The sequence below is a fragment of the Zootermopsis nevadensis genome, unplaced genomic scaffold (assembly GCF_977971745.1).
Source record: "Zootermopsis nevadensis isolate Lab colony 2312 unplaced genomic scaffold, Znev_1.0 Znev_ptg000064l, whole genome shotgun sequence".
NCBI classification, from domain to species: domain Eukaryota; kingdom Metazoa; phylum Arthropoda; class Insecta; order Blattodea; family Termopsidae; genus Zootermopsis; species Zootermopsis nevadensis.
In genome coordinates this window covers 2,442,705-2,583,320 of record NW_028259195.1, presented here as the reverse complement: position 1 = coordinate 2,583,320, position 140,616 = coordinate 2,442,705, and the positions used below count along the sequence as shown (strand labels likewise).

General features: G+C 37.3%; 6 protein-coding genes and 2 long non-coding RNA genes across 25 annotated transcripts; 2 read left to right on the top strand and 6 right to left on the bottom strand.

Moving 5' to 3' along the window:
- Nucleotides 1–66: 66 nt before the first annotated feature.
- Nucleotides 67–13,524, bottom strand: LOC147871122 (dystrophin, isoforms A/C/F/G/H-like). Of its 7 annotated transcripts, none has more exons than XR_015532805.1 (7): nucleotides 12,915–13,481; nucleotides 11,818–11,975; nucleotides 7,734–7,886; nucleotides 4,428–5,421; nucleotides 1,413–1,572; nucleotides 786–981; nucleotides 67–228 (listed from the first exon to the last, which is right to left on the bottom strand). XR_015532805.1 is itself a non-coding variant. In XM_087341185.1 (3 exons), exons 1-3 carry the CDS (start codon nucleotides 11,878–11,880, stop codon nucleotides 1,534–1,536), a joined length of 255 nt encoding a protein of 84 aa, XP_087197311.1. In that variant the 5' UTR covers nucleotides 11,881–13,447; the 3' UTR covers nucleotides 1,412–1,533. The 7 variants fall into 7 exon arrangements, 2 of the variants coding, with proteins under 2 accessions (XP_087197311.1, XP_087197310.1); XR_015532806.1 differs by having other exon boundaries at nucleotides 11,818–11,956; XR_015532804.1 differs by having other exon boundaries at nucleotides 11,818–13,481.
- A 13,045-nt stretch (nucleotides 13,525–26,569) lies between these two features.
- LOC110832018 (uncharacterized) lies at nucleotides 26,570–33,816 on the top strand. The gene is made up of 3 exons (XM_022068640.2): nucleotides 26,570–26,855; nucleotides 30,852–31,115; nucleotides 32,934–33,816. Exons 1-3 carry the CDS (start codon nucleotides 26,799–26,801, stop codon nucleotides 33,072–33,074), a joined length of 462 nt encoding a protein of 153 aa, XP_021924332.1. The 5' UTR covers nucleotides 26,570–26,798; the 3' UTR covers nucleotides 33,075–33,816.
- LOC147871121 (uncharacterized) lies at nucleotides 32,022–39,234 on the bottom strand. 6 transcript variants are annotated; one of them, XM_087341181.1, is made up of 4 exons: nucleotides 36,818–39,234; nucleotides 35,648–35,744; nucleotides 33,662–33,736; nucleotides 32,022–32,630 (listed from the first exon to the last, which is right to left on the bottom strand). In XM_087341181.1, the coding sequence occupies exon 1, from the start codon at nucleotides 39,232–39,234 to the stop codon at nucleotides 38,563–38,565; it is 672 nt and encodes a 223-aa protein (XP_087197307.1). In that variant the 3' UTR covers nucleotides 32,022–32,630; nucleotides 33,662–33,736; nucleotides 35,648–35,744; nucleotides 36,818–38,562. The 6 variants fall into 6 exon arrangements, with proteins under 6 accessions (XP_087197307.1, XP_087197309.1, XP_087197306.1 ...); XM_087341183.1 differs by having other exon boundaries at nucleotides 36,818–37,278; XM_087341180.1 differs by lacking the exon at nucleotides 32,022–32,630 and adding an exon at nucleotides 33,101–33,568.
- Nucleotides 37,425–39,689, top strand: LOC147871120 (uncharacterized). Its single transcript, XR_015532809.1, has 2 exons — nucleotides 37,425–37,476; nucleotides 38,955–39,689. It is a non-coding gene; the product is annotated as an uncharacterized LOC147871120 (long non-coding RNA).
- Nucleotides 39,690–48,851: 9,162 nt separating this feature from the next.
- Nucleotides 48,852–97,363, bottom strand: LOC147871118 (uncharacterized). 4 transcript variants are annotated; one of them, XR_015532785.1, is made up of 6 exons: nucleotides 52,509–53,025; nucleotides 52,343–52,406; nucleotides 51,779–51,844; nucleotides 51,547–51,662; nucleotides 50,645–51,072; nucleotides 48,852–50,165 (listed from the first exon to the last, which is right to left on the bottom strand). It is a non-coding gene; the product is annotated as an uncharacterized LOC147871118 (long non-coding RNA). The 4 variants fall into 4 exon arrangements; XR_015532784.1 differs by lacking the exons at nucleotides 51,779–51,844; nucleotides 52,509–53,025 and adding an exon at nucleotides 96,779–97,363; XR_015532783.1 differs by lacking the exon at nucleotides 51,779–51,844 and having other exon boundaries at nucleotides 52,509–53,023.
- On the bottom strand, nucleotides 66,221–80,044 carry LOC147871119 (structural maintenance of chromosomes protein 6-like). Of its 2 annotated transcripts, none has more exons than XM_087341148.1 (8): nucleotides 79,922–80,044; nucleotides 76,532–76,692; nucleotides 75,352–75,511; nucleotides 74,728–74,920; nucleotides 74,012–74,170; nucleotides 73,193–73,353; nucleotides 67,364–67,453; nucleotides 66,221–67,062 (listed from the first exon to the last, which is right to left on the bottom strand). In XM_087341148.1, the coding sequence occupies exons 2-8, from the start codon at nucleotides 76,570–76,572 to the stop codon at nucleotides 66,877–66,879; spliced, it is 990 nt and encodes a 329-aa protein (XP_087197274.1). In that variant the 5' UTR covers nucleotides 76,573–76,692; nucleotides 79,922–80,044; the 3' UTR covers nucleotides 66,221–66,876. The 2 variants fall into 2 exon arrangements, with proteins under 2 accessions (XP_087197274.1, XP_087197275.1); XM_087341149.1 differs by lacking the exon at nucleotides 79,922–80,044 and adding an exon at nucleotides 79,185–79,331.
- LOC147871117 (structural maintenance of chromosomes protein 6-like) lies at nucleotides 80,054–105,064 on the bottom strand. 3 transcript variants are annotated; one of them, XM_087341151.1, is made up of 14 exons: nucleotides 104,980–105,064; nucleotides 103,927–104,026; nucleotides 102,585–102,748; nucleotides 100,559–101,804; nucleotides 99,799–99,937; nucleotides 98,376–98,469; nucleotides 95,650–95,753; nucleotides 91,600–91,752; nucleotides 85,936–86,095; nucleotides 85,420–85,504; nucleotides 84,593–84,751; nucleotides 83,772–83,932; nucleotides 81,202–81,291; nucleotides 80,054–80,900 (listed from the first exon to the last, which is right to left on the bottom strand). In XM_087341151.1, the coding sequence occupies exons 9-14, from the start codon at nucleotides 86,080–86,082 to the stop codon at nucleotides 80,715–80,717; spliced, it is 828 nt and encodes a 275-aa protein (XP_087197277.1). In that variant the 5' UTR covers nucleotides 86,083–86,095; nucleotides 91,600–91,752; nucleotides 95,650–95,753; nucleotides 98,376–98,469; nucleotides 99,799–99,937; nucleotides 100,559–101,804; nucleotides 102,585–102,748; nucleotides 103,927–104,026; nucleotides 104,980–105,064; the 3' UTR covers nucleotides 80,054–80,714. The 3 variants fall into 3 exon arrangements, with proteins under 3 accessions (XP_087197277.1, XP_087197276.1, XP_087197278.1); XM_087341152.1 differs by lacking the exons at nucleotides 80,054–80,900; nucleotides 81,202–81,291 and adding an exon at nucleotides 81,902–82,162 and having other exon boundaries at nucleotides 85,309–85,504; XM_087341150.1 differs by lacking the exons at nucleotides 102,585–102,748; nucleotides 103,927–104,026; nucleotides 104,980–105,064 and having other exon boundaries at nucleotides 80,057–80,900; nucleotides 85,309–85,504; nucleotides 100,559–101,180.
- A 958-nt stretch (nucleotides 105,065–106,022) lies between these two features.
- Nucleotides 106,023–140,322, bottom strand: LOC110838293 (cell adhesion molecule Dscam1). The gene is given in 32 exon segments (XM_087341153.1): nucleotides 106,023–110,022; nucleotides 110,876–110,901; nucleotides 110,904–111,022; nucleotides 111,249–111,536; nucleotides 111,745–111,930; nucleotides 113,275–113,602; nucleotides 113,604–113,656; nucleotides 115,528–115,684; nucleotides 116,909–117,042; nucleotides 118,077–118,235; nucleotides 118,439–118,585; nucleotides 120,195–120,368; nucleotides 120,371–120,428; nucleotides 120,514–120,584; nucleotides 120,669–120,881; nucleotides 120,884–120,956; nucleotides 120,958–120,971; nucleotides 121,207–121,494; nucleotides 123,746–123,919; nucleotides 124,770–124,919; nucleotides 125,596–125,711; nucleotides 125,713–125,851; nucleotides 126,521–126,781; nucleotides 127,442–127,735; nucleotides 128,443–128,774; nucleotides 129,228–129,345; nucleotides 131,225–131,364; nucleotides 131,790–131,958; nucleotides 136,429–136,500; nucleotides 137,560–137,634; nucleotides 137,748–137,940; nucleotides 140,067–140,322. Coding segments are annotated over 32 exon segments (5,058 nt in total). The 5' UTR covers nucleotides 140,079–140,322; the 3' UTR covers nucleotides 106,023–109,697.
- Nucleotides 140,323–140,616: the final 294 nt, after the last annotated feature.

Below are 140,616 nucleotides of genomic sequence, written 5' to 3'. Positions count from 1 at the left end.
CAAATTTCTTGTTGAGAGCATCCAATATCTGAGATGAAAGGAAAAGCAGAGGGAAAGAAAGCCCAGTACCTTCTTCTGACTTTATTTCGTATGTGCCGCGACCAGTTGCATCGAAGCGTCTCCTTACAATTATATGGTCACCATATTGTTCTCTCTCGTAATTAAGGTGACCAGTATTCTTCAATGTCACTTCAATGGTAGCAGTGACGTTACCCTTCTTTATAAATTCTGGAAGAAACAGGAACAATTCTAAAATTCTGATACACACACTTAATCTTCCTTCCAATATCATATGAAATAAAATTAAAGTTTCGGACCAAATCCACTGTTCATTCAGTATTAGGTTAACTGAGGGGATCCTTCGCAATTCTCATGTTCTCTAATTCAGTCATTTGGGCTTGATGATATTAAACATCACGATCTTACAAAATTTACTTAATGGGTTGGCAATAAATACCATGGTATAATTTTTTTCATCAGTGCAAGAATGGTAAGTCATGGTAGGAGAATATCCAGCGCACAATATGCTGGATCTTCTTTGCCCCCTGAGTTACCAAGCTCACACACGTACACACTATGAATTATTTTATATAATCAGATTAAAGAAATTTAAAAACATAAATAATATGTACTGGGAAATTAGTTTTAAGGGAAGATAAGAGATGACAAATTTCAGTTCATTACCTGTGTAGACTGTACACTCAGACTTTTCAGACTGGACTAAATTCAAGCTAGATAAGCAAAGACTAAACCTATGACCTTAGCAACTTGTTACAATATGTTACCTTTCAAAGAGGTTCCTCTCTTAATAGCTCTTGGGTTACCTCCCAAACCAAGTACAAGAGCATAAACTACTGCAGTCTTGCCACTGCCATTCTTCCCAAAAACAAAATTACCTCTTCCGTTCAGACGAACCTCCAAGGATGAGTGGCACATGAAATTTGTTATGTATATTTTTTCAATGATCCCAGATTTTGGTTCCTGTAATGTCAATATTCTTTTAAAATAAAATTGCAGTAAACTCTACCAATGAGGCAAACTTGTCCCTGAGCACCAGAACCATGCTAGTTCAGTTGCAACACATCAATCACATCTATAATAATCAATCTTCAGGGGCTCCTATAATGTACAAAGTTCCACACTTTTCTGTCAATTCATGACACACAGATTGAAACTTCAATCTGCAGTACAACAAAAGTGGAACTCCAAGATCCAAATTCTTAAAATGTTCACACATGAATACACGACTTAGAAGAAACCCAGGCACCAAAACAAATATTTAGTAACACGGCAACCTGGTACATATTATAATTTATGCTCTGCGTGTGTAATCATGTGCCTATAAATAAGGACTCATATACAGTATATATTCACGCATGTACGCGCGCACACACCAGTTACATAGAACTCACATTTGAGGGGTGTCCACTAGAACTGGATTCGTCTCCGTCATCATCTCTTCGGAATTTAGAGGTGCTCGGTGCATCGTCTGATTCTCGAACTTGCTCATCTCGACTGCCAGAGTTCTTTTGTTCAAGTGAAGCTCCTTTCACATTCATTTTTAAAGATGACCTACAGAATCAGAAACATGTGAGAACTACATCTTTACTTCTTAGATAATTTCATAAAAATGTAACAAACTTAATTTCACAGACTTCAACACAACTTACATGCATAATACCTTGTCTCATATAAAACATACTTCTTGAATGAATTATCCTAGGAATAAGATAGAACTTTCTTTCTGCTGTTACGTCCTCCCTTACATCCACACTAAGTAACCACATCTAAACAATTACTCACAAAACACACAAAATATGTAGCTTAAACTCAAATTTTAAATATTTCACGATACTGTATCACATCACTACTCTCTTACACAGGCCCACCTGACTCAATTCTCATTCAGCTAGACACTAGATGTACGTAATTTTTAATAGGTCTTATTTCATAAGGAATTCAAGAATAAACAAATATGCAATTTCCACATTTACTTCTAGTCAATCAACAAAATCTGGACATGTGAAGGCCAGAGTGAGCGAGCAATTTCACATGAGATACGGGTCAAATGCCATTTTTAGATCAATGAAATCTAAAATCCTACAATGAGCTGGGTTTATGGCTTGAAATAGAAACCTAAGAAATTCACACTGAATTTCTTGGTAAACATCAATTTGGAAGGCACGTACTTGGAGGAGCTGGTAATTATATACTTCTCCGTGTTACATGAAAACCGAAAGTTTACTGGAGTTCACTCGACTCGCCACCAAAGTCAATTTCCATTTATGCCTGTGTCCTGCCAGCGGTCTCCTTACTTCAAACATGAGGTACACATTTCATATACCTCCAATGCGCGCTACATGTCTCCTCCATCAAGCCCTCCTAGATTTTATTATCGTAACAATATTTTTGAATACGCTGGATACTACGTGCAGAACGTAAAGCCTTTGTGTTTGCATTTCTGTACAAAAAGTGCTCAAAATCGTTTATATCGAGGGGAAAGTATGGAATTTGACATAAACCGACCAGTCCAAAAAAGGAATATTAATTAAGAAGAAACAGAACAAGGGGGAACAAATTACAAAATATTCTATCAACTGGTTTCAAGGCACACATTTCTTTCTACTCGGATCCCAAATACATCCATCCACATTCAATTCGACTCGAATGTAGAGAAGTTTACACAGCCCTGTTTTAGTTGCAAAGAATAACAACGTACTAGGTCTCTCTTCACACACGAACATGTTTTGGTCATTTAAAATTACGTAACTTCAGTATCGCAAACCAGACAGCGTCGAATGACAGAATAATTAGTTAATAATTAACCGGAAAGTATTCAGGATGGACGGCCAGTGGCGTAGTTTAAGGTACCATCCAGGCATCTTCCTGGAGATACTGAGGAAAATCATGAAATACCTCCATCAGAAAACACGGTCTTTGGGCTGAGAACAGAGCCTCACAAATACGAAACCCGAACTGTAATTATGTGACTGCGATGATGTTCTTTGTCACTGAACAAGTAGACCTATTTTCTATACGTGTTTGAGGATTCTTACGTTAGTTAGGGAAAATTGACTGCATAAAAACGTAACAAATGGCTGCTCAGTCAATATGTTCTTGAAGAAAGGTACATTTATCATTAACCCTTCAACGTGGAAATTTAAATTCCGCGCTGCTTGACGAGGAGTGGTGGCCATTTAAATGTTGCTCTAAAACACTTTATTTATCATAACGTTTGAACTATATAACATATAATGATCAATTCTTCACTGAAATCCTCTTAAAAGATGGTTTTATAATTTCAGCGTATAATATGAACATCCTGTGTGTGACAAATGCTAGTAGTCGATTAGACGTTGAGAGTTGTACGTAATTTATTGAAACGTCAGCAAAAGTCAACGTTACCCAAATACATAGTTTTTATCTTTTTCTAGCGGTTCCTGCACATGACGCAATGTCTTTGAGGCATTGAATTTCTTTCCTGTGTCAATAATACGCGGGAGTAAATATGTCTGCGCCAGCTGATATTCTGACAGCGAACTGAAGGCCACATATATGCATCATACTTGGCAGTTATAACCGTCTCTTACTAAGAACTCTTCTGATTATAGACTTCTGAGTATAGGGGTGCTAAAATTGTTGATATTTGAAGACACAGATAAACATAACTGTATATCTATATATATATATTATGGAGCCCCTTGACCGTTTCAGATAATTTTTTTTCCTCTCTACTTCGCTGGAGCAGTTATCGTGTCATATGAGACTGAGAGAATGAGTTATCTTACCTCTACAAACAAACAGCTCAGTGTTCTTTGGAAGATTATATTACAAAAATAACGTTATATAAATCAATAATGGACTGAATCGTTTCCTTGGCTTTATAAACTCGTCATTAAAGAAAAACTAAGATGATTTTGGTAAGATCTGAGTTCCCCACAGCGACGAGTATGATGATGGGGGCACAAGGATCTGAAACGTCGGTCAATATCTACCAAACTATAAACGGCTTCCGTACAGACTAAACCTTTAGACGACTAATAGTGCCTTCCACTGACGTTAAATTGTTTCGACGGGTAAGATCGAGCGAGTTCACCCGGTGACTGCCACGACTGCACACTGGCCGGCAGAAAAGCAGCTCATTCATTACAATTGCAGTGCCTAATTGGGCACCTCCAAATACAAAGTAGAGAAAAATCCGGGCCAGCCTTGTGACATATTCTGGCCTCCTGACGATAACTGACAGATACAATGACCTGAATGTTAACGCCATCCGCAAGTTAAATATGAACTCGGACACGCTGTCAAAAATGTATCCCCTTTTAAACCGTTGCTCTAACACTTTTAAGTTTTTCATTCGGGCTACTACGGCAACCGCTGCTCGTTGTTGTCCCCATTTTAAAGAAGAACAATTAGGATTCTCTTACCTCGAATGTGACTCCGATGCAGTTCGAAGAGCCTCACACAACAGTCAAATGGAGTATTCTAATAGTGACTGCGCGTGGTACGTGCAGCGCGTCCTTCGTTCGCGGATGAAAACGGCACCTGATGTGGAGGGCAGCTGCTAATACTTTAAAGGTTGCTGTGTATGCGAGTGGAAATGTATATGGATTCTGAAAGACTAAATATAATTAATTCATCAACACAAATTACAGGACAGAATTTAGCAATTAGTAAAACTCTTACTGGTGAATACCATAACATAAGTGTAAAAGTTTCAACCTGTAGTTAATATCACCTTAGCTGTACACGCAGCCACGTTGTTCACGATATCGCAGTTTAACAGCTTTCAGTAGAGGGACAAAATGTTTGGTACTGGTGAACAGTTGTAATTACAACTAATACTTTTGCTGCAATGTCACTGACAATTAAAAAAACTGGCACAAGAACAAATATAAATAAAAGCTTTCTTACTCAGACTAGTGACAGAGTCCTCAAGCAATACGGTACGATCCCTAACTCACAAAGCAAGATGCAATCAAGCCATGGCCAGTGCATGCCTTTCAAATTCCAATGCAATGCCAAATGTAGCACAACTTTCAATAAAAGATAATCATCACAAGGCACAGAAAGTATGATCCCAAAATCCTAACAAGCTGTCTTTTTATACTAAAACACGTAAGCTCCATTAGGCCCTCATGCTATTGTCATTAAAGAAAAAAGTAACCATATTTATTCCTCTGTTACTTTAAGAATGCTTTGTCATTTTCGAGGAACACTTATCATAAACTGGCAGGAACATTGTAAATTATAAATTGTAAAGAATACAGCAATACCCAGAGGAACTGAGGAAAATAATGAAAACTGAAAAGTTTGGGTATCAGATTTGAATCCTGAGACTATGGCGAACTGGAAAGAGAGTAAAACAAAGCAACTGTGGCATATTTCGTTGGAATGATGAGAAAACCTCAGTCTTGACACCTGTAACCAATTTCAGGATGTCAGCCGCATATAGCGGTATAAATTTTTCCTATTAATTACAGTTAATACATTCATTCATCAATTTTTAAAGGCAGATATTCCTTTTTTATTGCTACATATGTAAAAATTAATTTCATACTCATTTAGAGAAAAATTATTATCGATATGGTAACGTGATACATTCACATACTAAATAAAACCTACAAGTAAATATGTAATACATACACATTTAATAAAATGAACACTGCTAATTTGATACTAATTAAAACAAATTATATAAACAACAAAATTGTTATTCTTTAACCCACTGCTCCTCAGACTGTACAAGAAAAACATAGTGAAATGTCACCTGTAATTTTAAACTGGGTTTAAGGCCCCATAAACTACTGTTTAAAATGTTTTAAAAATAAATTAAACTGGTGGCATTTGACATCAATATATGACGATTCACTTGTGGTTACAAGTCGATTGCTGAGGTACCAACTGAGAAGCTACAGAATTAAATATGCTATCTTGTTATTTCTGTTTCATAGAGATCCTTGTAACAGCAAAGAGCATTCTCAGATTTTTTTGTTCAATATTTGGACCAAATACGTATGCTGCAGGACCCTTGTAAGGGAGGGAGACATTTAGACAGGGGTAGGGGTGATTTGACTGAAGAGTATCAATGGGATTAGCAGAGCAAGGTATTGTATCACCTGCCTGGAAAGAGTAGTAAACTATAGCACATCCCACAGTACTGCAGTATGATACAGCTTGCTTTTATGATATATAAAGAGTTCAATTTCTTCCCAATAAAAAATGACAATCTCATAAACTCGTGGGTATTTTAAGTATAGAGCAGAAGTCTGAACTTCACTCCCTCAAATATATACACAGAGTCATAATGATATAAACAGGGGCATTTTAAACTGCCTTTAGACTGTTTTGTCCGATTTTGACATTCTGCAGGAAAACAAAATTCCTTTTAATTATTCCAAATTGTTTGAAAATTTCAAGTGAATCTTAGTTAGAGAATCCTTTCCTTAAAGTGGATGATTAGGTTAAAAATTAATCTTCGACATACTGTTAAGCCTTAGAAGCATTTTGGACATACACAGTGCTATTTGTCTGAATATACAGACATTATAACAATATCACGACACAACAGGACCATATAGTCCTATTCAACAAACCACACACACACAAATTAATGGGACACTCAACCCTTAAAGCTTAGGAACATTTGTTCACACAGATCACCGCTTATATCTTCCAGTAACCGAGACCTTCAACAAAATGATGGACACCAACAGAATTCAATGGACGTCATGGTATTGGCCAAATTTTATTTTAGATTTTAATTGCATTATTCTTATTACCAGCTGCCATACTGCCACATCAAGCTGGTTCAATTTCACTGTCAAATGAGATTACTTCATCAGAGACACTCTTCAAAATTAGATGTTCTCTATTTCGTTCCTCAACTTTCAACTAAACGTAACTTCAATACATATGTCAGTTTCTGTAAACATACGACGTAGGTCATTTACAGTATTCAAACTTCCAAAACGACAAAAATCACGCAACTACAAACAATGAATGAAGTATTATTTGTTGTGGCAACATTGCGTGTTTCATCTAGCTTACATTCAGATGTCACTGACAAGACATCATCCCCATGTGATCTTTTGGTAAAAATAACTTTCATAGGGTTGATAATCTTAATTTCAATTGCGGAGTTGTGTGTGCGTTTGCTTACAGTTCAAAAAAAAATATATTCTGATTCATATGAAATTTGAAGTGCTTCTTCCTGGAAACCAAGAAGATATTTTAGAAAAGTCAAAAACTCAGTCCTGAATTTGAGTGCTGGTGATTCCTGTTGCTTGGAAACTAGACATGAAAGGACAGTGCCATGACTGAAATTGCTTTTTTCAATGAGCAGACCACAGTAAAAATGGCTGCAACTCCAAAAACAGAGATACGGGTGAGAAATGGCCAATGAATTTTGCTTACAAAACATATTGTTCATGCTCATAAGGTTCTTTTACATGCCATAAAACTATGACATGAGACCGCCGGCTTTACTTCCCCTCTGAAGGAAGTTTTATCATCCTTAAAAGTCCACCGACCTCGGCTGGGTTTGAACCCGTGAACCTTGGGTCCAGTGGCAAACACGCTAACCACAAGTCCACTGAGGGCAACTTAAAAGTACAATAGTCAAAACAAACAGGTAAGCAGATTAATACGGAGCAATCACATTATTACACATTATCAGACTTTCATTTCATCATGCTGACTTAAGAAGCAAGTAATGAATTCCCTATTTCTACCTGCTGACTCAGACGACTCCACCTTGATGTAATAGCCTCCACATCTGATTTCACTGTCTGTGACATGATGCCATCATCCACAAAATGACGTCCAATATCCTGGATCTTGGCCAGGCGAGCTTCTGGATGATTTCGAATGTAGTTTTCAACGTCCTTCAAAAGAATTGCTAAGTCATTTACTTTCACAAAAGATAAAAGTAGCTATAGTGACTTCGAAAGCGATCCAGGAATGACACTTTTTAGGATATAAGCCAAAAGACCGATCATTTGCAGGAATTCCATAATCTTCAAACACAACTCCATATAAATTGTTTGTTCTTTAATCTGTTTACTCATCAAGGAGACGTGCAGAAGACTGAAATAAAAATGATAACCTTGCAAGCTACCCTGAAAGACCATTTCCTCAGAACTCACTCTGATCCATAAATTTCAACAAGAGATGTGAAAATGAATATAAGCCAGTTCAGAACGTAACTGCTACATAGCCTGCAAATATGGAGTCTTCTCAAAGGTTTCAAACTCAGTTATTCTGACCGAGGTTTTTTGTGGGTCTCCTTAGAATTTTCACATAAATGCAAGAAAACTGCCCTAAAGTAGACTCTCCCCTCAAAACTACCCTACTCCTATTCATTCAGTTACGAGGGAAAAGAATGTGTTAATGCCTGCACTCATCATCTTCACAGTAAATAGTCTACATGCATTATCCTCAGAAGATAAATTTCAAATTCACTGAATATGTAACATTTGAGGTTTCCACAGTGACAAATCCAAAGACTGATCACTGGTAAACTTATACCAGACCACAGAAGACAGCCATCTTATGTCTGGTCATCTGACTAAGTGATTTCCCTAATCGCTTCTCTAGTTTGTCCAACCAATCCATTTCTTGGGCAACCAAAGCTGATTAAGGAAAATTCTCATATTTTATTCAATTACAGAAATTTCAAAAAAACAAAAACAGATGATAGCTGAAAATAAACTATAAACTCTTGCCTGACTTACATGACGTAAAGTCACCTGGTAATTAAACAATATCTTACTATTAAATAACACACGTAACATTTATGCACACTGAGTGGAAACATAGTGAGTATGCATATACTGAAAAATGTGAAATGGTTCAGCATCTGTGCGTCAGTCACCAAGATCCAGTTATCATCTCACTTACTCATCACCCAGATGATGGAGGCTGCAAAGCATCTCAGCAATATTATGGTAAAATTAGAATGAGCGAAGAAACATAACCAGACTTTTCAGTAAGTTTGTTGAAGGAATCTGACTGATGAAGAAATGTGTGTCTTCCAAAACAATTCATCGAAGATGTCAACGGAAGCCCAGTGACACCAGAAACAAAAAGATCACAACATCAAAATGCTGATACGTTTTTCTAATTTCAACAGAAACATCCATTATAAAACTGTTAATATAAAAGTACATAAATCTAAACAGTTCTGTCAGTACAAAGTTCCTCTGTTATGGATGATGGCACAGTACAATCTGTTAAATCATTCTCCATCATTTCAAAATCGCAGGTTGTATCATTTAGAGGTTATGAATCTCGATGTAAGGTCATGTGTCATACTTGCAATTTACATTTCTTAAAAACTAGCAGAACATAAATCAAGTTCTGTATGAAATAAGCAATATTGCTATAGACATCTGCAACATTTCAGAAATATCTTTTGACAGAAGAAACAATTAGCAGACCTCAAATAGGTAAGTGGTTTCAAAAGTTAAAAAAAAAAAATGACTTTCATCGAAGATACTGAAATTTTACAGTCCAACAGCAAAGCAGATAAAAAGTTATACAAATTAGGGAACTTGTTTACAAATAAATCAGACATCTCACCAAATGTAAGTTAATAAGGATGGATTCTCATTCTGATACAAAATCTTAAGAACCGACATACTGCTGCAAAATTTGTCTCATCTGCTGACTTACAAGCGGAAGTAGAGTCAAGTCGATATGTCGAAACTCCTGGAAAACTTCAGAAAGAACCTTATTTCCTTTCCAGTGATAAAACAATGGTTCATGGGAACCCCAAAACAAATCTTCAAAATTAACACGTCTAGTATGATGAATCATAGAAAAGGCCAGACGAGTTAACTCAAATGCAAGGAGCACGTAGAATGTCCTCCTCTTTTGATGTAAACAGAAATCTGTATTGGGAGTTTATTTCATATATAAGTTTTTCTAAATAAAATTTTGTGATTCCTTTCTTCACTCTGCTGTTTGTTCAGAAATTTCTGACAACCATTTCCGGCTGCTGTGCATTTCTTAACATATTCCTCCGCATCTAGTATTGCGCGACTTTTCGTTCTTCCAAAAACTCAATTTAGAATTCAAAGCGAAAAGGTTTCGATGACATCAATGAAATAAAGGGGACAATCATAGACTAGGTTTTTCAAAATTCCACAGCAACTTATGAAATTACAGAAGCTCGGTATTTGCTGTAACAGGTTTGAAAGGGTACTTCAGACAGAACAGCATCAAATAGCCAATAAGTACTGAGATAAAATTTCAGTATGGAAATTTAACTTGTCACATCTCGTGACACTGGCTATTAATGAAACAATAGGAATGTGATTCATCACAGCAACTGCAGGATACAGAATGCCGGATCTTAAATGCAACAAAGATAATAAATAATAAATATGAGGACAACATGAAAACTATGAAAATATGCATGAGAACAGAATTCCAAAGCCACTTTATCAACATAAACCGAAGAGTACAACAATCCAGGAATGCCTGAAAAAAATATACAGAATAACTTTAATCCCTGTGCATGGGGCAGGCCAAAACTTAATCCATAATGTTGATGTTATTCGTGATGAGACGAAACACCTTTGAAAACCAACGATTATAAAATTCAAATTTTAGATCCTTTACAGTAACACATTCATAGAAACAGGCCAAATCTTTGGCAAGACGAGAGGACAGTGTTACTTTTGCCAACTTATTCCTGTCCGAAAAAACAAATAACAGTGTTCAAACATTTACCACAAGAAAAAAATCTTAAAGAAATTTAATTTTCAATCATCTGGAATAAATTCAGAGCCATGTGATTATAATAGAATTTGTCACAATATGTAAAGTCATAAGGGGCATAATTTAAAGCCGACCAATTCATTAAAGCTTGGTGAAAATAATATTTTTTTTCAGCCTATCTATCTAAATGCTGCTCTACAAACACAGAAATATGGACAACTGTCCCTCCCCTAAACTCGATCGGAGGTTAATTTTTCAATTGCCCTCGTAAAATGATTTCAGTTTCCAGAGTCAGCATCAGAAGCAGGGGATTTTGAATACAATTGATTTTACTGTTCAAAAATGTGTAGGTGAGAGCCATCTGCAAATCACTGCACGGCTACATAAAGAAAACAGAAAAGTAGGCTTTATGAGTTCTAACTAGATGGTTCTTTATAATGAAAAACAAAAGGCTCCTGAACAGCTTACTATGCTAATCATTCCACTACCAAAGGGCACAAGTGACTACTTTATTCCAGCAGAGTTATTAGGATGTCTTCCAACTACCCCTCCACACATGTGCAAATGCACAGAGGTTATATCAGTTATGGTTTCAGGTGGAGACAAACACATACGAAAAGTTAGTTGTACGATAAAGAATAGATAAGTACAAGATTTTCATTTGAAATCCAAACACAAGAACACAGGAATACTTAGGAGGAAAGTACTGAAACATTAGGTGAGAATTAATTTTTCTGTAGCTTTCAGGTTGCCCATAATGTTACAGATATTGCAACACATCTACATTTCAAAATTTGGAACCTTCAACTATTTCCAATACTGAAAAAAAATTTGAAGAAGTCTTCATACTTCCTGCTGTGAAAACCTCAAATCTTACAGAAAAAAATATGTAACTAAAATCTGGCACAGAAACAAGAAGCATGTTATTTTTATTTCCAATAATTTCTTAAAAACAATGAATAACAGTTCTAAATCAAACTATTTCAGTAAACAAAATGACCACATTAACTTAGATTGTAAGAAACAGCTGATTCCCTCACGCACTGAGTTAGCGATGCACGATCACTTAAAACAGTAAATTTCTACACTTACCTCTAAATTCACCATATTCTTGTGAAGCTTCTTTAAGGATCTTAAACTTATTGCAGCTTCCATCTGTTACATCACTCCATTTGGCATTTAGATGTGTAAACTTCCTTGCAACATTCTGAACGCAGTTGCCTTCACTGCTCTGCAAAACAGATCACTTCCTGTGAAACACAAAAATAAGGAGAAACAAAAAAGCTGTACATATAACAGAATTATGATGCCAGTTCAATAAGTTCCAATAATAAAGTTACTGCAGCAATCGTGGGCACTGAAATGAGAAACTAGTAATTTCTTATATGAAGAAGCATCACTGGGAAACATGTAATGTGCTGCATATGACACATGCTTCACAAGTATGTCCGCTAGACAGTGCCGAAGTATAATGTGGTTAATTTTTATGTCAGTCAGGAATTTTTGTAGTCAGCAGTCAAAATGTCAACATCAGAACTTATGTAAATAAAGAACAACAAACAGTTGTTGCTGGTTCTTAATTGTAGTGAAAATAATGTTCATAAATTGAAAAATTGGTATAAATTTACACAGTTCTTTGTGTGATACATTCCTAAAAAACATGAATGTTTTGTTATAAAGATTTATAAACTTAATGACATGACTGGCTACACATGTGACATTGAAAAATCTCACTGGGAGAGTAGCAATAAACTTTAAGAGGAAAATCTTTTCTCTTCTATGGACTTATGTCAGTCAGAATCATATGATAATGACAGGGGAACTTTGGTAATTAGACACTAAAACTGAAATGGAGGTGTCTCAACAGCAGTGATATCGAAAGGCTACCAAGATGTGAGCTTACTAATCCAAGTACATGAAAACAAATTAATATGTTTTGTTAATGGAAATACGTCGCAAACAGCCTGAATAAAATTTATATAGACTCCACTGTATTTTCTGCTTTTGTCTTACTATTCAGTTATAAAATTCACAGTTACAATAATTAATTTATAAGGGTCTTGGATAGAAATCACCAACATTCTTCTCTCTGTAATACAACCTCTTCCTTCAGAAACAGAAACAGTCATGTATAATGTCCTGAAGTTTATATAAATTGCATGAAATGACATGTTCGAAATTGTTCTTACTTTACGTCCTCCACACAAGGGAAAGATAACACACATAAATTCAACAAACGCTCAAATAACAAAACATTAACTTGCACGTCCTCGCAATATATGACAGAAGAAATGCAGTGGACACACAACAGTTACGCCATTATCTCGTACGCAGGGATGGCAACATCTGAAAAGCAGCGAACACATCCCGCCATCGCGGGAGAATGAGGGATATTCAATTATCAATCTTTGCGTACTGTAACAAACTCTGCTGCCATCTACCGACTACGGATCTGAAGTAGATCTACGTCGAAGCACACTCCATTGCACTGCTGTTTGAAATGCTACCTGAAATACCTCACATATTGTAATATAGCTGTGTGTTGGTTGTCTTAATAACCTTCCACATTAGCCATTAAACCCCAATATTATGATGCTCAAACCTTTTTACACAAGTCTTATAGCATCAAATATTCATGGCAAATGACTATTAACTTACAAAACACAGAAATACACACAGTAAGAAAACAAATTCAACAAGTCAAAAAATCAAAAAAATGCTTGAAATTGTCAAAAAAGCGCACAAAACCAAAAAAATCGAAAAATTTCACTTTAAAATTTTTTTCCGTAATTTTCAAAATGTTTTTTGGTTTTTACGCTTTTCAGACAATTTCCAGCATTTTTTATTTTTTTTAAAAAAATCAAAATTTTTCAAAAAATCAAGAAATGCTGGAAATTTTGAAAGAAGCGCACAAAATCAAAAAAATTTTTTTTTTTTTTACGCTTTTCAGACAATTTCCAGCATTTTTTTTTGAAAATTTTTAAAATTTCAAAACTAAAGTTGGCACCTTCCTAATTTGACACAGGGATAATTAAAAAATCTACTGTGTGTTCAGTTACAGACAAAAGCAAGAAACCGCTAGGACTCTGTGGACCACAGTTGGTGAATGGGAAAATTATGATTTTAGTCACAATATTATGTTGTTAAATTATCTCTGTTTACAACTGATCTATCTTCTGCCTGTGAAAGACTAAACAAATAACTGCTAAACTCTGAGACTACACTGGAAAATTTCCAATTGCAGGCACGTAACAGAGGGAAAGTATGTCGTATCTTTCTACACACGGTTGTGACTGTTTAAGCGGAAAGGAACTTAGCTCCCTTGGTACAGTCGAAGCAGCTTCTCTGATTTTACTGACCCTCGTTACAAATTCTGCTGCGCGATCTCCTCCAATATCCTAACAAACGAAACAAAATTCATATTAGGCAATTGCTTGAGATCCCTAACTATCTCTAGATTGCAAAATAAAATAATGAATATAAATATTTAACCAAGTGGATCGAGAAGATGGCAGTCACTCAACAGGTCAATAAATTATACGCCTTTTACGAGTTCAATCCAATCCAATACAACCTATTGTCTGTGATCCATTTCAAGTAACATCCCATCTATACCTGTTCTCCTTAAAAAGGGTTTTTCCTTCATGTTTCATGACTAAAATTTGGGTGCTTTCCCTATCTTCCTCATTTGTGCTGGTGCTCAAAAATTTTAAGTTTCGATTTATCTCATAGTAACCTTGAACCGTGCTCCAAGCCAGTCCATGGGTCCATATTCAACATATTCGGACTAGAGTCGATGAAAAGCCAGAAGATATGGCTTGAAACCCAGGAGTCTTTCATCAACATCAGTCGCCATGAAAGTCTCACTTTATACATATTTGGACTACCCCACCACACCTGGTGGAATACTATGGAACTACGTATATCCTATACAGCAGAATGCTTTAAACCTTTCTGATCATTCGATCTATTTTTCCAAAAGACTTAACAGTCGATTAATGTCAGAAACGATCGCTTATTCAACAGCTGTAAAAACATGCGTTACACTACCCTCTAAGATGAATCTTAAGAATAATATTTGGAGTCGAAACTGGACAAAAACAGATAATAGAGCATTTAATTATGAGATGCTACACACAGACATTTAAATAAATAAACAAAATCTCCAACAGAATTTCCACAAGTAGACACTTTGCCGTCATGAACAATCTTCTCCTTAGAGTCTTTCTGGAAATGTTGAAACTGTCCACGTACATCGTTTATTTTTGTAACTGTACGCTCAGTATCACCACAACCAATTTTCAATCTCTGAAGTTCTGTACATTTCTCATTCAGTCTTGCAATCTCTTTTCCCTTTCTTTTAAAACTCCTCCTCGAAAGCCTACAAAATGGCATACATTGAAGAACAGTGTCGTATGTTTTGAACTCGGCAAACGATTACAGCGCTATAAAGAATAGGTACTACCTCCATCTGCTTGTTCCAACCTTCTTTTGGCATCCTTTAACCACATCCTTAATTCAGCCACTAACTTGTACTCTTTTGATTCATTCTCACATTGCTGAGCCCCCACTTTCCTTGCCTACAGACAAAAATAAAATGCCCAATTTTCTCCTACTGATTCACTCCTACAAAAAACACGCCCTGAGATCAAACGTACGTGTCCGTGTGCATGCGTGTGATTAAGTGTGTATGTATATATTTATTTATGTACATACAGTACACAGAGTGTCTCACCTAACTTTGAAACTTCAAATATTTATCTAATTTTAACACGTACAGGAAAAATTTTCAAATAAAATGTGACACAGTGTCCAATGGGGTATACATTAATCAATAAAATATTAATTATGGAAGTGCTCTTAAGATGTTATTAAGGTTACATTCCTTTCCTTTAAATAGAAACCTTTTAATTTTTAAGCCAGATTTGAGATGAATTCATGTTTGATGATGTCACCACTCAAAGTATGAGACAAATGCATCAATACATGCCTACATTGAAAGTTGGAATGTTCATACAAAAATTTACAGTAATAACTATTCAAAATTGTAACTATTGTTATAAATACACTTTCAGATGCATTAAGGCTTTGACCGGGATGTTCTTTTGTTAAATCTTATGTGGTACCGCCTGATTCGACTTCTAATGGTTAAGTGAAGTGTTTTCTTCGCGGTACGGTCTGGATTCGTAAATATTATGAAGACGAGCTTCGACTTCAAAGGGTTAAATTAACGAGGAATTCACAGACAGCTGAGTTTAGAGGCACGTCACACAAATACAACTATTTAGAGATTTAGAGAGTTACAACTTTAATAAAATTTTATCAATTATAAAGTTAAAACAATGAAATTCCTAAATTTTTCGATACAAAATAACTACATCCTTTTCAAGAGTCCATGTGGCAGGAGAAGAGGTCAATCACCCTGATTATGTACACAGCAAGTACCTATCAAACAATGGTAAACTTCTACCAGACTACACAGTGCTACAGCCCAGAACACGGACATCTTAATTCTTTTGCGTCTGTTTGATTGTACTTTAACACGAGCCCAAATTTTTTTTACTTTTTATGGAGCCACAAACTACCTACGTCTGCAACAAATTAATCTTGTTTGGAGGGGAAAATCAATTCCATGCATTCACATTCGTCAGTGCAAGTGAGAGATGCAAGAAAACTTTTTCGAAACCTCAGACAGGTTAATAAAATGCTGTACTTCCGAACAATTCATGTATCACGTTATTGCAGGTACTGACTTCAACACCAAATCATCGATAAATTAAATTTAAATATGGGTGGAAGAGGACAAAGGAATTTGAGTGGGCATCAAACAAATATCGTATTCAGATTATTAAAATGCGATTACAGAGAACACATCTGTAATTCCTTTCTAATGCTGCCAATCCTCTTTTCATATTTGACTGTAACTCCTGCTATTAATCGACATGATATAACAACTCATGTTTACTATAAGGAACATTCCGATTTCGCCATAACTACTTTTCACAAACGTATCAAGAAAGTAAGTCAGTTTACTAGGTTTTTCAATGGATATTTCAAAATGGATGGTCCAGAAGCAAGAGCGAGCCAGGATTCAGTTTGTGCATAATGTGTTTTATATTAACTAAGAATATTTTATATTAACAAAAATTAAGCAAATAAAGTATTTTTGTGTTTACCTTTGACATTTACTTCACGGGGCCAAATTAATAAGAACCTGAGATTTTCTGTGAGTTTCATAATAATTGAGTCTCAGATGTCCATATCATTACGATATTTAAAGTAGTAATGAAACTTAGAATCCAACATCAAAGTGAGTCCCAATCACTGCCTTACCTTATGTGTAGGTCCTCGACCAAGTGGCGGCTCTCCTGTACCAGCCTGGTGAATACAACACACCATGATCTCTATGAGGCTGGTTTCCTCTCAGCCATCCAATGCTTCTTCTGACGGTCCTGGTTCCTCTAGCAGCAAGTCTGTCATACACTCCCAATCTTTCATCATCTCATTTGATTTCAATGAGGGAATCCACCAGATATGCACCATGCTCATGCAGCTGTGGAAAAATTGGTTACAAAACTTATTATAACAAAGATCACTGACTTCAGAAAAATGTTCATTAGTGTGAATTTGCACTAATACGAAAAACTGAGAACATCAATACAATAAAAGTAGTGCTCTATCAAAATTTTGTGTATTAAAATGACATCAAAGTCTTTATAAACCAACCAAATACATCCACTTTCATTTAAAAGAAAGAAAAAACAACATAAAAACAGATTCTTGGTACACAGATCTGCACATACATGACAAGTAATAAATACACATGGTCAAAACTTATCACTGTACTGCTAATGTAAGAGGCTTCCTTATATCCAAGACCTTGAATTATATAATAAACCAATAAATAGCCACGTAATTAATTTGTTGTTAATGGAGGCCTTCAAGGTTATGATTTTATGAGGATTTGTAGGTGGGAACCAATGATTCATAGGAACATCCTGTCATCACCATCATCCTTCGAAGATGGGGGCAGTAGGTTGTTCCAAAACATGGTACTCACCTACAAGTCCACACGGCATCATAAAGACCACCCAAGACATCTTTAATATCATAAGAACCCCAATATTATTCTGTTATTTAACGATTCTTTGAGATGCATCTCGCAAGGTCCCAGTATTTTGTTTTGTCTTATCCAGAATGGTCTTGGAACTGAAACGAAAATGAAAGAAACCTATGGGCAGGCTGAGGACATCATAAATGAACCACATGGAGGGAAGCAGCTTAATCATGCTGAAACAAATATCAAATAAAATTATTACTTCAGGTGTGATAACTCATTCACCTAACTATGGAAAGAATATTTTTTTTCTCTACGTGTCAAAGACTAACAATTCCTTATAGCATTTAAGTGAGTCCCTTGTCACCACTCCATAGTGCAGTCTTTGGTTCGAAATAAAGATGGCCTCTAAATATGAAGACTAGTTGCAAATATGTTGAATAAACAGTCATGGACAGTTAAAAATGTCTGGTCCTTCAGTCTTCAAATAAAAGGCCTGCTGTACTAGTCGGAGCATCAATGATAGTATCTACACAGATAACCTAACCTTAAACCTCTCCAAGATCATACCTGTGGCGAGATAAGACTGAGCGAAGGAAGTAAAACTACAATGAACACATTCGCACGCCTTTCCTCTTACATTACACACAAAAAACTATATTAATGCATACACATGTGAACATGTGTGGAGCAAAACAATGAAATACAGTAGCTTAGACTATTCAGCCTACTTCAAATACGACACCCACCAATGTCTTTCGTTCATTGTCATATTTTACATAAAATATATGCACACACCACGCACATCACTTTTAATTTGTATTATAAAAAGCATATGCACAAGATAATAAATAAAATATAAAACAACCCAATATGTGCACTATTTCTCTTTCACTCTCGGCAGACGCACAGAGCAACAGCGCCAACTGGCGGAAAAGATTTAAGTGAGTAGAACTATTTCGATGAACATGGTGCTGCCATCTAGAAGTGATACGGTAAACGTTTTGTTTATAAATGGTAACGGCAAACTAGCAGCATGCTTTCATCAAATAGAATTAGTATTTGTACGAAAAAAAACAGTATATTTAGGGTATTTTAATATTTTTCAGAACCACGTCATTCGCTTGAAAAGAACGATGAAAATATTGAAAATCCTGTAAGGATAGTCAATGTCGTGGTTAGCGTCACCTGCGTGACCTTATCAAGGAGGTTATCTTAGACTGAGAACACTGGTGCATATGACTGGCGGTGCCCAAATCGGACACTTCTGAGAGATTCACGATCTGTAAGAAAATACGAAAATTCGTGTAGAGGCCTGTTTAAGAAATAATAAAATCTACCTTTCTTGTAAAAATATATTTTTATTAGTGACCCTCATCGTAAATGACTTGAAAGTGTTTACAGTCTACCACCTACTTTTAAATTTATTTCAGATTGAAACGAGATATTTAAAGTAGCATTAAAAATATAAATAAATATACATGTATTTTATTCTGTTGGTAATTTTCTATAGTTTATTGGGGACTCGAACTTTTGAGGGTTTATTGTACTTATATAGTCCACTATATACTAATGTATTCAGTGTAACCTTTTAATATTTTCATGCTAAACATTTATCTTTTGTTTAAAATAAGCAATTCTTTAAGCTGTACTCACACGGCCCCTGACGTGCAGTCTCTGAAAAGCCCAGGTGCGGCAGACACCACGTAAGGCAGAGACCGAGACGGACAGAGACGCGGTCTTGCAGAGACCAGAGTCCTGCAGAGGCCGGTTGGTGCAGAACACCGAGGCAGTCAGCAACCGGGCGATATAGAGGCCGAGTCCGTCAGAGACAGGATGTGGCATTCACCGAGGCTGGCATGCATCTCTTGGGGAGAGTTTTGAAAAAAGTTGAAAATTTCCAAAATTTTCGAAAAATCAAAAAATGCTGGAAAATGTCTGAAACGCTCAAAAAACCAATTTTTTTTTGAAAAATTTGAAAACATCTTGAAAGTGGAATTTTTCAAAAATTTTATGGTTTGTGCGCGTTTTGGTTAATTTCCTGCATATTTCAATTTTACTAAAATTTTCAAAATTTTGAATTTTTTTCTTCAAAATTATCCCCACCAGATGCCTTGCAGAACCGGACTCTGTCCCTGACGTGCACTCTCTGAAAAGCCCTGGTGCGGCAATTTATCGTCCTTTAGTGTAAAAAACAAGACTCCCAGTAACCGAAGGTCCTCGCACGTCTTTGTCCTAAACAGTTCGGTAGATGTCATGAAATGGAAGTATTCATCCCAGTATTACACTCCAAACACCACAAAAAGTTGAAATTTTGAAACGAATACTTAAAAGAAATTCAGATCAATAAAGTAATAAATCACCTCAGCAGAAGATGTAATTTGGACCGTTACACTGAGAGGGGTGGGGGAGAAAGAGCATCACATAGTTAGAATGTTCCCAGGCAATGCCCGCTCGTCCTTCTGGTAAGGATTAAAGCAAGGGTGAAGACGTTAGGGCGATAATTAGTGACAGTTTGGCAGCAGAAACGACGGAAATTTCGAATTGCTTATTACAAAACACTGAAGATATAATTTGGAAAGTTAAGTAATTAATTTGGTGGCATCGGTTGGAGGGAGGGTAAATTTAGATAAATTAAGGTAGGGAGGGTTGCATGAGAACCATGAAGTGTACGAAGCCGAAGATCGTCTAAATAGTATTTAAAAACCCAGTCCGTACCGCGAAGAAAACACTACACTTCACCATTACGAAGATCAACTGGTTAACGCTTTTTAAAGAAATAATCGCTGTTTATTCTGATAATTAATTAACCCTTCGAAGCCGAAGCTCGTCTAAATAGCATTTAAGAATCCAGTCCGTACCGCGAAGAAAACACAACGCCTCACCATTACAAAGATCAACTGGTTAACGCTGTTTAAGGAAATAATAGATTTTTATTCCGATAATTAATTAACCCTTCGAAGCCGAAACCAACCAACCAAAGAAGCTAACTGAGGGCAGAGGCCTGCGCAAGCGCAAGCATCGTCCCTACCTAGGTGAAACCATTCCTGCGCACAAGACGCATTGCTGGAAATGGTAAACGGTCGTAATATAAGAACGGAAATTTTGCTAACGCTAACGGGGTTTCGTCGTGGCGGGAGCCTCGACCATTCAAACTGGGATTTGTTGCTGCTGATGGGAGGTTATCCTGTCAGGCAAGTTGTCGAAGGAATTTGGTTGGTTGGGTCTCTGGGGTATGAACCCAGAGAGGGAGGGGCCGTTTCGGCTGAAGGCCTCTGCGGCATGGGGGGAAGATCACTTCAGCTGATGGCCTCCATGATCGGGGGGAAGGGTGGCGGGCCGTGCCCCTATTAAGTTATACCCTGGCATTCGCCTTACAACTGAGGAAAGCACGAAAAACCTCAGTCAGGGTAGCCGAGTAGTCTAACCACTCGTTGTGCTGACTTGGCCGTCTTTTGGGGATGGCTTCGGCTGGCCTGCTGAACATCAGTCGCCCTCGGTTGCCCTTGGGTGAACTCTGGCAGCCCTCATTCGGCACGAGTGTCTTCCGAGTTGCCGAACTAAGGGGTTCCCCACACCAGCTAACCTCGAGTCAAACCTCTCAGTTAGTGCTCTGATGTGGTCGGCAAAGAAAGGGACCCCCAGATCCTCATGTATTTGCCTGTTACTAACGTACCAGGGCGCGTTAGTAACAATTCGAAGACACTTGGATTGCAGAACTTGCAGCTTCTGGACGTGGCTGTGGGCAGCTGACCTCCAGATCGGGCATGCGTAATCCATTATGGGACGGATGAGCTGCTTATAGAGTAGTACACCGTTCCTGATTGACAGGCCACTTCTCCTATTGATAAGCGGGCCTAGCACACCTAATCGTTGCGCTGCCTTCTTTCCCACTTGGTTGACGTGCGCCGACCAAGTAAGCCCGGCGTCAAGGGTGACCCCCAGATACTGTGCTGTTTTGACCCATTGGATCGGCTGTCCGAGGAACTGCACTGCTCGGGGCTGTTGGATGTGTCTTCTCGCGGAAATGAAGAGAACCGCGGTGCTCTTCGAGACGTTGATAGCAATCCTCCAGGCCCTGAGCCAGAGCTCAAGTCTACTGAGGTAGGTCTCCAGATACCTGACGAGAAGCGTTGGGCTACGGGACGTGACTACTAGAGCCGTGTCGTCCGCGTATTGTGCTAACTCGACGTGGCGGGACGGTGTGGGTATGTCGTTGACATACAGACTGAAGAGCACAGGGGAGAGAATTCCGCCCTGCACAACTCCAGCCCGCATGGTACGACGTGTGGACATGGCCGACTGGAAGGATGTCTGGAATGTCCGGTCAGCGAGGTAGGAAGAGATGGTTTTTACCAAGTACGACGGGAAGTTGAGGACGGTCAGTTTGTATAGGAGGCCTTGGACCCAGACTGTGTCGAAGGCTTTGGCCACGTCCAGGAAAACCGCGCCGGTTAGCCGCTTCTCATCAAGGTTTCTGTTGACCCTTTCGACGAGGCGAGCCAGCTGTAACGATGTGCTGTGTCTGGGTCGAAACCCAAACTGCTCGTCGCGCAGCAGCCCGCGTTCACTGACCTCGTGTAGGACCCTCGTTAGTAGGATTTTCTCGCAGAGTTTGCCGACCGTGTCGAGAAGACTGATGGGTCTATAGGAAGAAGGTAGCGTGGGGTCCTTCCCCGGCTTCAGTATGGACACCACTCGAGCGTGTTTCCATGCCGAGGGGAAGTGTTGCCTGCGAAGGACCGCGTTGAACACTTTCGTATATAGCATTTAAGAATCCAGTCCGTACCGCGAAGAAAACACAACGCCTCACCATTACAAAGATCAACTGGTTAACGCTGTTTAAGGAAATAATCGCTGTTTATTCTGATAATTAATTAACCCTTCGAAGCCGAAGCTCGTCTAAATAGCATTTAAGAATCCAGTCCGTACCGCGAAGAAAACACAACGCCTCACCATTACAAAGATCAACTGGTTAACGCTGTTTAAGAAAATAATCGCTGTTTACACTGAGAATCATACATAACCTATAAATAATGTCGAGACTTCAGGTTATCACAGCGGCGAGAGCGAAGATGTGTGTCTTCTGGGATGTCGTGCGTACATTTAAACACCTGTAAAACATCGGTCATTTCCTACGAGTGTCAGGCTACATGACGCAACATCCCACATGACATGTCAGTGATTTACGGTCATCTGAAGTGCGTCTTCGTACGTAAGGAGCGATCGCTATTCAAATTACTTTGTCACTCTATTAATCACTGCCAGCCTGAGTGTGTGACTTTACATTTGTTTGAATTGTACGATTTCATGTGGACGCCTAGCCGGGAGGTGAAAAAATCTACTTACATAAAAGACTTTATCTGTGACTGCAGAAAGAGTACAAATTGTGAAATAGCCGTCTAACCAGTAACTCTGCGAAATAAATGTCAACTCGAAAGTTTGTCAAGAAATTCCCCGATATTTAAGGAACTAGAATGTTCATTACAGTGTCCTCGAAAGCCAACCACCGGCCATAACCTCAAACATATAAATTTGCTCCAAGTCCTAATCCTCTTCGATCTACTTTAATATTATCCTCTAATATACTGTTCTGTAATACAAGCTGTTTCTTCCATTACCGCCTTCTACCTAAAATTCTGCATACATTTACCACGAACAGAATTGCGTGCTGCATGTATTGTTTATCTTGTTCTCCTTAACCAGAACTAATAAAAGTTATAATATTTCCAGTCTCTTCATCCAACTGAGGTCCGAATATTCTCAAAAACCTTCAGTCTGTGCCCTTCCTTCACAGACAGACAAAACAACGGATAAAGTTGCAGTTTAAACTTAAATCTTCACATTTCTGGCTAGAAGGTGATGCAGATTCACTCTTAAGTGGCACTGGGACATATCCCAGTTTTATATCCGTCGTTAAAATCCAAGTTCTTCCACCCGCTGTACCTTTATCTCCTGAGCTTTCTTTTACCAGTGTTAACGTGTTTTTAAGCAAATAGCATTTGGTTTAAACCAGCAGTCAAAACAACTGCATGCACATCCACCCCTCTACACCCCCTCCCCCACCCCCAACGCGGTCCCCAAGACACTCACCGACTCTGGTCTGCATTACGTTGCAAGTCACAGGAGTCTTCATGGACCCTGGTTCGTATCCATGTTGATGTTGACTCTATCCTGTCTTCAGAAATGAATTTGACCTTACAATGTCGATCAATTTCCTTTTTTCGTTTTCAATTTAAAATGAGAGCTGAATAAGCTGGAGATTTCCAGTTGCATAACAAACGTTGTGAAGGAAAATAATCAATTAAGTTAGTAGAATCATAACATTTTTAATTTAACAACCTGAATATCGTTATGATAATAAATAATTTAATCTTTGTTCTTCCAGTGCACTGGCTTTAAAATGCCAGTTGAGCACATAATTCATGAAGTTTATTATGCAGAAGATTAATATAATAATATACAAGCAATTAAATGGTTTATTAAATCTGCGTGCTAATATCTAAGCTACTTCATAATAACTATTAATTTGAAACTCTTTAAGCACGCGTTAGTGAAAAAGGAGAAACAGAACAATAATCCACCGTACATGAGGCTACATAGAGAGAATTTCGTGACTAGCTGATCAAAGTATAGATTCTTTAAGGATTCTGTTCCACGCACTTAATTTCCATAAGCACCAACATCGGGAATTAATTACATCAGTATGGTCTAATTACAAAAGCCATGGGTCCTTACAAGCCCCTCCTCGCCAACAGTGAGGGGTGCGGAGCACGAACTACCCCATCCCTTATCTGTGACCCTGTGACGTACATGTACTCGGAACCACAACGCTAAACAAAATTACCCCCTTCTTTCTATAATTTTGTCTTTATTTCTCATATATTTCTGTTATATTAAGAAGCGGAAGAAGGAGAAGAAATGAAAAGTTGATAAAATACAAGTCCACTTACAGGACAACGGAATTTTTATTACTGTTACAATCACCTGCTGATAAGACCGCCAAAATTGCCCTATTGGAAACAAAAGCAGGAGAATTGATAATGGTGAGGGTTGATATAAAAATAATATAATTAATAAACCATTATTATCATTAGTATTGTTCTCGAATTTTCCAGACTTACCAACAGAAATATAATGACGGAGGAATCAGAGAAACTATTAAAATATGGCGACCCGTAGAATGGCAGAAATTCGGAGTACCTGTATGTTTATCAGGACCGTTTCAAATGAATTTACATGACATCCTTGGTAAAAAAAAAATCCGGATTGGAATGACAGAACAACAAACCTTAACTTTTGTTTAACCCTTTGAAGCACGAAGCTTATCTAAATAATATATAAGAATCTGGTCCGTACCGCGAAGTAAACACAACACCTCACCATTACAAAGATCAACTGGTTAACGCTGATTAAGGAATTGATGGCTTGTTTATTATGAAAAACATACGAAATTCAATAACTCTGCAGTTTTACGAAAGAATGCATTTGTGTTTTTGAAACAGCGTTAACCAATTGGTCTTTGCAATGGTGAAGTGTATAGGAATTGGAGTTAATTACTACTGTTAATTGTTCAGACTAACGTATCAACTAATTAATGTTGTCAATATGTTTTAACGAAGTTCTACATGAAATGTATCTTGTAAGTTGCATGTCTGCTTTATAATTTAAGACATTAAAATGCCATCACACTTTCAAAACATGCACGATATATTAAGATTCATTATGCCTAAAGATCAATCAACTGACGAAAGTCCTTTCTACGGAATTGGTACCTTCGAGAAGAGTCAGTCAACTGATTTCTATTCCTTTCATGTAAACAGTCAGTGAAAGTCTATAGTACCATGTTACCATAATATAATACTCGAGTGGCTTAAAAAGCTATGTTCCCAACGTTTCGGATAATCGAGATGTTTCTTAAACTGATTAAATATACACAGTTACGGCTATTACTATGATATAGCAAAGCGACGTAAATTACGTGGACTTGACAAACTTTAAACACATGTTAAAACATAAATATGAGATTCGTGATTAATAAAACTCTCTTGAATTGTTAGAGCAAAGACATTGTGAATCGTACAAATAATGCGTACGGAGAAATAAGAACTGCGGATATATAGAATTTTGGTTCAGAAGCCCCTCGGAATGACAGCAACTTCGTCATAGACGTGGTTTTTCCGAAAAAAAATTATCTGCGCGAAGGTATGAACACGATTTGTCAGGACAGCTTCCAAAAATAAGATCTGATTTCAGAAACGATATAAAAATTTGAACCTTGCAGTCAAATGATCCTTAACTTTCAAGAGTTTTAGGACGTTAGATACCTGTTCCTTCTACAAAACTGCAAAAATCTTACTCTTTTAATATTGTATCTGTGGTTTGACAGTTACTTGTTATCTTTGACCACTTTGTGCGTAATCATTTCTTTAGGCACTATCTAGTCTTTCGTTATTGCCAACAAAACTCCACAGATAAATAAATGAGGTAAGATGGATGCTTACGAAGGATAGGCAGTGATGTTTCAATACATCGTGACGTATTACAGCCATGAGAAAACTGCTAGGATTAGCTGGTCGCTTAACTACAGCAGGGCAATGTCCTTCGTGAGCGATAAGAAGCGAGCTGTATAAGCAGCCTTGGGTGTCATATGACATAAGGTAATCGCTTGTTGTGTCCTACGTGAGAGAAACACACGGCCTTCCTGCGCATGCGCAAGAGCTTTCTTGCGCATGCGCCTTACTGGCCAGCGCAGCGACTCACGCGAAAATATCAAAATATTTGATCTGATCGCTTCGCTGTAACCTAGGACAGCGCCACACAAACACCCAGTCTGATATTTCCGCTTCACCAACGCACTTTTCGTTTCGGTTTCTTATTTTCTTCGATAATGTTGATCATCGACATAAAGGCTGTGTCACGTGACCTGCGCGCAGCTTGTCAGAGGAGCAGTGGAGTATGTGCTCCAACAGTTGGATAACTGACTTGATATCAGAACAGGTAACCTGCTGGGAGCATGGAGGAACCAATGTCCACAAGAGATTCATCCCTGTCTTTAATTGGCATTCGTCGTGTAAGTACATGAGCATTAGGATGTATTTGATGTGTTTGTCTTATGAGAGACTTAAGTCTGACCATTATTATATGTGGTACTCTAAATGAATACAGTGGCATTTGTAACCTTCGTATATTTTGTGGTGTGGTGCTCTGATTTCGAATAACACCATATTTGTGGGAAGAAAAGTGATTTTTATGGACAATATTAGGATGTGGTGTGGAATAATGTCAGTCCGCATGGCTAATAGGCTAATGGTTTTGAGATATATTAACAAATATTATTAGGCGGTTGAAATGGGCAGTGAATGTCGCACAGTTAGGCGATCCAGTTGTACATGAGAGATGAATGATAAAATGGAACTTAAATAAACAGAAAGTTACGATGTGAACTGTATTCATCTGGCAAAGGGTGACAACATTTCGCTTAATTACCTCGAAGGTTGAGACTTTACGAATGAAATATTGGTTCGTTTCTCAAAACAACTTTTGCTAGAAAAGATTGTCAGTGAAACCACGGTTTCGGAGAATTAGACGTAAATACGTCTATACGGAAAGGAAGTTTATATATTGGCTTTATTCTAAATATTTCCTTTATAGATCCTTTACAATTGAGATAATTTTGATTAAGACATTGCTTATTTAACTTGAATTAGTTACGCTTAAGATGGGTCTGTGGTAGATGAATGTAATGTAAGGTAATGTTTTATAGGTAACAACAATGCCGAGTAAACAGATGTTCCTTAGGTAACCATTCTTGGTTATTTGTTGATAAACCATTGTTACACTTTTTCGTTCCACATTTTGCCGAATGACCCTTCCTTATAGACGTATTTACGTCAAAAATGTTTTGCTCACATAAATAATTACGATGAAGATGTGACCACAAATGCAACGCGCTGTATTTTAAATACTAGAGCAGGGCGCTCCTTTCGGAGTTCCTAGGGGGGGTTGGTCAAGTTTGTAAAAAGGAACCAACCTTGGTTAGTCCCGAAGGGGAGTTAGTTTAGTGTCTCATTCAAGTGTTTTAACCCCTGAGTAAGAAACTAAACTAACCACCCCGAATGGGGGGTTTAAACACTTGACCAACCCCCCGAAGTGGGTTTTTTGCGTTTTAAAATCTTGAGTAAGACGCTAAACTAACCCCCGTGTATAAACAAATATAAGGTTATATTGTTGATGACGTCATTTTTTGACGACAACGACTACTAATCCTTTCGGAGCGCTTCCTGTAATCTGATATTTTACTTCTTTACGTCGCTGATCAGAGGCCAACAGTTCTTGGTTAGTCAACTTTCTACGTCCAACCCCACCCTTGCAAGTCTTCTTTTTTATTTCCTCTTCTGTTTTTGTTGAATAGTTCTGATGTTTTAGTTCTTTACGTCGCTGTTCAGAGGCCATCTGTTCTTGATCAGTCAACATTCTACGTCCAGCAACACCATTGCTAATCTTCGTCTGTTTTTTCCTTTTCTCTTCTGTTCTTGTTGTATACGTTTTTCTATATTTATCAATGTAATTCTCCCTTCGTTTTTCTTTATTTGTTAAATAGATCTGATGGATTAGTTCTTTACGTCGCTTTTCAAAGGTCAACTGTTCTTGGTTAGTCAACTTTCTACGTCCAACCCCACCCTTTCAAATCTTCGTCTGTTTTTCTACGTGTGTTATTAATATGGTCTCTTTTAACAATGTAAGTCTTCTTTCGCTTATCCTTATTTGTTAAATAGATCTGAAGTCTTAGTTCTTTACATCCCTTTTCAGAGGCCACCTGTTCATGGTTAGTCAACTATCTACTTCCAAACCCACCCTTGCAAGTCTTCGTCTGTTTTTTCCTTTTCTCTTCTGTTCCTGTTGTATACGTTTTTCTATGTTTATCAATGTAACTCTCCCTTCGTCTTTCTTTATTTGTTAAATAGGTCTGATGGATTAGTTCTTTACGTCGCTTTTCAGAGGTCAACTGTTCTTGGTTAGTCAACTTTCTACGTCCAACCCCACCCTTGCAAGTCTTCGTTTGTTTTCTTCTGCTCTTCTGTTTTTGTTGAATAAGTTTTTCTGCGTTTATCAATGTAAATCTCCCTTCGCTTTTCTTTACTCGTTAAGTAGTTCTGATGTTTTAATTCTTTACATCGATGTTCAGAGGCCAACTGTTTTTGGTCAGACAACGTTTTACGTCCAACCCCACCCTTGCAAGTCTTCTTTTGTTTTCTTCTGCTCTTCTGTTCTTAATGAATACGTTTTTCTACGTTTATCAATGTAAGTCTTCCTTCGCTTTTCTTTATTTGTTAAATTTGTTAAATATATCTGATGTTTGAGTTTTTACGTCGCTGTTCAGAGGCAAACTGTTTTTGGTCAGACAACTTTCTACGTCCAATCCCACCCTTGCAAATCTTCGTCTGTTTTTCTACGTGTGTCGTTAATATGGTCTAGTTTATCAATGTAAGTCTTTTTTCGCTTTTCTTTATTTCTTAAATATGTCTGATGTTGTAGTTCTTTACGTCGCTGTTCAGAAGTCAACAGTTCTTGTTCAGTCCACTTTTTACGTCCAGCCCCACCCTAGCAAATCTTCGTCTTATAATCGATCATAAAGTCAGTTTTCATAATAGTTTTCGTAATCGTAATATATCGAATGCGTATCAGTTTACCTTGTTGAAGTTGTTGGAGTTTGTACTTCAAATACTTGACAACGTCTTCTTTCACTTTTCAGATGTTTTAGGCCAACTGTCAGTCAATATTCAAGAATGCGAAGTGTTCCTTCTGGAGCAGTGATAGTGCGACTGACTTGATATTTTTTTATTTCTTTGTTGTGAAGCGTTATATTTGTTTACTCGACATTGTTGTGTTCCACAACAATGCCGAGTAAACAAATATCTGTTGGCATTGTTGATGACGTCATTTGTCTGTCTAAAGAATCTAATATAGAACATATGGAATATAATTGTCAACAATGGACAAGATACGCAGCTGTGTCAATAATAGAAAACTTGTTATGCTGTCTTAATTGTTGTAAATGAACTGATTTAGTTCCCGTGATTCCCGCAACGTGAAGAGTGCTTGAAGTCGTTCAGTATTCATTATCTTTCATCCATTATGAGGGAGTTAACGTTCAATTTGTGCGGGGCATCCTTCAAGTAATAAAGAGAGAACATCCTTCGAGTACAATAACACATTTTGTGGAATTAAATAGTTCAGGTGTTCGGATACAATCCGTAGAAGACAGACGGGAATAATTTTAAATGCCCCTCGCCGTGTGGTTTAATTGCCCATGGATTAACACTCGTTTGTCTACAGGTAGAGAAGGACATTTTTAAATCGAGTATTCATAAGGAAAGTCTACATAGAGTTAGTAACAATAATGTAGACAGAGTACTGTCCACAGATGACGAGAAAATCCCTGCAAGGGGGAGTCGTGCGGTGCGGGGGGAATGTTTACTGCATGGTCGACTAGAGGGCTGCTATTGGTGGGAAGTGCGATACGTCAGAGTTTTACGCTACTACACAGACTGAAAACATCAAGCAGTTAAGAGTAGCGTGTAGTGAGTGCAACTGTACTGTGTTTTGTGGGTGTTGCGATAATATTCTGGATTAAATCGCTGTGCCACTGTGAGGTAATCTTAAATCTCTACCCATTAGAACACATGAAAGCCTGTCGTCTGTTGTTCGTTCACTGGTTGTGGAACGAATGCTTTTAGGATCGGTCGTCACTCACCGCGAAATTTCGCGCATGCGCGTATATCGAATTCCTAGCAGGGACTTTCTCCTGGTCTGTGGACTGCAGTAAATTTTGTAACAGTCAAAAGCATAAGATTCCCTCACCGTTATATTCATAAATATACTTGGACATCTGCTGATTGTGTCACACGTAATCAGATCGTGTTCTGACAAAAGACAACGCGCTAGTACGTATATTAGATGTCAGATCCTTTTGATTCTTTAATCCTTTTAAAGAAATTAATATTTAGAGCAATGACGGTACATATAAGTAGAGAAACGAAGTCTGCACACAGTTGTTTGCTTGTAGAATGCACTTCCTGTAGACCAGGCAAGTGACAGTGATACCAATAATTCGAGCGGTTCGCATAGTGATACGTCTCCCTCTAGTATCCTGCAGGATCTTCCCGCAAGCATTGGCGAACAAGAGGATAAGCCATCACAGTCGAATGAGGATCTTAACTCATCAGATGACTGTGTCTTTGTGGGCTATGTGAAGCCTCGTCATCAGAGGACACCCGAAGTCATCACGTTGCTATCGTCTGACCTAGAGGCAGATGAAGGCGAAGAGATGGTAAGTCCAGCAATGTTTGCACGCTGTGTGCTGCCAAATGTACATATTCTCTTTTACTTCCTAACCTAAAAATAGTTGAAATGAACAGAAGAGGAGAAAGTGGGTTTGGTTGCGATACTGAGAGTGCCACTGCTTTCGTTATAAAATCATTTGAGGCCAATGAACTAATGGACAGATTCTGCTAGTCCTGGCCATTCCTTAGATAGTGGTTTTTGTTTGAGTTTAATTGAGATGTGCCATATTTTTTACAATTTAGATGTAGATTAACCCTGAGTTGAGAACAGCAGACCAGCACATCCTACACAGAATGTTAGTAATGCTGACGTCTTAGGGCAACTGATTGTTACGATAGTGCTCTGAAAGATGAAATTGTGAGGTTCTCACGGCACTGAATATGAAGATGGCTGGGCTTTGGCACCACGTAGTCTGGTTGAAGTTTATCACTGCCTCCATCATCAGTGTGGCGAGTAAGCTGCACATGTCAAATTAGTTTGAGAAAGATGGATCAGTGGGGGTGTAGGGTCAGGATCGGTTGAAGGCCTGAGAGCCAATAGGAGATGAGGTCATGCCGCAGCCTGGCCAGCAGCAGGAGGACAAACATGCAAGAGCGAATGATCTGAGCAAGCCGCCACGGTGGTCTAGTGGTTAGAACGCTGGCCTTGTAATCCTGGGGTCTCGGGTTCGATTCCCGGCGGTGCCCGAATTTATAACTTGTGTTGGGCAAGGCAGTGGTCTAGGCAACACGGAGTTTTCCTCCGTGGCATCCCAACAATTACTCCATTCACACACAGAAGAAGGCAATGGCAAACCACTTCTGGATCATCTGCCAAGAACGTATATGAACAGGTCCCAGGATGGAAGGATCCTGTTCATATGGACCTGTCGTCACACAGAACACTAAATAAATAAAATAGAATAAATGTCTGTATTATACATATCTGTTGTATGGTAAACCACAATATAAGTTAAGTATGGGAACGTATAAAATTTGTCAGCAATTTCACAATTATCGCTGCCCCAGAAGGGTTTTAGCAGTAGCATCACAGTTTGTGAGAGGACACTGGAAGATGTTTGAATCACTTGTATGTTTGGTGCCGCTCCCGACATCTTTAAATTTGTACAACATGTATGTTTTTAATCCATATTGGCTTTCTGTAGTGGCATATATGGTACCTAACTAAGCCTCCCCTTGTAGTATCATCCTACATTTTATTCAATTTGGGTTTGTGTGGTTTTCTGGATTTCAGTTTCATTGCAGGGACAATGCAAGTATTGTTTTAGTTATGGGAAGACGGGAATATAAACCATTGGATTTCATGACCATTTCATCCAGCAGCACATCTTTATTGAGTATTTCAGTTTTTATATGATTGGCTACGGACTGGATGACTGGGGTTCGATCCCCGACGAGGGCAGAGGATTTTTACTCTAGCCTCTCCTCCTATCCAGTGTGTACCACGGTCCTTTCCTGGGGGTAAAGCGCGGACAGGGTGTGATGCCGACCACTCACCCCATCTAGTGACAAGGTCAAGAATGAGTAGGATCTATATTTCCACTCCCCTCAGGCGCCTACATGGCGTATTGTGGGGCAGCTTAACTTTTATAACATATATAGTATATAGCAGTGACAAGGTTGATCAATGTCATGAAACAGAATGTATCTGTGACAACCAGATTCACCTTTCCTTATTTTCTATGCTGGTTTTCAATTTGAAAAAGATTCTGTTTTTGTTTACGCTAGTAACAGGACAGGTGGAACAACCCACTTACCATTCTAGTCTTAACAGTTATTACATTTGGTTTTGTGTTTTGGTTCAGGAGTTGACCCAGATGACACGCACATACTCCAGTGATATATTTCTCTCACCAGCAAGCTCTCCATCCGGATCAGAAAACAACATAGTTCAAACACCTTACTTGAAAAGGCCACATTTGAAAACCTTACGAAGTGAATTTTAAAGGGACATAATGGTCCCTGATCAACAGAGTTTTCAACCATATTATTTTATTCATAACTTTAAGTATTTGAAGTTCAATGTTAACTACATGTTCCACCATTTTAACAATCAATATCTCTTATAATTTGCATTTATGGTTTTCATGATTCTCAGAATAAACAGCAATTATTTCCTTAAACAGCGTTATCCATCTGATCTCTGTAATGCTTTTGCTGTGAATAACAATGCTGACAATGAATTTGTTGTGGTTTCCTACCAACTTGTATTAATTGTGTTCATAACTTTTTCATCTTTGAAGAACATTATTTTATATGTGAAAATGTATTTTGCAAAACGAAAGTTTTACTTGCTTTTAACAGCTCATATACGAACACAGTTCTCTTGAAAGTTTAAACTACATTTCCAAAGAAAAATATATCTCTTAACTACAGGTCTTCCTTTTCAAACAAAATGGCTTCGCAGTCTTATGGCAGAGTTCCATGTACTGGCTCGGTACTAAAAGGGATAATGCAGTTTTTCAGTAACTATTCTCACCCTTACAACAGATATAGCTCTTTAAATCCTCCTTCTGATTGTAGTTCAACTCACAGTCATCTTGAGGTCTGCAGATTTCATGAATGGCATCCACAACATTTTGTGGTGATGGAAAACCTTTATGTGTCACTGTAAAACATAATTATCACAATTAAATCAGAAATAAATGTAACAAATAAACTTAGTGCTGCAGTATGATTACTTCAATATTCATACTCGTCCACCGATTTTACAGTTCCACTGAAGGGTTCTACATACCAGATGGCCCATTTTTAAAAATGTACATGACTATAAATTATTTTATTTTATACAACTCTGCAAACTTTATCAATCTTCTCAAAATGAGCATTACACAAGTAATACATATATCCCATACACATCTACAACTTTTATTTCAAATCTTTTTTCAATATGATATAATTTTAATTCAATACAAGGAAAAATAATTTACAACATTACGCAGAAAACCTGTAATGTAATTAAAAAATCATGCCAAGTTCCGTATTCAGAGCTGAAATCTGGACCACCAACCCAAAGCTCTTGATAAAAAAATGCCTTATTTCTGCTTAACCCCTTTGGTGCCAAATTATTTTAAAGCAATTGTACAAACTAATGATAATGAGAATGATTTGAGGTTTTCACAATGGTGAGTATGAAGATTTCCGTCTTCTGGATAATGAATTTCAGCATTGGAAACAAATTTATGGCCTGGATTATTTAAAAATAAAGTGATAGAACTTTTTCACAATTAACTTTTATGAAATAAAATGGTCTCACAATAACAAACAAAAATGAAAAAGAGAACAAATACCAATAATTGATAAGAATGGAAAAAATATTGCTCGTTTTTCATAAAAACCTCATATATATTCTGTTTTCAATGCCTGATGTATTTTGTTTCCCAGAGAATGTTCAGCGGCCTGACCACATGACCCATTAACAAAATCCATTACCATAAATCTTGGCACACCTCATCTGAGGCAAACAGAAAAGTGTCTTTTTCAGTAGGAGCCAGAGTATTATTAACAGAACCCAATACCATCTACAGAAAATACAAGGAGGCTGCACACATGGCACTACTCGCCAATCCTATCACCCGGCCTAGTTTGGATTTATCTCCTATTTGGATTCCTGTCATCTCTGAAGAAATCCAAGTTGGGCATCGAGTTTCAAATTAATATTCATGTGTATTTATTCCCACCTTTTGTGGGTTTTTTTTATCGTGTTCAATGAATTTTGATTTCTACTTCTATTCTTTTATGTCCCACGGATTGATGGTGTGTTAATGCCTTTTTATTCCGGGACTTTCACTTTTTTACTTTGTCCGGAGGTAGGGATTAGCTCTATCTAGTGGGCCCAACTGTGTAGGAACCTGAAGACGGAGATAGAGTCCCATCTCCGAAACGTCGTTTTACGTTTTATATTTACTAGATGATGGATAATATCCAAGTAAATTTTTATTCAATTGACTCTTCACCATCTTCAAGAAGTTTTAGATTTGAATTACAATATCTACAGCCTGAATACATTTCTGTGGGATTTCCAGTGTACGTTCACTGCTCATGCATGTAGAGAGGGATCCAAAATCAACTTGGGGTGTGAATTTGATAGTACTCTCACACTCTTTAACCCTAACAGATTCATCATCATGCACCATGAGACTTTCAGTTTTCTGAAGAAAAAAACACTTTAGTTCTTTGCTACAGAGTATCACAGTATCACTTTCAATAGCTGTATGTACCATAATGTTCAGAACTGAACACTTATAAATTTTACAACACATACACTGGAAGACAAAGTTACAGTGATACAAAGGGAAACTAACTTTTTAAATTAACTCTGATATGGCAAAACTTGAGACTTTCACAACGATAAGTATGAAGATGGCTGTCATCTGGGATGTCGCACTGTGTAGTCTGGTACAAGTTGATCAATGTCTCAAAGGAACGTACTGCCTCCATCACAAGTTGTATGTCTTTACATCCACATCAACATTACCAGCAGCAACAGCTTACACTTGTTAAATTAAACCAAACATACCTCTGGCAGCTCTCGAGTACTGTACAAGTTTTTCCTCCCATTAAAAGCTGGATATCGATCAGGAAAATTTATCCGCCTGAATTCTTCCTTTGCACGTCTGAAATAAGGAATTATGTATAATTACACAAAATGTTATACAGTTTCAACAGTAGTTCTAACAAAACTAGAAACATAGAGAAACATGATATATTTATAAGCATAAAAATTCAATACAACATACACAATCTGCATAACATACATGTTTATAATAGAAGCAACCTAGTCTTCTACACTGTGCAATAACATTTTAACAGCAAGATTTTTTGACATTACAAACCAAACTACTTGAGTCTTAACAATGCTAGTACCTGGAAATGTCATTAACTTCAAGAAAGCTAGATGTTACATACCATAAGTTTACATTTCAACTTATATAATTTGAATATTTATTGTTATACAAAACAATGTACATAACCTCAAAACAAAATATCTCTTATGACAAATAAACATAGTTTATATAAAGCTCATGCAATGGACCCAAACCTGTAAATGAACAGGTCAATACTCTCTCTGTTGTAAGAATTATCATACATTTAGTATTTACTGCCTTAAGATCACCTGGTATAGTAGAAATATGTCAAAACAGAAAAATGTCATGAAAGTCTGACTGAATAAAGCTGTGCAAACAGTTTATCATTAATAGTTTTATTAAATACTCACCAGGATGGAACTGTTCTTATCAGATCACTACAGTTCATACACTAACCAAAGATCCTGATTGTATCCTCCAAGTGTGGTTACAAATGCAACAAATAATGCTATAATGGAGGCAGCAGTCATTAATTCATAATCACAATGAGAAAAGACCTGATTGCAATGTACTCTTAAATGCAGCAACATTACGTTTGGTCCCCAAAGTCTTGGCTAGCTCCTAAAATTGTAATGAATTTTACCAACACTGACAATGTTGACAATAACAAACTTTAATCAAAATCTACCTGTAAGTATATAAGCAATGCATTGATTCTACCAAATTGTATAAATACAAAACATAACATTTAGCCTCCTACGTATTAACAACATACAAATTAATGTGAGAAAATTAACATCATATTATTCTGAGTTATCAGAGTAGCAAAAGGTCTTTATTACATGAAAGTCATTAAAAGTTTTAATATTATTCAAACTGACCTAAACAAGATAGACAACAGGTAAAAGCCAAGAAGAAATTCATTTTTGCTGCTAGCTACACAAATATCCATGGATGTCCAAAGTCTTTGAAGGCAGAAAAGTTCAGTATTTGTTAGATTTCACATGCAACATATCTTCAAAACATCGTAAAAACTGATTTAGTTCTTAGGAATGTTTCAAAATGAAGTTCAGAACCCGAATAACTTGACCTAAGAGAGATAAAGTGACGACTGAGAACAGAAAACTGCGTAATAAAGATTCAGAATTATTTATTTTCAACGGGCACTGATACTGTTGCAGTAACTGAATAGAAATCTGATTGGTTGTTGGATGTAATAAATACTGACACTTCAAGATATGGCTCACTTCAGTTCACAGTTGTACTAATACAGTCCTTGTTCTGTAACAACTCACTAAAGCTGACGAAACATATCCGCCATGTTGTGACGTCACAGTCAACGCCCAGTGAACGCGAATGCATGATCAGCACACAATGGAATAAAATTTTCTAGGCTTTGAAGACTTTCGATTTGTTTGCTACAGTCCAGCAAAAGAAGAGAACATAATTTATGATGGCCAGCGTCCATATTCCTGCGATTTGTGTAACAAGTCATTCATCGATCAGCATAACCTGAAGACCCATCAGCGTACGCACAGTGGTGAAAGGCTATATTCCTGTGATGTAACAAATCATTCAGTTTTCAGGGTAATCTGAAAACAACATCTGCTCATCCACAGTGGATCATGTTAAAACCTCTATATAATATTAAAGAATAACTACAGAATAAACTTTATATACTATAATCAATAAACTGAATGTTTATTTAAATTCTCATTCATCAAAACCAAAAGTAAATAAAATATTTTCAGACACACTGTGACCCCATATTCCCTTTTATTGCACCCACCTTGTCAGAGTGATGCATAAATAGGTTACCAAGAGATGGACTTTCATCATCTGAGCTTGAACTGTCATTCAGTTCAAGAGGAGGTTCACCATCATCAGTCTCTTTGTCATTCCCATAGAAACTCTTGCAGTCAACATCCAGAACTGAAGAGGTGTCTCTTAACCCTACTACAGCAGTGTTACATGAAGGATTTGAGTCACTAAAGTTGCCAATTATTTCGTATGTTTTAGACACTTCAATTTCCTTTTTAAGAATTAATTATTTTAGATCAGTAGATGTGTTATGTTCAGATCTTTGTCCAACTTCTATAACAGCAAACTGTGAAGATCTACCCACTATTTTCAAACCGCTGTCAGCATGTGAAATCTGTCTTGTTAGTTGGATCTAGAATTACATATTCAGAATCACGCCATGCAGTTAGTGATCTCTTCTGTCTTGTCGATTCTGTCCATCATCTGAAGGCAGAGTGAAGGTAGGTTATCACTTGAGGTTGCATGCATTTTCACACAGTAACCAGGATTGGACACTTTAGGTGGGGAATCATTCAATTTATCAACTGATTCTGTTTGAAGTTGAGTTAGACGGAGACATGCAGTTGGATCACTACTAGCAACTGCACTCACCCTGATAATTTCTTCATCTGATAATCGTTGAGATCGTGGTTGCTCCACATTTTCCAGTGATAATCTAGCAATTTTTTTGTTAGAGATAATTGTCAAAGTAGCACCTCCATGAACATCATGCAACATCTTCCTTGTGTCTCCTTGGACATTAGTTGATTTAACAGTTGACTCAGAATCAGTCTCTGGTGCAGACTCCTCAGCGATTTCCAACATTTCAACGGAATGGGGGCCAAACTCTTACCATTGTTTCTATGCTTCTGCTGGGGTAGACCACATGCTTAATGGGTTCCAAAGAAGAGACTACTGACTTTAAAATTCCCTTTATCTCCACTACTTGGCAAGGATCTGCCTCTGGTTTGGAGCCTACATGCTCCACCTTGGCATTACTGGTCACAAGTGTGTTCGTTGACACTTGAGAGAAGAGTATACTGTCCTTTGCCAAGCAAAATGTATCCATTTCATCTGCATCTTGAGAAGAATGTGCAGGAGATTCTAATGTTTTCACAATATCCCCTTGGTTTCGATCAGCAATAACTTCAGTTTCAGTTGCTATGCTACTTTTATCTTTTTCTTCTCCTTTATTTATAATTATTCCATCTGTTTCAGGTAATTTCACTGTTCTTATTTCATCTTGTACTGCACTCACAAAATATCTATGCTGAGTATCGTCATAAATGACAATTTCCGGATACTGCCTTACTTCTGCTGGTGGTTCAGATTCCATTCGCTCCTCAGGTTTTTCTGGTGTGTTCCCTACAAGAGGTCTACTTGCTCCTTCACCCTGAATTTTTCTAACTTCATCTTCGTCTAATAAATCTTCAAATACAGGATTCAGATAGCCCATACATTCCTGTTCTACTGCATCATGTTCGATAAATTCTAACATAAACTAGAAACGTAGAGAAACAGGACATATTTATAAGCATAAAAATTCAAAATAGCATACACAATCTGCATAACACCTTTAATCTACCAAGATCCTAACGACGCATAATAAAACAGCAAGATTTTTGAAATTACAGACCAAACTACTTGGGTCTTAACAATGCTAGTACCTGGAAATGTCATTAAATTCAAGAAAGCTAGATGTTACATACCATAAGTTTATATTTCAACTTATATAATCTGTACATAAGCTCAAATTATCTCTATCAAAATATCTCTTATGACAAACATAGTTCATACAAAGCCCATGCAATGGATCCACACATGTAAATGAATTAATGCTCAATCATATCTTTGTTGTAACAATTACTATACATTTAGTATTTACTGCCTTAAGATCACCTGGTATAGTAAAATTTCATAAATGTCTGACTGAATAAAGCTGTGCAAACAGTTTATCATTAATAGTTTCGATATTTTAATATTTTCCGTCAAATCACAATTTTAATAAGATAATAAAATATAAAATATTTAAAATATCATTTCACGTTCCGCATCGAATTTCAGTATTAAACCTCGACCCGACACAGTAATACTTCTAGATGTCTTCCGCTAGACACGTCATGTCTCTATCAACTCATCACCGACTAATATTGAACATCAGATGAACCACGCCATATAAAAAACAATACCTTCGTTCTAATATATAAGAGTAATCTGATAATAACATTTTCAATAAACTGCATAACATTGTAAATGATTGTAATTCGAGTTTTAGATTTACCAATCTAATTTATACCTGAGGACGGTTAAATATAACCGAAACATGTCGTAAGAGACGTTCCAATTTGTAAATCGATCATTCGACGCGGAAAGTGAAATGATATTTTAAATATTTTATATTTTATTAAAATTGTGATTTGACGGAAAATATTAACCTAATTCGCAATATGACGCAAATATACTACCTTATTAATAGTTTTATTAAATAATGGAACTGTTCTTATCAGATCACTACAGTTCATACGCTAACCAAAGATCCTGATTGTATCCTCCAAGTGTGGTTACAACTGCAACAATCAGTAAGCTTATGACCCTTTCAAGGCAACCTCACAATTCATTCAGACCCGCAATTTCAAAACCACTTGGTCACTAGGAATCTAAAGTGTGCAACTGCAGTGCGGTGGCCACATAACCAACATTGCAACCTGTAACTCTAGCTACTTACTTCTACCTTGTTCACTGCGATAGGCTCTTACACCAATTTAAATCAACAGCTACTGAATTTCCACATGCAAGTTACAAAAACTGAGGCTGCCACCACGTGTCTGTGGGTCATCCCAACCACATCGCCTGATGAATTGTCCATCATGCACAATGATCATGTCAGCTCCCGGAGCAAAGTCTTGCTACCTCCGTAGTAATGATGCGTAACGGCTGAAGTATCCCATATGCTTGCATTCACGCCTGCCTGAAACAAAACCATGTACAGAAATAAACATCCGCATTGAGAGACCAGTATTAATTCTTACTACGAAGGCACTCTACACCACATTAATAACCTACTGGCAACTAATCCGGCCTTTCGTGCAACCAAAATATTTCCCACTTTACGTACTTCACACAGGAGAAAGATGACAAACTTCAGCTCAAATAAACTTGCAAGCCCTGGCAATATAAGAGTAAAGCTGCACTCGACTGGGCATACATCCTACCATCACGCCGTCCGAAGGAAACAATAACAGCAGAGGAGCTGCGCCATTTTCTCGCACGCAGGGACGGCAACGTCTGAAAAACAGCGAACATTTTCCGCAACCGCCGGGGCACGAGGGATATTCGATGATCATTATGTGCGCACCCTGACGAACTCTCCTGTCATCTACCGACAATTCCCCTGAGGTACATGGCCGTCAACGAACACTACACGGCACTGCCAAATCAAATGCTGCCTGAAATACCACTCCACAGATTGTAAACTTATAAGGTTCTGAAACGTACTTCTGTGACTACCATTAGTGACATCTTCTCACTTAATAATGGCAGGAACTAGAGGACTGAAAATGAAGGAGAAACGAGCCTACCAACGTCGCCTATAAGAAACCAACTACCAAACACTTCCATAACCTCAAAAATCTTAAAATAATTTACGAAACCAACCACACCCAATAAAGTACAGCTCAATCAACTTAGCACGAAGCACTATGAAACAAATAACCAACAATTCGCCACTAGATCGCCTACATCCTAGCGCACATTTATCACATAACCTCTCGGTCACCGGGTTGTTACTGCACCGAGCAACGTTTGACACCCTGCTCAGATCGATACTAGACACGAATATTGAATACCTGCACGTCTACCTCCGAAACGTTGGTTGACATCTACCAGACTACACAGCGTAACAACCGAGAAGATAGAAATCTTCACACACATCGCCCTGATGATGGAGGTAGTATGACCTCCGAAACGTTGGTTGACATCTACCAGACTACACAGCGCAATAACCCAGAAGACGGAAAACTTTATACACATCGCCCTGATGATGGAGGCAGTATGACCCCCAAAACGTTGGTTGACATCTACCAGACTACACAGCGCAACAACCCAGAAAACAGAAATCTTCATACTCATCGCCCTGAAGATGTAGGCAGTATGACCTTCGAAACGTTAGTTGACATCTACCAGACTACACAGCGTAACAACCGAGAAGATAGAAATCTTCATACTCATCGCCCTGATGACGGAGGCAGTATGGCCTCTGAAACGTTGGTTAACATCTACCAGACTACACAGCGTAACAACCGAGAAGATAGAAATCTTCACACACATCGCCCTGATGATGGAGGTAGTATGACCTCCGAAACGTTGGTTGACATCTACCAGACTACACAGCGCAACAACCCAGAAGACAGAAAACGTTATACACATCGCCCTGATGATGGAGGTAGTATGACCCCCGAAACGTTGGTTGACATCTACCAGACTACACAGCGCAACAACCCAGAAAACAGAAATCTTCATACTCATCGCCCTGAAGATGGAGGCAGTATGACCTCCGAAACGTTGGTAAACATCGACCAGACTACACAGCGCAACAACCGAGAAGATAGAAATCTTCATACTCATCGCCCTGATGACGGAGGCAGTATGGCCTCTGAAACGTTGGTTAACATCTACCAGACTACACAGCGTAACAACCGAGAAAATAGAAATTTTCACACACATCGCCCTGATGATGGAGATAGTATGACCTCCGAAACGTTGGTTGACATCTACCAGACTACACAGCGCAACCCAGAAGACAGAAAACTTTATACACATCGCCCTAAAGATGGAGGCAGTATGACCCCCGAAACGTTGGTTGACATCTACCAGACTACACAGCGTAACAACCGAGAAGGTAGAAGTCTTCATACTCATCGCCCTGATGACGGAGGCAGTATGGTCTCTGAAACGTTGGTTCACATCTACCAGACTACACAGCGTAACAACCGAGAAGATAGAAATCTTCATACTCATCGCCCTGAAGATGGAGGCAGTATGACCTCCGAAACGTTGGTTGACATCTACCAGACTACACAGCGTAACAACCGAGAAGATATAAATCTTCATACTCACCACTGTGAAAACTTCAAATATCGCCCCGAAAATGGAGGCACTACGACCACCGAAACGTTAGTAAAATCTACCTGGGTACACAGCTCAACAACCCAGAAGACAGAAATCTTCATGCTCACCGCTGTGAAAACTTCAAATATCGCCCTTAAGATGGAGGCAGTATGACCCTCGAAACGTTGGTTGACATCGACCAGACTACACAGCACAACAACCCAGAAGACAGAAATCTTCATACTCATCGCCCTGAAGATGGAGGCAGTATGACCTCCGAAACGTTGGTTGACATCTACCAGACTACACAGCGTAACAACCGAGAAGATATAAATCTTCATACTCACCACTGTGAAAACTTCAAATATCGCCCTGAAGATGGAGGCACTACGACCACCGAAACGTTAGTAAAAATCTACCTGGGTACACAGCGCAACATCCCAGAAGACAGAAATCTTCATGCTCACCGCTGTGAAAACTTCAAATATCGCCCTTAAGATGGAGGCAGTATGACCCTCGAAACGTTGGTTGACATCGACCAGACTACACAGCACAACAACCCAGAAGACAGAAATCTTAATACTCACCGCTGTCAAAACTTTAAATATCGCCCTGAAGATGGAGGCAGTGTGACCTTCAAAATGTTAGTAAAGATATACCTGACTACACAGCTCAGCATCCCAGAAGACAGGAATCTTCATTCTCACCGCTGAGAAAACGTCAAATATCGCCCTGAAGATGGAGGCAGTATGGCCCCCGAAGCGTTGGTTGACATCGACCAGACTACACAGCGCTACATCCCAGAAGACAGAAATCTTCATTAAAATATATAATAAAATACAGGTCAATACACAAAACTTTATTAGGATGTTAAAATTTAAATGTTAAAATTTTAAATTTTAAATTTGCGCTATTCATCTCTATAAGGATGTTACATTTGAGCGCTTTCATTCATTTTCCACAACATGTTTCGCTGTAATACATCATCTTCAGGTGTTGTTGTTTAAAACTATTTTATATTTCAATGAATGAATAATGAATTATTGAAAGGCATGCATTGAAATATAAAATAGTTTTACACAACAACACCTGAAGATGATGTATTACATCGAAACATGTTGTGGAAAATGAATGAAAGTGCTCAAATGTAACATCCTTATAGAGATGAATAGCGCAAATTTAAAATTTAAAATTTTAACATTTAAATTTTAACATCCTAATAAAGTTTTGTGTATTGATCTGTATTTTATTATATATTTTAATCAAAAACACAAACATGACGCATGTAAACCTTGAAAGAAATCTTCATACTCAGCGCTGAGAAAACTTCAAATATCGTCCTGAAGATGGAGGCAGTGTGACCTCCGAAACGTTGTTAAACATCTACCAGACTACACAGCGCTACATCCCAGAAGACAGAAATCTTCATACTAAGCGCTGAGAAAACTTCAAATATCGCCCTGAAGATGGAGGCAGTGTGACCTCCGAACTTTACCTTTAAACCCTTTAAATCGAATGGTAAGTATACGTACCACCTGCTCCAACAATCAGTAAGACTTTGTTTTTATGGGTTTTGTGTGGTTCTCGCCGTAATCAGAGGTCAATTCCTTAAACAGCGTCAACCAGTTGATCTCTGTAATGGTGAAGAGTTGTGTTTTCTTCGCGGTAAGGACTGGATCCTTAAATATCATTCAAGGATTCATTTTCTAAGAGCATTCTGACATTCCTTTCAATCCATGAATGTACTTCAAATTCGCTACTTTTATAGAATTAAATTCTTCAAGATTATCATCATTTCCCTTCAACTGTTTACTGAGCCTGAGTTCAGTGTTATTCATGGAACAGGGCGCCATACCCTAAGCCAGATCAGTCCACTCCACACCATGTACGTTTAACGATGTCTGAATTGCGTGGAGTTCTACTCTCACGCCTTTATGGAGTGCGCTTTAGGCTGAGAGCTAAGTTTTTAATATTATCATTAATCAGTGCGTGGCTTGCGTTACGCAGTGGTGTTAAGACATCGCGAAGAATGACGTATTCTCCTTTAGAACCCTCGAGCGTCTGCTCTGGCTAAAATTTGTTTCCTTCTCTCTGGGCTTGAGGAGTTATGAAACTATGACAACTGAGAAATGTAAAGGGGAGAATAAAATTAAAATTAACCCTAAAGAAGTAGGATGTAAGCATGTGGCCCCATGGAGAGATCTCATGAACCTCTAAATTCCATAAAAGACTGGGAATTTCTTGACCTGGTCTCAAGGACTCCACTTGTCTCATTCAAAGAACATATGAACCCTGACATCTTACAGGAACATAAATTAGATTTATTGAAATCCATGGAATAATGTAGTGTACAGTATAGCTCCTACTACAGTGTACAAATGAAAGGAAGGAGGTGGGGTTGAAGATACAAAATAAATGTTCCCCAGTGAATTTCAAACCTCTCTGGCAAATAGAAGTCTCTTCGGGAAATCAAAGATCAATACCTCAAATCACTGTTTTGATTAAAGGTACAGTAAATATAGCCTCCAGCTCATTTTATGATTTGAAACATTTTATATCCTCACTTAAATAATAACAGAGTTGGGATCAAAAGTAATTCATTAAGAACAATAATAAAGACGAATTTGCCAGACTTTAAATGGCAAAGCGTGATAACTCGCCTAAGTCAAAAGCAGGAACATTTAAATAAATATTATAAAACCCACGTGATAACTGCCAGCAAAGGTCTTTAAGAATTGTTTTCCAATCCATATGAAATGGTTCTTTAACCATGCTCAAATTCGCACGAGTTACTTATCAGCAGTGGGTAAAACAATTTCGAGATGATGGAACCACCACCCTAGCAAAGAAAACAAATGCTGCCAACACAACAACTCTCTGAAAGCGACAACAGATGAGCAGAAACGTCAGATACTCGGCCGCCATCTTTCGCGTCGGTCTACTTGATCATTGATCACATGTAGCAAAAACAATTGTAGGCAGTCACTGCAATATGTCGTTGCCATGGCCGTGTCCAGTTAGGTTATGTATGGCCAGGTCATTATAATTATCTTTATTTCTCTTTATTATTCGTACGTTTAGCTGCTTTGTGATTCATATTTTCATTCTGTGTCTGTGTGTGTTGTAATTTCAAAGTCTTAAGATAGTATAATTGCGTTGTATTGTGAATCAAATATTAAATTAATTATTCGGTTTTGTCCGTCTAATCACAATTATATTTAAAATTTACAAATAAGATAATTAAAATATCATTTTATGTCCCACATCGAATAATCGATTTACATTTGGAACATTTTTACATGTTTCGGTTTCATCGAACCATCTTCAAGTGTAAAATTATATCGACAAACTTAAAACTCGATTACAATTTCGATATAATTTTACACCTGAAGATGGTTCGATGAAACCGAAACATGTTGTAAAAATGTTCCAAATGTAAATCGATTATTCGATGTGGAACATAAAATGATATTTTAATTATCTTATTTGTAAATTTTAAATATAATTGTGATTAGACGGACAAAACCGAATAATTAATTCAAAGTCTTAAATTTAGACAGCTATGTTTCAAACAGTTGTGTGGTTAGTGCACATTCCCAGTTTCACTGTAAATTTATTCAAGATCCAACATTTGATGTCTTCTTCAGTGTTTCAACATCTTGTGCGTAATGTGTAGATCTATTTGTTAGCTTATCATTTCTCTAGGTGAATACTTTGTCTCGTATTATGTGAAATTTATATAATAGTACGAATTTTACTTTATAATATATATTGTATTATTATTATTATTTTTATTATGACTTTTTCCACATCTATCGTCATCTGACTGTCTTATGGATCCATGAAATGTAAATAAATTATTATTATTATAGGAATTACTGTGCGTGATAAGTCCCTATAACTTGCATGTCACTTTGATGATGTTCACATGGCTTAAGTACACTTCTGCCATTACAATAATTTCATACAAATAGAATAGCATTAAGGTACGCCACAATATAGTCAATAAAAATATACTCTGCCACATTTCTTGATTGTGCCTTACGGAACGAACATAATTAATTTAAACTGTGTCCAGTCTGAATTAGTATCTTATACGAAGTGTTCAAACGTAGAGCTTGGATGAAAATGTAATGGTTTAAAGAAAAACGTCCATATATGGGGATTAAATGTAAGATGCTGGTATATGAGGCTGTGTACCTTGGCATTAGTGCAGTTGAGCAATGGAAGGTTAATGAGTTTCATAAAGGTGCACAACATGATAACAGTTTTATGTTCTGAAAATTAAGTGAAGAATTATCATGAGATACCATTTTGTCCTGAAAATAATTAGTATAAATTTTCAGGCATGCAGTGTTCTAATTCTGAAGTCCTGAAATTATGATATCAGAAGTCTGCAAGTTTCAGTCTGGAATCTGCCAGTGTAAGGACTCTCTCCTGTTTTGTGTGTTTGGTGCACAAGAAATGTGCTATCTAACAGAATTATGTTTAATTCATAATTTTACAGCAGGAAATTGATATGATCAAAGTAGAAAATAATATGGATGTTCTGAGTGAAGAAGATCCCATTGGTATCAACACTGACGAGGTTTACATACCATCGACATTTTCTGTAAAGAATTTTGAACCGGAAGTAAGCATTGCTGTTAGCTTTCATTTGCATGAAATGGTTACAATGAAACAACTTTTCTTCAGCTTAATAATGTTGCAGTTTTGTGCTCTGAACTGGATCACAGGTTCGAAGTGAATAGTCTATTGATTATCTTCACCTACTAAGTGATAACAATCGGACATAGTCGTAAAGAATGTCTGTTCCATTTCATGTAATGGGAGGGAATAGCATTGACTGATACATGTGTGGTGGTTCTACAGAACTGCACAGATTCACCGAAAGATGTACCTGGTTCAGATAGTGAGACGTGTCACGATGGAAATCAGGTCGTCGGTATAAACACAGAGGATGTCACAGATATATAAGTTGAGAAACACTCTGTGCCAGTAACACAGGTTGTCTTATTTTCACTGCCGAGAACATTTTTTACAAGTACACAAAGTCACTTTTGTAGGATCTGAGTTTTTCACAGAGGTGAGTCTGATGATGACTGTCTTCTAGGTTGTAGCACCGTGTAGTCTGGTAGAAGTTTACCAGCGTTTCAGAGCTCCTTGCTGCCTCCGTCGTCAGGGCGATGAGTTGGTAACCTGTCAGATTACACGGTGCTACAACCCAGAAGACGGCCATCTTCAAACACACTATTGAGTTTTTCATCTGTTGTTCTGTCTGTCCATCCAGAGCAAATGACCCACTTCTGGTGAATAGATTTTGAAGAGTGCTTTCCAAAATGTGTTCAGTGGATTATGTTTTGTTGCACATTGCTTATAGAGTACTAGTTTCAATCAGTCTTTAATTTAGGAAAGTAATTAAATATTGAGTAGATTATGAAATGTTTTAAACAGTGTTATAACCACAAGAACATTGTGTTTCTTCATCCCCTCCATTAACCCTTTGAAACCAAAGCTCATCTGAATAATTTTGAAGAATTCATTCCGTACCACAAAGAAAGCACAACTCTTCAACATTACAAAGATCAGCTGGTTAGGTTAGGTTAGGTTAGTTAGATTAGGTTAGGTTAAGTTAGGTTAGGTTAAGTTAGGTTAGTTAGGTTAAGTTAGGTTAGGTTAAGTTAGGTTAGATTAAGTTAGGTTAGGTTAGTTTAGGTTAGGTTAAGTTAGGTTAGATTAAGTTAGGTTAGGTTAGGTAAAGTTAGGTTAGGGTAAGGAAATAATTGCTGTTTGTTAAAGTAGGTGGCGCATGTAGTTACAAATGGGCTTTAAAGGGTTAAGCATTGTTTTGATAGCACATCCTGCAACTGAACATAGTTTTCAGGACAGTAGACTGATCGACACCCATTTCTTCAATACCTGTTGGAAATCTTGGGTCTGCAGAAGACTAACATCTGTAAGTATAATAATGACAACTGGTAGATGGGAACAGAACCAATATTCAAAACATTGTTTATATCAAATATAATTCAGACAACACACAATGTCCAGATTGTATCATCAGTCTGCTACTGTCATCATTGCTTAGAGAATCATCAGTTGTCCTGTTATAGACCCAGAACAGTAATGATAACTCTATCCTGCTGTGTAGGTACATAGCGTAACAAAGTTATGAAGTTCGATCTGCCAACATTCATAGATTCTGAAAATGGATCTGCAGTAAGTGACACTGATATTAGGGTAAGCTGAGTTACCAGACTGCACTTACAGTGAATCTTGCCTAGGATGATGAACCGTGTGGTTTAGTCTTTCCACTGGAATGAGGACTGTCTGTCTGTATGAGGTAGCCCTCTAGTGGCCTTTCCATCAACTTTGAGTTACAACTGACCAGATGGTCAATCCTTTACTGTCCTGTAATTTCCTCTTTCGATGGCTTGACATTCCTTTGCCTGGTCCTGGTGGACCATCTTACAGGATGGGGTTGTTAATGGTTGCGTTGCTGCAAGCAGCCTCTTTGTGGGTGGCTGGCGTGGAGTGACACGCCATCATATATTGTGGGGGGGGGGGGGGGTCTACATAACTGGGATTAAAGTTATGATGTACAGTTTTTGCTAGTAAGCCTTTATTGTAATTTTGTATAGTGGAGGTATATTGAAGGGAGAAATTATTTCCAAGTTGTTTGTATCATGTTTCAGTTGTAAATCTGTGTAACTGTATTTATTTTGGTTTTCCCTGGTAATTGTTGTCGTTGGTCCACCGCGAGCCGTAGTTGCGTTGTCTGTGCCTGTGAACTTTAACGGTGCGTGGGCTAAATACTCGATGATGATCTCTTGAGGTTGAGGCACGTTTGGGATTAGTGTCCCTTCAAGTGTAAACAGTTTTGTTTGTATGTATTATTTTATATTTCAATACAAGGTTTTAAGACTCTGAAATGCTGGTAAACTTCTACCAGATTACACAGCAAAACATCTGAAAAGGTAGTTATGTTTATTTAAGCTGATTTTGTGAAAATATATTAACAAGAGTAGCAACACTATATGCTGTTAGTCAAAATCCATCAAGACAACTGCATAACCTCACTTCCTGATACTTAAGTTCCCACACACAAATTAATTTAACTTCTTGTGTGCCAGTTTTTCTAACAAAATCTGACTGGGTCAAGAGAACTTCAGTTTGGACATTACGGCATGGAATAAGAATCTGGGAAGATGTGGCATAAGTGACATTTGCAAGTCTTCCATGCACTGGAGACACAATGCCCCTGAACCTTGTTCCTACCAGGCTGTCATTCAGGAGTCCAACCGATGCATATTGAACTCAGACCTGACAAACTAAATGCATTAGCACATTTACAATATCTCGATAATTTTATAACCTAGCATTCATGTTATGTAAATTCTTCATGTACCACACAGAATTAACAGTTTAAACTAATATGGAGGCCCATGATTCTTGCAATATTTATAAAACACACCTTCCACTAAATTCTGGTCATGTGATGGGGTTTGGTAAGTAAAGTAAAGTTTGTCCTGCTATACGCCATGTAGGCGCTTCGGTGGAGAGACGGTATAGCTCCTCTCTTCCTTGACCTCGGCACTAGATGGGGGGTGTGTGGTCAGCATCACGCTCCGGTCGGCTTTACCTCCGGGAAAGGACCCCCGGTACCCATTGTAGAGGAGGCTGGGTGGACCCCAGAGGCTAGAGGAAAAATCCTCTGCCCCCGTCGGGGATCGAACCCCGGTCGTCCAGCCCGTAGCTAGTCACTATACTGACTGAGCTATCCAAAAAAACATAATTATCACCTTGGTTTCAGACTCATTCTTTCTCCTCTTCATGTTATGTTCATCCAGAAATTTTTTCTCATTTCTTTAACAGAGTCCTCTGAGTGAACATCAACCTTTACACAGTGGAGAGAGTCCATATGCATGTAATGTGTGCAAAAAATCATTTCGTCAAAATGGTGGTCTCAGGACACATCAAGTCACGCACAGTGGAGAGAGTCCATATGCATGTAATGTGTGCAGTAAATCATTTCACTCAGAGGGGTCATATGAAGAGACATCAAAGTATATATCATTGAGACTGTTCTTATGTGTGATGAATGATCAGTGCATACGTAGTACATAGTATCCTAAATCCTATGACATGTAAGCTATTTTCCTGCCCTGAGATTCTGAATAAATGTCAACTCGTGCAGAGAATATGTTCCGATACTGGAGTAACGTCTTACCTGTTCACACAAAACAGAAGATATATTTGGGGAAAAAAAAAGATTGGCAAAAATAAACAGCTTTAAGGGTTTCAGTGAAAGTTCTGTAAGTTCTTTAGAACTATGAAACTAATATATTCATCTCAGCTTATTTGGCATGCTCTTCCAATCCTCTTTGCCTACTAAATATGAGTAGTTAGCTTAGTCCAGGAATTCTCAAATGATGTTTCATTTCGTTTTATCCTCAGCAGCAACATTTGTATATAGGCTAAGTGAGTATTTGTTTTGTGACTTTTTAATTTCTGTATTCAGTGATAGTTAATAGCAGCAAGTGGTATTGTGTGCCTTACTGAAGGAGTCAGTAATTGTCAACTGAAAACGGTCGTCTTATACCGAAGGGATTAGGAGATGTTACGTACGATGGGGAAAGTGTTATAATTTCCCAGCCCACCACTGACATAACGATGTAAACTAGCAAACAAGTAACAATATTACCTGACGTTGACGTAATCTGACAGAATCCACCAATAAATAGCCTCTGCTGCATGAGTCCCTTGAAACTTGTTTTCTGCAGGAATCAGGGCAAAGCACCACAGAGGTCAAGATGAAAACTGCAAAAAAAAAGTCAAAATTTTTTAGCACGAAAAAATTTGTTTCAAAACTGCGAAATTAATCAGGTATAAAAAACAATTTTACAACGTACTGTGACAAATCTATCTCATCTGACCTCAACAAGATCCACAAATGTTAAAGCATCCATTCCAGACAATCACCGCTGAATACCACAGTCGAGCTATAAGAAACAGGATTCATTTTTGATGCAACACTAATTCATTCAAAACATAACAGAAAAATCTTAATAACAGACTCCATGCAGCAGAGTTCTTGACAGTCATCAAGGAATTCCCAGTCTTTCATTGAACCCTAAGTTTCATTATCATGTTCACAGCTTGAGACACTCGAATCAAATACACACACTTTAGAAATCTCGAAAAAAGACTTTTAAAACAAATGCTAGGTCGGAGAAAACATAACATTAATCTATTTTAAGGGATATATTTTGTTTCATTTACGATTCATTAAGGTTACAAGAACAAGAAATAAAATTCTAGCTGGAATATTGCATGGAAGCGAGCACGCGGAAAATTTCCACTTAAAGCCGTCGTGCACAGTTAATCTACAAAATTTTTATAAACAAGGTTATACGAGAAATTCAGATTACACATCATGATATAAACTTAAATATTGCTCACAAATCAAACTGTGCGAAACACGAAGTATTTAAACATACCATAATCTTCTTTCCTTTATACTCCAACATAATACACGATCGCCCAACCTCCTGACCGGCTCCCCTGAAAAAGAAGTGAGGTTAGGATCGAATATTTCCGAAAAACCAATATTATTCTAACTTATAGCTAGTGTAAGATAACAGCATTAACATACAAAGGACGTACTTGGGACTCGGGCTTTCTTTTAGTCGACATATTTCGCCTTACGTTTCAAACCAACAACGTAGAACACACAATTTACAAACTCAATTGCTCAATGCAAAATGGGCATACAGTACAGAGTATAGAAGTTCGTAAACAATCACGAGGTACTGTAACCTGTACGAAAGACTTTCTAATGGAACGTCTGAAGAAAATCTACTCCCTCCCAAACCTGCTCCACAGTCCAGGTATTTCTTCTTTCAATTGTATGCTTTTCTTGACTGTTACGAAATGTATATGTTAATCTCTGTGTACAGAAAACCACTTTACAGCAGTTCTTATATTATGAGAAGAACACCAGATTCATAAGGAACCACTAAAGTAGACTCATGATGTAATTTATGTTCTTGACAACCAAATACGGTGCTTATGCAATTACAATCGCGGTGCCCGAATTTATAACTTGTGTTGGGCAAGGCCGTGGTTTAGGCAACACGGAGTTTTCCTCCGTGGCATCCCAACAATTACTCACAGAACAACAACACAGAAGAAGGCAATGGCAAACCACTTCTGGATCATCTGCCAAGAACGTATATTAACAGGTCCCAGTCCGAGAAAAGGAAGGAAGGATCCTGTTCATATGGACCTGTCGTCAGACAGAACACTAAATAATAATAAGATGAGGTGGTCTAGCGGTTAGAACTCTGGCCTTGTAATCCTGGGGTCTCGGGTTCGAATTTATAACTTGTGTTGGGCAAGGCCATGGTCTAGGCAACACGGAGTTTTCCTCTGTGGCATCCCAACAATTACTCCATTCACACACAGAAGAAGGCAATGGCAAACCACTTCTGGATCATCTGCCAAGAACGTATATGAACAGGTCCCAGTCCGAGAAAAGGAAGGAAGGATCCTGTTCATATGGACCTGTCGTCAGACAGAACACTACAAATAAAATACAGACGGATTAAAACAAATAATTAATATAATATTCACAATATGACGCAATTACACTATCTTATCAGACGTACGCCGCTTTCGCACTACGAAAACTCTTTTATAGAAGCTTAGCAGCCAAGAGACGTGGAAACCAAGCGAAAGGATTTTGTAACCCACCCCCCTCCTCAGCCATGTACCAGATACGACTTCACTCCCTTCGTTGCATGAGAAGGAAGATAATTCATATGACAGCCTAACAGAGGATGCGTGATATTAAAATATGACGAGAATCGAACTCGAGCCGGAGAGAAGGAAAATACGTCCCCGTGACAGAATCTAAAAATGTGAAAATCAGCGCTTCTTGTGTCTACGTGCTCTTTCGGTCGACTCTCAAGAGTCCATGTGCGTTGTTTGATCTTAGTTTACGAAAAAGATCAAGATGGCTGCCTCCATCATCAAGGCGATGAGATTCAAGGTCAACATAATTTAACCTCGCCCTGGATATCTATATTAACGTCTATACTTGAGCTTAACACACGCGGTTCAATTTGTTTGTACGAATGATTTATCATTTATTGGTTTCATTGACATAGAAATGTTAATTTTCACCGGAATTAATTTCATCCTGACTAGAGTAATTTTGTTGCTACTCTGTGCTGTGTAATCTGAGCACTTACGTGAATTAAGAATAAGCAACGAATCCGATTAGTTTAATTTCATGTTAATATTTTTGCTGTTTCTAAATGATTACAATAAACTTTCAGCCCTTCTCAACTCTTTAAATCCCAGTGGTAAATGTATATACCATCTGCTTTAATAATAACTATCTTAATTTTGTATTTATGGATATCATATGATTCTCACTTTAACCCTTTGAAGCCGAAGATCGTCTGAATATTATTTACGAATCCAGACCGTACCGCGAAGAAAACACTTCACCTCACCATTAGAAGTCGAATCAGGCGGTACCACGTAAGATTTAACAAAAGAACATCCCGGTCAAAGCCTTAAACATAAAAATAAACTTTGTGGGATTTGAGGTTCTGACGGAGTTGGGTTGTCAAGCCTCTGGGGCTTGTTCGTAGATACCAATGTTTCGGAGGATCTGTTGCTTCTATCCGCAGGTCTGAAGAACTGTGAGCCCAAGCCCACATGGTGTCCAAACTCTTCTGTTATTTACCTGTACTCCGATCTTAATCTGTATGTGACAGGATTTAATCTTGTACGATGGACAGATACATCTTTCAGCTCTGTGTATGTGGACGATACTTTTTGGCTTCATCCACACACGTGCTTAATTCTCTAGCTAAGATTACAGATGCTTACAAATAAGAGAAATTCAGACCTCGGTTTATTTTATTTAATTGTTTTATTTTTTATATTCGACTTTAATGACTTTGACTGCAAGATAAACCAGTTACGCGGGAGCAGCGTGTTCGAGATTCAATAATATGTGAGGATGATGTTCATGCCCTGATCCGGGTAGAGAATCTGCCGTGTCAGATGGTTCTTGAATTATTATTTCCTGCTCGATGGAAACCCCGAACAGTTTGAAGCCCAAAATTTGTCGAAATAATATTCAAGAACGCAGTCTGTACCAGGAATGAAAGACAACACTTCACAGTTAAAAAGAGATCGGTAGTTAATGACAGTTTGTTACGAGAATCGAGAATATATATTTAAAGTTTTAAAATACATGATAGATCTGTTTTGTGTGAATTTCGGGGAAAAATATTAATGGGAGTCTATCAGCACGTTCAGTAGCCATAAATTGTAAGTGATTTATAGAAGTTTGTATTGTTCAATAAACCAGTTTCTGTGTATGGGCTTGTACACTTTTCTCTGATCCTTAATGTCAAAGCTCCTAAGGTATATTAGGTTTCCCATATTTTTCATTCAACATTTCAAGCTTTCGAGGCTCTTTAAGGTTTGATAATTGTGTTGGTTAATCAGAGCACTTGAAATACATTGTTTCTGTGTTCTAGTACCATAATGTCAGAAGAGATATAGTACATTGATCTGAATCATTAAAACAGAGATTCCTTTGAAACACAGGGAGTCAGAATGATGTTCATAAGAACATAAAACATGCTGATGATAGGAAACTTAAAACTGTTTGTCCACTTGGGTGCGAGCAGTGGCTGTCAGCTGACGTTCCACTGAGAGAAACGGACTTGTCTCCGGGAGAGCTGCGCCTAGATGCTACGTGTGTCGAGGGAGCGGGTCCCGGCTGGGAACCGGGGCCCTTGGCTAAAGGTTTCAGCGCGGTGGGGTGACCTTTAGTGGGGAGCGGTGCCGAGGAATCCAAACTTCTAACTCCCCAGAGACTAATCTTTCTCTGCCCTCCCAGCGCCTGGCCCAGAAGAGGAATGCCTTCTCGACACCAGGACATGATCAATCTGATTGACCACTCCCATACTTGGTACCTTCCAAACAAAGGACAAGTTTCTGAAGTGTCCTTCGAGCCTTATCTTGCACATTCTGTCTCCTAAAGGCTCGAAACCCTGCCACGTCCATCCCATACTTCAGCACCTCCGTCATCATGTGGCCACGGTCAGTGTCGCGGTTCGCTTCCGAGTCCGTGAACGTTTGCCAGGGTCCATTACCAAAATGATCCATCCGAGGCTCTTTTGAGAGTATCCTAACAGTAATCGTTTTCCGGGGTGGGGTTGTTATAACCCCAAGCCCCAACCTGGAGGACCAGGGTATCGCTCTTAGTCTGGCGCATCTCCTTAGACCTGTCCGGCTTGGGTGACCCTACCATGAGCCGAAGCTCCGGCCGGCATAGCCCTTTCACACGTGAGCTGAAGTGACTGCTAGAGATAGAAATCCCAGCAAAACGCATTGGACCCTTTCAGGCGAGAGCCGCCACTATGCAGCTCTCCCCGCTAGAAGCGGCTTATGGCGGGGGAGAGTCTTGCCTGCTTCGACATGGAACCCTTTCACACACGCAAAGGAACTTGAATTTGTAGGGAAAAGAGGTGGTTAGAGCAAAAATTTTAATATCAAACGTACCTACGGAACAAGTCAGCGATTTTAAATACTAAATTAGTCCGTTCCTTAGCTATCTTCAATGCTTTCTTGTAAACGTGACTATTTCTATGTTCCTGCAATCCACACTGAACAATATCTGTATGTTGGTACTCGTGTAAATCTAAGCCGCTGTTCAAAGTCTTGTAGCACCGATGTGAGATGTTCATCCTGGAAAGATAACATCTTTTTATCTATTAAATTTGTTACCAGTTTTTTCCCCAGCTACCAAATATGACACTGTCTCATCCAGTTCTATTGATTTGTAACTTAAAATACAAATGAAAAGGAAAAAATACAAGAGCCGAGAGGGTTTACAATGATCCGAGCTGTGCAATAAACAATCATACTGTCGTCTACATACGGATTTTAATTCTGTTATTATAATCATCGCTTTTCCAATTTCCATTAAGGAGTATTGACAACTGAATATATTTCACTAAAATAATTAACACATTAAAATAAGCACGGTACGCTTCCGTGATAAGAGAAATAATCTAAAATACTTCATCCAAGTATATCAAACTGCTTACATGAATATGAAATATATCTTAGTGCGAAACAATTTATATTTCACAGAATTTATTACAAACTTTTCTCGACTTACTGCGAGCAGGCAACAATTTTTTTAATAGTGGCCAGGCTCATCACTGCGTAATATCAGTCGGACTACATTTTTTCAGTCCCAAACTTTAGGGACAAACATAACCTTAGATACCCACAAATGCTCAGGTAGAATAGAAGAAATTTAATGAACAAATCAAAATTATTGTTCTCTGGCCAGAATACATTCTGTAATTAATTAGTCTTTATGGAAATATTATCTAAAAATTATACCGCTTCGACTGATTTAATTGAATGAGTTATGAAAATAATTATCGATAGTAAAAAGCATGAAAGTCCATGTTTAAATAAGCAACTTTTATTTTTGTATTATTATCATTTTTATGTCCCACTACACGCCATGTAGGCACTTGGCGTTAACCTCGACACTAGATAGGGGCAGGCAGCCCTCGGAGGAGGAAAAACCCTTTGTCCATGTTGGGGATCAAATCTATACTGACTCAGCTACCCCAGATCCCCTTTCTATCAATGAAGATTATTAATTATAAACAAGTCTGTAGCGTATCGTCCCAGCGAATTATGTTCATTCTGTGTGTGAAAGTGATGGGTAGGAATAACCAAATGTGTCTGTAGTCTTAAGTAAATGCCTGGAATTATAGGGTAGCATGCAGAATTTAAATCCAGTTATATTTTTTTTCCCTTAAAATCCATCTGCTACGTGTCGAGCTGAATCCTACCTTCAATGTGTCTATTCCTCATATTCACGGCGATTCAAATTCAGTAGATTTAAGAATACGCATGTAAAAGTGCCAGTGTAATTTACAAACCTTCTTTTTCTTTATCTGACAGCTCACGTTTTACGTAGTATAAAAGTAAGTCATGGATCCCATACTCATTCCGCTCGGACACTGCAAGCGATTTCTTAATAAACTCACTCGTCATATTTATTTCGTGGCCAAAGATTTCCCAGCACCTGCAATAAGTATAAATTTGTAAAATGAACAAACACGATTAAATCCACGTTTACGGATCACTAATTTGTGTCTGTAAGCGTATACTGTTATTCAAATCAACCAAAATTCAAATTGATTTAATTATTATAATGCAATTTAAATTGTAGTTAATAAATAAACTACAATACTGTAACAAGACACAGCAGCAATTATTCATATATATATATTTTAACTCTTAATGACAAGAAATGCAGTAGAATCTTATGATCTGTCACACCTGATATACTTAAATATAAAACAGCTTTAAATCAAGTTCAAAATTCAGTCTGAAAATTACATGTTAATGACAATAAACAAAGAATAATGACTTAACCTCAATTTTGATATTCACGTCCTCAACAAAGAGAGCAAAGTCCTGATAGTAGCATTTCATTTCATCTGGCAAGTTCTCTATACAAAGTCCAATTGCACCTGCTATGCCATTCTCTTGAGAAATACTACATTTTATTTAAATTTCTGGAACATGAAAATTTGAAACTGTTCCCATACGTGGGCACCTCTAGTGACAGGATACATATTCAAATGTCTGCACAAATACTACATATCTGTTCCTTCATTTCAGTAAATTCTGATGACAACTGTGAAATTGTAGACACATTTCTTGGAATACCCCCCAAAAGAATATAACAGGGTAAGCCTGAGAGACTTCACCAACCCTTCTGGAGTAACAAAGGAACTGACGCCAATGGCACATGGCAGAAGGGGTAGAGATCTGACTTGTTGAAACCTTTCAAATTTCATTCTGTATCATCTTCAAACAACTACCAGAAATAAACACATCATATTTTCTTGTGGAGTAACGTTCTGTAACTTCGATATAATTGTCGATGGTGAAACAAATGAAATATATCGTAACAAATGTATACTTTCACTGGTCTTATTAAAAGAAAAATGGTTTTCAGATCACGCCATACAGTATTTATAAGGAACATATTCAAAATGTAAACAAACTGATATTAAAGTGATAATTAGATATGTGCACAGGTCCAATTTGTTTTAACTCAAACCCAAATACTTAAGTAAGATGACAAACTTAAAATTCGTCAATCAAAATAAGAATCAATCTAGTTTCGTATTAACAGGCGTAACACTGTTGACATATAAGATATACGATTTGTGGAAGTAAGGAGAACCTAAGATACTCAGGTTAATACGCAAACAATTTTTTGTTGTTGCGAAGTGTTTCGAAAGAAAATCACCTATCTACAATATTTATTTTTTCATAATAACAAAACCAAAACTAATGCAACATGCATTTGTTTTTAACTCACCTTCAATTAAGTGCAATTTTTCCCTCTTCTGTGGCCCTTTCCTCAGCAAGGATCACTTCCTCTGAAAACACAGACCACAATCTTGCATTTTGGAAAACAAAATTGAATTTTCAAAGCGGAAATTAAGATGAGATTGACCGACATGACAGTAAATTTCTCTTCTATGCCACCATAAATGAGAAACATTTTGATTTACTTTCTTATTTATAGTAAATCTTTCAACTGATTTTTCCTAGCCCTGGTATTAGATCTGAAGATAACAAATTCGCCTCGTGTATGTACGTTAAATGAATTATTTGAAATAAGAGCAGTAAGAGGTGCAGATGTAAAATAGTTTCACTGGTTATTAATATCTGTTACGTGACGTGTATATATGAAATTGTTTTCTTATTTGTCATTCAGATTGTTCCATCAGTGGAAGTAAATTTAGAAATCCTTCAGGCATTTCTGTTGCTCAAAGAAACGAACAGAGCGGAACAACAGGGGAATCCCTAAATTGGGTAGGAGAAATAACAGACCTGCATATTTTATTGTTTTATTTTGATGTCAGAAAGATAAATGAGAGGCAAAATGACACAAGATCATGTTATAGACGGTACAGGAGCATTTTCACAGTCAGTGTAAATGAAAAATATGTAAGATGTGGTTTTATCCTGCTCTTTGATTCCATTCCATTAAAAGCGTGACAAATTTTAAATATTTGGGAGCAACGATAATAAATCGGAATGATATGAGGAAATCAGGAGGCGACTATATTCTGGAAATGCTCGACAATTTTCAGTTCGAAATATTTCGACTTCCCGTCTGATTTCTGAGAAACTAAAGATCAATATATACAAAACAATAATTTTGCCCGTTGTCTCTCTCTCTAAGGAAGGAACATAGATTGCAGGTGTCTGAGAAATTATAATTATGAAATTAATATAGTGCAAGCCATTTTTGAAAGAAGTCCTATTCCTTTACTTGTGGGACCATATCCATCAAACATTTGCTCCATGGCAGTTCACATTTTACGGTAATGTTTCATGCAGTAATCGAAACCCAAAAACTATTGCCCCCCCCCCCCCCCCAACAAAGCATTCAATCATGTGAATGTAACACAAACAGTTTTATCTTTGGTGACTCTGTTAAATACCTCGTCCATCTACTGGCATCTCTGCATCATTATGTTGTATCTACATTGTTCATAGATGGCAGGATGAGCACTTCGCAATTGATATACGATCTGTGGTTGGTAATCCGTCTTCTATCGTCAATCATTGACCGGTGTTTGCTATAATCTGCAAAGAAGTTTTAGACGAGAGCGGCTGGCATAAATGTACGTAAGGTAAGTAATTTGTGTTTAAATGCCCTCCTCAATTGGCCTGATTCTTTTAACCTTCCTTGTTTTAGTTCATATGTGCTACAATTAATTGCTTTAATTAAGGTTATTATAGGTTATAATTTAATTTGAATTCCTACTACAATTTCTTGTTCATCTGATAAAGATAATTTGGCGAAGTTTTTGTTTGTTACTGATCGATACGTTTCTTCGGTGCATGTGGATGCCCTCTCCAATTGAACTCTGATTAATCAGAGCCAATTTATAGCAGTTATGTTGGTGCAACTTGGAATCAGAAGACTCAAAATACAAATTGCAGTATGTAACAGTGCTTTAAAAATTTTCACGTTTTTATCTGTGACGATACAAGGGGAATTCAACCCAACATTCCTGTCCTCAGATTACATTTCAAAGTATCTGTGATAATTATGAAACATGTTCAAATTTTTTAAAAACTGGGCTGGCATTTTTAAAGCTTTGCTTGTGTCCGTAGAAACTTCTTTTTACTAAATGCTGCTTTATGATGAAGCAAAGGAAATACTCTTAAATCTCCCTTGAGTAAAAATTACGTCTGATAATTACATCTGTAACTATAAATAAAAATCATTATACTATATCTGGGTTCAAAATAATCTGTTGAAAAAATATACTGGAAACATATTTGTGCTGAGTCAACTTCATAGCGTTTTGAAAGTCAGCTGTATATTACAAATTATATTAAAACATAGTGAAACTATTATAATATGTGTGGTAAACTTTTTTAAGTACGCACCTTAAATTCTGAATGAATCAAATGGGGGTGTACGTACTCGTATTAATATTGTTTATACTTTTTCAGGTATCTTTTAAATTTATCTTAATATTTAATCTTACATGGTGGTGGCCTGCGTACAATTGCATCAGAAGATGAGATAGTAATCGAGTCTTCTGTTGTTTCAACACGTCGTGGTACTAACTTCGTCTAGCATTAAGCAGCTCAAATTATTGCTATGAATGAAATAAAGTGAGATGGGGTGCAAACCACATCTCACTATAAAAATTAGCAAGTCACAAAACGTTAAAAAGAACTCAATGAATATATGGAACAGCACTAATGTGCCTGTTCTTATCCGCAGTTTTCATCACAAGAAAGGAAACTGCTCTGAGTTGAGATTTTATGTTCTCGCAATACGTACATGAGTTTGCTACCTTCATCATCAGTGTAATAAGTATGATAATGAAGGCAGCATGCTCCTCTGAAACACTGGTCAATATCTACCAGACTACACATTCGCAACATCTCCGACGGTCAGCCATCTTCTTGCTCTGAATTATTACGGTACTTAAATTAATGTCCCCCTCGCTTCTCTATGAATTTCAACAAACACACTGATGTATGTAAACTAAGTGTCCTGGATAATTATGTCCATAATAATATAGATCAGCTCATGATTGTGCTCTGTATCACAATTTTCTGTTTTCATACCGTGCAACGCTTAAGTTATCCTTCAATCCCTTCTGGATCATCAGAAGCAAGTTCTAACAGGCAAGTTGCCTCCTCCACGACTCTCAGTTCTTTCAAAGCCCTTGCAAGCCGGGGCTCTAAGTTCGATGGGGATCGGAATCTCTGGAACTCGAGCTGGACTTCTGCAAAACATAATAATGCATGCCATTAAAACAACCTATCAGGGTTCTCAAATTTGTAAACATGGTTATCCTCTCCCCGTGCAGAGAAGTGGCAAAATCTCTTATGAGCTCTGGTGAAGGGTCTGGCTAAAACAGGTATCTCGAACCTGACCATCAAGAAGAATAATCAGGCTGGCTTGCATTATAAGAGGGGCAGAAAGAGGAAAGGTTTCCTCAAGAAGGTTGACTGAAAAACTCTGTTGCTGATTCAGCCTGGGACCAATGATGGGGGCTCTGCTGTTCAAGTCAGTAAATTGCAGAGGGAAGCCAGAGATATCCAGCTGTCAGCAGCCATGGATCCACCGGCTATGCTCAGGTATGGTGGTCATCAGGACATGGGCATCACTGTGGAAGTTCACGGTCGACGGTGTAGAGTGCGGAGAGGGAAACTGATGTGTTTCCTGAAGAGAAAGGCATGACACCTAACTATCTTGAGCAGCAGCACACTTATGTGTGTTCTTGAATGAGCTAAGGAATGGCTCTGAGGCGTAATTTCACGGGTAAGTCACTGGGAGAGAGTCAGACTGAGAGTTGTGAAGACTGGATCAATTTCAGAACTCAGAAAAATTTGTGGCATAGATCCCTGGGAAACCAGTGCAGATGGCTACCATGTTTATGAGATTTTTTTTATTATTATTATTAGTGTTCTGTCTGACGACAGGTCCATATGAACAGGATCCTTCCATCCTTTTCTCGGACTGGGACCTGTTCATATACGTTCTTGGCAGATGATCCAGAAGTGGTTTGCCATTGCCTTCTTCTGTGTGTGAATGGAGTAATTGTTGGGATGCCACGGAGGAAAACTCCGTGTTGCCTAGACCACGGTCTTGCCCAACACAAGTTATAAATCTGAGCACCACCGGGAATTGAACCCGGGACCCCAGGATTACAAGGCTAGTGTTCTGACCACTAGACCACTGTGGCGGTCGTTTATGAGATTACGACAGCAGAATTCAAGTCTGAGGATAGGCACAGACAAGTTCCCCAAAAAGGGGTCCACTCACCTAGCTTTGAGAGTGTATGATGATGGTATTTATGCTGTTCAGAGGCATGGACAAAGGGGGTCGGTGGCTCCTTCTTAGTTATCTGAGAATGGGGCTGTCCTTCCTACAGATTAACTAGCATCACAGCAAACTGGGCACTCATAAACTCAGTGAGAAATTGACTGCAGAGCATACAAGTATATCTCTGACACAGCAGCCATGATATTTACTGTACTTCTATAGGAAGATCCATTTATATACCTGACTCAACACCAATGGCAAGGGTGTTCTGCATACTTGCTCTGTGACTCAATCAAACTGCTGCTGTCTATGTTGGCAGACATAATTAACTACTGCAGGGAAAGGCAAATGGCCTTATTAATCACAACAAGTAACATAGAGAAGTTTGGTCACCAATCCTAGAGCACTACTGGAATACCCAGAATACAAAAATTTACAAATATTAAATCAAGGAGAAAGGTTCACCTTCCTCAGCAATAGAATGCAGGAAATAATAGATTTTAATCCATGTGAGATAAATGGATGGTGTCTCAGAACCATCTTTATCATGTCATACGCATATCATCTTTAATCTCAAGGGAGAGAACAAGGAGTAGGTGAACTACAGAAATTCACAGACCACCTGATGGGCCTCCTATTGGGAGGAACTACAGTCGGTTTCTTGGTCACTCTGGTATTCTGGAGGGTACTGCAATAGCTGTGGAGTTTCTTCAGGGAGCCATTCTCTCTTCATATGAAAATAACCATCCCTTATCAGACCACCAAAAGGCAAGACAAAGGTTTCCTGTTGCAGAGGTCTATTTGGCACTAAAAACAAAAGATCTTCTGTCGTGGTATCAATGACACTCCACAAAATGCTCACTAAGCAACGCAGAGACACATATGGGCCTTCTTTGCTTCCTTCCAGTGAAATGCTGGAGACTGATTTCCCTGTCTCTGAAGTGTTAAATGAGGAAAAGACTGCATGGTAATAACATTCCACATGCACAATAAAAGTAAAGCCATCCCATTATGCGCCATGTAGGTTGTTTGTGGGAAGTGGAGGTATAGCTCCTAATTCTTGACCTCAGCACTAGATGAGGGTGAGTGGTCAGCATCACGACCCAGTCACACCACACTCCGAGGAAGGGACCCCAGTACCCATTGGATACGAGTCTGGATTCAGAGGCTAGAGGACAACATTTCAGTTGTCCAGCCCTTAACTAGTCACAGCTCATTCCATATGAACAATGACAAAGAAAAAGCTATTTAAGGCAATGCCAATTGTGATCTTCTGGGTTGTGATCCCATACGGCAAGTTTTTACCAACATTTTGGAAATGTTCATATAGTCTCCATATTCAGGGTTGATACAAAACTAGTTGTTTAACTCTGCATAGTGTTGCCGAACTGTAGAGGTTAACAATATCAACTTTCAGGTTATCACTGTAGTAAAGATGTTGACTGTGGGTATGCAAGTTACAATGCAGGGGCTGTACTGAAATACTGGATTTGTGCCCATTATAATTGTTAATGATACTGACATATTTAAGACAAGATGCAGCATACCAATTTACTGTTAATCTGAATCAAAGCACTGCTCTGAGATATATTAAGTAATTTCTTAGTAGGATTTGAGGTTCTAATGGCAGTGTGAACGAAGATAGTTATCTTCTGGGTTGTAGCACTGTGTAGTCAGGTAGACATTTACCAACGTTTCAGAGGTCATACTCCATTCACGGTCCAGCTCCTATAAACAGCACCACTCACCCAACTGGCACATTCATCGCCCTGATGACGGAGGCAGTATGACCTCTGAAACGTTGGTTAACATCGACCAGACTACACAGCGTAACAACCCAGAAGACAGAAATCTTCATACTCATCGCCCTGCAGATGGAGGCAGTATGACCTCTGAAACGTTGGTTAACATCGACCAGACTACACAGCGCAACAACCCAGAAGACAGAAATCTTCATACTCATCGCCCTGATGACGGAGGCAGTATGACCTCTGAAACGTTGGTAAACATCGACCAGACTACACGGCGCAACAACCCAGAAGACAGAAATCTTCATACTCATCGATCTCATGACGGAGGCAGTATGACCTCTGAAACGTTGGTTAACATCGACCAGACTACTGAGCGCAAAAACCCAGAAGACAGAAATCTTCAAGATACAAGCTCCTTCTTCTTCACTGTGTATTATTACCCCTGCATAGATCATCCATCCTGTAAATAAAAATAATATATTATGATATTAAAAGGAAACACTGTCTTATAGTTAAGCAGTGTTATTCTACTGATGAAATAAGCAACAGAAACATGTGAACTATCTATTTGTTAGCTAAACAACCAAATCATGCAAACAGCAAGCTAATAAATGCAAGTGCTGGCACACAATATAAAAAAACAGACTAGAATTGTATTCTCGTGAGCCTACTGACAAGGCAACACTTTTAATGCTGCAGAAGTTAACTATTAATCTGTATTTCATGATAACAGGTACACAAACTTAGTCGGTAAACAACAAAATTTTAAAACTCTTAAAATGGCATTGCAGGGGCTGGAAAAGATTTACCACTCACAGAATAGCAAGTATAATTTATGCAATATAAAGCATTAATGTGCACACATGCAGGCACACGTATGCGCACACACAACATCCTATCCAACTTCAAACTTTTCACCAAATGTAACAGCAAAAAAGATTAAATATTCCAAGAACCCTCCAACCCAACCAGACACTGAAGATGAACGTGGTCGATACAGAGAAGAGGCTTAGTATTCTATCTTGCTCTTAGTTTATTTAGTACCTGTGTATTGTAACATCCCCATGGGACTGAATGGCGGATACGCGTTGTGCGGTGAGGAAGATAAACTGGAAGTCTGTCTTCTGTCGGGGATGGTTCGATGATCCTTTGATGATTCATCATATCCTGAAATATAAAATATTTAACTAAAGAAGCAACAAAAACCTTAAAACAAGGACTTACAAAATCACCTATGAAATGCCAATGTAAGGATAACATTTATACAAAGCCTGCTCTGCTTCATATAAATCATGTGGCCTATTTATTCGTTCTACGTGTCGTCTGGTGACGGCGTAGCTTACAGTTCTCATACAATTTACTCTGAATACCATGCATGGCACAGGTCATATTTGAGGATTATGTCTACGATACCTCAGTCTTTGTGGAAATCACTATATTAAAATTAAAATTAAAATATGGTGTATACAGTCACACGCTAAAGTTAGAAATGTATTCCGACTATGAATTTGTGACTCATGAATTCAGAGTGAAAAGCAAACTAGAAGGGATTTATGTACAATGATTCTGTCAAAATAAATACATTAACATCATCACACAATTCTGTTGGCCATACACATTTGAAAATATGCAAAATACTGGGCAAATAAATTGTAAAATATGGTACAAAAATCGATAAGGTGTAACAGATACAGCGCAGAATTGAAACAAACAAGGCAGAGTTACAAGGGAACCAGGGAGATGCTGGCAAGGTGATGAGGCTGATAAAGGCATTAAGATACTTAATCCATGAAGACGAGAAGGTATAAATGAATGAGAAACTGAAAGCCACAAACAATCATTCAAGGCAGAATTGGCACAATGCCTGTACCAAGTACCACAAACTAATTTCTAGGTAACACGAAACAAGAACAATGGCGTATGAACAATCTCCTGTAGGCATGATGTCTTCTACATGAGGGTCATTCATAGACGACACTTTCACTTCCAACGTCTGTTTTTGGTGATCAATCTTAATTTCACCCTGCAATCAACATTTGCCAAAATCAAAGTCTCTGAGGAGACACAAACACATTACAAATTAAAAACATAGTTAACAGAACACGTAAGAGGCCACAAACATCAAACATCTGATTCAGCTTTCACTGTCAAACCCCAAACACTTTTGCCTACATACGACTTAATTTACTTCTATTGATTTTTCACTTAAAATTAAATATCATCCCACCACACGTCTGACAATACGTTGGATTTGAGAGAGACTACTTGTCCATAAAACAGAAAAGTTGAGAACTACTGTTTTAGAGAAATGTTCTGATTCTTACTTTGCGTCCGCACCCTTGGAGCAAACTCTCGAAAAGGGACTTCACTTGCAAATCAATCATATCACGTGGTTCGATCATGTTTTCTAGATCCTGAAACATACAAAACAGAAACTAAATAACCACAAAAGAAACAGTTCAAATTCCTATAACATTAGACAACAGCTACTACAGTCTTCAAAAACGCAAATCAAAATACCTGGTAGGGCAGGAGTACCTGAACAGCTGCATTTTCACCTTATCCAGCGAAAAATTATTAGCCACAGCTACTAGGATTCATACTACTCACGTAACAAATATCAACAATTCAGAGGAACATACTGCCTCGATATTTTCAGCCCTAAAGATGGAAGCAGGACGTTCCTCAGGAATGTTGGTATTTACATACAAATCCACATGGATTTACAACCCACAAGACCAATATTTACGGATTAACAACAACGGCTTCATGAATTCATATTTAACAACTTAAACAAATGTTTAACGAGCTAAGAAATGTATGCACAGCGTAACAGTGATGGTCCAATGTCTGTGATGTCAGTTGTCTGGAATCAGTAACAATTGATCCATAACCACTGTGCCCCTGCCAGCAGCTTCCAAAGTCTGATTTCTCACTCAAATGAAAGTAGCATTTTTTAAAAAATGTGCATTTGTCATTTAATAGTACCACAACACCAAAGGAGTTGCACAGAAGTGGCACTTAATCATTGATTGCAAATGACACCGAGTTTATTACTTTCACTTACATCAAAACTTGACGTAGCAACTTCCAGTACAAAATTTACAAGTGTAACTCATACTATTACAAAGATTTAACAAAATGTAAGCAAGCACGATAAATATGAAGTTGATGCAATGTTGCAATGTGTAGTCTGGCAGAGGCGCTTAATGCCTCCGAAACGTTGGTAAATTTCTACCATAACCTAGAGGACAAGTCACCTGATTTCTTGCTGCTTGCACATTACAATCTGCACAAATATAAAACATTCAAATACAATCTTATTCTTCTTCAGTATCTCGTCATCAGAAGACAGGCGGGCAAAATTATCTTAGGGTGGCTAATAAATCCTTTGAAAGGGTTACAAAGTTCAAATATTTGGGAACAACAATAACAAATCAAAATGATACTTGTGAGGAAGTTAGGAGGAGATTAAATTCTGGAAATGCTTGCTACTTCTCAGTCCAAAATATTTTGTCTTCCTGTCTGATTTCTAAGAACCTGAAAATTAAAGTATACAGAACAATAATCTTGCCTGTTGTTTTGTATGGGTGCGAAACATGGTCTCTCACTCAGAGGGAGGAACACAGATTGCAGGTGTTTGAGAATCGGGTGTTGAGGAGGATATTTGGGCCTAAGAGAGAAGATGATGGGGCGTGGAGAAAACTGCACAATGACGAGCTTAAAAATCTGTACTGCTCCCCCAGTATTGTGAGGGTGATTAAGTCGAGAAGAATTAGATGGGCGGGACATGGATGGGACAAGAGGTGTGCACCGGGTACTGGTTGGGAAACCTGAAGAGAAGAGACCGCTGGGGAGACCTAGACGTAGATGGGAGGATAATCTCAGGCGGGATCTATGGGAGATAGGAGTTGACGGAGACTGGATTTTGTTGGTCCGGTGGAGGGTTTTGGTTAATTCGGTGATGAACCTTTGGGTTCCGTAAGCCATCTAGTTAGTTAGTTAGTTAGTAGTTATTCTTCTTCAGTTGGTGGACCCTGGCTTCCTTACATACAATACAAAATTTCCCTGCCTTCTTTTACTTCCCCTGAGTATTACAATTTTTAATAGTAAATGAGTAGTAATTTTTCTGGAATAAACACAGCATAAAACAAACAACCATTGCAGCAGTGTAGTTACCATGTGCTTTATACACAGGAGGTCCCTGGTTCAAATTTCAGCCTGGAGACCTATTATCCTGAGACTTCCCTCAGTCCCTCCAGGCACATCCTGGGTCAGTACCTTAAATTAGGTGAGGACACACCCTTTCCCATCCATTATATATCATCTAATGCCATAAAGTCTTAACTAGTAGCTAATGACAGTGGCGAAAAATAAACCACAAACAAATAAAAATATAATTTTCAAAGCAAGTGACTTCCACAAAATCCGTCGCCAACGGCGTATTTCCCGAAAGGATAAACAGAAAGTGGGGATGAAGTTCGAGTTTCTCACAGAGAACAGGTGAGTATCAAAGTCATGGAAGAACATCTTTCCTCCAGTATGTTCCTCCGAGACAAAAGGTACCCACATGGCATTACAACTAGCAAGATCAACATCGACAGAAAATTGGGATCTCAAAACTAACTAACTAACTAGATGGCTTACCGAACCCGAAGGTTCATCACCGAATTAACCAAAGCCCTCCACCGGACCCTGTCCTGGGCCAACAAAATCCAGTTTCCTTCAACTCCTATCTCGGATAGATCCCGCCTGAGATTATCCTCCCATCTACGTCTAGGTCTCCCCAGCGGTCTCTTCCCTTCAGGTTTCCCAACCAGTACCCGGTGCACACCTCTTGTCCCATCCATGCGCGCTACATGTCCCGCCCATCTCACTCTTCTCGACTTAATCACCCTCACAATACTGGGGGAGCAGTACAGATTTTTAAGCTCGTCATTGTGCAGTTTTCTCCACGCCCCATCGTCTTCCCTCTTAGGCCCAAATATCCTCCTCAACACCCGATTCTCAAACACCTGCAATCTGTGTTCCTCCCTCTGAGTGAGAGACCATGTTTCGCACCCATACAAAACAACAGGCAAGATTATTGTTTTGTATACTTTAATTTTCAGGTTCTTAGAAATCAGACGGGAAGACAAAATATTTTGGACTGAGAAGTAGCAAGCATTTCCGGAATTTAGTCTCCTCCTAACTTCCTCACAAGTATCATTTTGATTTGTTATTGTTGTTCCCAAATATTTGAACTTTGTAACCCTTTCAAAGGATTTATTAGCTACCCTAAGATAATTTTGCCCGCCTGTCTTCTGATGACGAGATACTAACATGTACTTAGTTTTTTCTGAATTTACTTCCAGCCCCACTTGTCTACCAGCCTCTAGTAAAACTTCTGCGTTCCTCTTTATTGTATTTATATCGTCCCCCAATAAATTAACATCATCAGCATATGCCAATAGCTGATGTGTCCCGTTCAATTGCAAACCCTCCTGCCTACCTTGGACCTTCCTGATGGCGTATTCTAGCGCAAAGTTAAAGAGCAAGGGAGACAAAGCATCTCCTTGTTTTAGACCGTTCTTGATGAGGAATGTCTCAGATACATATTTACCTACTCGAATTTTGCTGCAGGTTTCATTTAAGCACATTTTTATTAGACCCACTAGCTTCTTTGGTATACCAAATTCAATAAGAATATTATATAGCACTTCTCTCTTCACAGAGTCATAGGCTTTTTTGAAATCTATAAATAACTGATGTACAGTCCCACCGAACTCCCATTTTTTCTCTAGTATCTGACGAATGCAAAAGATCTGATCAATCGTTGATCTGTTTCGTCTGAACCCACACTGATGATCCCCAATAGTTTCATTCGCATATGGGGTTAATCTTGCCAAAAGAATGTTGGATAGAATTTTGTATGAGGTTGATAGCAGCGATATTCCTCGGTAATTACCACACTCAGTCTTGTCCCCCTTCTTATAAATAGGAATAATTATGGATTCCTTCCATTGATGTGGCATCTCTTCCTTATCCCAAATTAACTGAATAAGCTTATGGATCCTCATATGCAACCCTTTGCCACCTGCTTTAATTAATTCGGCCGGAATCTGATCAATTCCTGGAGATTTATAACTTTTCAACTTCCCAATGGCTAGTTCCACTTCATCTAAGCTAGGTTCTGGCACCAACAGTTCAGCTGTATGCATTTTAATCTGTCTAATATCACCAGTATTATGAACATTTAAGAGCTCGCTAAAGAAATTTTTCCACCTATTCACAATTTTTATTGGATCTGCAAGCAAATTGCCACTATCATCCTTTACCAAATTAGTCTGGGGTTGATATCCTTTCTTAAAGTTATTAATGCCTCTGTACAGGTCTCTGATGTTTTTTTCCTTATTATTTGTCTCAAGTTCAGCAATTTTGCCCTTCAGGTATTCCCTTTTCTTAGTCCTAAAGGTTCTACTAGCCTCACGTCTCACGTTACATAGATTATCCGCATTTGTTTTGTTTGGGTTCTGCAACCATTGAAATTTTGTTTGCTTCCTTCGATCTATTAATTTTGAACATTCTTCATCAAACCACGGTTTATTTTGCTTTCTCCTGTAGTATCCTAGTTTCTCTTTTGCTGAAATTTTGATGCAGTTTCTGACATTTTCCCACTCCCTGTTGATGTCCACACTTTCATTATCCTCATTTGTCTCTAAAATTTGAAACCTATTCGAAATTTCAACTTGATATTGTTCCTTTGCCTCTCCCTCACTTAATTTTTTCAAATCAAATCTTTCTGTGTCAAAATTTTGTTTAGTTCGTCTACTTACTGAAAGCCGCTCCCTCACTTTTGCTACCACCAGATAATGATCAGTGTCGCAATCTGCTCCTCTGAATGATCTCACATCAATTACATTTGTCTGCCTTCTCTTATCTACTAAAACATGATCTATTTGATTGTGTGTTCTGCCATCTGGGGAAGTCCAAGTGTATTTATGAACATCACGGTGTGGAAATTTTGTACTTTTTACAATTAAATCTTTTGACGTAGCGAAGGTCACTGCTCTGACGCCATTATCATTACTAAGTGCATGGAGACTCTCGCTGCCTATTGTGGGTTTGAAGACATCCTCCCTCCCAATTTTTGCATTGAAATCTCCTAGCAGAATTTTCATGTGATACTTGCCAAATGTATCAAATACTGATTCCAATTCTTCATAAAAGCTATCCTTGATATCATCGCTTTTGTCTTCAGTTGGGGCATGAACATTAAGGACAATGATGTCGCACCAACGTCCTTCCAAAATTACGTAAGACAACCTGTCACTAACAAATTCTACTCTCTTAACTGCTGCCCTAATTCTGCTATGAACAAAAAAACCCGTCCCTAGCTGATGATTGTCATTCCCCTTTCCATAGAAAAATGTAAAATTGTCCACTGGGATCGTGCCCTCCCCCTCCCATCGCACTTCCTGCACTGCCACTAAGTCTAACTTATAATTCCCTAATTCCCTCCACACTGATTTCAGTGCCCCAGCCCTATAGAGGCTCCTAATGTTCCAGGTACCAAATCTCATGTCCTTTTTCAATTGCCGTGGTCGTGCCAAAGAGTCCGTCCTGATCCGAGGCTTGGTTGATTTTTTCGTAACACATATTTTTTTTAAAGGTGAAAGGTTGTTAGCCCTACACCCAACCCCCAACCTGGAGGACCAGGGTATCACTCTTAGTCTAGCGCATCTCCTTAGACCTGTCCGGCTTGGGTGACCCTACCATGAGCCGAAGCTCAGGCCGGCATAGCCCTAAGGGTCATTTGAGCACGCAAGCCTCCTCACCCGGCAGATTGCCTTCGACAAGGTGGTGATACCTTCGAGAAGGAAATTGGGATCTCAAGCCAAGTTAATTGTAAATTTGTCTGAATAAAATAAAACTGGTACTGCTGTTCAGTCTGATATGCATTCACTACAGCGCAGATGCAAATAAGTGCATTACACAATTTAATCATTTAAAGAGAAAATGACAGCCATTTGAATTGTAAAAAAGGTTGTAACATAAAACTCATTCTATTGTAAACATTAATCAACATTTGAACAGAATAACAACCTCTTTCTTAGAGTTTAAAATGGTAGTGACCTTTCGTTTATGTGACATCGACTCTGCACATGTCCTACCTTCCTTGCTTCCATAAAGAATTTGTACTTCTGAGAACTGCTACTGTTTAGGAATTCCCGGACATCTTCCCGATTCAGAATTGTCACGGGATTGTCAAGTTGTATGTTGAATGCTGAAACAATTTTGTCCAGTTCTTCTTTTTTCCTGGAAATTACTTCACCTGCAACAGGAAACAATTGAGAAATGATATACACAGTAATGTAACCCACTGACCCAAATGTGATCAACTGCTACTCCAAACAAACTATTTCATTGAGACGGTCGGGACCTGCTGCCAATTTAACGTAGATGAAATGATAGGCAATGTGCCACTTACAGAAATCTTCAATATTTAAAAGCTGTAAATTTTGTAATATAGTAGAGTCAATCGAGACTATTAGTTTGAATGGAGTACAGTACATAAATTTTGTAAATCAACCTTCACCCAAGTTATTAATTCAATACATCAAGTAACGCGAGTTGAAATAAACTGAAACTTCCTATATAATGCTGTATATGGAGGAAGACCAACAGGACTCTCAGAAAAGAAGAAGCCTGATATGACACTTTTACGCAATTTCAGTAAAATGGGCCTGAAATCTGCACATCTTTTTAAACAGCCAAAAACAGAACATATTTGAAACAAATATGACGAAACAGACATTTACACATAATCAGTGTGCATGGTAAAATGCCCTCTTAAAACACATATACAATCAGGAAGGGGACAAGTCATATTTTATTTATAAAAAACTAATTGTTTAAAGATAACAAATTTCTTGTTGAGAGCATCCAATATCTGAGATGAAGGAAAAGCAGAGGGAAAGAAAGCCCAGTACCTTCTTCTGACTTTATTTCGTATGTGCCGCGACCAGTTGCATCGAAGCGTCTCCTTACAATTATATGGTCACCATATTGTTCTCTCTCGTAATTAAGGTGACCAGTATTCTTCAATGTCACTTCGATGGTAGCAGTGACTTTACCCTTCTTTATAAATTCTGGAAGAAACAGGAACAATTCTAAAATTCTGATACACACACTTAATCTTCCTTCCAATATCATATGAAATAAAATTAAAGTTTCGGACCAAATCCACTGTTCATTCAGTATTAGGTTAACTGAGAGGATCCTTCGCAATTCTCATGTTCTCTAATTCAGTCATTTGGGCTTGATGATATTAAACATCACGATCTTACAAAATTTACTTAATGGGTTGGCAATAAATACCATGGTATAATTTTTTTCATCAGTGCAGGAATGGTAAGTCATGGTAGGAGAATATCCAGCGCACAATATGCTGGATCTTCTCTGCCCCCTGAGTTACCAAGCTCACACACGTACACACTATGAATTATTTTATATAATCAGATTAAAGAAATTTAAAAACATAAATAATATGTACTGTGAAATTAGTTTTAAGGGAAGATAAGAGATGACAAATTTCAGTTCATTACCTGTGTAGACTGTACACTCAGACTTTTCAGACTGGACTAAATTCAAGCTAGATAAGCAAAGACTAAACCTATGACCTTAGCAACTTGTTACAATATGTTACCTTTCAAAGAGGTTCCACTCTTAATAGCTCTTGGGTTACCTCCCAAACCAAGTACAAGAGCATAAACTATTGCAGTCTTGCCACTGCCATTCTTCCCAAAAACAAAATTACCTCTTCCGTTCAGACGAACCTCCAAGGATGAGTGGCACATGAAATTTATGTATATTTTTTCAATGATCCCAGATTTTGGTTCCTGTAATGTCAATATTCTTTTAAAATAAAATTGCAGTAAACTCTACAAATGAGGCAAACTTGTCCCTGAGCACCAGAACCATGCTAGTTCAGTTGCAACACATCAATCACATCTATAATAATCAATCTTCAGGGGCTCCTATAATGTACAAAGTTCCACACTTTTCTGTCAATTCATGACACACAGATTGAAACTTCAATCTGCAGTACAACAAAAGTGGAACTCCAAGATCCAAATTCTTAAAATGTTCACACATGAATACACGACTTAGAAGAAACCCAGGCACCAAAACAAATATTTAGTAACATGGCAACCTGGTACATATTATAATTTATGCTCTGCGTGTGTAATCATGTGCCTATAAATAAGGACTCATATACAGTATATATTCACGCATGTACGCGCACACACACCAGTTACATAGAACTCACATTTGAGGGGTGTCCACTAGAACTGGATTCGTCTCCGTCATCATCTCTTCGGAATTTAGAGGTGCTCGGTGCATCGTCTGATTCTCGAACTCGCTCATCTCGACTGCCAGAGTTCTTTTGTTCAAGTGAAGCTCCTTTCACATTCATTTTTAAAGATGACCTACAGAATCAGAAACATGTGAGAACTACATCTGGCATTTTTAAAGATTTGCTTGTGTCCGTAGAAACTTCTTTTTACGAAATGCTGCTTTATGATGAAGCAAAGGAAATACTCTTAAATCTCCCTTGAGTAAAAATTACGTCTGATAATTACATCTGTAACTATAAATAAAAATCATTATACTATATCTGGGTTCAAAATAATCTGTTGAAAAAATATACTGGAAACATATTTGTGCTGAGTCAACTTCACAGCGTTTTGAAAGTCAGCTGTATATTACAAATTATATTAAAACATAGTGAAACTATTATAATATGTGTGGTAAACTTTTTTAAGTACGCACCTTAAATTCTGAATAAATCAAATGGGGGTGTATATACTCGTATTAATATTGTTTATACTTTTTCAGGTATATTTTAAATTTATCTTAATATTTAATATTACATGGTGGTGGCCTGCGTACAATTGCATCAGAAGATGAGATAGTAATCGAGTCTTCTGTCGTTTCAACACGTCGTGGTACTAACTTCGTCTAGCATTAAGCAGCTCAAATTATTGCTATGAATGAAATAAAGTGAGATGGGGCGCAAACCACATCTCACTATAAAAATTAGCGAGTCACAAAACGTTAAAAAGAACTCAATGAGGATATGGAACAGCACTAATGTGCCTGTTCTTATCCGCAGTTTTCATCACAAGAAAGGAAACTGCTCTGAGTTGAGATTCTATGTTCTCGCAATACGTACATGAGTTTGCTACCTTCATCATCAGTGTAATAAGTATGATAATGAAGGCAGCATTCTCCTCTGAAACACTGGTCAATATCTACCAGACTACACATTCGCAACATCTCCGAAGACGGTCAGCCATCTTCTTGCTCTGAATTATTACGGTACTTGAATTAATGTCCCCCCTCGCTTCTCTATGAATTTCAACAAACACACTGAGTGTCCTGGATAATTATGTCCATAATAATATAGATCTGCTCGTGCTCTGTATCACAATTTTCTGTTTTCATACCGTGCAACGCTTAAGTTGTCCTTCAATCCCTTCTGGATCATCAGAAGCAAGTTCTAACAGGCAAGTTGCCTCCTCCACGACTCTCAGTTCTTTCAAAGCCCTTGCAAGCCGGGGCTCTAAGTTCGATGGGGATCGGAATCTCTGGAACTCGAGCTGGACTTCTGCAAAACATAATAATGCATGCCATTATAACAACCTATCAGGGTTCTCAAATTTGTAAACATGGAGAGAAGTGGCAAAATCTCTTAGGAGCTCTGGTGAAGGGTCTGGCTAAAACAGGTATCTCGAACCTGACCATCAAGAAGAATAATCAGGCTGGTTTGCATTATAAGAGGGGCAGAAAGAGGAAAGGTTTCCTCAAGAAGGTTGACTGAAAAACTCTGTTGCTGATTCAGCCTGGGACCAATGATGGGGGCTCTGCTGTTCAAGTCAGTACATTGCAGAGGGAAGCCGGAGATATCCAGCTGTCAGCAGCCATGGATCCACCGGCTATGCTCAGGTATGGTGGTCATCAGGACATGGGCATCACTGTGGAAGTTCACGGTCAACGGTGTAGAGTGCGGAGATAGAAACTGATGTGTTTCCTGAAGAGAAAGGCTATCCCTCTCTTCCATGACACCTATACCTATCTTGAGCAGCAGCAGCAGCTAAGGAATGGCTCTGAGGCGTAATTTCACCGATAAGTCACTGGGAGAGAGTCAGACTGAGAGTTGTGAAGACTGGATCAATTCCAGAACTCAGAAAAATTTGTGGCATGGATCCCTCGGAAGCCAGTGCAGATGGCTACCATGTTTATGAGATTACAAGAGCAGAATTCAAGTCTGAGGATAGGCACAGACAAGTTCCCCAAAAAGGGGTCCACTCACCTAGCTTTGAGAGTGTACAATGATGGTATTTATGCTGTTCAGACCTGACCTGACCTGACTCAACACCAATCCCAGTGAAGAACAGAGCCAATGGCAAGGGTGTTCTGCATACTTGCTCTGTGACTCAATCAAACTGCTGCTGTCTATGTTGGCAGACATAATTAACTACTGCAGGGAAAGGCAAATGGCCTTATTAATCACAACAAGTAACATAGAGAAGTTTGGTCACCAATCCTAGAGCACTACTGGAATACCCAGAATACAAAAATTTACAAATATTAAATCAAGGAGAAAGGTTCACCTTCCTCAGCAATAGAATGCAGGAAATAATAGATTTTAATCCATGTGAGATAAATGGATGGTGTCTCAGAACCATCTTTATCATGTCATACGCATATCATCTTTAATCTCAAGGGAGAGAACAAGGAGTAGGTGAACTACAGAAATTCACAGACCACCTGATGGGCCTCCTATTGGGAGGAACTACAGTCGGTTTCTTGGTCACTCTGGTATTCTGGAGGGTACTGCAATAGCTGTGGAGTTTCTTCAGGGAGCCATTCTCTCTTCATATGAAAATAACCATCCCTTATCAGACCACCAAAAGGCAAGACAAAGGTTTCCTGTTGCAGAGGTCTATTTGGCACTAAAAACAAAAGATCTTCTGTCGTGGTATCAATGACACTCCACAAAATGCTCACTAAGCAACGCAGAGACACATATGGGCCTTCTTTGCTTCCTTCCAGTGAAATGCTGGAGACTGATTTCCCTGTCTCTGAAGTGTTAAATGAGGAAAAGACTGCATGGTAATAACATTCCACATGCACAATAAAAGTAAAGCCATCCCATTATGCGCCATGTAGGTTGTTTGTGGGAAGTGGAGGTATAGCTCCTAATTCTTGACCTCAGCACTAGATGAGGGTGAGTGGTCAGCATCACGACCCAGTCACACCACACTCCGAGGAAGGGACCCCAGTACCCATTGGATACGAGTCTGGATTCAGAGGCTAGAGGACAACATTTCAGTTGTCCAGCCCTTAACTAGTCACAGCTCATTCCATATGAACAATGACAAAGAAAAAGCTATTTAAGGCAATGCCAATTGTGATCTTCTGGGTTGTGATCCCATACGGCAAGTTTTTACCAACATTTTGGAAATGTTCATATAGTCTCCATATTCAGGGTTGATACAAAACTAGTTGTTTAACTCTGCATAGTGTTGCCGAACTGTAGAGGTTAACAATATCAACTTTCAGGTTATCACTGTAGTAAAGATGTTGACTGTGGGTATGCAAGTTACAATGCAGGGGCTGTACTGAAATACTGGATTTGTGCCCATTATAATTGTTAATGATACTGACATATTTAAGACAAGATGCAGCATACCAATTTACTGTTAATCTGAATCAAAGCACTGCTCTGAGATATATTAAGTAATTTCTTAGTAGGATTTGAGGTTCTAATGGCAGTGTGAACGAAGATAGTTATCTTCTGGGTTGTAGCACTGTGTAGTCAGGTAGACATTTACCAACGTTTCAGAGGTCATACTCCATTCACGGTCCAGCTCCTATAAACAGCACCACTCACCCAACTGGCACATTCATCGCCCTAATGACGGAGGCAGTATGACCTCTGAAACGTTGGTTAACATCACCAGTCTACACAACGCAACAACCCAGAAGACAGAAATCTTCATACTCTGATGACGGAGGCAGTATGACCTCTGAAACGTTGGTTAACATCGACCAGACTACACAGCGCAACAACCCAGAAGACAGAAATCTTCATACTCATCGCCCTGATGATGGAGGCAGTATGACCTCCGAAACGTTAGTTAACATCGACCAGTCTACACAGCGCAGCAACCCAGAAGACAGAAATCTTCAAGATACAAGCTCCTTCTTCTTCACTGTGTATTATTACCCCTGCATAGATCATCCATCCTGTAAATAAAAATAATATATTATGATATTAAAAGGAAACACTGTCTTATAGTTAAGCAGTGTTATTCTACTGATGAAATAAGCAACAGAAACATGTGAACTATCTATTTGTTAGCTAAACAACCAAATCATGCAAACAGCAAGCTAATAAATGCAAGTGCTGGCACACAATATAAAAAAACAGACTAGAATTGTATTCTCGTGAGCCTACTGACAAGGCAACACTTTTAATGCTGCAGAAGTTAACTATTAATCTGTATTTCATGATAACAGGTACACAAACTTAGTCGGTAAACAACAAAATTTTAAAACTCTTAAAATGGCATTGCAGGGGCTGGAAAAGATTTACCACTCACAGAATAGCAAGTATAATTTATGCAATATAAAGCATTAATGTGCACACATGCAGGCACACGTATGCGCACACACAACATCCTATCCAACTTCAAACTTTTCACCAAATGTAACAGCAAAAAAGATTAAATATTCCAAGAACCCTCCAACCCAACCAGACACTGAAGATGAACGTGGTCGATACAGAGAAGAGGCTTAGTATTCTATCTTGCTCTTAGTTTATTTAGTACCTGTGTATTGTAACATCCCCATGGGACTGAATGGCGGATACGCGTTGTGCGGTGAGGAAGATAAACTGGAAGTCTGTCTTCTGTCGGGGATGGTTCGATGATCCTTTGATGATTCATCATATCCTGAAATATAAAATATTTAACTAAAGAAGCAACAAAAACCTTAAAACAAGGACTTACAAAATCACCTATGAAATGCCAATGTAAGGATAACATTTATACAAAGCCTGCTCTGCTTCATATAAATCATGTGGCCTATTTATTCGTTCTACGTGTCGTCTGGTGACGGCGTAGCTTACAGTTCTCATACAATTTACTCTGAATACCATGCATGGCACAGGTCATATTTGAGGATTATGTCTACGATACCTCAGTCTTTGTGGAAATCACTATATTAAAATTAAAATTAAAATATGGTGTATACAGTCACACGCTAAAGTTAGAAATGTATTCCGACTATGAATTTGTGACTCATGAATTCAGAGTGAGAAGCAAACTAGAAGGGATTTATGTACAATGATTCTGTCAAAATAAATACATTAACATCATCACACAATTCTGTTGGCCATACACATTTGAAAATATGCAAAATACTGGGCAAATAAATTGTAAAATATGGTACAAAAATCGATAAGGTGTAACAGATACAGCGCAGAATTGAAACAAACAAGGCAGAGTTACAAGGGAACCAGGGAGATGCTGGCAAGGTGATGAGGCTGATAAAGGCATTAAGATACTTAATCCATGAAGACGAGAAGGTATAAATGAATGAGAAACTGAAAGCCACAAACAATCATTCAAGGCAGAATTGGCACAATGCCTGTACCAAGTACCACAAACTAATTTCTAGGTAACAGAAAACAAGAACAATGGCGTATGAACAATCTCCTGTAGGCATGATGTCTTCTACATGAGGGTCATTCATAGACGACACTTTCACTTCCAATGTCTGTTTTTGGTGATCAATCTTAATTTCACCCTGCAATCAACATTTGCCAAAATCAAAGTCTCTGAGGAAACACAAACACATTACAAATTAAAAACATAGTTAACAGAACACGTAAGAGGCCACAAACATCAAACATCTGATTCAGCTTTCACTGTCAAACCCCAAACACTTTTGCCTACATACGACTTAATTTACTTCTATTGATTTTTCACTTAAAATTAAATATCATCCCACCACACGTCTGACAATACGTTGGATTTGAGAGAGACTACTTGTCCATAAAACAGAAAAGTTGAGAACTACTGTTTTAGAGAAATGTTCTGATTCTTACTTTGCGTCCGCACCCTTGGAGCAAACTCTCGAAAAGGGACTTCACTTGCAAATCAATCATATCACGTGGTTCGATCATGTTTTCTAGATCCTGAAACATACAAAACAGAAACTAAATAACCACAAAAGAAACAGTTCAAATTCCTATAACATTATACAACAGCTACTACAGTCTTCAAAAACGCAAATCAAAATACCTGGTAGGGCAGGAGTACCTGAACAGCTGCATTTTCACCTTATCCAGCGAAAAATTATTAGCCACAGCTACTAGGATTCATACTACTCACGTAACAAATATCAACAATTCAGAGGAACATACTGCCTCGATATTTTCAGCCCTAAAGATGGAAGCAGGACGTTCCTCAGGAATGTTGGTATTTACATACAAATCCACATGGATTTACAACCCACAAGACCAATATTTACGGATTAACAACAACGGCTTCATGAATTCATATTTAACAACTTAAACAAATGTTTAACGAGCTAAGAAATGTATGCACAGCGTAACAGTGATGGTCCAGTGTCTGTGATGTCAGTTGTCTGGAATCAGTAACAATTGATCCATAACCACTGTGCCCCTGCCAGCAGCTTCCAAAGTCTGATTTCTCACTCAAATGAAAGTAGCATTTTTTAAAAAATGTGCATTTCTCATTTATAGTACCACACCAAAGGAGTTGCACAGAAGTGGCACTTAATCATTGATTGCAAATGACACCGAGTTTATTACTTTCACTTACGCCAAAACTTGATGTAGCAACTTCCAGTACAAAATTTACAAGTGTAACTCATACTATTACAAAGATTTAACAAAATGTAAGCAAGCACGATAAATATGAAGTTGATGCAATGTTGCAATGTGTAGTCTGGCAGAGGCGCTTAATGCCTCCGAAACGTTGGTAAATTTCTACCATAACCTAGAGGACAAGTCACCTGATTTCTTGCTGCTTGCACATTACAATCTGCACAAATATAAAACATTCAAATACAATCTTATTCTTCTTCAGTATCTCGTCATCAGAAGACAGGCGGGCAAAATTATCTTAGGGTGGCTAATAAATCCTTTGAAAGGGTTACAAAGTTCAAATATTTGGGAACAACAATAACAAATCAAAATGATACTTGTGAGGAAGTTAGGAGGAGATTAAATTCTGGAAATGCTTGCTACTTCTCAGTCCAAAATATTTTGTCTTCCTGTCTGATTTCTAAGAACCTGAAAATTAAAGTATACAGAACAATAATCTTGCCTGTTGTTTTGTATGGGTGCGAAACATGGTCTCTCACTCAGAGGGAGGAACACAGATTGCAGGTGTTTGAGAATCGGGTGTTGAGGAGGATATTTGGGCCTAAGAGAGAAGATGATGGGGCGTGGAGAAAACTGCACAATGACGAGCTTAAAAATCTGTACTGCTCCCCCAGTATTGTGAGGGTGATTAAGTCGAGAAGAATTAGATGGGCGGGACATGGATGGGACAAGAGGTGTGCACCGGGTACTGGTTGGGAAACCTGAAGAGAAGAGACCGCTGGGGAGACCTAGACGTAGATGGGAGGATAATCTCAGGCGGGATCTATGGGAGATAGGAGTTGACGGAGACTGGATTTTGTTGGTCCGGTGGAGGGTTTTGGTTAATTCGGTGATGAACCTTTGGGTTCCGTAAGCCATCTAGTTAGTTAGTTAGTTAGTAGTTATTCTTCTTCAGTTGGTGGACCCTGGCTTCCTTACATACAATACAAAATTTCCCTGCCTTCTTTTACTTCCCCTGAGTATTACAATTTTTAATAGTAAATGAGTAGTAATTTTTCTGGAATAAACACAGCATAAAACAAACAACCATTGCAGCAGTGTAGTTACCATGTGCTTTATACACAGGAGGTCCCTGGTTCAAATTTCAGCCTGGAGACCTATTATCCTGAGACTTCCCTCAGTCCCTCCAGGCACATCCTGGGTCAGTACCTTAAATTAGGTGAGGACACACCCTTTCCCATCCATTATATATCATCTAATGCCATAAAGTCTTAACTAGTAGCTAATGACAGTGGCGAAAAATAAACCACAAACAAATAAAAATATAATTTTCAAAGCAAGTGACTTCCACAAAATCCGTCGCCAACGGCGTATTTCCCGAAAGGATAAACAGAAAGTGGGGATGAAGTTCGAGTTTCTCACAGAGAACAGGTGAGTATCAAAGTCATGGAAGAACATCTTTCCTCCAGTATGTTCCTCCGAGACAAAAGGTACCCACATGGCATTACAACTAGCAAGATCAACATCGACAGAAAATTGGGATCTCAAGCCAAGTTAATTGTAAATTTGTCTGAATAAAATAAAACTGGTACTGCTGTTCAGTCTGATATGCATTCACTACAGCGCAGATGCAAATAAGTGCATTACACAATTTAATCATTTAAAGAGAAAATGACAGCCATCTGAATTGTAAAAAAGGTTGTAACATAAAACTCATTCTATTGTAAACATTAATCAACATTTGAACAGAATAACAACCTCTTTCTTAGAGTTTAAAATGGTAGTGACCTTTCGTTTATGTGACATCGACTCTGCACATGTCCTACCTTCCTTGCTTCCATAAAGAATTTGTACTTCTGAGAACTGCTACTGTTTAGGAATTCCCGGACATCTTCCCGATTCAGAATTGTCACGGGATTGTCAAGTTGTATGTTGAATGCTGATACAATTTTGTCCAGTTCTTCTTTTTTCCTGGAAATTACTTCACCTGCAACAGGAAACAAATGAGAAATGATATATACACAGTAATGTAACCCACTGACCCAAATGTGATCAACTGCTACTCCAAACAAACTATTTCATTGAGACGGTCGGGACCTGGTGCCAATTTAACGAAGATGAAAGGATAGGCAATGTGCCACTTACAGAAATCTTCAATATTTAAAAGCTGTAAATTTTGTAATATAGTAGAGTCAATCGAGACTATTAGTTTGAATGGAGTACAGTACATAAATTTTGTAAATCAACCTTCACCCAAGTTATTAATTCAATACATCAAGTAACGCGAGTTGAAATAAACTGAAACTTCCTATATAATGCTGTATATGGAGGAAGACCAACAGGACTCTCAGAAAAGAAGAAGCCTAATATGACACTTTTACGCAATTTCAGTAAAATGGGCCTGAAATCTGCGCATCTTTTTAAACAGCCAAAAACAGAACATATTTGAAACAAATATGACGAAACAGACATTTACACATAATCAGTGTGCATGGTAAAATGCCCTCTTAAAACACATATACAATCAGGAAGGGGACAAGTCATATTTTATTTATAAAAAACTAATTGTTTAAAGATAACAAATTTCTTGTTGAGAGCATCCAATATCTGAGATGAAGGAAAAGCAGAGGGAAAGAAAGCCCAGTACCTTCTTCTGACTTTATTTCGTATGTGCCGTGACCAGTTGCATCGAAGCGTCTCCTTACAATTATATGGTCACCATATTGTTCTCTCTCGTAATTAAGGCGACCAGTATTCTTCAATGTCACTTCGATGGTAGCAGTGACTTTACCCTTCTTTATAAATTCTGGAAGAAACAGGAACAATTCTAAAATTCTGATACACACACTTAATCTTCCTTCCAATATCATATGAAATAAAATTAAAGTTTCGGCCCAAATCCACTGTTCATTCAGTATTAGGTTAACTGAGAGGATCCTTCGCAATTCTCATGTTCTCTAATTCAGTCATTTGGGCTTGATGATATTAAACATCACGATCTTACAAAATTTACTTAATGGGTTGGCAATAAATACCATGGTATAATTTTTAACATCAGTGCAGGAATGGTAAGTCATGGTAGGAGAATATCCAGCGCACAATATGCTGGATCTTCTCTGCCCCCTGAGTTACCAAGCTCACACACGTACACACTATGAATTATTTTATATAATCAGATTAAAGAAATTTAAAAACATAAATAATATGTACTGTGAAATTAGTTTTAAGGGAAGATAAGAGATGACAAATTTCAGTTCATTACCTGTGTAGACTGTACACTCAGACTTTTCAGACTGGACTAAATTCAAGCTAGATAAGCAAAGACTAAACCTATGACCTTAGCAACTTGTTACAATATGTTACCTTTCAAAGAGGTTCCTCTCTTAATAGCTCTTGAGTTACCTCCCAAACCAAGTACAAGAGCATAAACTATTGCAGTCTTGCCACTGCCATTCTTCCCAAAAACAAAATTACCTCTTCCGTTCAGACGAACCTCCAAGGATGAGTGGCACATGAAATTTGTTATGTATATTTTTTCAATGATCCCAGATTTTGGTTCCTGTAATGTCAATATTCTTTTAAAATAAAATTGCAGTAAACTCTACAAATGAGGCAAACTTGTCCCTGAGCACCAGAACCATGCTAGTTCAGTTGCAACACATCAATCACATCTATAATAATCAATCTTCAGGGGCTCCTATAATGTACAAAGTTCCACACTTTTCTGTCAATTCATGACACACAGATTGAAACTTCAATCTGCAGTACAACAAAAGTGGAACTCCAAGATCCAAATTCTTAAAATGTTCACACATGAATACACGACTTAGAAGAAACCCAGGCACCAAAACAAATATTTAGTAACATGGCAACCTGGTACATATTATAATTTATGCTCTGCGTGTGTAATCATGTGCCTATAAATAAGGACTCATATACAGTATATATTCACGCATGTACGCGCGCACACACCAGTTACATAGAACTCACATTTGAGGGGTGTCCACTAGAACTGGATTCGTCTCCGTCATCATCTCTTCGGAATTTAGAGGTGCTCGGTGCATCGTCTGATTCTCGAACTCGCTCATCTCGACTGCCAGAGTTCTTTTGTTCAAGTGAAGCTCCTTTCACATTCATTTTTAAAGATGACCTACAGAATCAGAAACATGTGAGAACTACATCTTTACTTCTTAGATAATTTCATAAAAATGTAACAAACTTAATTTCACAGACTTCAACACAACTTACATGCGTAATACCTGTCTCATATAAACCGTACTTCTTGAATGAATTATCCTAGAAATAAGATAGAACTTTCTTTCTGCTGTTACGTCCTCCCTTACATCCAAACTAAGTAACCACATCTAAACAATTACTCATAAAACACACAAAATATGTAGCTTAAACTCAAATTTTAAATATTTCACGATACTGTATCACATCACTACTCGCTTACACAGGCCCACCTGACTCAATTCTCATTCAGCTAGACACTAGATGTACGTAATTTTTAATAGGTCTTATTTCATAAGGAATTCAAGAATAAACATATATGCAATTTCCACATTTACTTCTAGTCAATCAACAAAATCTGGACATGTGAAGGCCAGAGTGAGCGAGCAATTTCACATGAGATACGGGTCAAATTCCATTTTTAGATCAATGAAATCTAAAATCCTACAATGAGCTGGGTTTATGGCTTGAAATAGAAATCTAAGGAATTCACACTGAATTTCTTGGTAAACATCAATTTGGAAGGCACGTACTTGGAGGAGCTGGTAATTATATAATTCCCCGTGTTACATGAAAACCGAAAGTTTACTGGTGTTCACTCGACTCGCCACCAAAGTCAATTTCCATTTATGCCTGTGTCCTGCCAGTGGTCTCCTTACTTCAAACGTGAGGTACACATTTCATATACCTCCAATGCGCGCTACATGTCTCCTCCATCAAGCCCTCCTAGATTTTATTATCGTAACAATATTTTTGAATACGCTGGATACTACGTGCAGAACGTAAAGCCTTTGTGTTTGCATTTCTGTACAAAAAGTGCTCAAAATCGTTTATATCGAGGGGAAAGTATGGAATTTGACATAAACCGACCAGTCCAAAAAAGGAATATTAATTAACAAGAAACAGAACAAGGGGGAACAAATTACAAAATATTCTATCAACTGGTTTCAAGGCACACATTTCTTTCTACTCGGATCCCAAATACATCCATCCACACTCAATTCGACTCGAATGTAGAGAAGTTTACACAGCCCTGTTTTAGTTGCAAAGAATAACAACATACTAGGTCTCTCTTCACACACGAACATGTTTTGGTCATTTAAAATTACGTAACTTCAGTATCGCAAACCAGACAGCGTCGAATGACAGAATAATTAGTTAATAATTAACCGGAAAGTATTCAGGATGGACGGCCAGTGGCGTAGTTTAAGGTACCATCCAGGCATCTTCCTGGAGATACTGAGGAAAATCATGAAATACCTCCATCAGAAAACACGGTCTTTGGGCTGAGAACAGAGCCTCACAAATACGAAACCCGACCTGTAATTATGTGACTGCGATGATGTTCTTTGTCACTGAACAAGTAGACCAATTTTCTATACGTGTTTGAGGATTCTTACGTTAGTTAGGGAAAATTGACTGCATAAAAACGTAACAAATGGCTGCTCAGTCAATATGTTCTTGAAGAAAGGTACATTTATCATTAATTATATTACAAAAATAACGTTATATAAATCAATAATGGACTGAATCGTTTCCTTGGCTTTATAAACTCGTCATTAAAGAAAAACTAAGATGATTTTGGTAAGATCTGAGTTCCCCACGGCGACGAGTATGATGATGGGGGCACAAGGATCTGAAACGGCGGTCAATATCTACCAAACTATAAACGGCTTCCGTACAGACTAAACTTTTAGACGACTAATAGTGCCTTCCACTGACGTTAAATTGTTTCGACGGGTAAGATCGAGCGAGTTCACCCGGTGACTGCCACGACTGCACACTGGTCGGCAGAAAAGCAGCTCATTCATTACAATTGCAGTGCCTAATTGGGCACCTCCAAATACAAATTAGAGAAAAATCCGGGCCAGCCTTGTGACATATTCTGGCCTCCTGACGATAACTGACAGATACAATGACCTGAATGTTAACGCCATCCGCAAGTTAAATATGAACTCGGACACGCTGTCAAAAATGTATCCCCTTTTAAACCGTTGCTCTAACACTTTTAAGTTTTTCATTCGGGCTACTACGGCAACCGCTGCTCGTTGTTGTCTCCATTTTAAAGAAGAACAATTAGGATTCTCTTAGCTCGAATGTGACTCCGATGCAGTTCGAAGAGCCTCACACAACAGTTAAATGGAGTATTCTAATTGTGACTGCGCGTGGTACGTGCAGCGCGTCCTTCGTTCGCGGATGAAAACGGCACCTGATGTGGAGGGCAGCTGCTAATACTTTAAAGGTTGCTGTGTATGCGAGTGGAAATGTATATGGATTCTGAAAGACTAAATATAATTAATTCATCAACACAAATTACAGGACAGAATTTAGCAATTAGTAAAACTCTTACTGGTGAATACCATAACATAGAGATAAGTGTAAAAGTTTCAACCTGTAGTTAATATCACCTTAGCTGTACACACAGCCATGTTGTTCACAATCTTGCAGTTTAAGAGCTTTCAGTAGAGGGACAAAATGTTTGGTACTGGTGAACAGTTGTAATTACAACTAATACTTTTGCTGCAATGTCACTGACAATTAAAAAAACTGGCACAAGAACAAATATAAATAAAAGCTTTCTTACTCAGACTAGTGACAGAGTCCTCAAGCAATACGGTACGATCCCTAACTCACAAAGCAAGATGCAATCAAGCCATGGCCAGTGCATGCCTTTCAAATTCCAATGCAATGCCAAATGTAGCACGACTTTCAATAAAAGATAATCATCACAAGGCACAGAAAGTATGATCCCAAAATCCTAACAAGCTGTCTTTTTATACTAAAACACATAAGCTCCATTAGGCCCTCATGCTATTGTCATTAAAGAAAAAAAGTAACCATATTTATTCCTCTGTTACTTTAAGAATGCTTTGTCATTTTCGAGGAACACTTATCATAAACTGGCAGGAACATTGTAAATTATAAATTGTAAAGAATACAGCAATACCCAGAGGAACTGAGGAAAATAATGAAAACTGAAAAGTTTGGGTATCAGATTTGAATCCTGAGACTATGGTGAACTGGAAAGAGAGTAAAACAAAGCAACTGTGACATATTTCGTTGGAATGATGAGAAAACCTCAGTCTTGACACCTGTAACCAATTTCAGGATGTAAGCCACATATAGCGGTATAAATTTTTCCTATTAATTACAGTTAATACATTCATTCATCAATTTTTAAAGGCAGATATTCCCTTTTTATTGCTACATATGTAAAAATTAATTTCATACTCATTTAGAGAAAAATTATTATCGATATGGTAACGTGATACATTCACATACTAAATAAAACCTACAAGTAAATATGTAATACATACACATTTAATAAAATGAACACTGCTAATTTGATACTAATTAAAACAAATTATATAAACAACAAAATTGTTATTCTTTAACCCACTGCTCCTCAGACTGTACAACAAGAAAAACACAGTGAAATGTCACTTGTAATTTTAAACTGGGTTTAAGGCCCCACAATCTAATGTTTAAAATGTTTTAAAAATAAATTAAAATGGTGGCATTTGACATGAATATATGACGATTCACTTGTGGGTACAAGTCGATTGCTGAGGTACCAACTGAGAAGCTACAGAATTAAATATGCTATCTTGTTATTTCTGTTTCATAGAGATCCTTGTAACAGCAAAGAGCATTCTCAGATTTTTTTGTTCAATATTTGGACCAAATACGTATGCTGCAGGACTCTTGTAAGGGGGGGAGACTGTACTGGGAAGACATTTAGACAGGGGTAGGGGTGATTTGACTGAAGAGTATCAATGGGATTAGCAGAGCAAGGTATTGTATCACCTGCCTGGAAAGAGTAGTAAACTATAGCACGTCCCACAGTATGATATAGCTTGCTTTTATGATATATAAAGAGTTCAATTTCTTCCCAATAAAAAATGACAATCTCATAAACTCATGGGTATTTTAAGTATAGAGCAGAAGTCTGAACTTCACTCCCTCAAATATATACACAGAGTCATAATGATATAAACAGGGACATTTCAAACTGCCTTTAGACTGTTTTGTCTGATTTTGACATTCTGCAGGAAAACAAAATTCCTTTTAATTATTCCAAATTGTTTGAAAATTTCAAGTGAATCTTAGTTAGACAATCCTTTCCTTAAAGTGGATGATTAGGTTAAAAATTAATCTTCGACATACTGTTAAGCCTTAGAAGCATTTTGGACATACACAGTGCTATTTGTCTGAATATACAGACATTATAACAATATCACGACACAACAGGACCATATAGTCCTATTCAACCAACCACACACACACAAATTAATGGGACACTCAACCCTTAAAGCTTAGGAACATTTGTTCACACAGATCAACGCTTATATCTTCTAGTAACCGAGACCTTCAACAAAATGATGGACACCAACAGAATTCAATGGACGTCATGGTATTGGCCAAATTTTATTTTAGATTTTAATTGCATTATTCTTATTACCAGCTGCCGTACTGCCACAACAAGCTGGTTCAATTTCACTGTCAAATGAGATTACTTCATCAGAGACAGTCTTCAAAATTAGCTGTTCTCTATTTCGTTCCTCAAGTTTCAACTAAACGTAACTTCAATACATATGTCAGTTTCTGTAAACATACGACGTAGGTCATTTACAGTATTCAAACTTCCAAAACAACAAAAATCACGCAACTACAAACAATGAATGAAGTATTATTTGTTGTGGCAACATTGCGTGTTTCATCTAGCTTACATTCAGATGTCACTGAATGCACAATATCATCCCCATGTGATCTTTTGGTAAAAATAACCTTCATAGGGTTGGTAATCTTAATTTCAATTTCGGAGTTGTGTGTGTGTTTGCTTACAGTTCAAAAAAAATATATTCTAATTCATATGAAATTTAAAGTGCTTCTTCCTGGAAACCAAGAAGATATTTTAGAAAAGTCAAAAACTCAGTCCTGAATTTGAGTGCTGGTGATGGTGATTCCTGTTGCTTGGAAACTAGACATGAAAGGACAGTGCCATGACCGAAATTGCTTCTTTCAATGAGCAGACCACAGTAAAAATGGCTGCAACTCCAAAAACAGAGATACGGGTGAGAAATGGCCAATGAATTTTGCTTACAAAACATCTTGTTCATGCTCATAAGGTTCTTTTACATGCCATAAAACTATGACATGAGACCGCCGGCTTTACTTCCCCTCTGAAGGAAGTTTTATCATCCTTAAAAGTCCACCGACCTCGGCTGGGTTTGAACCCGTGAACCTTGGGTCCAGTGGCGAACACGCTAACCACAAGTCCACTGAGGGCAACTTAAAAGTACAATAGTCAAAACAAACAGGTAAGCAGATTAATACGGAGCAATCACATTATTACACATTATCAGACTTTCATTTCATCATGCTGACTTAAGAAGTAAGTAATGAATTCCCTATTTCTACCTGCTGACTCAGACGACTCCACCTTGATGTAATAGCCTCCACATCTGATTTCACTGTCTGTGACATGATGCCATCATCCACAAAATGACGTCCAATATCCTGGATCTTGGCCAGGCGAGCTTCTGGATGATTTCGAATGTAGTTTTCAACGTCCTTCAAAAGAATTGCTAAATCATTTACTTTCACAAAACATAAATGTAGCTATGGTGACTTCGAAAGCGATCCAGGAATGACACTTTTTAGGATATAAGCCAAAAGACCGATCATTTGCAGGAATTCCATAATCTTCAAACACAACTCCATATAAATTGTTTGTTCTTTAATGTGTTTACTCATCAAGGAGACGTGCAGAAGACTGAAATAAGAATGATAACCTTGCAAGCTACCCTGAAAGACCATTTCCTCAGAACTCACTCTGATCCATAAATTTCAACAAGAGATGTGAAAAAAAATATAAGCCAGTTCAGAACGTAACTGCTACATCGCTGCAAATATGGAGTCTTCTCAAAGGTTTCAAACTCAGTTATTCTGACCGAGGTTTTTTGTGGGTCTCCTTAGTATTTTCACATAAATGCAAGAAAACTGCCCTAAAGTAGACTCTCCCCTCAAAACTACCCTACTCCTATTCATTCAGTTACGAGGGAAAAAAAATATGTTAATGCCTGCACTCATCATCTTCACAGTAAATAGTCTACATGCATTATCCTCAGAAGATAAATTTCAAATTCACTGAATATGTAACATTTGAGGTTTCCACAGTGACAAATCCAAAGACAATGATCACTGGTAAACTTATACCAGACCACAGAAGACAGCCATCTTATGTCTGGTCATCTGACTAAGTGATTTCCCTAATCGCTTCTCTAGTTTGTCCAACAAATCCATTTCTTGGGCAACCAAAGCTGATTAAGGAAAATTCTCATATTTTATTCAATTACAGAAATTTCAAAAAAACAAAAACAGATGATAGCTGAAAATAAACTATAAACTCTTGCCTGACTTACAACATGACGTAAAGTCACCTGGTAATTAAACAATATCTTACTATTAAATAACACACGTAACATTTATGCACACTGAGTGGAAACATAGTGAGTATGCATATACTGAAAAATGTGAAATGATTCAGCATCTGTGCATCAGTCACCAAGATCCAGTTATCATCTCACTTACTCATCACCCAGATGATGGAGGCTGCAAAGCATCTCAGCAATATTATGGTAAAATTAGAATGAGCGAAGAAACATAACCAGACTTTTCGGTACGTTTGTTGAAGGAATCTGACTGATGAAGAAATGTATGTCTTCCAAAACAATTCATTGAAGATGTCAATGGAAGCCCAGTGACACCAGAAACGAGAAGATCACAACATCAAAATGCTGATACGTTTTTCTAATTTCAACAGAAACATCCATTATAAAACTGTTAATATAAAAGTACACATATATAAACAGTTCTGTCAGTACAAAGTTCCTCTGTTACGGATGACGGCACAGTACAATCTGTTAAATCATTCTCCATAATTTCAAAATCGCAGGTTGTATCATTTAGAGGTTATGAATCTCGATGTAAGGTCATGTGTCATACTTGCAATTTACATTTCTTAAAAACTTGCAGAACATAAATCAAGTTCTGTATGAAATAAGCAATATTGCTATAGACATCTGCAACATTTCAGAAATATCTTTGACAGAAGAAACAATTAGCAGACCTCAAATAGGTAAGTGGTTTCAAAAGTTCAAAAAAATAAAATGACTTTCATCGAAGATACTGAAATTTTACAGAAACCATCCGACAGTAAAGCAGATAAAAAGTTATACAAATTAGGGAACTTGTTTACAAATAAATCAGACATCTCACCAAATGTAAGTTAATAAGGATGGATTCTCATTCTGATACAAAATCGTAAGAACCGACATACTGCTGCAAAATTTGTGTCTCATCTGCTGACTTACAAGCAGAAGTAGAGTCAAGTCGATATGTCGAAACTCCTGGAAAACTTCAGAAAGAACCTTATTTCCTTTCCAGTGATAAAACAATGGTTCATGGGAACCCCAAAACAAATCTTCAAAATTAACACGTCTAGTATGATGAATCATAAAAAATGCCAGATGAGTTAACTCAAATGCAAGGAGCACGTAGAATGTCCTCCTCTTTTGATGTAAACAGAAATCTGTATTGGGAGTTTATTTCATATATAAGTTTTTCTAAATAAAATGTTGTGATTGCTTTCTTCACTCTGTTGTTTGTGCAGAAATTTCTGACAACCATTCCGGCTGTTGCGCATTTCTTAACATATTCCTCCGCATCTAGTATTGCGTGACTTTTCGTTCTTCCAAAAACTCAATTTAGAATTCAAAGCGAAAAGGTTCGATGACATCAATGAAATAAAGGGGACAATCAAAGACTAGGTTTTTCAAAATTCCACAGCAACTTATGAAATTACAGAAGCTCAGTATTTGCTGTAACAGGTTTGAAAGGGTACTTCAGACAGAACAGCATCAAATAGCCAATAAGTACTGAGATAAAATTTCAGTATGGAAATTTAACTTGTCACATCTCGTGACACTGGCTATTAATGAAACAATAGGAATGTGATTCCTCACAGCAACTGCAGGATACAGAATGCCGGATCTTAAATGTAACAAAGATAATAAATAATAAATATGAGGACAACATGAAAATAAATGGTTACAACATTTAGGAAGAATGCACGAGAAGAGAATTCCAAAGCCACTTTATCAACATAAACCGAAGAGTAGAACAATCCAGGAATGCCTGAAAACAATACGTGCATGGGGCAGGCCAAAACTTAATCCATAATGTTGATGTTGATCACGATGAGACGAAACACCTTCGAAAACCAACGATGATAGATTCAAGTTTTAGATCCTTTACAGCAACACATTCATAAAAACCAGGCCAAATCTTTGGCAAGACGAGAGGACAGTATTACTTTTGACAACTAATTCCTGTCCGAAAAAACAAATAACAGCGTTCAAACGTTTACCACAAGAAAAAATCTTAAAGAAATTTCATTTTCAATCATCTGGAATAAATTCAGAGCCATGCGATTATAATAGAATTTGTCAGAATATGTAAAGTCATAAGGGGCATAATTTAAAGCTGACCAATTCATTAAAGCTTCCCTTTCTCATCTATCTAAATGCTGCTCTACAAACACAGAAATATGGACAACTGTCCCTCCCCCTAAACTCGATCGGAGATTAATTTCTCAATTGCCCTCGTAAAATCATTTCAGTTTCCAGAGTCAGCATCAGAAGCAGGGGATTTTGAATACAATTGATTTTACTGTTCAAAAATGTGTAGGTGAGAGCCATCTGCAAATCACTGCACGGCTACATAAAGAAAACAGAAAAGTAGGCTTTATGAGATGGTTCTTTATAATGAAAATCAAAGGTTCCTCAACAGCTTACTATGCTAATCATTCCACTACCAAAGGGCACAAGTGACTACTTTATTCCAGCAGAGTTATTAGGATGTCTTCCAACTACCCCTCCACACATGTGCAAATGCACAGAGGTTATATCAGTTATGGTTTCAGGTGGAGACAAACACATACGAAAAGTTAGTTGTACGATAAACAATAGATAAGTACAAAATTTTCATTTGAAAACCAAACACAAGAACACAGGAATACTTAGGAGGAAAGTACTGAAACGTTAGGTGAGAATTAATTTTTCTGTAGCTTTCAAGTTGCCCATAATGTTACAGATATTGCAACACATCTACATTTCAAAATTTGGAACCTTCAACTATTTCCAATACTGAAAAAAAATTTGAAGAAGTCTTCATACTTCCTGCTGTGAAAACCTCAAATCTTACAGAAAAAAATATGTAACTAAAATCTGGCACAGAAACAAGAAGCATGTTATTTTTATTTCCAATAATTTCTTAAAAACAATGAATAACAGTTCTAAATCAAATTATTTCAGTAAGCAAAATGACCACATTAACTTAGATTGTAAGAAACAGCTGATTCCCTCACGCACTGAGTTAGCTATGCACAACAGCAATTTCTACACTTACCTCTAAATTCACCATATTCTTGTGAAGCTTCTTTAAGGATCTTAAACTTCCTTGCAACATTCTGAACGCAGTTGCCTCCACTGCTCCGCAAAACAGATCACTTCCTGTGAAACACAAAAATAAGGAGAAACAAAAAAGCTGTACATATAACAGAATTATGATGCCAGTTCAATAAGTTCCAATAATAAAGTTTACTGCAGCAGTCGTGGGCACTGAAATGAGAAACTAGTAATTTTTTATATCAAGAAGCATCACTGCGAAACATGTAATGTGCTGCATATGACACATGCTTCACAAGTATGTCCGCTAGACAGTGCCGAAGTATAATGTGGTTAATTTTTATGTCAGTCAGGAATTTTTGTAGTCAGCAGTCAAAATGTCAACATCAGAACTTATGTAAATAAAGAACAACAAACAGTTGTTGCTGGTTCTTAATTGTAGTGAAAATAATGTTAATAAATTGAAAAATTGGTATAAATTTACACAGTTCTTTGTGTGATACATTCCTAAGAAACATGAATGTTTTGTTATAAAGATTTATAAACTTAATGACATGACTGGCTACACATGTGACAGTGAAAAATCTCACTAGGAGAGTAGCAATAAACTTTAAGAGGAAAATCTTTTCTCTTCTATGGACTTATGCGGTATCAACTGTCAGTCAGAAACATACGATAATGACAGGGGAACTTTGGTAATTAGACACAGCAGTGATATCGAAAGGCTACCAAGATGTGAGCTTACTAATCCAAGTACATGAAAACAAATTAATATGTTTTGTTAATGGAAATACGTCGCAAACAGCCTGCATACAATTTATATAGACTCCACTCTATTTTCTGCTTTTGTCTTACTATTCAGTTATAGAATTCACAGCTACAATAATTAATTTATAAGGGTCTTGGATAGAAATCACCAACATTCTTCTCTCTGTAATACAACCTCTTCCTTCAGAAACAGAAACTTGTTCAGCTGATCATAAATTTGATTATTCTTATGAGTTAAATACTCATCACTGTGATCACAAAATCCTGTTATTTATTCTGAGTCACTTCAAAGCAGAGGTCATGTATAATGTCCTGAAGTTTATATAAATTGCATGAAATGACATGTTCGAAATTGTTCTTACTTTACGTCCTCCACACAAGGGAAAGATGACACACATAAATTCAACAAACGCTCAAATAACAAAACATTAACTTGCACGTCCTCGCAATATATGACAGAAGAAATGCAGTGGACACACAACAGTTAAGCCATTATCTCGTACGCAGGGATGGCAACATCTGAAAAGCAGCGAGCACATCCCGCCATCGCGGGAGAATGAGGGATATTCAATTATCATTCTTTGCGTACTGTAACAAACTCTGCTGCCATCTACCGACTACGGATCTGAAGTAGATCTACGTCGAAGCACGCTCCATTGCACTGCCGTTTGAAATGCTACCTGCAATACCTCACATATTGTAATATAGCTGTGTGTTGGTTGTCTTAATAACCTTCCACATTAGCCATTAAACCCCAATATTATGATGCTCAAACCTTATTACACAAGTCTTATAGCATCAAATATTCATGGCAAATGACTATTAACTTACAAAACACAGAAATACACACAGTAAGAAAACAAATTCAACAAGTCAAAAAATCAAAAAAATGCTTGAAATTGTCAAAAAAGCGCACAAAACCAAAAAAATCGAAAAATTTCACTTTAAAAATTTGTTCCCTAATTTTCAATTTTTTGTTTTTGTTTTTTACGCTTTTACTGACGTGAAAACCTCACATCTTAAAGCATGTGTCAGCTCAGAGGTTTTAAAGATGGCAAAACAAACTGTAAGGCAGGTCACACACATAGAGAAAATAAATTAATATCAATGTTATCCAATTTTAAATTGTCTGTTGCAATGGTTTCCGATCAGTAAATTATAACTAACACCTCCTAGGTCCATACATGGCTTGTTCATTCAAAATGCTGTCACTCTGAACTGATATTCATCACCTTCCTTCAGATCATACAAAGAATTTAGTGTTACACAGTTCAACCAATCAGATACTTACCAAAACTAACACATAATGCTCCTCAATTACCGTATATACCAAAATTCTATAGTCGTAAGTAACTACTTGTCAAAATCAGCTATTAATATTAAAATGAGTTTAAAAACATTACAAATCAATACTCAAGTACTCCAGGTGTTGGACAATCCCCCATTCAGCCTGGACGACTTTCAAGGAGTTCTCTGCAGAGGGAATCAATGGGACGCACGACTCCATACACTTACGAACACTTTAACAGTCATTACTAACCCCGATCAATCCCCAAACAGGCTTCCTTCAAAAAGCCTGTAACTATTTATATTTCCCACCAGTAACACTTTATTGTAATGTCTCAAAATAGATTTCATCTCACTCCACTTTTCAAGTTATAACTACGTGCGTTGTAAATTCTTACCTAATACATTGACTTGGAAAGATCCTTCATCCAGACCAGAGCTGTTCCGTAACATTCTATGTCTTTCATCTGTCTTGAGTGGCTTATTTTCCACAGACCATATTACTTCTGGTGGAGGTTCACTAATAAAATCGATGTCAACGTGAAAGATCTGGCCTGCTTTGATGCGGATATCATTCAGAGGTGTCTTGATTTTAGGGGGATGTCAGTTTCATAAGTAATATTATTGACAAACGAATATTTCTCAGTGTTTAATAAGTACAGAAATACTTACAGTATCTTGCTTCAGCAATCGCAGTATCAGATGACTCGCTAGGTTCACTCTGGCCAGCTGAATTTGTTGCAATGACATGGAACGGTACAGTACCCTGAATGGTAAGTAAAATTTCTTGTTTATTTTGGTGCAGTATGTGACAAAATACACCAAAGTAAATTAGAGAAGTATAGAACTTGTACAAAAATACCATTAAAATCTGTAACTCACAAAAGAAGTAACTGTACTGATTATCTCAGAATGAAAAAATGAGTCATAGATACAGCCAAAATAAGAGATGTCAACTACGGCATCAGACTGCTTCTGTTTCATTTTTGTGAAAATAATGGACAATAACTTGTAAGATATCAATTTGTCAATTATATTATCAATATGAACAAAGTATTTACAACTTTTAATTTATTAAATTATTTTAAGATGCTGGAAGTCATCCCTCCAGCGCTCGCGTCCACCTTTGGAACGTCCCGACTCGCGTGTGAGCGCCGCGCCGCAACCCATCAATTGAGCAAATACTTAATCAGACTATTACTGACTTTTAATTTATTTAAGGAGTTACGATTAAGAGACTAATAAAATGTTAAAACATTGTATAAAAGTCCAATTGAAGCTTCGATTTCATCGATTGAAGTTTCTAAGCAGTCTCTTTGCCTAGAATAATTCTCTCTAATTTTATCCAGTGTTTTATTTGTGAATTTTGTGATATCGCCCAATAAATTATCTGGAAAAATAGCTGCCAGAACTCGATCTCGGTTTTTAAGTTTTTTGCGCATCCCTTGCCCCGAGGAAAGTGAGAGATAATGTGCCTTTTTACTTCTTCATAGGGGAAATTTTAGAAATTTATTCATTTTATCTTTGCCAAGATAAACATCACTTATCCCTAAGTTGGAATCTTCATCTAAACTTTCAGCCGAGTTTTCTGATTGACTATCGTGATTCTCCTCTCGTGGTTCCTCATCAGAATCCTGACTATCATCGAATTCACAATCTATAATTTCTCCTGCACTCACTTGTTCTAATAACCACTTCAACTAAATATTTGGATCAGAAGATTTTATTTTAGAAGACATTACTGGTAAACGTGACCAATAGAGACGAAATTAACCCAAACTTAAAAACAATTCACTTTAGAACACAAACACTCGCGTGTGAGCGGGCCGCCGCACTATCAGAATTCTAAAAGTAAACTGAAAAAAGCAGGTCTATAGTCGTAGCTAGAAATATTTCCTTTGAAATTCCCATTTAAGGGGGTTTCCTCTTAACATAGATAAAGCGACAGGAGAGAAAACAATTCCTAGAAAGAGTGTATCAGACTTCTACTGAAAATGCGGCGCTGCGCTCACAACGCGAGTCCTGGAGGGTTAATAACTGTATCTTGAAGAGAAAGGAATATCATCAATATGACAATTTGGTATTTTTAACTTACACTGGATTGTTAAGCATTCACCCAGTATGGACTTCCTTTTTCCTTCTTCTGAATAATACAGCCAGTAATGGGAGAACCACTATCTCATTTACGTCTACACGGTCCATGATAAGTGGCTTTCCAGGAGCATCTGGTCCGTCTAATATAGTAAATAAATTTATAAAGAAACAGATAAATTATAATCGTTTTAACACAGCACACTATGCAGAATTTAATTTACGTACTGAATATTCTGCTCCTGTAATTACAATATTTCTATCAGTGTTAGTAACATTTGTAGTTTCAACTGTTCTTAATGATGTCAGTAAAGTGCCTTCAAATTTTAATTTTGTTCAAATATTTTAAGTCGTAAACACAGACCCATTTAATGGAATAATGAAACAGAAACTTTCACTAACTTTTGTGCGTGTATGAGTGTGTTTGTCTCTCTGTCCCTCTCTCCCAGTAGTACGCACGGATATGTCATACTGTCACATTTGTATTATAAAGGAAAAAAAAGTGGAACATAACAAAGATATCCTTTAGTTCATTATTTCTTTGAAAAATATGACGGAAATAAATTAAAATTAAGAAACTGTACAAATAGCAAAATACTGCTAATCAACCAATGTAATATCAGATTACTTGTTTCTCTTTTTCTATAAAAGAAAGCACTACTTATAAACATTAAGATTTGAAGAGAACAGAAGTAAATTATATGGACTAGACAAATATATTTGATTATTATTTTATTTTCACAGAATCGTATGTGATTACATACCAAATTCATTCTTCGCAATGATGCTCTTTGCTGTCTCAAGAGGATCAGACTCTCCTATGCTACTGACAGCCTTTACTCGGAAGAGGTACTCCTTCCGATGTATTAGTCTTGTTACGTCATGAGATAGACCTGAAGCCATGCCTGCATCTGCCCATGTGCCCCTTGACACATCCATTTTCTCCACAATGTAATGCAGAATGGGACTTCCACAATCAACCAAGTGGTACCTTACACGTAAGGCGAGCGCCCTCCTTTGTTATATTGCTAACCACTAGAGGACCTTCAGGTGGAGATGGTCGATCTGTAAACATATTATAACTTTATGATTAAGAACATTTAGATTCATGGTATATTAATTTCATTTAAAAGAAATATTCAACACCTTACTTAAGTATAAGAGTAGAATATTTATTTTAGACTGAATGCTTCACATCCATATCTCATTCCTAGGCTTGCTTCCAAAAACAAATAATTGGGTATACGTAGCCAAATAACTTCAAAAGCAAATAATTACTATTCTTAATTTAATATGGTATGAAAGTTGTCATTTTATTTCACTTATGTAACTAGTGCTTTAATTTCATAACAACAAACTGCAGCTATGTAAATTCTACACTACAACCATTGTGATTCAGTACAGGACACGAATGACAGACACTGACATTTACTTTTGTATCCAAAACACTTCACTTCAGAGAACTGCCTAAATGTAAAGTAAGCTTCCACATGAACAAGTATCCCTAATTCTATAAGCATAAGGGCAAATACACTTACATATACCACGTATCAACAAAAGTAATTTTAATGTTGATCCTGCTTTCTTGGTACTGGTACAAAAAGCAAGACCACTATTAATAACGAATCACCATGAAAACTTAGAAATATTTTAAAGTCATAATACAATACTTTCCCATCTTTATTTCGGTTATCAGACTGACTGGCCTAAGTACACATGTGGGTTTTGAAATCACACTCGCCTAGCACAGTGACACTGGCAGAAGCTGAGGACTCCATAGTGTGAGAGTGTAGCGCCCAGTATCATAACGAGCTGAAAACAAAATCTCAAACACAGTCTGATTGGCAAATGTCTGAATATCAGCTCGTACTTCAGGTTCAAAAGGCTTGCCATTTACGGAGCATTTGTCTTTAGGTCTTGGTGAAGCTCCAATTGGGATGGTGTAATTAATCTTCTGATCAGCTTTTACTACCATATCTTGTAGCAAAGTCTTATCAAACCATGGCGCCTCTGAAAAATAAATAAAGATTTCTTTGTGGAGATTGAATTTATGTTACATAATTGTAGTAGTGTTTTGGGACATAGGTATCCCCATTATAAGGGAAGAGAAGGAAAAGGTAAAAAATTTGAGATTTGAGATTTTCACAGCAGTAAACATAAGGTCTATGATATACCAGGTTATAATGCCATGTAGCCTTGTAGGACAGAAGTGATATTAGACTGAAGATGGATGCGATGTGTTCCTCTAAATGTTGGTAACCACTTAAAATGACTATATAGCTTCATGGCCAAGAAAACCATGATTTTCAGAGAGGGAAAAAATTTAAGTGATAATTTTTTAGAAGTACCACTAGTCGGTAGCTAGTTTCAAATTTATGAAAGCACAATTCAAAATTTGAACTGTGTAACATTTTTCAATGATTGTCTTCTGGGTTGTAACATCATATGGACTTGTAGGTAGATACCATTGAAGATGGCTGTCTTCAGACTCACCACCGTCAAAACCTCAAATTCTACATACATTGGTTTAGAGCTACACACTGTCTTTGTCTGAAGATTGAATCAGTATGTTTCTATGAAATTATGGTATCTATCTACACGTCGACATGGTGTTACAACCTGGAAGGCCAAAACTGTCATCTTCACTGCCATGAGAAATTAAAATCTCACACAATATAACATTTTAATTTTAATTAACTTTTACAAATAAAACATCAATGTCTTTTTTGTTGTATATGTCAGGCATCCCAAATTTCCTATCTAAATTGCCAACATCACTCAAGTACTTACGGAATCTGGGCTTGGCAATAACTGATTTTTATGGTTCACTAAGTTCTCCCAAGCCACCTTTGTTTACTGCAATCACTCGAAATTCGTACTCTTCGCCTTCAGTGATATTTGGTGAGGTTCCTTTCGTTTTGTTTCCAGGAACCTCAGCTGCCTCCTCCCATGGACTGTTTGCAAGAATATAAGGTTTTATAATTATTATTTTGTTTAGGTTTTTATTATCTATTGGCAAAGTACATGCATATGCTAGGACAGCAAGTAAAACAGGTCACAACTGCTTCCATACACGTCTATGCCATGAAGTAATCACCGCAGATTTAAGGTATTTTACCAGCACTCACATGTAGAAAAATAGTGGTACAGAGATGTGGATCACAATCCCCAGAAAGTTAGAGACTGTGCTTAATCATAACATTTGGTGTCCATTAGAACATCTCTAACACTGAGCATAACCTAACAAGTTACATAAAAGCCACTGTCAGAATAGTCTTAACTGTATTAACATAAAATTCCGTTTTAGGTATTACCAACTCAAATACACAATTGTTACTGTCATTGTTATGAAAATAAAAGATTGTCTCCATGCAACTGTACCCACTAAGAAGACCAATGTTGAACCCCCAGATGATACACGAGTGAACATGTATCAGCCGTGGAATGATGGTGAAACAGGAAACTTAAGAACTCTGAGAAAAACCTGTCCCTGCGCCAATTTGTCAAGAATATACCCACATGGACTGCCCTTGGCATGATTCCAGGCCTCCATGATGAGAATGAATAACAAATTCCCTATATAATAGAATTCAGAGTGCCCAAGTACTTGCACTTTACTATTTAATTAATATAAATATTTCATAATCCTATTTTCTAACCCTCTTTATTATTACAAAGACATTATTGTCATTTTATATAAGAATATGTAAATTTATGAGGACTGTCATGACCATGATTTTTTTTACTACTGAACCTATTAACAGCACAAAATTGTACATGAGGTGGGGTCTGGCATAGTAAATAAAAGTTGTTCTATCTGGTACATGCTAGGTATGTGTTTACTAGGAACACCACCAATCAGAGTGAAGGTATAATTCTGACATATATTAAACCACAGGATTGAAGACAAAGTCATTACTGAGCAAATATATTAAATTTTATCACTTGTGCATTCCATCACACCTCTTAAACATAAAGTTCCAGAGTTAAGTCCGCCCAGAAGTCCTATACCAGAATGGGTTTAAATTCCCTATTCTGGTATGTCAAAGGTTAACCAATGGTCATGCAAAAACAAATAATTTTCATATTATAATAATAATAATCTAAAACACGTGCTATATACAGTCATTACCCAAAACTAGTCTCTCTTCTCAATAATGTACCAGTTATAGGAGATCCTCCATCTTTCTTGGGTGGAGTCCATTCCAAATCCACATGATCCTTGTCCCAGTCTGGAAGAAGAATTATAAGAAGAAGCATTGTTATGTGAATGATATTTGGCAACGTAATTTCTTACAGAATGTTACCAGTATCATTCTGAATTAGTTACACAACATTATACAGTAAATTCTTGTTTCTCTTAGTAGCGGATGAACATTATTGCATATTGCCTGTGGGAAAACAAAGAGTGGTCTACATCAGTACTTATGCAGTTCTTTCAGAAGTGATCTTTAACATCATTATCATAACTTATGAAACCTTTAAGAATTAAGTCTACTGTATTCTGTTATTCTTGCACTACACTTGTTTTGGTTTTCTTAATGAAGTTCCATTTCTGTGATTACAAGTTTAGTTACATTGCCTCTTGAAACATAAATTAGTGGTTTGTCTATACTACACAATTGATTTACTTCAGTTTAGACTTAATCCTCAAAAGCATACTAAGAATACTCAGAATACTAAGTGACGTTTCGGAGGGCGAAGAAACGGAAATTCTATGACCCGGACAAGACCACTATGACCCTTAATTACATTACACCATTCCAAACAGCTGTAATTCTATTATATTCCTGTCCGAAGTCTCTAACATAATTTTCAATCACAACAATCCTGAACAGGTTCAAAACTGAACTCCTGAAACAGTAATCAAGAGATATGCTAGTCTGGCTTGGATTGATGCTTAATGTAATCAAACTGGAATGCATCGAAACAGAAATACAGATGACAAAAGCAGATGCCACCCAGCAGAGCTTCGGGGATTAACTATCTAGTGCATAACTGTCCTCCGATGGACGCTAGGCATTCACACCCAGATAACCTCACATATTCCCTGTTCACGAGTAGCTACATGCGGGCTCACAGTCTGTGACACAAAACTAATCTCGCTGCATCAAAGTACCGAAATCCACACCCCGTCAACGAGCAGATGTCACACTTAACACAAGTTCACGCAAAATTAACATACCTTTCACATCCTAACAAATTCCCGACTTACGAACGAAATTAGTTTCATCACGTGGCTTCCAAAACACAACACACGAAGAATAGGCCATTTTCTTTTTAGACAGGCACGCCAACCTGACAAACTGGAAAGAAACCCACGTATTGTGCACGATACGGGAGTATATAAAATTCACAAGAAATCGTAAATACATCCAGACAATTGCTTGCCACATCTGTCAATAACGAATTGCATCGTGAAACAGTTGCCAATCGATTTCATAACCACATATCTCGGAAAATGTAACCTATCCATTTGCGTAAAATTAGCCAAGGCTCTGAGATGTACATGTAATTATAAGGATTTCATTATGAAGTCAAAATTCTGTGGGTATGATTTAGTATCATATACTGAAATTATTAAGAGAAGACCTCTAAGGGACTTTCATGTACATGGCATGCTGTTTAGTCATGAGCTCGTAAACAGGATATTCCACTGTCCACCACTCGCACGGGAGAGAAGCCGTTAGAATGTAATGAGTGTGGTCACAAGTTTGCTAAAAGTTCAAAATTACATATGTGATGACATGTACACATTCCTTCAGAACAAGTATAAAAGTGGATAGAAAAGTTTTTTCTGTACAAAATAAAGTTATAAAAATTAAAACTAAAGGTTTATATTGTTGGGAAGGCTCCCATCTTACACGAAAACACATTTACAAATTAGTGATGAATCAATGCTTCTTTTGTGTTATCCCAATGCCACTGAAAGTAGATATGTGACTGGCAGGTAATGCATGAGGAACAGCCTATTATATCATCTTTAAGTCAAGCATTTAAAGGATCCTCATTGCAGTTCTGTATGTCAGTAAGAACATGCTGCATTAGGCTAAGGCTAGCTTTGGTTAGCTGGTTCCAGTTTGTTATCTTATTATCTTTATGCCAATGAAATATGTGGTACCATTTAGGGCTAAAGTTGCTACCTTAGAGGCTTTTCAAAATAACACATTTTTGCTTGCAAAACTTATGTGGTTAGTACATTTTATATACTCAAAGATATACAACCAAAACCTTTTACGTGTTTATTTTGTTACTAGATTAATTGCAATAAAAATGTGTATATACAGTATTTTGTATACAGACACATGTCCAGTAAGGTCTTATAAATTAATTGATATTAGGAGAATCAAGATTTTGGAAAGGAGTACACTTTACAATATACTGACTTTCTAAACTTCATTGATAATATGTTACAAGACACACCTGAAGATGTAGAATGCAAATTAACAAAACTGAATTCTACAACTTATGAGCTGGGTATCCTAACAATTTAGGTAACAAGAAGATATTTCAAGGAGTTGCTGATATCCTGGATGATGATATAAAAATAACAGAATTCCTTCAACTTTTGTCACACAATACTCCACACTATTCAAAAAATATATCGGAATGTTGCACAACACTGGTTTTAATAGCTGCTGCAAAGTCACAAAGTGCAATCCATGGTGGACATCTTGAACCCCATGCTATTTTCTTTCTGAAGGCTATAGCCTTCTGACAGGACTTCTCTGTACATGTGCGTACATACCACAACGCTGCATAGCTCATTATGTATTTTTATCTGATTATATAAACACACAGAAAATAAGGTATTTTCCAAACACTGACTTGCCACATTGTAGCAAAAATCTCACGGGTAATATTTACAACATAAACAAAGTCCTTGAAGTTTAAATTATTCACTCCATCACTTCTCCACTACTTGGTATTTCTCCAGTATGCACACGAGAAAGATGACTTTTAAGATTGACAAGTTCTGTGAAGCTTCATTCGCATACAACACAACCATATGGTTTCTCCCCGTGTGGATACCATAATGCCTTCTCAGTTTTTCTCGCACTGGAAACTACTTATTGCACACATCACAATTATACGGTTTCTTCCCCTGTGTGTATGCGTTTGTGCGCGTTGAGATGTCCGCCCTGAGAAAAACTTTTATTATATACTTCACAAGTGTAAGGCTTCGTACCTGTATGGATAAAACTGTGTATCACAAGATTTTCTTTCTGTGAGAAATGTTTATTGCATACTTCACATTTGTAAATCTTCACTTCAGTATGAATGCGATAATGTTTCTTCAAATCATCATTCCTTGAAAAGTTCTTGTTGCAAACATCGCCTTATCACATTTGTACTGTTTCATTTCCATGTGTGTTGTACGATGCACTGCGTGAGAACTTTGAATTACACATTCAAAAGGCTTCTCTCCAGTGTGTATATGGTAATGATTTTTGAGAGGTTTGTACCACTGGTGTTACCGATCAGGCATTCGCGTTTAGTGAGCTTTGGCTGTGACGTAACAACATGGCGGATACGTTTCGTCAGAAAGAGTAGAGTAGAGTTTATTTACGTTCCATAGATCCTTCTTAGGACTCAACCAAAGGATGTAGAACATGTCATTTCATACAATATACATACACTTCAGAACTTTCAACACAAGTACAAGAACGTATTTCACATATCAATGTACATAAATTTCAGATTCTGCAATACAAGTATGAAAAATAATTTTACAAATTAATATACATAAACCTCAGAATTTTATATATAAATACAAAACTTGCTTTACATATACGTAGATTATGGATATAAAGCTTAAACATTTTCAGCAGAGATGAAATCATCTACAGAATAGAAGGAGTGAGTAAAGAGGTAATCTTTCAATGCAGGCTTGAATACCTTTATATCATAATTTAGACTTTTAACTGTTGGTGGAAGATTATTAAACAATACCTGTATAGTACACCCCTTTCTGATATTTAGTAAAGTTAGCATTTGGCACATATAGATCATGTTTACGTCTTGTATTTAAATTATGTACATCTGTATTTTTTTTTTAAATTTATCCAAATTTTTCTTTGTTCTTTTATAATAAGTAATTCCTAATCTTAATTTCCTTTGTTGTCACCATTTACAAGTTCTGTAAGAGTGGTTCCAGTCTTCTTGATTCTGCAATTCTCTTGCTCTTTATCATGTCATTATACTTATAACATCATTCACATGCTGGAAGCCTAGTTTACACTTCTAATTTTCAATATTTGTATACCACCATTGGCATTTATTAAAGCAAGAGAAGGTGCTTCAATGTATATAGCCTCTGTGTGTGGGAGGCTATGATGCAGGACCTCCTTACCTGTTGATGAGCCACTTAAATTTGTACATATTAGTGTTTCACTTCTGGGTTCTAATACTAGGAAGTTTGTTACAAGAAATTAAAAGCTTCTTGTAGCAAGGATAATGGAAAGTTTATTGTAGTTTTTAGTAATTACATATACAGAGAATATTAACTAAGTTTTGAAACTTCCTGCACCTACATTTGAGATGCAATTATGGCCAAGCCAGGTTTATAAAATATAATTTTTATAAGAGAGTGTGAAGGTATGGGCTCAATTTATGTGGCTCAGTATACAGTCAAATGAACATGGTAATGAGCCTCTGGGTCCTAAAAAAAGGCAGATAATTACCTGTCACCAGCTGACTGACTATCAACTTCTCAAGGAGTCTGATTCATAGATTCAATGTGTATAGTTATTCTGTCAGATTCTATCTATTTCAAATCACAATATATCAGAAGTTGGTTCTACTTGGTGCTGGGTGCTCTGGTTGAGCTAGTTTAAGCCTTAAATGATTAAGTAGGGTTTTGTCCTCCCCTACTGTCACCTGAAGACAGAAATACAATGAACTTCTAAAGCATGTGGTTTTAAACAGAAATAAAACAGACAATGGACAAAGACCAACATAAGAATTTTACACATTGTGTCACATCATCAGAAGCACATGAACTTCATCCATGGTTTTAGTTAAGAATGATTTGCTTAAGTGATGAATCTCAAATGAATATTATTTTGTGCAATAATGTTGTTACATACATAAGGATTACCTGACACAGAACAGAAAACTTATAAATTTAAGCTGGGTGCAGAGTTAACCCTTTCTTGTTCTACCATTTTGGGATCCAAATTCACTGTGATAGCTTTAACAGACACCATACCACATTCTGAGTCCTTTAATTCTGAGGACATTTAGTTCAGTATTTTGAAAGTATGTGGACTCCATCTTGTAATCTCTTGGGTCAGACTGTTTTGTTTAAAACTATCATCATATAAAAAACCTGTAAGACATAATAACATTCAGAGACATTATCAACATACCCATTAGGTTTCTTTAAATAAATGGAAGACAAACACCTGTGCCAGCTATATCTTGTTTACTGAATGGAAGTGAAACATTGCCATGACATTATACTTATTTTTTTAAATTGAAGGAGAGCAAGGATAACTCCCAAAAGTATAAAATAACTGAATTCATTATCTGCATAATATGATATTAAAATTTTTCCAACAAAACTTATATGAAGATAATTAGGTGGCACTTACATAAATGCCCACACACATGACATAAATGGACACAAGTGAGTATTATATTTTTGCTGGGGAAATACATTATTTTTTTAGTAAATGGAACATTAATTTGTACATTTTTATTAGCGCAATGTGACAGTGGCAATATATCTGGAATCATTAAACTGGGATTTGTTATGGAACTCATCTCGACACTGATGTAAAAACAAGAATGTGATGATGCAAGCTTACAGTGTCAATGGTGTTCTGTACCTGAAATAAAATGTTGTTATGCTTCAATAAGATATCCAGTGTACAAAATATATGTACACATTCTTACGATTTATGGCTTCAGGATGAAATACTTTTTGGTTTTTATTATATGGCTTGTCTGATCATATACAGAATTTTTTTTTGTCCAAATACCAGTATGTACTGGTATGGTCACATATTTTGCATCTTGTATTACATGCATATTCATGCCAGAGGTATCGCTTCCCTTCTGCCCACTGAGTGACGAGTCTCCCTTCCTGGCAGGAGATGTTGAATAGAGCTGTCCAGATTGACCATGAGTGCCTCCTTCCTGATCATTATTGCGCTGGTTCTCTAGTTCAGCCAGGGACTTTGCCCCATATCCTGGATCACCTTGTTTATATCCAGAATAGTGCCTGTGTCATATAATAAATACATGTCCATGTTAGCTCAGTAAAAAAGAGGAAATCTTTAGAGAAAATTATTCAGGAGTTAATTTCAATGAGGAATTTGTCAATTAAGCCATTTCAAAAAGACATTTGTACAAAATTCACTGATTTTGATACAAATAAATCAGTTGGCACCAGACATACACTACTTATTAAAAACTACAAAGTGTGCACACCTAATGCATGGTCCTAATTTATCACTTACAGAAATAACATTTAATAACAATATTCACAGGTCTTTCACCAAAGTCATATCATGTAACAATCCAGTACTTCACACTTCATAGAAACTTCAAAATCCCTATGTGTAATTCTTTACAGAAAAGGAATTGTGTCAATTTAATCCTTGCAGCAAAAGTGTAAGCTATGATAATTGAGGTCACATGCATCAAGAACTCAATAAAAGCAATCTTCTCACAAATGGTCGGTAATGTAGCATTTGTACACTCCATTGGTAGGTACAGTAATAGCAAAGAAAACATTGCTGAACACTAGGAAATACCAGATTTTTTTACAATATTCTTTCATAACCGAGGGTGTAATGCACAAAAATTCTGGTGGGATGAGCAACAAAAATGACAGTAAACCTTGTGTGCATTTACCCATTCAAATCTCACCAACTTTAACTTAAAAAAAGCATAAATAATATAGACAGAATTCCGAAGTGTCTACATTGATCCACTCATTCAGGTTCAAACATTTTATATGTGCTTCAGACAATGCATGAGAATAAATTAGTGGAAAAGAACTGTGTATATCCTTATAAAGTTCTTGAACAATTCTATGTGCCACACTTTCTACAAGAACACACAGCATTTACCTTCTATGGATGATGATACACACACACAGATGGATGCAGCTATGGTGCAGATGATTCCAGATATGATCGGAATTATCACATTTAAGTGAGCGTAAAATGTACCCTGCTGTTCCGACATGTCTGGCACCACTTCTGGAAGAATGGTTTCTGAAACAAATTGAATTCAGAAGGTGAATATTAATGTACAACTAAGTTATTTAAAAATAAATGTATTATACAATAGATTTACCTGAATTGTAGTTAGTCAGTAAATGACATTTACTGTTATTTCAGTTAAATGTGCAAATTCTCATATTGTAAATATTAGGGTACATTTACAATTTCAATATCAGAGTTGTATATCCCCACTGAAAAGTGCTATATTGATACCCACCACCTGTTCTTGTCTTTGTGGCAAACAGAAACTCTTGAACACTGGATCCTGCATCATTGTGTGCAGCAATTCGTACTGCATACCATGTAGCAGGAGTGAGATCAGGTATTACTAGCTCCTCCTGCTGAAGGTTGTTAGAAACTAGCGTCCATGTTTTCTGGCCCCGAGAACGATACTCCACAATAAAATACCGCAGTGGACAACCCCCACTAGGCCATGACTCCAGGAATAATGTGACTGATGTTGAGTTTACCAACAGAAGATCATCCTGTGCAGGAACTCGGGGTGCTGTGGACATTAAGATTGAAAGTCTGGGTGGGAGACAATATCCATGCAGTTTTATAGCATATTATTGTTATGTATGTAATGACATACCATAATAATCACATTAATTTTCAGCATTAGATAACTACATTTACAATATTCATTTCGACCAGCATACTTTTAACTTAACTCTGAAATAACACTTAAGATCTGGGGTATATTACGTGTATACCTCCTCCTTTAGTGGTGGCAGTGACAACAGAACTTGGTTTCCCATTACCAACCGAGTTCACTGCTGCGAGGAAGAGCTGATAATTAGAGCCACACTTTACCCCATCCAGTGTGTATATCTTCCGGTCTGGGTCCAGCACCACCTCCTGCCACTCCCCAGATTCTCATTTGTAGCTCAATGTGTGTCCTGTGGGACAAAATAATAACAAAACTTCTAACTGACTGACTGACTGACAGACTAAATGACGAACTTCTTGGAGAACAGCCAATCTTGAGGGGCTAAAAATTACTCATTTACTCAATAAATTCCTAATTTTTTATGGAACACAAAGGCTGATTGTCATGTACATGGCAGTCTTCAAGCCTTATTTATTACCTTTAGGTTAACATTTGATTTTACTCTCTCAGCTATAAACATTCACTATTGTTGGTCTGCACAGTACTGCCATCTAGCATGAAGAATTTTATGTTTTGAATGCTATTTTGATACTTGTGATGTTTCTCAGTGTTAAGTGGTTGTAATATAATAATAAAATTAACTTTTGTTAATGTAATATTCAGAATTTGGTTGCTATGTTTATAAGTTGAAGTGATTTTTATTGATGTGTATGTAGTAAGATGAGCCACAGTAGCTTCATCATTATAATGCTGACTACAGGCTGAAAAGCTGGGATTTAATTTCTATCAGGGGGCAAACAACTTTTCTCTTAGTCGCTGCATCCAAACTGGCTTTGGACCACACCCAATCTCCTCTCCAATGGGTACTGTAGGTAAAGTGGCCAGGCACCTCCATCTAGTGTTGAGGTGAAGAAAGAGTGAAGCTATACTACCCCACTACCTCATATGTCTTTATCATATGGTATATAATAAGTATCAATGACAACTTCACCTTTACCTATGAACATAATAGAATAATCCTTATATCTTAATTGCATCATGCTTGTGTTCCTCAATACAGTACTTTTATTTTCCGTCGTTACACAAGCTTATTGTTAAAATCATATAAAATTTTCACATAAAATTGTTACATTTTAAAATGTAACAATTTTATGTGAAAATTTTATATGATTTTAACAATAAGCTTGTGTAACGACGGAAAATAAAAGTACTGTATAGAATAATCCTTATAATGAGTTAAGATTTTTATTTTAAAGTTACATTCTTTTAGCAAAGCAGTAAAAGAATAATGCACAGCATGAGGGTTAAAACACTTCTGAAGCAGAACAGAAACCATGTCCACAAATTCAAATTCCTCCTTAAAACAACACAGTGTGGCACCATTTTTACTGTAAGGTTGTAACTGCGACTTGAGTCGGGCTATTCTTCCACCAATATATCAGGCAATTCTTTTTGTGCATGAAATAATGTAAAATTAAATTTTGACCCAGACTGGACTTATATTTTTTTTGTACTAGACCCTTAAATTTTTTTGTTTTCTTTTAATAAGAAAAGAATGGAGTCACTTTAAAAAATTTTCTGATGATCAAATTGTGTTTAATACAATATACAAAATAAGGCACACAGAACTCACCAATTACTGGACTCCCACCATTATCTGGTAGTCTCCACTGCAGAGCCAGGCTGCAAGTTGTCGTGGCAGGTACAGACAGATGAGGTGCGCCAGGAGGAACTTGTACTATTATCTCGTATGTGATTTCATCTCGACCAAAAACATTCTCTGCCAAGCAGGAGTAGTTATCAGCATCTTCTGGCCTAAGTGGACCAAGTGTCAATACCCCATCTGGGAGCACTCGTTGATGCCTGTTCCCTGACGATGGGGTAATGAAGTTACCAGAGGGACCACGCCAATTACGATTAGGTGCAGGAAGACCCACGCCATGGCATACTAACATAATGCTCTTGACCTGCTCCTCCTACCACTCGTCGAGAAAACGAAGCTATCCGTGCTGGGACTGAAATAGTGAAGGAATAACCACATACTCTGACTAGAGATTAAGCAGTATACTTGTGTGACTGGTTGAAGAAATGAATTACATTTAAAAATGTAAAGCCAAATAAATAAACAATAAAACAGAACAATGGGATTAACCCTTACTGATATAATGAAGATAGTAAATGACAATTTCTTCTGCAAAATAAAAAGCACAGCAAGTAGCACACCAGCTTCAGAACTTTCTTATCGGTAATGAATGTTAGAAAAATTAATTCTTTGTCCATTTTATGATTCTTGATATTGAGGGTTTTTTTATTTATTTACAAGTTCCAAGAATCCAATAGTGGATATAGAACACGTCACAAACTCAAGTATAAAAACATAAAATACATACATTAAAAAAATTACATCTAGACAAGCAGCATACTAAATTCAAGACAATATAATTAGTATTTTTATTACAATAGTTATCCAATTAAGTACTCATCCACAGTGTAAAACGAGTGAGTAATTAAGAAATGCCTTAATGCAACCTTGAACTTTTTAAAATTATTTGAGGTATTCTTAACCTCTGTGGGTAATTTATTAAATATCTTTATACCCGCATAGTGAACTCCTTTCTGATAAATAGTTAAATTGGCTTGGGGTAGATACAAATTTTGTCTCTGTCTAGTATCAATAGTATGAGAGTCAATGTTTGATGGAAAAAGAGTTTTGTTTTGTAATACAAACAGTAATAAAGAAAATATATATTGTGATGCCAACGGTAAGATATCTAATTCTTTGAATATATTTCTACACGATACTCTATTGCTACATCCCATCATTGTTCTAATTGCCTTTTTCTGAAGGAGAAAAATAGTGTAACTACTAGATGAATTTCCCCAGAAAATGATGCCATAGCTCATTAAGGAATGAAAGAAAGCATAATAAATTGTCTTTAGTACTGAAATAGACATATATGGTTTCATATTTATAAGTACATAGCAAGCCTTGCTCAATTTTTTAATAAGTAGATCAATATGATTCTTCCAAGTCAATGCACCATCAATCATAATTCCCAAGAATTTAGTACAGAAGATATTATTAATGAATTTATTATTATAACTTATTGTGACAGTATCTGACATTTTTCTCTTAATTTTAAAATTAATATAATGTGTCTTATTAAAGTTTAGTGATAATCTGTTCATTCTAAACCATCTATTTATATTTTCAAATGTTGCATGAATGTGTTTATTAAAGTCGTTTGTATTAGAATGAGAAAATAGGATGCTAGTATCATCAGCAAAAATTATAGGTGTAGCAAATTTAGTTATTATACTGGGTAAATCGTTTATGTATAAAAGAAACAACAAAGGTCCCAATATAGACCCTTGTGGAACTCCATGTCTAACTTTAAGCCAATCCGAGGCTGTATTGTTATTGTCATTAGTATGTAATACTGTTCTAATGTATCTGTTATTTAAGTAAGATTCATAGAGTGCGTGATCTTTCCCATTGATACCATAAAATTTAAGCTTAAATAACAAAATTTCATGATCAACACAATCAAAAGCTTTTTCCAAATCACAGAAAATGCCTCCCACTATTTGTTTGTTATTCATGGCATTTAAAATCTCTGTAGTCAATTTATAGATTGCATTATCTGTTTTTAATCCTTTCCTAAATCCATATTGTAAACAGGGAAATACTGAAAGATGCCACTTAATTGTTAAACCAAGGCATAAATAAAAGAAACAAATTATAAATATGTATTAATAAACATGCTGTGATTACATGAACTGACTTTGAAGAGCTTATGGGGGGGGAAGTGAAAAATCTTCCAGCATCAGGAAGATAAGTGTGTGCACTTCACAAGAGAACTAGGTACAAACACTGAAAACTCACCTCTGGAGACTGGTGCTTGGGGAACCTTGATACTGCTCTGTCCCTCTCCTATTATTGTGGAGGCAGTCACCCAGAATTCATATTGCTGGAATTCTTTGAGTCGACGAACTTCATAGGTCAGCTCTCTGTCACCAAACACAGTCTCCTTATGCTCATCCTGTGATGGAAATCAAGAAACATTGTTCCATGCAATAGCAGTGATGTCAGACTGCATATGTAAAATGGTGATATATGGAGATTATGGTGGAATCAATATCCTGGTAAGTGAGAGAGCTTAGAGATCACATTTGTTTTTAAATTACAGTGAAACAAGTCAAGGAATTGTTTCGTTATGTTTCTTCCTGCTACAATTTAGTCTTACTTCTGAGTTTATTGTAAATGCATGCAAAGGAAAATAACACACATTATGTACACTGACAGTTGCAGATTAGAGCAGCAACAATTTCAATAATGTTAGGGCGGAACCTAGGAAGCAGTAAAAAAACTTTTAATATTTAATTTGTAAACAGGGGGAACAGTGGCGGCCCATCCATAAGAGCTCCAGAGCTCTTCTGGACTTACAAATAGTTAAAACATTGTCGAGCATGTATGGGTTTTCTCCTGATGCAAATTTACTTTTCATTTATTTATATAGTTGTGTGTTGAAAAACTATTCTGAATTTTTCCCCTTGTGCAGCACTACCACTGGTCAGACTCACGAGCCGCCACTGAGGGTAATGGTAACATGGTAACATCAAAATTTCATTCATAAAGAAATTAAGATCAGATTAAATGTAGGAAATGCTTGCCACCCTTCTGCTATATAAATATTTGAAGACTGAAATATATAAATGAAACTAATTTTGTGTACTGTTTTTTATGGATGTGAAAATCACTCTCTCATATTAAAGGAAAAACAGACTGAGGCTGTTCCAGAATAGGGTGTTGAGGATAGCAGTCTAACTATAGAAGAATGAAGTTACAGGGACTGGAGAAAACTGCATTAGGATGATCAAATCAAGGAGGATGAGTTGGGTAGGGCATGTAGCATGCACAAGAGATAAGTATTTCACAAAACATTCTAATTAAAAAATATTAAAGCAAGAGGCTAATTGGAAGATCTAAGTGTAGATGAAATTATAATCCTAAAATGGATCTTATCAAGCTAGGGTGTGAGGGAGTGGACTGGATTAATCTGGCAGGATAGGGATCGGTGGTAGGCTCTTGTAAATATGGTAATGAACCTTCAGGATCAGAGAAAGCAGGGAATCCACTGACCAGATAAGGAACTGCCAGGTTCTCAGTAAGGGCTTTCTTCATGATGTTCGTTAAACTATAAAAAAATTCATGCAGAGCATCTAAGTATGTCTTGTGCTTTTTGTAAAAATATCCTGAAGCTTACTTTGCGCAGCAATGAATGGTAGTACACATTGTACTTGATAATGTTGCCATTTGGTTCCAGCGGTCTTGTCCAGGCAACCATAATGCTGTCAGATGTCATTGCTAGTGCCTTGATTTGTTCAGGTGGACCTGGAACTGTAAGAAAAATAAACATTTTGGGAATAATTTTCTTAAAAAGGAAATCAAAACAAGAAAATATCAGATGGATAAGGGTAGGATCATTTACTGTAGACATTTCAGTAGAAGGATATCACATTATACTTTATCCTTACACAACACAGAATGTAAAAGTTATAGCTATTTTATTTTCACTGGGGGGACATAACTAAGTCTGTACAACCACTGTATAGAAAATAAATGACAGAGCAGACAGAATACCTATTTTCTTCTTTCATGTCTGTGAGAGGTCTTACTTTGCCACGTATCACTTGCCATGTATCTTTAATTAACAGTTTTTCTCCTTAACAGATTAATAAAGTTTATACTTTCAGAATTTTCTTTCAGTTCTTTTGCTGACATATTATTAATTCATTACTTCCAATGCTAGCAAAAATGTTACTTTGTTATTACACTGTATACTGAATTAAAGACCCTGGAGTCTAATAATATATAATATAATGCAATACCTTCGCATGGGGAAACATAATACAATATAGCACTTTAATACTGACTATTATGTGTGCCAGAGGTTTTCAACCTGCAAACCTTCAATATATTTTGTGCAGTTTTCCCTAAGTTACCAATCCAAATGCCTGTATCATATCTTCCTTCCTGCTTTATACAAGGCTTCCTAAAATGCCAAACCAACACAAATTAGCTCCAACTGTGAAATCCTAGTCTGATAAACTGTCCTTTTTCTAACACAGTGGCCCATGAAGAGTGAAAGGTGTCCCCATGTCTAAAAATGAGAACTCCTGATCTACACATAAGGAACTGTGAAGTTCAAAAATTTGAGATTTAAATCTGAATGTATGTAGGTAGGGTTAATTATGTTGCTTTGGTAGCAAAGAATATAATTTACCTTTACAAATATAGCAACTATCAACAATGTTCTATTTTCAATTAAAAGAGTTAGTAAGAATGTTCTTTTTGTTCATATAAAGCTCAGGGTTTAAAAAAAGACTAGAACTATGTGATTTCACAGTAAATACTAGCTGTGTATAACATACCATCTTCCTCTGTGGTACAGTGGACTGGATTGGACCTGACTCCTTCACCAGCTGTAGTAAATGCCAGCACTATCACACTGTAGTTTGCAAACTTGGCCAAACCATGAAGATTTGTCTCAAGATTTGTTGTTTCCTTTATTTCCACATCTGATCCCATACCTAGAACATTGATTATATGCAGTTTGGAAATTATAACTCATTAGGGGAAATATAAAGTTACGCTGTACATTATTGTGGTAAATCTTTCATTCTTGTTGGAAAGTCTGTTTGAGGAGTATTTATTTGGATGATTTAGACATTACAATTTAGATGCTAAGGTGTTGGATCTTTAAAATTTTTGAGTAGGTTTTCATGCTTCTCACCTCCTTGAAAACTGATGTGCTTGTATAAAACATTGTAACCCTCAATGACTCCATTATGATGTTCAATTGGTGGTGGTTCCCTTCTCACTCGTACACTCTGTGGAGACAATGCAGAGCAGCGCAAGTCTTGTGGTGCCATGTCTGGAACTAAGATATATATATGTAAATTTGAAAATATTACACTTGGCAGTGTGGATGTAGAAAGCATGAGAAATTTAAAGTTATTTAGATTTGAATGTAATTTTCAATTGCATGAAAGTTACTCAGGGTAAAAATAGCAACAAATCACTTGATTTCATTAAAACCATCATGTAAATCATCGAAATTTTAGTTGATTTAGAGTTATACCTAATACTATCTTGTGGTAGTTCTGAGCTTACAATGTTTGGAAAACAGCATGTTATCTTGTTTCAAATAATTAAGTAGACATTCAGTCAGGAGCATATGAATGCCTGACATGCTTTCTGAAATTCCAGCTGTTTCATCATCCTAAATTTTGCCACTTTCAATTGTCTGATCTTAACCAGTGATCATAATCACTGCACATTGCTTGTAAACTGTCTGCTTCAAGGCCACCACACCAATTCTGCACCAGATATTTTTCCTCATGAACACCCAACCATTTATTCTCTTCATTGTCTACAAATATTTGTTTTCATGACTGATTATGATAATTTGCTTTACCATACCCCAAACTTTCACTTTATATGCAACATCTAATGGTATAAGCTTCTTCTCGAGAACATTTAACGTTGTTATTCTCATCTACTTTCTTTTGCATAAGTTTATAATGTTTATAAATCTGACTATACACTCATAATTTTTGTCATACTGTCCCAAGAAGCGGCTGTTAACAGTTGATGCCTAAGAGACTGGCAGTATTAAAACGGTAGGAACAAAGGAAATGTAAAGCATATGGTGAGTGATACATTCTTGAAGGCCATAAAGGAGAAAGTCTGAAGGTGTGTGATGAAATAGAAGATGAAGTCCATGGCGTGCACAACTGAAATGTTTCAACATCTAAAGAGATGAGATCGAGGCACATAATAATTTCTTTATATTTAGTTTACTGATTTATATAAAAAAAACTATGACAAATTTGGAAATATAATTGTCTGCTTACAGATAATTGACAGCCTACTGTAATGTACAATGTTCATCTAAGCAAGCATTAGAAATGTTGTTCAAAATATGTTTCATAATATTTAATAGCATACTTCTAGCCAAAGTGAGGGATGCATACCTGCCCAGCCACTATTTACAAATTACCTCAACTCTCTCAAAAACAGGTTGTAAAATGAAATACCGGTTCACAACATATAATGTTTACCTTTCTAAAGTTTGTAACATTTATCTGAAATATTTTTGGGTATTGTGAAAAATTCAAGAAGTTAAATATTCTGGTACAAGTTAAAAAAAATTAATTTCATTATGCATTTTACTCAAGTCTTATAGTGTTATTACTGAGCCATCAAACAGTAAATGATGTATTGATATGTGCTTACACCCATTATATACCTTAAAACATGCTGCCATTCTGGATTACTTGTCAAAATAACCACATAAAAGTATAATTTATAAAATTACTTCAAACAGTTTAAAACTATGTATACCAAAAACTAGACATTTTTGGTCACATAGCTTAACAGCACATAGAACTACAAAATATGGTGTGTGCGCATGGTGAGTCAACTTTAATTTATAACAATCTGACAATGTGCACAAGAAAACAAAAAGACACGCAATATTTACCTACCACCCTCCAATGTTGTTACAGACTGTGTTGGTGAGGCAGGGCCTGACCCCACCTGGTTGAATGCTCGCACTGTCACCTCATAACAGGTGAACTGGTGTAGAGAGGTTAGTGTCACCTCCAAGCGGTGTCCTCTCACTGTACGCACTTGTTGTGGGGCTGTGGATGGAGCACTGTTTCCTGGTACCCCACTTGGTATCCCAGGATCTCTCCATTGGAGTAACTCACTAAGGGAGGCTGCATAGAGAAACAGCATGATATAATAATATGTATGTCATGACATGGATATAATTTACTGCATTCTATTTGGAATTACTCTCACCTTCCATTTTACCAGAAGTGACTCTGGACTTGTTGCGTCAACAGATATATCTATTGGGGGGCCACTGGGAGCTGTATAAATAAAGAAGATAACTCTGTTAGATAGTGAAGTGTTTAGTGAGTCCTTGAAAATGTCATCACTTCTATTATCCTCACCTTCCTGCAAAGTTAGGGCAAGAGTAGACTCACTGGGAGGCCCTGCCCCAACCTCATTGACAGCCAGTAGTCTCGACTTGTAGGATGTAGCAGGTCTCAAGGTACCCAAGCGGGCCTTGTGAATGTTGCCTCCAACAGTAACATTGTTCCATGAACTCATTCCTCCACCCAGTGTGGTCTCCTCCTCATGAAACTGTATCACATAATGAGAGCATGACCTGAGTATGGTGCCCCCCATGAGACGCTCACCCACCGACTTCCCACTTCTTGCACGTCGACCCGTCCTGGGGGCCTCTGGTGGCTCTGAAATTATTACAGGCAAATAACATGGTGTCATATGCTGTAAGATGAAATGAAAGAATGAAACAAAGGCACTCGGCTGCTCTCAGATGATTTTGTTTCATACTTAGTTACATAGCTAGTTACTACTCAGTTGTCTGTGATTGCCACTGACTACCAAATGACCACACACCATTTGCCTTATGACATGTAAAATGGAATTTTACTAAGACAAAATTCATATTGATAAATGTATCACCTTTGACTGCGAGGTAAACTATCATCTCATCCTGACCAAAATCATTGGAAGCTGAGCAACGATATGGACCAGCATCTCTCCGAGCCAAAGAGTCCAAATGCAGTTCTGCTGTGACTCCATTGGGTGTCTGTCGTTCCGTAATCTGGGTGTGGGTAGGATTTAGAGGTCTGTGAGATGCTGACCATGCTACATGCAGGGGCAAATCTCCTTCCGCTTCACACACCAACACAATTCCTTCTCCTGCTACACCACTTTGGTTTACTGCCCGTGATCTAGAATGTGTTGGAACTGAAAAGAAAATTTCTGATCATGAAACCTATTGAGACTGATGTGTAAATTATTCTGTAAAACTAATAAATTCATGTTCATATCAGTATTAAATGAAGCATCTGTCTGTTCAGTCGCTGGTCACCTTCGAAACCTGACAAAGAAAGAAATAATATACGCAAAAGCTTTATGAATGTATACCATGGAATAGAATTAAAAAATGTTTATACTGTTCGCTGTTACAGATGGAAAAATGAACTACTGTTTGGAAGTACTGGTAATGTTGTTTAAATTTTAATGCTGCAACAAACACAAGGAAGCACTGGCAGTATGTCCACACGAAATGATTCAATGACAGCTAAAGGGACAGTGGGTAAAACTGGGGCAGGTCCAGGAAGATGGCTGCAGATTTTATGTAGCTTTCAAAATAAACATATTTTGTACAATGAATCCAACAGAAAAACAATATATGAGAGACCCTAAATGTTTTATAAAAATTACTATAACGATATACAGTGAAACCTCTATCCATCGTTCCCGGAACTATCGTTTTCCCGGATGCATCGTCCGTTTTGTTCGGTCCCGGATACATCCCATATAAAATAATGTTACATTTTCCCGCTTCTATCGTTCCTCGAACTATCGTTTTATCGCATCGATCGTTCAAAAATCTTAGTCCCGGCCCACAATTTTCCCGCAATGATCGTTTCTGAGAAATTAAAATGCTGGGTTTTGAGATAAATTAATACCGAAAGACGCATAATGTTTTTGGAATACACAGTAGCGGTAACCTGTTATGTCGCCCAACCAGCACAGATCCTTTTGGAATGAGGGGACAGTGGTGCAGGGGTGATAGTTGGAGTGAATGGCGGTGCTCATTGTCAGAAATTTTACGATTTTAATTAGGGTGCACTCATATTTCGTTCCAGCGATGCCAAATGGCATGTGCACTGTGAATTTCTTCACAAATGCTTTTATTACAAGTACAAAGGAAAGGCGAAAGTGCTGCTGTGGATGTGGAAATAACGGAGCTGTGGCTCGAGAGACTGCCAACACTGCTGGAGGGATATGAGCCGCGGGACATTTATAATGCGGATGAGACCGGACTTTTCTACAACGCCCTCCCGGATAGGACTCTGGCATTGAAAGGTGAATCTTGCCACGGGGGAATACGTGCAAAACACCGAATTACTGTTCTTCTGTGTGTTAACAGTGACGGTAGTGACAAACGGGTTCCGATTGTAGTTGGAAAATCACGAAAACCGCGTTGTTTCAAAAACATGAAAAAACTTCCGGTGAAATATCACGCCAACAAAAAGGCTTGGATGACAACAGACATCTTTACGGCGTTTTTAAGTTCTCTAGATGCCTCCATGGGCGCACAAGGCAGAAAGATTTTGCTGTTTGTTGATAATTGTGCCGCTCATCCGAAGGACACGACATTTCTACGAAATGTGAAAGTCGTGCAGTATCCAGCAAATTGCACGAGCGTCTTGCAACCGCTTGATTTGGGCATCATCAAATCTTTCAAGCAGTTGTATAGAAAGCGCCTTGTGCAAACAGCTGTATGTGCAATGGATGCTGGGAAGGATGTCAACATGAAAATTGACGTGCTACAAGCAATTCATTTCACAGTGGCAGCTTGGCGGCATGTCTCCCAACCAACTGTTCTGAATTGTTTTCACAAAGGTGGCTACGGGTGTGAACTTCGCGCAGAAGCAGACTCTAACGTCAGTGTGGATGAGCATGATGGCTTTCACGAAGACTGGAATAGATTTGGCGCCGTGAAAGACGTGGTTAAATTTGGTGACTACGCGGCAGTAGACAGCGAGCTTGCTACATGCGGAGTCGACACGATTGATGAGTTGTGTGACGATCGCGAAAGGGGTGGGAGCGGTGAGGAAGACGACGAATGCGAGCCCGAAGCTGTGCCGAGTTTTGCCGAAGCACACGCTGCATTGGCAAAAGTGAAGTCGTTCTTTTATGCCCATAATATTAGCGAACGTGACGAGGAAAACATTTTGAACGTGGAAAGTACTCTGTTTGGTCTAAAACGTAAAGTTTCGACAAACCAGTTGTCCATTAAAGACTTTTTTGGTAAAAAGAAGTAACTTTGAAAGAGAAACATTGTTTTTTTTAAATTTTTAATGCTTTCCCGCATCTATCGTTTTCCCGCATCTATCGTTTTTATTTCCCACCCCCGCCGAAAACGATGCATCGAGGTTTCACTGTAATTGCAAAATTGTCTGAAAATTATGAAGTATATACTCACCATTTACTCTTAGGAAAATAACCTTGCTAAGGCCAGACCCAATACCATTGCTAGCCTGACATGTGTAATGACCTTCATGTGATGGGTCAACCATTCTGATAAGCACTGAACCATTACTTGAGATGACAAGTCGGGGACCAGACTCCAGGGTTATATAGTCACCAGGTTGTTCACCTGTAAAAATCTGAGTTTTTATATGGTAATTATGTTTATATTTACAAATTATGTACTTTATAACAATCAATATATTAATTATAGCAGTAGTTTAAGTGTTATGTAATATTTAAAGCCATCAGCCTCCCTCTCTTCATTAGACCATCCTTCCTTTTAAGTTTTAGAGGTTATTTGGAGTGACCCATATGTATTAGTAGCAGGTCAGTTATGCTAGGTTAGGTAATTTGTTTAAGATTCTGACACTTCAAAAATTATCCCTTACTACAATCACACTGACTGAAACTATGTCAAACCAAATGAACCTTTATAGCTGAAGCTTGTCTACATAATATTTAAGAATTTAGTTCATATTACAAAAAACAAAAACAAAAAAAAAACACTGTCACCATCACAATGATCAATTTCTGAATGCTGTTTTGGAATATATATATACTGTTTACGCTGATAACGATACATAACCTATCAATATTAAATGCAAAGGTACTGTCTGTTAAAGCAGCTGGTATGTATATTTACCACTTGACCTCAAAGGGTTAAGCCAACATGAGTTAGACTAGAATTAACAGTTTGAGTAATTTTCATTATGTATTAGGTTTTTCCTTTCTGAGATGTTATTTTTTAAGAAAATACATAACCTCAATTTTTTTTTTACATTATTCTAGAGACTTTTGATTATGGACTAGTGAGTGATAACTACTCCCTTTACTTCAGAAGTACTAATAACTCATAAAATGTAATGCACTTACGAGACTCCTCAGAAAATGGACTATGTCCAGAAGATAACCAGGAGTAATGACAAGCAACAGTTGTTGACATGTTCAAAAATCAAGAGAGTAATAATGTCACTAACCCTTGGCTTTCATCCATGTTATTATGGGTGTTGGAAAGCCACTGGCTTGACAGTGTAAAGACACAGGATGCTGGAACAATACTGAGATATCCTGGGGCTCAACATAGAGCCTATATATATATATATATATAGCCTAAACCATGTACTTAACTGTCAGAATCATTATGACAGGAATATAAATGTCACTTTCCCTTGGATTTAATTATTGTAGAAACTGAAAAGATGACAATTCTAACATAAATTTAGAATAACTAAAAAAAAGTATATACCCACACACAAACAAAATAAATGGCAGAAGAAAATATGATTTGAAGCTTTTGCAGTGACATAACTTAATAACATCTTCTCAGGCAATCAGCCGTGTCAACTGGTGAAAAGAAGAAACTGATGCTTGAGGGACCAACTCTGTCACCATCATCAAGTTTCTGATGTGACTTGATGTTGAGATCATCTCCCATCTCATGGTCAGACCCTAGCCAATCACAGCTAGTGGGTGGAGTCAATAGCTCATGCTGTGTGGCCCTGCTTTCTATTGATGTTTTGACCAGATTGCTTCAGCATTTTTTTTACCGGATACCAGGTCTGACTCAAAGTGTTGCCTCCATTCCTATTAAAGTTACTGGGATGCAGGTTGATCTATATGATTAAATAATAACCAAAATAACCTCATAATGATTCATGCTCATTTCTTTCAAGCTGGAACTACATGCCAGACCCACTTTTGTTCATAAACTACACTCTTGGACATGAGTAGATGATAATGGATTAACCAAATGACAGATGGATAAACCATCACATCATGATCTGCCCTTCTGGAAACTTGTACCTCTAACAATAAATTTGGCCACAGCTGCAGCATTACTGGCAATACAGGTGTAATGTCCTGAGTGTCGGGCTGCCAGATTGCTGAACATCAGGTTGCTTACAAACTGGTGCTGCTGCCTCCTGAGACAATGGACCTCCATCCTTGCGCCACGTGATTGTTATGGGGAAGTCCCCAGATATGATGCTGCATGACACTTGAGCTCTCATTCCTTCCTGTAAATTGCTGGGGAACTGGAATGGGGCAATTTGTGGTGGTTCTGTGAACAATGTATGTCATTTTTTTAAACACATAAGAACCAGTAATGTTTTATAGTATGTTTTGTGTTAGCAAGTTCAAACTCAATAATGCAATAATGGAATTACCTGCTACATGTTATACTTTGATACTTTGACAACCCGTTCTTCAAGTGCCTGAGCGCTGCGGGTCCCAACTTTTTGTTGGCTCGATCTATAGACATTCGGTAGGACTCCTTGGACGAGGGATCGGCCCGTCGCAAGGCCTCTACCTGAACACAGGACAGCACAACACAGAAAAGCGCGGACAGACATCCAGGGATTGAGTGGGATTCGAACCCACGGTCCCAGTGACCAAGCAGCACAAGGCCCACGCCTCAAACCACGCGGCCACTGAGACGGCACGCTACATGTTATATTTCAGATTAAATAAAAAGAAACAGACTTTTATTGAATTAATCTATCTGTTCATTTATATTATGATTTTCCTTATTAGGTTTATGGTGCAGTGCAATTACACGTTTATAACAAAGTATTAATTTCCTTGCATTATGAGGTTAACACACATGGTTCAATCTTGGGAAATAATCTACATTACATTATATTATAAGTTGTCAGAATCACATAGTGTTCAAAACCTGAGAATCACCAGTTCCTCCTATTATTTTGTAACCTACAGTCAGGATACGTACTCATAACATCAAGGTATGGTCTACCATGAGCTGACTGCCCTTGTTGGTTGCTGACTGAGCAGGAGTATTCCCCTTTGTCAACGTGTTCGACTAATAGCGTGCCATTGGAGAACACCCTCTGTCTGAGATGAATGGGCAGAATATCACCAGCTCCCTGCCACGTCACACTGGAGATGGGGAATCCTGCTACTGGACATCTGAGGTATACATCAAGACCCGCGACCACAGTCAGGTTCTGCGGTACACGGGCAGAAGGAGGGCCTGTAATATGTGTACAATCACTGAAACACAGGGCTACAACATTGTCTGCGGGTGTCAAGACAGCATAAAGTAGACTGTCTAGAGATATATTCATGATATTTTGGCTCTCTTTAGATGTCTTCAATAATCTCTTCCTTCTCTATCCTGTATTTTAATGTTTCTTTTATGTATCTTTCATATTCCATTGATCAAATATGATCAATCTTGTGACTTCTATCCTTTCTTTCTTTTTGGAACAAAAATATTTAATTTTCCTTCATGTGTTTGTTTACTTGTCCAATAAACTCGCTCATCCACTTGTTTCTGGAACTCAAAACAGTAACGTATATTTTTATACCACCAGTTTCTTTCATCACTCATATTTTTAATATTCATGAGCCAACTGAAACTACTAGTTTTGTAAAACTGTACCTGTGTAACCTTTACATTTTTCTTGTTTGATGCAAATTTTATGCTTCCACAAATACAACTGAACCTTAATATTAGCCTCTATAACCATGTGAAATATGGCATGGTCAAAGATTATAAACACATCTATAAATCTTAACTTGCCTCTCTAGATATTTAAATTAAAAATTAAACATTTAAGTTCTTCCCAGAACTTCTTGTGAATGCCTGAAGCATTGTATGCATGGTTATGCTGCCTTAGGGATAACCTACTATAAATATTGAGCATGGCGGAGTGCTGAACAGAACCAAGGACATTTCTGGCAACACAGGTGTAGATACCACCATGCTGTACACGAACGGATGAGATGTTGAGGTGGCTGATGACGTTGCTTGCGGAATCCAGGTAACTGCCCAGAACATAGCCTCGGGGCATGAGCTCACTTCCATCAAGAAGCCATGTGATACGTGGTGGGGGGTTCCCCGAGGCAGAGCATCTCAGTGACACTGGTGGGCCTGGCTGCAGGGTCTGTCTATGAACGTTAACTGTAGCTCAGGGGGACATGGCTGTAACAGCGGGAAACATGAGAAACTGGAACACACTGAGGACTACGGAAATGAAGGAAGAAGGAAAGAAATAAAGAAGCATTGAAAGTGGGAGAAATATAGAGACGAAGGAAGGAATGGATAAAAAATAAAATATAGATGGAAGGGTAGAAAGGGAGGTAAAAAGAAAACATTAAGGAATAAGAGGAGGAAAGTGAAGCTTGTAGTATCATAGCCATATAAATCTGTTCCTTCTATTCATAACTTTTGGAATGAAATGACTGACTTTAGCAAAAGTTTGCTGTAAACTTAATGAGTTTTTTCTACTTTTAACAAAGGCAATGTGGAGGCTGAGTAAAGTTCTAAGGTGAATTAATTACATATAAGATCCTGAACCTTTGTATGTTAATTATGGTTTTAACTGCAATCATTTTTGAATAGGTATGTAATGTAAAACAGCAACATAGTAACTACTCGAAATCAATAATCACTTTCATCTGATGAAAATTATGGACAAGCCTTCACAAATATGAAAATTCATTTGGTAAATTTATTGATTATAAATATGACATATATTCAAAAAAGGTACTCGTATGTTAGTCAAAGTGAATTTTTAAATTATTCTTATTTGTTTGATATATTAACCAGTGCAGTTACAGATTTAAAGCCTGTTAATAATAAATGATAAAAGTCCAATTGTAATAGCGTTATGAAAAATACTAACGCACCTCCTAGGGTGAGCTCAGCACTACCTTGGGCACTCTCATCACCGCTGCGTGCCATACACTGGTACATGCCACGATCTGATTTCTGAACATTTCTCAAGACCAGCACCTCTCCCTGTTGCATAATGCTGACATGGGGGCTCTCCAGCAAAGGGTGTGCATCTTTCAGCCAAGAGATGTGTATGCCTTCACCCAGCAGCTTGCTCACTACGCAGATATAGCGACCTTCATCCTGTAGCTGAAGACGTGGGAACTGAAGTACAGACTGTAGGGGGCGTACAAGTACCATACCAAGCCCCACCTCCTGTAGCACACCGACCTGGTCGCGGTACCATCTGCAGACATAGTACACTATATGAATATCTGCTTGAAAGTGAGACTATAAAAATGTTTGCTCATGACGCATCTCTTGGACTTTGCAGATTATTCTAGGTTTATAAAATTACTACATTTTAGAAATTGTCCAAGGTTTGGGCTCTAGCTTTAATACCCAGGGCCCAACACAGCAGGACTTTATTATCTGAAGAAGGAAATAAAGCCACTTTCAGAAAGATAATTAAAGAACTGAGACAACGGACATAGCTCAAGAGACGTCAGAATTTTTTATACACTGTAAGAATGCCTTTTGGATCAGGATCAAAAATATTTCCAGATAAAGTTATAGAATGTTACGAGGGAAATATAGCGTTCTCTGACAGAGATGAACGTCTGTCTATGTATGCTGTCAATTTCAGGCAATGACTGTGCAGTGCATATTGCAAGTATATGATGGCTTTGATCTGACAGACCTGTAGGTGGGAGGGGGTGAACCCTGAGCAGCACAAACAAGGTCAGTGGGACTCCCTGCCCGAGCATTCACAATAGGAATGGAGTGCTCAATCCGGGGTGGGATGTTGCCCTGAGGCTCTGAAACAGCACAGCAATCACAATAACAGAAACAAGAACAAAGATGATATATAAAAGCCAATTTGCTCCGCTTTGATGCCTTCAAAGTATGCTCTCACAGAAAAAATATTTAAATGGGTGTGGATGTTGCAGAAAATGTTCTGGCATATACAGTAACATGTTACATGGCTCATAAAATTTTTTCGAGTAATGGTGCTTAATGGCAACAAAAACACAAATTTCTAATGTAGTTCTTTGGCTTCATGAAACTTTGGTAAGACCTGTAATAGATAATTTCAAAGGAATAATGAATAAGGAAAATTCTGTGTCATGGATACTGTTTATTTTAGTGTTACAAAGGGTTTAATGTGAATTTGTGGTGGTGTGTAAGAATGAAATGTGGGATATTCAGACAAATGGTGTTAGGCATTAATTTTTAATGGTAATCATGATTGTCATTTTATGTTGCAATGATAAAATCTGTTTGCTGATCCAGAATAGGTCAAAGGAACAGTGTTGTTGTACACAAGATTATAATTATAACCTGTGAACTAATCAGAAGGTTTAAAAGGAACAAAGAGTCTGAGACATTTAAGGAATGGGAAAGAAATATGGAAGAAAGTGCGTTAGGAGATTAAGATACAAAAGAAATCATTCCCCATTGAATTTTAATGGAGGACTCTGAGAGTGAGCAAGAGTGCACCGCCAGAACCAACCAGACCACTAACCTGGAGCTTTTCAGGGCCCCGACCACATTCAACCGAACTCCCATGTCCCACCGGACGCACTTCCCGAGCCCTCCCTCTCTCACACTCGCCCACGCACTCCTATTGGTCCACTCCCACTGGCTCGGGACAAGCTACTCCATTCACATTCTGGCACCTATAAATCTAGCCCCCCACACCCTATTGGCATAATCATCGCCCTGATGATGGAGGCAGTATGACTTCCGAAACGTTGGTTAACATCGACCAGACTACACAGCGCAACAACCCAGAAGACGGAAATCTTCATACCCTGATGACGGAGGCAGTATGACCTCAGAAACGCTGGTAAACATCGACCAGACTACACAGCGCAACAACCCAGAAGACAGAAATCTTGAGACTCATCGCCCTGATGATGGAGGCAGTATGACTTCCGAAACGTTGGTTAACATCGACCAGACTACACAGCGCAACAACCCAGAAGACGGAAATCTTCATACCCTGATGACGGAGGCAGTATGACCTCAGAAACGCTGGTAAACATCGACCAGACTACACAGCGCAACAACCCAGAAGACAGAAATCTTGAGACTCATCGCCCTGATGACGGAGGCAGTATGACATCTGAAACGTTGGTTAACATCGACCAGACTACACAGCCCAACAACCCAGAAGACGGAAATCTTCATACCCTGATGACGGAGGCAGTATGACCTCAGAAACGCTGGTAAACAGCTACCAGAATACACAGCGCAACCCAGAAGACAGAAATCTTCATACTCATCGCCCTGATGACGGAGGCAGTATGACCTCTGAAACGTTGGTTAACATCGACCAGACTACGAAACAACCCAGAAGACAGAAATCTTTTGATCATACATGGTACACATGTCATATTAGTTTACTGTGATAGATGTAATAATATAACAGTAATAATTACTCATAGATACTTGTATATGAACAACTATTACAGATTTTCTACTTAAGGCAACATTCTCAGGATCATCTGTCACTGAAGCTTGTGAGCCGTGGAACTACAGGCAGCTTTTAACACCACAAATGTCACACACAGAAATAATAACTGGGAATACTAGTATGAATGTAATGAAATTATTTCCTCACTGGCACTTGTGCTTGGAAGAAGAACAATGAAGATATTTTCATGGGAATCATGACAAATCACCGTAACTCACGGCTGATGATGATCTGTCCTGGCATGCTTAGTTTTTTCTCTCCAGTCAGTCGGTGCACAGTCTGGCAGTAGAAGCGAGCAAACCCATCATTGGTCACAGTGTCCCTGATATGCAGCGAACCTGAGGATGTTAAGGTGAACCTGCACCATGGCAACACAGAGTAAAATAGAGATCGGTAATCATAATTAAGTTTACAAAGATTTTATGAACTATATTTGTTTAAAACTCTTGATATTGCACATATTTAACAAAATAAAAGAAAACGATTTTTGTGAACCTGTACAGTGCTTTATGTAAAGGGATTAGCTTTTCAACACTGGGATTCTATCTGCAATAAACGACCATCAAGGACAATGCGATATGTATAATTGCAAAGAATATAATTGAAAAAAATGTGCATTCCATATAATGAATTGGCCATTGTCACAAACCTTTAGAGAATAATTTTTCACTGGGATTAAATGTTGTAAAAGATCCTGAAGAGTATCATATTTGCAATGTGGCAATCGTCAGTGGGTAATTCTTCCCATAGCTTGGTCCAGTCCTCACTACAAACAGCACTTACTTGCCACCAGGATGTATGACGGTTCTTCCCAGCAAGTGTTCGTCCTTTAACCAGCTGGACACTTGGACCAACCCCCTCAAAAAGTTAGGGATGTTGCACTTCAGTACAGCAACATTGCCTCCCATTACAAAGACATTACGCACCTGCATCTGATACGGCTGCACCACATCTGCAAGGGGAACAGAGGACATCAGCGAAGCTGTCTGAAAAAGTCTTTACAAGACAAAGTTTTGTTAACGTTATTAAGACAAAATATTTTAAATAAACAAAATACCAATATACAAACAATAAATGAAATCAAATTAATAACAAACACCATTATAAATCAAAATTACTTTCAGTTTAATAACAAATATTGGCAACAGAATACAGGACTACCCATGGGCGCTCCTACATCAGGCATATTATCTGAAATTTTCCTCCAATACATAGAACATAATAATATAATAAACATTTTAAATAAAAACCATTATCAATATTATAGTAGATACGTAGATGACATACTAATAATCTATAATACAAAAAAGACTGATATTCAACAAGTACTTAAAGAATTTAATAATATAAACCAAAATATACAATTTACATTAGAACTTGAACAAAATAACTCAATAAATTATTTAGATTTAACAATAATAAGAAAAACAAACAATTTCTAATTCAAAATTTACAGAAAACCAACAAATACAAGCACAATAATACATGCCTCATCCTGTCACCCCATCGAACACAAACAAATGGCTATCAACTACTTACTAAACAGAAAAAATATATACCCAATATCTATAAAAAAACAAACAAATAGAATTAAACATCATTCAACAAATTCTTAAAGAAAACGGATATAATAGCTATAAACTAAATAAAAAACCAAATAATACAACAAAACCCAACGAAAACGAAAACATACAAAACAAATGGGCCACTTTTACATACATAGGTAAAGAAACCAAATTCATAACTAAATTATTTAAAGAAAATAAAATAAAAACAGCATACAAAACTAAAAACACAATAAAAAACATCCTCAAACAAAAACCAATTACAAACATAAACAACCAATATCAACTACCAGGTATATATAAATTGAAATGTAAAGATTGCCCTCTAATATACATAGGTCAAACAGGTCGCACCTTCACACAAAGATACAAAGAACACATAGCAGCCATAAAACACAATAAAGATAGTTCTGCATACTCTAAACACATTCTCAATACAGGACATGCATATAATACAATCAATGAAACAATGGACATAATGAAAATAGTAAAAAACAAAAGACATAGGGACACAATAGAAAAATATTACATATATCAAAATTATAAACAAAATTTATGCCTCAATGATAATGGTATTGAACTCAATAATCCTATCTTTAAAACACTTCAGTACCTTGACCCCAACCCGGACAAACCACCTTTCACCCACTAGCCCCACAGTCGTTTACCAGCCCCAATCCTGTGTAGTTCAGTTTCTTCATTCACTTACTACGAGTGGGATATTACTTCTTGGGTGAGTTTACATGTTTGTTTTTATTTTTATTATTTATTATTTTTATTATATTTACTATTTTACCAATTACTTTTACCAATTATTTTGTTTTCTATATTCTATATTCTCAATTTTTAATTGTCATTAATGGAATTAAAACTTTACTTCACAGTCACAAAAAATGATGCCAACACAAAGTACAAAAATATAAACCTAGTAATGACTAATGATAGCACAAAAACAAGAAACGGTAAAGAACAAGAACACCATCAAGAATGAAGACAGTGAAATATGAATAACGTTAAAAATCAGTAAAATGGTGATCGGTTTATACTGCATACACCCGTCGATGGCTGAATACAGCAGAAACTAGTAGTGTATTTAAATGATGTTTTAAATCTTTTAATATTATTTTATTATTATAATTGTGAGTGACTGTAATTTTTAATATATATTTCAACTTTGCTATAATTAAGTCTTTTAGATTCTCCCTTGCTGTCCAGGTGAGCTGTATGCATGGGGCATGGGCTATGCAGGTCAACTGGGGACAGGCAAAGAAGAGGACGAACATACACCACAGATAATCAAAGGAAAGCTATTAAAGTCATGCCTTGTGCTGCATGTCTCTGGCGGTGGGCAACACACTGTAGTACTGGCCAAATCAGTCAACCAACAGCTTTAACATATACGGAATTTTACTTTCTTTCACTACATTTTAGTATTAGTAGTATTTTATATAGTTGTTTGATTTCTAATTTTATTTATAATGTTTCAGCTTTGTATTTTATTAATGGTATATTTGGGTTATTTCCTTGTATTTTAATTTTAGCGTAATTTGGTATTATTTTATTTTTTAAGCATATTTATTATTATAATAGTACAAAATAAAAGACATAGAGACACAATAGAAAAATATCATATACAGCAAACATTTAAACAAAACATTTGCCTAAACGATAATAATATTTACCTTAATAACCCCATCTTTAATGCCCTTCAGAAGCTTGACCCCACCCCCAACAACCACCTTTCACTGACCTTCCCTACAAGCAACCGCGATCAGTAGTGAGCCACATCTGTTCAGATACGTTAGTGCTTCCAGACACATTAAGATGTTTCTACACTCTCATCTTTGGTATGTTCAATTTTACTTTCCAATATATTATTTTGTTTCTATATTCTTTCATATTCATTACTATTTCTTTAAATCATTTGTATTACAGGCCGATGTAGAACATCAAAAAACATGCACTCCAATTTAAAAAAAAATGAATCTGGAAGTGAACATCACCAAAAAATGTTGCATATCAGAAATTGTAATTAAGTTTTAAGTTTATAATTTTAACTTTTACACCTGAAGATGGTTTATATAGAAACCGAAACATGTTGTAAAAAGATGTTCCAATTGTAAATCGATTGTTCGATGAGGAACACAAAATGATATTTTAATTATCTTAATTGTAAATTTATATATGAATTGTGATTAGACGGACAAAAACCGAATAATTAATACAATTTTAAATTAAGTTTCGTTCATTTAATGCTTTTCTTTGTATGGCACATTCCTAAATTGTAATGCAGGATGTGCATATGTCAGTTGCTAACTGAAGACCAAGTTTCCTGCTACAGTATCACTTGCATTCCCAGTTCCTACTTCCTCTTATAATCACGATAAAGGCAAGAATAAATTGGTATTGGCCAGAACAATTAGCTTCTTGTGACTGCAAACTTAGAAGACACTTCTGCAAGCATACCTGCTACTCGATTACCACCCTCTTGCTCAATACCACTCGACCGACATAAATCTCTCTTGAAAGCACTGAATCTTTACAGTCTTCAGAGTCAGAATTTGAGTTCTGTGGTAGGTCATGCACTGTCTCCTCCTGTATCACTATGTTTCAGTAATTGTGAAACACAGTTCAGAATGTAATATGGACATCCAAAGATTCTGCAATTATTTATTGTCATTCAGTATTCATACCTCACCCTCAGCCTATCTCCAAAATGCACTAAGAAAGCAAAGGTGGCTTGAAACAAGAGAAATTATGATTCTTTCTTTTATGACAAATGTATTTCGATAAACATTAAATGTTCCAATGTTCCAAAAACTTCATCAGTATATGGGAAAGTTACCTTTAATTTTGGGACTGACAAATAAAGCTGTTCCTCTTCAGTATGGCATACCATTAATGAAAAGAGAATGCAAATTTATTATTTTAGTACAGGACACAGCAGTACTAGATTTGACTTTCATGTTGGGAGTTGTCTCTACTTCCAAAATATGCAACCAGTACTTCAAATATACCTTGGACATCAAAACATATCTGTATAATGAATCACTCAGTCACAAATGTTTGAGGAATTCGCATGTCAGTCACATAAGTTATAATGAATATTTGTCATTACTACTGCTAGGCTATAGGGATACAAGAAATTAATCTGTCTTGTACAGCTGAAATAATCCTTACAAAACACAACAAGTTCCAGATTTGTGCGTTTCACGATCTGAAAAAGCGAAAAACGAGAACAGCAAATATCAGCCTGTAACTTTGTGAATTTTAATCGTGCCATAGTGTGTCTTTAAACTAGGCATTATCTGACTCTAAAGAACGTTTCTATGAAGACAGGAACGTACCACTTTAAGTTTATAAACCAGTTCATTCTTACATTTTTAGAAGGTTTGGTAATGCAGCCGCAAACAGATCATTCGCACAATATGTTCTCTGAGCAGTGAAGCTAAATACTGATTGTATTATATCGTTAAAACATAATTTATGAAGGAACATTACGTTCAAGTTGCATCTTGGTTGAATGACTTGCAACTCTTACTTCTTTCTGAGCGCTAAGCCTGTATCTGGTTTGAGACCCTCCATACGCAGAGAGTGAAATCTGATGATCTTGTGATTATCATATCTGGGTCAAGGGGGCACCACACACAGCAGTATACATGGCTAGAGTGTAAGCAAAAGTTGGCAACTGCTTGCTGACATGGCGCATTCCAAACCTACGGAAACACGGGCAAAGCATAAAGTCACAAATCCTATAAAATGCTTTCATAATTAAAATTCATTAGACCATCGCATATGCATTAGTACATAAAATGCTAATTTTAAAGCTGCAATGGATATGAAATTAATTCTCTTACTTTGCTTGATGGGCCTAACTTGCAAGCAGTCAATCAATCCTAGGAGCAGGACACTGTGGGAGTACTTACAACCTATGTATAGAGAAATATTAGATCAAAGAGATGAGACAACTGTCCACATTCAGAAATGGCAGGAAATAAAATATGTTCCCTCAATATTCATTTTTATTCCAATCTTTAAATTGTTCAGATTAATGGATTACCTAAGACACTGTAAAGTAATTCTAAAGAACTATCTAGAAAGAGAATGTATGGGCTAACATTTAACAGATCTTCAAAAGTAATGAATGCAGAAGGCCATCTACAAATTGATGAAATACGGAGCAAAGGAATCTATTGTGCGATCTGGTATGACAGATCCTTGAACATGCGTCTGTCAAACCTACCTCAATTAACAATTTTAATAATGAATTTGGATAGAAACACTGCCACCATAACACAATGCGTATTTCACCTATATAGACCACATGCTGCATATGGTTGGTCAGCACTTTCATTTCGCATTTAGGAGGCCCATAACAAAGAAGTTACGCGTCATTTTCCTTAGTCTCTCATGTCACATACTGGTATAATACTATCAAATAGATGTCAACCACCAAAGCCTTACCTAATCACCATTCATGGAAAATCTTTCCACCATTCAATGCCGCATTAACTCTGAAGTACAGTGCCACTAATTAAATAAATAATCAATCAATGTAATAGCACACACAGTTATAAAGTGTGCCTGTGCTGTATGATCATAAGAGATCGACACCAATTGACCTCCTGTGTGGGGGCTCCAGCACATGCTGATAACTCGACTCAAGTGTCCAAATATTCCGCTCAGTAGTTTGTTACAAACATCTTCAATCGATACTCTTCCCTCACAAAAACCAAGTTTCAGATCCACATAAAGAAGGACAAACAATTGTAATTTTATAAACTGAGCATTTTCATAAATACATGAGAATCTGACAAATCCCTTAACATTGTGGTTTTAATTGTCAGAGCTCTGCAGAACAAGCAGCATGCATACTGTTATAGTGTAACTAATGATTACATCTAGACTATCAGGCTCCAACTTTTATCATACAAGACCGTGTCCATTGTCCTATTCAGTCTCTATATTTACACTCATAAACAACTCACCTTCATCAGGGCTAACAGAATCATATTGTACCGCTTCTCCATCGCCACAGGAATACAATGAAGTACCACTTGCAACTGCAACATGAACTGGTCATGTACTTTCAAACAGACCATTCCTAATCATTCATACATGTCTGTGGCTGATTCAAATCAAAATAATCAATGAATCTAACAGAGTCACTACTCACAAAGTAATACCTGTTTCCCAGATTTTCTTCTGATGTTTGAGCACTTCAAACTGTTCTGTTGTTGCCAGAACCAATCACACCCCTTGTCCTGAACTTCCAGAGTTGAGGCTGTTGTTACTGTAGTAAGACTTAATGCTGCTGTTACATTTTGGAGATACCAACTCACTGTCAGTTTCCTTATGACGATCAGCACCTGTGTAAGTTAAATCATGGTATCTTGCAGAGAGAAATAAGCAGTAATTGATGACTGTCCAAAAAAAAATTAGAGGTTAACTTTTGAAACAAATAATCATTATTTCAAATTAATTAACAAAATAATTACTTAAAATTATACAATTTTCACTAACATTCATAATAAAACCCTTTACATTTAAGGCAATCTTAACAAGACTAATCTCTACAACAACACCTGTATCACTGAATTCAGAATTCAATAGATTTATCTTATTATGTATATACAAAAATATTCAGAATCTAAGGGATAACTGTAACCCACGAAAGGAATTGGGGGTGAAATATATAGAGATCAATCTCATATTTTCTGCTAATTGTTAAAAACAGTGTTACATGCTCTATTTAGGTGAAAGTAACTTGATGTAAATTCCAGAGCTTGTCGCCCCTGAGCAATCCTTGACAGGTCGTTGACTAGTCTGCAGTACAAAATAACAATCTTTTAGCAGTATAGATAGGTTTGTTATACACAAATATTTTATTTTTCCCCACCACTACCATTGTGTGCTTCAATTTTCCATCATCTTCATGGTGTTCACATGCAACAGGGTTACTACGTAATGTAAGTGTAAAGTGTTCTTGGCCATTTAAACTAATTTTAAAACACACACACTGAATGCTTTTTTTTAAATAAGTGACCTACCAAAATGTAATACAGAAATGTTCTGCAGAACAGAACAATGTGATGATGCTACACAAAAGCAAACAAACACAGAGCAGGGTTGTCAAAACAAATATACAAGACAGGCACATTTTTAAACCAGAGTTTTGTGTACTGCTGTAACGATCTGAAATCTGTGCCTCACGAGTGCCTAGTGACTGCCCTTGCATCAAGGCCCACTACATCCAAGACATGCCAATAACTCTCACTTTGTATCACGTTTTTCAACAAATGTGTTGCAAGTAATACCCAGAAATCAATGTTGAGGAATCTATAAAAACATGTCCAGATGTCAGTCATGAGGAACACACCCCAAGATATCCAGAATATGAAGAGATGTGGCAATAATTAACACAACACTTTTACATAAAATTTCTTGTGTGCATTTCTTGTCCATATTTTCAAACCAAACCTAACCTAACAAATTAATTATGCACTCAGAACAGTACATGTGGCAAGACAAGGATATCTCCCACCATAATGAACTGTAAATTTCCTTAGTAGTTTCAATGCACGAGAGACTGGGTGCAAAGTTCATTAATGCCCATCCCTTTCTTGTTTCACCTCAGAAGCTACAGGAAATATATGCTTGTAAATAGAACAGGCACAGAAAAGACTTCCTGATCATCTCAATCTCAACATACGTTATGAATTAACAGTGGTTTTAACATTAAACAGATTACACACCCTCATAGCCCATTTCCTTAATTATCCTCCCATCTATGCCTATGTCTCCCAAGTGATCTTCTCCATTTAGGTTTCAACAACCAAATTTAGATGTACATAAGTCATGACCTCGTCATGTAACGTTTTGTTTAAAATTGTTTCTCACTCTACTGAAAATTATGAAACATCATTCTAATTTCTTGATATAGTATTGTTTGGTAACATTTTATATAACTTTACTTGAGGAACGGTAGTCCCACAGTATGGCAAAAATTCAGTATGTGAAAAAATTATATGGAAACTTATTTAACTATACAGATTTGAAGCTGTAGAAAGAATAGAATTTATTTACATTCTATGGATCCTTCATGGACCTAAGCCAAAACGTAGAACATGTCATAGCACACATACAATATTTGTTTCTAACACAAATATAAATTACAAATAGTATTAAAAATATATTAAAATTGGCCGTCAATCACAATATAAGATAATTAAAAGATTAAAATATCATTTTACGTTCCGTATCGAGTACTCGATTTACATATAAATTTTATAAATTTATAAATTACAAAGTAATGACAGTAATTTACAGTCAACTACAACATTGCCACACAAAAAAGCATAACCAGTACTTATAATAGCTGAACTTTTTGGATGGAGTAAAGTCTTCTATAGAGAAGGAGTGAGATAGGATGCATAAATATACCGAAAAAACTTGATAAATCAGTGCGTTCCTTCTTTAACAACGAGAATACTACCTTGTCCTTCATTTCTTGTCAGCTGTTTTCCGGTCATCGCCCGTATACGCGAGTCGAGCAGATTTAAAACCAAATGCAAACAACAACACCTCACATATTATTACAACTCCAACTGTAAAAGCATACTGCGTGTTGACAACCTACGATAATTCCATCTTGTGTAAATTTTCCACGCATTCACGTAAACAAATCACTGGTTTTCGATGTAATATATGTGGACTCGTACGAAAGGTCACTGTGACCAACGTGGTAAACTGATGCGATGTATACTTTAGGGATAATGTCTAAGTGAAATATCGCAAGCTAATATATTATATTTTATCAATTTCAAATATTCCACTTTGCCTATAACTGCTAGAAAATGTTTAGTTTGGGAAGAGTTGCATTGAAGCATTAGTTAATATGAAAGAAACTTCCATGCTTGAGTGTTGGTAATGAAAGTAAATCGACATTCTGACTGATTAATAAAGCGTGTTATTAAAACATATGTTTTCACATTATAAAAAACATACATGTTAGATTAATTAAATTCTATTGGTCTGATGTTGAG

Coding starts and splice junctions, on each gene's coding strand:
- LOC147871122 (XM_087341184.1), bottom strand. CDS start 12,950: ATGTGTGTTATCTTTCCCTTGTGTGGAGGACGTAAA. Junction 11,957..12,914: donor CCTTGTGTGGAGGACGTAAA/GTAAGAACAATT, acceptor TCTGTTTTGCAG/AGCAGTGAAGGCAACTGCGT. Junction 8,634..11,817: donor AGAATATGGTGAATTTAGAG/GTAAGTGTAGAA, acceptor TTCCTTAATCAG/CTTTGGTTGCCCAAGAAATG.
- LOC110832018 (XM_022068640.2), top strand. CDS start 26,799: ATGGAGGAACCAATGTCCACAAGAGATTCATCCCTGTCTTTAATTGGC. Junction 26,856..30,851: donor CTTTAATTGGCATTCGTCGT/GTAAGTACATGA, acceptor GTTTGCTTGTAG/AATGCACTTCCTGTAGACCA. Junction 31,116..32,933: donor CAGATGAAGGCGAAGAGATG/GTAAGTCCAGCA, acceptor GTTTTGGTTCAG/GAGTTGACCCAGATGACACG.
- LOC147871121 (XM_087341181.1), bottom strand. CDS start 39,234: ATGTTAGAATTTATCGAACATGATGCAGTAGAACAGGAATGTATGGGC.
- LOC147871119 (XM_087341148.1), bottom strand. CDS start 76,572: ATGATCCAGAAGGGATTGAAGGACAACTTAAGCGTTGCACG. Junction 74,171..74,727: donor GAGTGGAACCTCTTTGAAAG/GTAACATATTGT, acceptor TGTTTCTTCCAG/AATTTATAAAGAAGGGTAAA. Junction 67,454..73,192: donor TCTTTATGGAAGCAAGGAAG/GTAGGACATGTG, acceptor TGTATGTTTCAG/GATCTAGAAAACATGATCGA.
- LOC147871117 (XM_087341150.1), bottom strand. CDS start 86,082: ATGAATGTGAAAGGAGCTTCACTTGAACAAAAGAACTCTGGCAGTCGA. Junction 85,505..85,935: donor CTAGTGGACACCCCTCAAAT/GTGAGTTCTATG, acceptor TTGACATTACAG/GAACCAAAATCTGGGATCAT. Junction 80,901..81,201: donor TCCAAGGGTGCGGACGCAAA/GTAAGAATCAGA, acceptor TGTTGATTGCAG/GGTGAAATTAAGATTGATCA.